General features: G+C 35.5%; 1 protein-coding gene, 1 non-coding gene and 2 pseudogenes across 2 annotated transcripts; all 4 read right to left on the bottom strand.

Moving 5' to 3' along the window:
* Positions 1-21,573: 21,573 nt before the first annotated feature.
* LOC108452434 (probable calcium-binding protein CML25) lies at positions 21,574-22,947 on the bottom strand. The gene has a single exon (XM_017750225.2). The coding sequence runs from the start codon at positions 22,462-22,464 to the stop codon at positions 21,907-21,909; it is 558 nt and encodes a 185-aa protein (XP_017605714.1). The 5' UTR covers positions 22,465-22,947; the 3' UTR covers positions 21,574-21,906.
* A 943-nt stretch (positions 22,948-23,890) lies between these two features.
* LOC128292667 (mitogen-activated protein kinase kinase kinase 20-like) lies at positions 23,891-106,260 on the bottom strand (annotated as a pseudogene).
* LOC128293669 (small nucleolar RNA R71) lies at positions 79,019-79,125 on the bottom strand. The gene has a single exon (XR_008283847.1). It is a non-coding gene; the product is annotated as a small nucleolar RNA R71 (small nucleolar RNA).
* Positions 106,261-144,002: 37,742 nt separating the features above from the next.
* The window catches only part of LOC108450885 (probable terpene synthase 9), a 4,623-nt pseudogene continuing 4,446 nt past the window's right edge, over positions 144,003-144,179 (bottom strand).

The raw sequence follows: 144,179 nt of genomic DNA on the forward strand, positions 1-144,179 counted from the left end.
ATCCCGTAAAAGAATCAAAAGTGAACATTTGATTCAAATATTTAGAAGGATTATTATGTCATCTACAATTGAGGAGATGGCTAGTCTTGGCTATTGGAACAGTTGACTCCACGGGTAGTGACATAGGCGTATTGATTGAAAGAATGATACAGTGGACTGGATACAAGATGAATTAATTTTGAAACCATTTGTGAATTAATTCATTGGTGACGTTCATGGTGTGATTTACCTAAATCATGAGTTAGTCACTGACCATGCTTATGTAACTCATGTGCTTTGATATAAGTAAAGGCTTATGCTCTAAAGATGATCGAGTGGATAGCTGGTATGTTAGGTACATGACTTGTGTATGACATGGCTTTACTAGGAATAGTGGAAGTCATAGCTCAATTAAAGAGTTAACGATATCCTCTCGTTGACATTGTGTGGATTGATAAATATGAAACGTGGTCACGAGTTGCTTCTTTTCAAACGAGTAATTTATCATAGTGATTTGTTGACAATGATCATATTAATCATTAAGAAGACACAATTATGACAATAAGATAAAATAAGATTGTATTAAGTAAACAGATTTAACTCAAAGGAATCAAGGATTTGTTGACAATGATCATATTAATCATATGAGGGTAACACACACATGACAAGGTCATTGGACAAAGTAATTTGATGAATTTATTTCATAAAGAGTATATGATAAAGAGTTTTCAATCATGGTACTTCTTGTGGACTGACTCCATAATTAAGTAATTGAGAATTATCGAAACGATGCTTCTGGACATAATTGCAATTACTAGAGCCTAATTGTATATATTTGATTGGTCCGTCTGCTAGCTCAATAAAAGCTTGATCGGACTGCTTTTAAATTAGAATAAAATTCTATGACTTTGAAAATAATTTAATTGAGTCGATTTATTCGATGTGAAATTAAATTGGGTGGTCGTAAGTATTGTTCAACTAGAGAATTTGATTAAAGAATTTTCTTGAAAAATTAATTTGAAAAATCTAAGTGATTTTTGGGAAAATTAATTTTGCTAAAGTAAAATTATATTAATCAAATTAATTAAAGTTAATATGATATTTTTGGAAATTAATTTTCAAGACAGACAATTGGCCCAATAGGTAATTGAACTTGAAAATTGGACTTGAGATTGTAAATTTGGCCCAGGAGCCCAAAATCAAGACCAAGATCCATAAATTGGTCGAACCGGGCCTGGTATGTGAAACTAGGCCGACGGTCCAACCTATGGCTAGATTGAATCAGTTCAATCATTAGTAGCCCAAACTGAACCGGAAATTGAACCAGCTAGGGGTGCCAGTGGTTACGACGACGGCATTATGGTGGCTGAAAAATGGTCGGCAAAATCAGGTTTAAAAGCTTACGAAAGCTCAAGCATTGACCCCACATCAAGCAAAGATCATTTTGAAACTTGTACAAAAAAAAGGGAAATTGTGGAAAACAGGGGTCACACTACCGTGTGCTCAGGCTGTGTGGCAAGCTGTAGCCATGTGGAATTGGAGTCACACGGCCGTGTATCCAAACTGTGTAACTCACTGTGGCCGTGTTGGTCAAATTTGTAATTATTTTAAAAAAATTCACACGGTTGTGTGGCTGGGCCGTATAACAATCTGAGGCCATGTGCAAACTAAATGGCCAAATCTACAGTATGCACACGAGCGTGTGGTCAGCCCGTGTGACAATCGGGAACCGTGTGCTTCTTATTCATCCTATGATTTAGTGGCACATGGTCTTGTGACCAGGCCATGTGGTACAAAATGTGTCCCTACTTCATGCCCAACCATGTTCAAAACGAAATCTATGATCAACAACACAATATGCCTACTCAAACTTGCATAATTTCAATAGAAAACATACCAAATAGACATGTTCGTAACACATTCATTCAAAATACAAATATGCCTCAAATGGCACCCCAAAACAATCAACATGACATTCAAAAGTTTTACCAAATTCAACCTAGTCATCCATAATACATGTTCAATCTATCAACAAATGACCATTTCATGTCTAACATAACCAACATTTTCTTACCAAATTCATATTAGCAATAGTGCTATTTACTTAACCATTTCACTATAAATCATTGTTCAATATACCTCATTTGTTTACTACCTTGCATACCTATTTCATCTTTAGGCGCATCCAAACATTCAATTTCAACACAATTATACCAATGAGTCCATCATTTAAGCTATAAAAATACATGCTTATTCTACTCATCAAGAACTCCTTTAGCAAAGATCATTGCCAACTTATATATATACACATACAAGATATTTGAATTACTGAAACAACATCCAACATATAACATTATATACCAAAAGACTCCATTAGGTACATGCCATTAACTAACAAAAGATATCACTAACTTATTGAGTCTGGGATCGTAGTTGGATGCTGATATCGACGAGTGTACAAGATCAGAACCTAACCTGAGTAAGGAAAACAAAACCGTACGCTGAGTATAACTCAGTGGTATTTTTATAATCTGAATAATAAATCATACTAAAAAAAAAGAATTTAAGATCATAAGATGAATATGCTATTTCAATATTATACCAAGCCATTTCATAAATTTTCAAATAATATTCAACGTTTGATACATTTTATCCCGTAGTTAATACTTTAGCAATATAATGCCACATTTCTCATTCAATTCTGAACTCTCTATATTGAATAACACAGTCAATTGTTATACCAATTCCTTTCACAATTCAGTATTCCGTTTTTATATTTTAACTCCCTATTTACTTGACTCAGACTCAGACTCAGATGGATACGCAGATCCAACCAATCACACCAATTTGGCACTTAGTGCCTATTGTATAATTTCGAAAACTGTAAGTTGCACCCATCACTAGTCAGTATAACTGAAAAATAGGTGTGTCCAGTACTACTCGAATCGTAGCTATAAAAACCCTGAACTCTTCCTATCCTATGGCATGCCAATTATACCCGACCCTACCGGAACAGTTAATAAGGTAATTATTTCTCAATTATAGGTCAATAACTCAATTCATAATATAATCTCATCATCAAATCACTAATTCGTACATATGCTATTACAATTTCTCACAACGTGGATTCAATTTCATATTTTTCTCAAAATGCAACTTTTTTAAAATTATTCAATTTAGTCCTTATCGTAACAACTAATCTCAATAACTTTAATTCAAATATTTTTTTCATTTGCATATCTCCTTGTGATCTTACCATACAATATAGTTCATAATAGTAGCAATTGAAGTAATCTTGGATTATAGAAATACAAATTATAAATTTCGAGCTATTTGTCGAAAACTTTGCCTTTTCATTTCTTTTTTGAGGAATTCAAGTTGACTTTAGCTACGGATTAACATAAACACAACAATTCATCAATGCACAATCAAATTTATACTCAATTGCAAATTTATATCACTTTTACATTTTATTCAATTTAGTCCGTAAAATCGAGACTAACATAACTTTCAATCTAGAACTCATATTTTCAATCCGTTTTCATTATAGTCCAATTAGGGCTTTCTATTTCTCATTTCAACCACAAATTTTGAAATTGGTGCATTTTAGTTCCTATTGTACAAAACTATAAATTAACTCCACAATTTAGTCCCTTTACACTTCTAAGCTTAAAACCCATCAATTTAGTACTTAAAACTTCAAAGATTCATCAATAAAATCATTTTAAAACTTAAACAGTTTCTAAAATTAACATACGGGTCAACTAGATTAAGTTCCAGAGATTCCAAAAAACATAAAATTACAAGAAAATGACTAAATTGAATAAAACAATTGAAGCTTTTGAAATTCAAAAACCCTAACCATACGTCCCTCTCTTCTCCTTCTTTAATTTTCGATTGAGGAAGATGAAAACAATAATGTTTTCTCTTTCTCCTCACTTTCATTCTTATTTTATGTTTTTAGTTATTATTTAATTTATTTAAAATTTATAACATTGCACCAAAATTAACCATTCTCCATAGTCCACTATCATTTAAGTAGTGGTATAATTGCCACTTAAGTATCATATTCTAGGTCTAATTAAATATTATTTAATAATTAAACTTTTACCATATTTGTAATTTAGTCCCATAACCTTATAATTAGACCATTAGTTAAGTTTATGGACAAAAATGGACATGATTAGGTGAAAATTCAAATTTTTAAGTGAAGGGCATTTTGGTCATTTGGTTAATAAAAGAATAAAAAGGGAAAATAAAGCCAAAATTGGTGTCCATCTTCTCTTCTTGGCTGAAGACAAGACACCATATCTAGGGTTTTCTTCAACTTTCAAGCTTGATTGTAAGTACATCCTAGCCCCGTTTTTAATGCTATTTACATTTTTGAAGTCCTCGTAACGCGGTTTACCTATTTCTACCATTATTTTGAAGTAGGGTTCATGTTTAAAAACTTACCCATGTGTGACATGCATGTATTATGATGTTTGATGGAAGATATTGTATGTTTAAGGTGTGATAAACAACTTTTACTAAGTGATTTTTAGTGAAAATGTATAAAAAGGACTTATTTGTAAAAGTTGTTAAAATGGGTAATAGAAATGTGTTTTGATGAAAAATGGGGCTGCTATAAGCATGAAATTGGTTTGGCTAGGCTTGGGTTATCAAAAAATTGAATACATTTCATTTTACGAGCCTAGGGACCAAAATGTAAATATGACAAAGTTTAGGGGCAAAAATATATTTTTCCATAGTATGATTTTTGGACTGAATTGAGTAATGTGGTTAATAAATGAGTTAAATTTACTATTATAGATCAAGAGAAACCAGGTTTGGACCTAGATCGGGGGAAAACAAAGTATTTAAAAATTAGGTCCATTTCCACTATTTTTTTACCGAGGTAAGTTTGTGTGTAAATAAAGGAAATGCTATATTTGTATTTTTATATGTTTTATTATGCATGAATTGTATAATTGACAATGTGGTTACGTTCGACAACGAAATGACAAGTGAGAAACGCCGTTTGAACCTTAGGAATAGATTAGATACGAGTGACATGACACTAGGAACCCATGTGATATATATGATTTATGTGATCCAGGTGCTGGTCTCGTACGTCTACCAGTGGCTGGGTAGTTCGGTATATGTTGCGGATGCCTGGCAGCTTGTGTGAGCAGCACTGCGTAGTTACGTCTTAACTGACAGCTTGTGTGAGCAGGCCTGTGATTAGCTCGAGAGCGAACCCCTATGTGTTATGAGATATGATGTAGCATTGACTACGTATGTGGCACTTATGTGCAAGACTTTCCATGTGATATGTTGCAAGTGTTCAACGGGTATGTCAAAGACGAGAAAGAGTATGATATGTTACAAGTTAGGACAGGTATGTACGAAAAACTCACAAGAATGAGCTCGGTATGTGATGAACTCTTGGTAAGATTAAGAATGATTAAGTTATGTTTATGAACCTATGATAGACAATTATGTAACTTGTGTTATACTAATTGTATGATATTCATGTTTGATGTTGTTTAATGTTGCTTATTATTTGCATGTGAACTTACTAAGCTATAAAGCTTACTCCCCTTCTTTTCCTTTATCTTATAGTGTAACCAAGCCAGTTTGGGATTGGAGAATTATTGAAGATCGATACACACTATCTACAACAATTATTTTGGTACCAATGAATTCAAGTATTTTGAATTATGGCATGTATAAGGACTTGGTCATTTTGTTACATGTCATAATTGATTTGGTCAAATGTGTGGCTCATTTTGGTTGATAATTCATTTTGTAATTGGCCATTTGAAATTGGCCAATATTGGTTTAAGCATATGCATATGAAGATGCCTTTCATGGATATAGAAATTTGTATGTTTTGAGTTGAATAGCATGTGATGGTTATATGTGATAGATGATAGTATATGAATGATGTGTGGGTGCCTTGTTTGAGGCTAATTAAGTTGAATGTATATGCTTGGATTGGTATTATATGTTGTTGTGTAGGTTGTGCATAAAAGGGTGGCAAAAAGGCTTGGTAAATAGCCTTATTTTTGTCCACATGGGTAGACACACGGGCGTGTGTCTAAGCCATGTGTGACACATGGCTTGCCCTATGGGCATGTAATCCAGTCGTGCGTCCCTTGCACCTTAATTGTTGCAAAATAGAATTCTCAGAATTGAGCATACGGGCAGAGATTCGGGCGTGTGGACGGCACGGCCTCTAACACGGGTGTGTGCCCTGGCCGTGTGAAGTCTGCACCTATTTTATGAAAATTTAATCGACCACACAGCCTAAGCACACGGGCGTGTGCCTTGGCCGTGTGACCTCAATTTGTTCATTACATCATAAATAGAGAGTTACACGGGCTAGGAACACAGGCATGTCCCAAGCCACACGGGCGTGTAACCCCTGTTTTGGTGAAAAAAAAAATTCTAAGTGTGGGGAAATTTTCTAAAGTTCTCAGATTAGTCTCGAACCACTCCTAATGCATGTTTTGGGCCTCGTAGGCTCGTTCAAGGGATGATATGAATATTTTTGAAAATTTTTAAATTTGTGTCGAAATTCATGTCTCAGTTTTGAATGTTTATTTGAGTCTAAGACCGGTAATACCTCGTACCCTGTTCTGGTGTCGAATACGGGTAAGAGGTGTTACATTTGGAATGATGTTTGGGTTTCGAGCATTGGCCCGCTTAGGGCACATCAATTATGGTCAGTTAATGTTGGTGGACTCCACTTGAGTTTGTGACATAGTCGATGCAGTTGGGAATTAAGATCGGTAACGATGCAGTTGCTGTTGCCTGAGTCTATCGTTCAGTTGATCAAGGCTGCTTTACCATCATCCCCTATTGTTGAGGATGACCAGCTATGTTGGAGATGGTCCACAGGGGGTCAATTCTCTTATTCGGCCACTCAGCGTTTGTTTGGCGGTGAGGGTCTGTCAAGATATGGCTACGGACATACATTGCCTTTGGTGTGAGGATGCTAATAAGACTACCGTACATGTTGTTTGAGACCACCTTTTTGTGAAAAGTTTTTGTGGAGCTCCATCGTCCCTAGGTCATGGACGATTTATTGGCTTGTTATAGGGGTGGCTTTGGTGGAATTTGCGATATAGTGGTAGCATAGAGTGGATGGATGGTGAATGGTCGGTGTTGTTTTCTATTATTTTTTAGCATATTTAAAAGAGCTAAAATGAGTATATTTTTGCAACTCCAATATTGGTGTCAAATGTTGCATGGGTACGTAGCATGACTAGTATTTGTATGCATGAACTTATGTTGAGTAGTACGGCTAGTCATTACTATTGGCAACCATTGGATGTGGATTTGGTCAAGGTAAACACTGATGGGGTGTTCTCGGGGAGCACCTAGGTAGCTTTGGTGGGAGGGGTTGTTTGAAATACGGTAGAAGAGTGGTTGGTTGGTGTAACACCCCGTACCCAAGACTGTCGCTGGAGTCGGACACGAGGGGTTAACGGGCTTAATCCACTTACTTGCACAGTTCATTTTAAAAATTTCCAGACAGCTGGCTAACTGTGTCACTGTCACCTTAAAAATCATATCTTGAGTTCCACAACTCGAAAATCAGTTTCGTGATTTTTACCTGAAACTATACTCATATATGCATCTAAAAATTTTTTTCTAGAATTTTTGGTCAGGCCAATTAGTACAGTTTATTAGTTAAAGTCTCCCATGTTATAGGGATCGATTACACTGACCTTTGCGCATTACGACCTGGATATCTCCCTGTACAGGGCTTCAATACTGATACCGTTTGTTTCTACAGAAACTATACCCGAAAAGGAATCTATACATATATTGCATGACTTCTAATTATCTCTGGTAAATTTATAATGAATTTTTAAAGTCGGAACAGGGACTCCAGAAACTGTTCTGGCCCTGTCTCACGAAAACCTAAATATCTCTTAACATACTATTCATATGATCGTTTCATTACTTTCCTATGAAAATAGATTCATCAAGATTCGTTTACATAATTTATTCACTATTTAATTTCATTCCTACTATTTTTAGTGAATTTTAAAATCTACATCATCTTTGCTGTCAAGACTTGCCTTTAAGGTAGACTTTACCTACTTCATAGTTTCCATGATTCATCTAGCCCTTTTTGCATAAATAGCACAATTTATGATAGTGATTAACCATTCCATACCATATGATTATAACATTATGCTCAAAACATATATAAGCCATTTTCGCATGGCTATCCAAAATTATACAAATCCAAAGGGTCCATGACCCACAACAAAAAGGGTAGTCCTATACATGCCATTTCAAAGTTCAACCAAAAATATACCAAAAGGAGCTTTGATAGTGTGGGCGACTTCGACTTCAAAAATCCCGAGTCCGATAGCTGAAGAACCAAAATCTATAAAACAGAGAATCAAAGAAACGAGTAAGCATTTAATGCTTAGTAAGTTTGAGTCATGAATTTAGACACAACCAAAGTATAGCATTTATGTAGCTAAACAAATAATTTCATATGCACAAATTCTCAATATCATACTTACTTCACATTACCAACCCTTATATTCATACACAAAGATCAACTTAGCAAAAGGCTGGTAGCTCATTTATCAACTGAGCGAATACTTATTTGTAAGGGCTCAACTAATTCAAAGCACATACGAAACATACCTCATTGTTGGGATTTCACAAGCGTATTAACTGAAATTTTTACAGCAAGTTCATTCATTCCCGAATCACGTACCTTCGGAGTTTAACCGGATATAGCTACTCGTTCAAATACCTTCGGGACATAGCCCGGTTATAGTAACTCGCACAAATGCCTTCGGGACTTAACCCGGATTTAGTAACTCGCACAAATGCCTTCGAATCTTAGTCCGGATTTAGTAACTCGCACGAATGCCTTCGGATCTTAGTCCGGATATAGTCACTTAGCACAAAGCCTTCGGGACTTAGCCCGGACATCATTCGAATAACCATGCACATTTATCAATAAATCATGACACATTCGTATTTCATTTTCATTAGCAAACTCAAACACAAGGAACTTTTCACACTTGCAATTTCGGCTCAATAGCCACACACAAAGAGCATGATTTTGATTTGCTTAAAACATGATCTAATCAAATCATAATCTAAGTTCCATTACTTGAAAACTTACCTCGGATGTTGTCGAACGGCTTCAACGGCTATTCGATCACTTTTTCCTTTCCCTTATTCAACTGTGGTCCTCTAAGCTCTTGAGCTAATTCAAACAAATTTAACTTATTAAAGTCTCATTTTGCTAGCTTATGGCCGAATATGACAAGGAGTTTGATAGGTCATATGGCCACCTTTTAGCTCAAATACACAATGATCATACGCATTCATATTCACATATTTTAGACCATAAATATCACATTCAAATAATTTGGTGACTCGGTTTAGCGGTCCCGAAACCGCTTTCCGACTAGGGTCACTATAGGGCTGTCACAACTCTCCCCCACTTAAGAAATTTTCGTCCCCGAAAATCTTACCGGTAAATAGGTTTGGGTATCGCTCTTTCATAGAGTTCTCGAGTTCCCAAGTAGCTTCTTCTATCCCGTGTTTGAGCCATAACACTTTTACTAAAGGAACCTTTTTGTTTCATAACTCTTTCACTTCACGAGCTAGGATACGAATCGGTTCTTCTTCATAACTCATATCAGCTTGAATTTCGACCTCGGAGGGGTTTATTACGTGTGAAGGATCGGATCTGTAACGTCGAAGCATCGAAACATGAAAAACGTTGTGGATCCTTTTGAGTTCAGGGGGTAAAAGCAACCTATATGCAACTGGGCCAACTCGTTCGGAGATCTCATACGGCCCAACGAATCTCGGACTCAATTTGGCCTTACGGCCAAATCTGAGTATCTTTTTCCAAGGCGACACCTTAAGAAACACTTTGTTTCCCACCTGATACTCAATATCTCTTCGTTTTAAATCCGCGTACAACTTCTGACGATCTGATGCTGCCTTCAGACTTTCACATATTATTCTTACTTTCTGCTCAGCATCTTTAATCAAATCCACTCCGAAAATTTTACTTTCACCGAGCTCGGTCCAAAACAATGGCATACGGTATTTTCGACCGTACAAAGCCTCGTAAGGTGCCATCTTAATACTTGACTGAAAACTATTGTTGTAAGCGAATTCAATCAAAGGTAAATACCGTTCCCATGAACCACTAAACTCGAGGATGCAACATCTCAACATATCCTCAAGTATCTGAATTATCCGCTCGGATTGACCATCTGTTTGTGGATGAAAGGCGGTGCTAAAATGCAGCTTGGTACCCAAAGCTTCTTGCAATTTCTTCCAAAATCGTGAGGTGAATCTCGGATCTCTATCCGACACGATAGAAATAGGTACCCCGTGTAATCTCACAATCTGAGAAACATACAATTCAGCTAATTTATCCATTGAAAAATCCGTGCGTACGGGGATAAAGTGAGCCGACTTAGTCAATCTATCAACTACGACCCAGATCGCATCTTTCTTACTTGCCGACACTGGCAGCCCAGATACAAAATCCATCGTTACTCGATCCCATTTCCATTCAGGAATCATGATCGGTTGGAGTAAATCCGTAGGCACTTGACGTTCCGCCTTCACTTGCTGACATATTAAACACTTCGAAACAAAATCGGAAATGTCTCGTTTCATACCATGCCACCAAAACTGACGTCTTAGGTCGTGGTACATTTTCGTACTCCTCGGGTGAATTGACATTCGGCTACAATGAGCTTCGTTCAGAATCATCGAAATGAGTTCTGAATTTCTTGGAACACACAACCGATTTCTGTACCTCAAACAATCGTCATCATCAATTTGAAACTCCGATTCCACATTCGGAATACATTCAGCCCGTTTTGCTACCAACTCATCGTCGACTTTCTGAGCTTCACGAATTTGATGAATCAATAATGGTTTGGCCTTTAATTCGGCTACTAACACATTGTCGGGTCGAACAGACAAGTGTACATTCATTGCTCGTAAAGCAAACAGTGATTTTCGGCTTAAGGCGTCCGCAACCACATTAGCCTTTCCCGGGTGATAATCAATGACCAGCTCATAATCTTTCAACAACTCAAGCCAACGCCTTTGTCACAGATTCAAGTCTCTTTGAGTCATCAAATATTTGAGACTTTTGTGATCCGAAAATACATGGCACTTCTCACCAAATAAGTAATGTCGCCATATTTTCAAGGCGAATACGATGGCAGCTAATTCGAGATCATGGGTCGGATAATTTTTCTCATGTGGCTTTAATTGTCTCGACGCATAGGCCACAACTCGACCTTCTTGCATCAATACGCAACCTAACCCAAGTAGGGAGGCGTCACTATAGATGACAAACTCTTTGCCCGATTCGGCCGCACTAAAATTGAGCTTCCGTCAAATAAGTTTTCATTGATCAAAACTTTTCGACATTTTCCGTCCATTCGAACTTAACATCTTTTGAAGTAGCTTCGTCATGGGTGTGGCTATCATCGAGAAACCTTTACAAACCGTCGGTAGTAACCGTAAGTCCCAAAAAGCTCGAACCTCGAGAATATTTCTGGAGACTTCCGCTAAGTATGGCTAAAATTTTGCTCGGGTCAACTCGAATACCCGATCACGGATACCACGTGACCCAAGAAGCTAACCTCTCTAACCGAACTCACACTTCTTGAACTTAGCATATAACTGCTTATCTCGTAAAATTTGCAACACTAATCTCGGTGCTCAAGCATGTTTGGTCTCATCTCTTGAATAGACCAAGATGTCGTCAATGAACACAACTACGAACCGGTCCAAATCATCGCGAAGATCCGATTCATCAAATCCATAAATACCGTAGGGGCATTAGTGAGCCCAAACGGCATCACTAAGAACTCGTAGTGGTCGTATCTCGCTCGAAAGCGGTTTTGGGTATATCCGAATCTCGAATTCATGGCGGTAATACCCGATCTCAAATCTATCTTTGAAAACACCGAGGCTCCCTTTAGTTGATCAAACAAATCATCAATACACGGTAGCGGATATTTATTCTTTATCGTCACTTTATTCATTGACGATAGTCAATGCACATCCTCATGGTTCCGTCCTTCTTTTCACAAACAATCTTGTGTGCCCCAAGGTGAGAAACTTGGTCGAGCGAAACCTCTATCCGTCAACTCTTGCAACTGAGCTTTCAATTCTTTTAACTCGGTTGGTGCCATACGATACGGAGCTATCGAAATTGGCGTAGTCCCAGGTACAAGCTCAATACCAAACTCTACTTCCCGAACAGGTGGTAAACCCGGTAATTCTTCGGGAAAAACATCCGGGTATTCACAAACCACCGGCACAGATTCGGGTTTCTTTTCCAATTCCTTGTCATCAAGTACATACGCAAGGTATGCTTCGCACCCCTTTCTTACATATTTCTGGGCCAACATTGCTGATATTACAGCTGGCAACCCCTTTAAGTCCGTAGACTCAACTCGGATTATCTCGTTATTTGCGCACCTCAAATCAATAGTCTTGCTTTTGCAATTCACAACCGCATCATGCACGGTCAACCAATCCAAACCAAGAATAACATCAAATTCATCGAACGGCAAAAGCATCAAGTCCGCCGGAAAGCAGAACCTCAATTACTGGGGGGCATTTCTTACACACTTTGTCAACAAGCACATAACGACCCAAGGGATTTGACACCCGAATTACGAACTCAGTAGACTCAATAGGTAAAGTCTTACTGGATGCTAAGGTTTCGTATATATAAGAATGAGTAGAACCAGGGTCAATCAAAGCAATCACATTAGTATCAAAGAGAGTGAAAGTATCGATAATAACATCTGGCAAGGAAGCATCCTCGCGTGCGCGTATGGCATAAGCCCTAGCAGGAGCACGGGCCTCAGATCTGGTGGTAACATCTCTAGATCCTCTCTGAACGCTGCTAGCATTGTCCGTATTCCTAGATGGTCTACCCCGAGCAGTGGTAGCACCCGGTTTCCCACTCTGATTTACATTCTGTTCAGACAATCTTGGGCAATCTTTGATAAAGTGGTCGGCTGACCCGCACTTGTAACAGGAGCGGTCATGGAACCTACAACTCCTCGAATGCCATTTACCACAATACTGGCATTCCGCTCTTTCTCGACGGCCATTTCCAACACTGGCGATCGAAGTGACTCGTGTGCTCACAGGGGGTCGATCGCGATCTCGTCTAGAAAAGCCCGAAGTGTCCCTAGACCGGCCCAAGCCATCTCTAAATTTCTTCGATGACTGTGGGAAGGGCTTCCCAAGACCTCTTCTGAAACTCCCTTGCTCCCACCTCGCTTTTCTTTTCTCCATCTTGAGCTCCTCGGCCTTGCAAGCTCGCTCAACAAGTACCACAAATTCTCGGATTTCCAAGATGCCAACATACAGCTTTATATCATCATTTAGTCCATCCTCGAAACGTTTACACATTACGGCTTCTGAGGAAATGCATTCTCGTGCGTACCGGCTAAGCCTCACAAATTTTCGTTCATAGTCGGTAACCGACATGGAACCTTGTTTGAGTTCAAGAAATTCCTTCCGTTTTTGGTCAATGAATCTCTGACTGATATACTTCTTTCAAAACTCGGTTTGGAAGAACTCCCAAGTTGCTCTCTAGGCACAATAGAAGTCAACATATTCCATCAACAGTAGGCAGAATCACGTAGCAAGGAGATAGTACACTTTAGGCACTCATCGGGTGTGCAAGATAGCTCATCGAGTACCCGAATAGTGTTGTCCAACCAAAATTCAGCTTGCTCGGCATCATCGCTATCCGTAGCCTTAAATTCAGTAGCCCCGTGTTTTCGGATTCTATCAACTGGGGGCTTATTTGACCTTATTTGGTCAGTTACCGGAGGCATTGTAGGTGCGGGGGTGGTATTTGTCGGGAATGGAGGTTGTGGAACAGCCGTATTAGTTCGAATATATTGGTTGAACCAATCATTCATCACGCTATAGAAAGCTTGTCTAGCTTCATCATTTGGATTACTAACATTAGGTTGAGAGTCCGCCGCCTGTCCCTTGTCTTGGGAGCAAGCGCTACACTCTCAAGATCATCACTACCGCTTCGGTCGGGATCGGGATCCATTACTATAAATAAACACATTTGCAAATGTCAGAAATCACCACACTATCAAATAATCACAAAAAATGGCATGTATAGCTAGACCCAAACGCATTACGGTAGTCCTAGAATCGACTAAACCGTAGCTATGATACCAATAAAACTGTAACACCCCGTACCCAAGACCGTCGCCGGAGTCGGACACGAGGGGTTAACGGGCTTAATCCACTTACTTGCACAGTTCATTTTAAAAATTTCCAGACAGCTGGCTAACTGTGTCACTGTCACCTTAAAAATCATATCTCGAGTTCCACAACTCGAAAATCAGTTTCGTGATTTTTTCCTGAAACTAGACTCATATATGCATCAACAAATTTTTTTCTAGAATTTTTGGCCAAGCTAATTAGTACAGTTTATTAGTTAAAGTCTCCCATGTTATAGGGATCGACTACACTGACCTTTCCACATTACAACTTCTATATATCCCCGTACAGGGCTTCAATACTGATGCTGTTTGTTTCTACAGAAACTAGACTCGAAAAGGAATCTGTACATATATGGAATGACTTCTAATTATCTCTGGTCAATTTATAATGAATTTCTAAAGTCGGAATAGGGACTCCAGAAATGGTTTTGGCCCTGTCTCACGAAAACTTAAATATCTCTTAACATACTGTTCATATGATCGTTTCATTACTTTCCTATGAAAATAGATTCATCAAGATTAGTTTACATAATTTATTCACTATTTAATTTCATTCCTACTATTTTTAGTGAATTTTCAAATCTACATCACTGCTGCTGTCAGCACCTGCCTTTAAGGTAGACTTTACCTACTTCATAGTTTCCATGATTCATCTAGCCCTTTTTGCATAAATAGCACAATTTATGATAGTGATTAACCATTCCATACCATATGATTATAACATTATGCTCAAAACATATATAAGCCATTTTCGCATGGCTATCCAAAATTATACAAATCCAAAGGGGTCCATGACCCACAACAAAAAGGGGTAGTCCTATACATGTCATTTCAAAGTTCAACCAAAAATATACCAAAAGGAGCTTTGATAGTGTGGGCGACTTGACTTCAAAAATCCGAGTCCGATAGCTGAAGAACCAAAATCTATAAAACAGAGAATCAAAGAAACGGAGTAAGCATTTAATGCTTAGTAAGTTTGAGTCATGAATTTAGACACAACCAAAGTATAGCATTTATGTAGCTAAACAGATAATTTCATATGCACAAATTCTCAATATCATACTAACTTCACATTACCAACCCTTATATTCATACACAAAGATCAACTTAGCCAAAGGCCGGTAGCTCATTTATCAACTGAGCGAATACTTATTTATAAGGGCTCAACTAATTCAAAGCACATACGAAACATACCTCATTGTTGGGATTTCACAAGCGTATTAACTGAAATTTTTACAGCAAGTTCATTTATTCCCGAATCACGTACCTTCGGAGTTTAACCGGATATAACTACTCGTTCAAATGCCTTCGGGACATAGCCCGGTTATAGTAACTCGCACAAATGCCTTCGGGATTTAACCCGAATTTAGTAACTCGCACAAATGCCTTCGGATCTTAGTCCGGATTTAGTAACTCGCACGAATGCCTTCGGATCTTAGTCCGGATATAGTCACTTAGCACAAAGCCTTCGAGACTTAGCCCGGACATCATTCGAATAACCATGCACATTTATCAATAAATCATGACACATTCGTATTTCATTTTCATTAGCAAAACTCAAACACAAGGCACTTTTCACACTTGCAATTTCGGCTCAATAGCCACACACAAAGAGCATGATTTTGATTTGCTTAAAACATGATCTAATCAAATCATAATCTAAGTTCCATTACTCGAAAACTTACCTCGGATGTTGTCGAACGGCTTCAACGGCTATTCGATCACTTTTCCTTTCCCTTATCCAACTGTGGTCCTCTAAGCTCTTGAGCTAATTCAAACAAATTTAACTTATTAAAGTCTCATTTTGCTAGCTTATGGCCGAATATGACAAGGAGTTTGATAGGTCATATGGCCACCTTTTAGCTCAAATACACAATGATCATACGCATTTTTAATCACATCAAGCAATTTAATACAATTCATTCGAACATCAAAAGAGAAGCTCAAGGTACTTAGCCCATATATACATTAGACATTAGAGTCACATATGTACGAAATCACGAATCGAATTTAACATACTAGCTAATATTTCCCCTTAGCCAAATTTTCTAAGTCAAGCTAAAGCCATCAATAGGCTACCTATGGCCGAACATACATATCAACTCATGGACTCATTCATGTGGCCGAACATACACATCTATGCTAAGGCCGATTGCAACACTTAATACATTCTACAAGTATGGTCACTTGTATTGACTAAACACCATTTGTTTCAAGTTCAAAACTTGGCTAATACACATATATACACTATTAAAGCATCCTCTCCCTTTCCATTAATTCAACACATGCATTACCCATAATATACAAAATTATATTCGGCCTTAGCACACAACTTGCTAGCCGATTCTTCTCCATCTAGTAACTAATGCACATACGAGCTTATTTGTTAGACTTTACTTCATCTAACAACAACCTTATTTCTCTTCTATTTCCTACCATGGCCGAATGCTCAAGATACCTCAATATCAAAACTTTTAACTTGGGTTGCTTAAAGAGCTTGGTGATGAGTTCAAATTTATCTAACACCTCGAGCAACATAACACATCCCTTAATCTAGTGAACCACCATAACATCAAACACCAACCAAGAAAACAACACCCATGGCCGAGTATCATCTTCATCACATAGCAAGATTTAGACCATGGGCTAGGTAGAACTCAAGCTAACAACTAAAACATGCATGCATCTCATGGACAACATCAAACATACCTTAGTCTAGCAAATTACCATAGCCGATTTTCTCAAGCTCCTCCCCTTCCTTTCTTTCCTCTATTCGGCCAAGGATGAACCAAAGGATGAACACTTTTTTTTTTTCTTTCCTTCAACTCACGGCAATAGGGGGGCATGGATGAGACCTTTTTTTTTTCTTCCCATTTCTTTACTACTAACTTTATTTTATTGTTTCCTCCCATGATGCACCAACACAACCTGTCTATGACATGTTTTGCCCATCACCCTTTGTCATGGCCGGCCACTAGTAATTAAGGAGGGAAAATTTGACATGCAAGTCCTCCCTTTTGATTACATGCACTATTTGATCCTTGTAGATTAGCCTATCATATTTCAAAAGTGTCACACAAGTCCTATGTACTACATTCACATGTAATTAACTAAATCGAAGCTTAAAATTTTCGCACATTCATATTCACATATTTTAGACCATAAATATCACATTCAAATAATTTGGTGACTCGGTTTAGCGGTCCTGAAACCGCTTTCCGACTAGGGTCACTATAGGGCTGTCATAGTTGGTTTCTCTATGGGGTTGGTGGTTTGTCAGCTTTCCAAGTTGAAGCCTAAGGTACCTATGAGGGACTCCAGTTGCTTGGGATAGGAGGTGAGTTGGACTAGAAAGCAACAATGCGCTCCTTATTGAAGTTGTTAGTGGAGGTGCCAGTGGCGGATCCCGGATGTTATTCTTGGGGGGCAAGCTAAAATTAGACATGCTACATAACAATCGATTAGACATATAAACAATCGATTCAAAATAAGCAATATTCCAACATAAAACTTTATTTGAACATATAAAAAATTGATTCAAAAGAAGCAGTATTCCAACAAGACAATCTATTTAAACATATAAACAATCGATTCAATAGAAGCAATATCCCAACAATTAAGAAGAAATAGCATATCATTACAAATTGTGCACAACATCTTTCAAGGAAATAAAATCACAAAATATAGAGTCTGAATCAAAAGTTTCAGCAATCTCTCTCTCAATGTAAACAACAAGATTATCTGTAAGAAACTCATTCTTCATTTTGTTGCGAAGCCTTATTTTGACAATTTTCGTTGTTGAAAATGTTTTTTCTGTAGTCACAGTTGAAACAGGAAAAGTCAACAGAAGACAAATTAATCTATTAACAAGAAAATATACCTTTGACATCTGTGTCTCTACTAATCCTTAACAAAGATCAGAAATTGTGGACAATTTCTACAATTTTGGATGATTTAGAACATTTTGCTTATAATGCTGCAGCTGATACTTCAAGATTACTTTTTCTTGCTCAGTGAAATCAAGAGGATAATATTTTTCCACAATACAACAAATATCATCCATATTGAAGAATTTATAAGCATCCTTAGATCCAAAGCGGAGCTAAGGGTAAGAAGATCAATTGTTTATTCATTAAATCTACTATTTAGCTCAAGAAGTTGAGACTCTATAGCAGCATTGAATATCTCAACACGATAATGGTGCTCCATATTGAAATCAACTTGTTGGTGACGACCACGTTTTACCACATATGGAGAATCCACATCTAGAACCTTAATATTGTGCTTTTCACAAAAATGCTTTTACAACTTCCAACAAATTATCTCAACCATCTTCTCTCAATTTTTGTATCAAAGTTTTGGTGCTTGAGACTAAATACATAAAATTTACTATATCTTGGGATTTTTTCTATAGATGTTGAAAAAGAATATTTGTAATACTCATTATCTCTTTCACTAGATGTAATATAAAAAAAAATAAAAAAAAATGTAATCTTCTTATATACTGCAGCTGCATCCCTGTGGATAGAATAATTAGAGCCACTTTCAATAACATTTTCTAGAATAGAACAAGTAGCATCAACCATCATTATCAAGCTACAAACAGAACTAAAATGAGAGCTTCTATGGGTTTCTCTAGCTCGTTTCACAGTGCCAATTTGGTTAAGTCTTTTACCATTTTCAAGTTCATCATTTGCCAACATATTTGCAATTTCAATTGCTTAGGTAGCTTGTAATTGATCATGGCGTTTGCAAGAGGCACTAATTATATTAACAATGAAGTTCAAATCAACGAAAAAAATTATGAATAGGAATTACCTCTCGAGAAGCAGCAACTAATGCCAATTGGAGTCGATAAGCCAAGCAATAAACATAACATGCATATGGACAATCATTTAAAAACAATCTTGCAAACCATTCCATTCACCCCACATGTTACTAGCACCATCATATCCTTGACCTCGGATATTTTGAATATTAAGACAATGTCGAGAAAGAAAAACATATATTTCCTCTTTCAAAGTTATTGCTACAATATCTTGGATATGTACAAGATCAAATAAATGCTCTTTTATAAATCTTTCCTCATCAACATATCTCAAAACAATAGCCATTTCCTCCCTTTTAGATTCATCACGTGCCTCATCAATAATGATACAAAATTTAGGATCTCCAATGTCTTCACGAAGCTTATGACGCACTTTATTTGCAAGAATATGTAAAATCTCCTTTTAGATCATATGAGAAGTATATTTAGCATGCCTTGGAGCATTGTCCAAAACAACTTTGGAAACTTTATCATTATAGGAAGCTAACAATGCAACAATTCAAGAAAAATACATCAATTTCTTGAATTAGAGGTTTCATCATTACCTCTAAAAGCACATCCTTGCAAAGTTAACCATCTAACAACATCAATTTAAGTCTTGACTCGTAAGTGGTTACCTTCTTTTTTATCTAAACTTTGTGCATTGATAACCTCGTCAATGGTCTGGGGTTGAATTAACAAATCTTGACAACTTTTCTCAATATTATTATGTGGAGAGCATAGATCTTGGCCAACATGATTCAAGAAAAAACACATTTTTCCATCATTAACTTTTTTATCCAATTATTAAAACCATTTACAGTGAATGCATTCGTTCCATGATGAACAATATGTTTTGAGAAAAGATAGCATAAGAAACAATATGTTGCACTTTTAGTAGGGGAATACTCCAACCAAAGAAATTTGCAAAACCAAGAAGACTGAAATCTTCAGGGATGCTTGTCACCAGAAAGTGGGTACTCAGACAAATGTATTGATATGACCCAATTTCTAAATATGCTCGAATAACTTCATCTTTCTAATTAACAGGATATTCCCATATTTGAGGATGCAATCTCGAATCCCAGATTATTAATATCAAAAGAAAATTTTGGATAACCTTCCCTTTCAAGTCTTGGACATTTAGAAGTATTAACTTCAATAGTTGGAGAATCTTCATTGATCATTGGTCGATTAGCATCACAAGTATCATTACTTTTCCTCTAAAACAAAGTATCAATTGTCTTTACCTTTTTTTTTTTTTGCAATCCACTTGAAAATTAATTTTATAAAATTATAAAAAGGTAAAATGGCCATAACATCCTGCAACAATGAGAATTCTAGAAAATGAGAAGACTTCACCTAGAACAAGAGAAACAAGGCATAGCAAGTTACAGAAAATGTAAAGACTCTATGGCAAGCTTGAATATACATGGTTTATCAAATTGACAACTTTTCCTGATCCGAAATTCATATAATTTTCGACTCGGTTAATCATATTTTATTTTGTTTTCACCGGAATACTCACTACTTCACAAACTATCATTTAACATAATTTTAAACGAAGTGACCAAGGTTTTCTTCCTCCCCTTCACTTTGGACAAAACTTATTATAACATTATCTAGCTATTTTTGTTTCATTTTTACACTTCTAACAAGTTAGAAACCGCCTCCTAATCATTTTTCATAAAAAAAAATACACATTTCACTTAATTTTATAAGTTTTTATCAATATCCTTTAATTACAACTTTTAATACAATCGATAAAATAAAATAACTATTCATATACATATGTAAAACAAGCTTCAAAGATTGAAATCTAGGAAAATTCTGAAGAAAAACATACCTTATAGTTAAAATTTAGAGGAAAAATGATAAAGAAATTTTTTTTTTCTTTTCTCGCTAGGCACAAAAATTAAGAAGAAAGATGATTAAAATATGTTCATCTCTTCTTTTCTTTTTATATATATTATTATATTACTTATAAAATATTATGATTTTAAGTAAAATATTAAATAAATATTAAATTATTACTATTTAATAAAAATATTATTCAAAAGTCATCATGAATAATTTAGTCTCTTCAAAACGATTTTTCCTTTCTTTTTATCAAGAATAATTTTTTGAATGTTATTTTAATACTATAAGAATATTGGAGGGACCTACATATGTTTTTGGGAGGACCATATTATATTTACAAAGGATTAAATTGTAAAAAATTTAAACCTTGGACGGCCATGGCCCCTGAGCCTCTATTAGGCTCTGCCGTTGGGTGATGCCTCGGACAATGACTTATATAAGGTGTGGCAAATCCATAACTTTGCCGACGCGTTCGTGGCGGGTTCAGATGACATTTATTTGGCGAGAGCATAATCGAATAGCTGGCGTGAACTATGAAACTTTGCACATGTTTGAGGCTACACCAGAGTCGATTCTTAGAGTAGTCCTGCTGCTGTTCTGTTTCTTCCCAAACAAAGAATTACTAAAACTAATCTATTGATGTTCGGAAAAAGACCAAAGCTTAAAAGATGAATTTTCAATTTCTTCTCCATTGTCGAACTTGATTGCATGCAAATTACAATAAAAAAAAACTTTTATCTTAAAGATAATTGAGAGAAATGAAACTATCAAAAGAAAGAGATATAAATTGAAGACATCTTTTTTAACTAAAACATCATTCTAACTTTAGCTATTTATCTAATTTTTAATGGAGGGCTATAAAAAAGTGTAAGGAATTTTTTAGAAATTATAGGCGAAAGTAATATTAACTAAAGATTTTTCCTTTTATCACTCCACTATTGATCGGAAGAAAATGGGGGTGGACGCTAGTGTTGGTTAGAGATTGAGTCCATTCAAAGGCTGGATGGAGTGGGCAGCCACCATCATAACCTTAAACTCTTGAAAATCAATCATCCCATTTCCATCATTATCCACTCCACTTATCATCTTCCTACATTCTTCCATCGAACACTCGTCCCCCAGGCTTTTCAGTACCTCCTGAAGTTCCTCCGCTGATATCCACCCGTTCCCGTTTCTGTCGTACACCGAGAATCCGTCCTTCAGAACCTCCTCCGACTCCACCCCATTCGTGTTCAGCTCCACAAATTGGTCGAAATTCATGAACCCATCACCATAGTCGGCGTTGAATTCTTTCATCATCTTTTGGAGTTCTTCTTTCGACTGGTGCTTTTGGGCGAGGGAACCCATGATTGAACCCAGTTCCGATAATGAGATCTTCCCGTCGCCGTTGACGTCCAATTTCTTGAAGACTTGTTCCAGTTCCTGCAGCTGGGTTTGGCTTGAGCTTCTTGTAGATGGAGAAGCCGTTGAAGTTGGGGTATTCGACGTGGAATTTTGCTTCTTTTTTCTCTTGAAAATCCAACCCAAACCCATTAAAATGTTACCTTTTGTATTAAAAATTCTGGAACAATGAAACGAGAGATAAAAAAGCAGAAAATTGATTTTGAGAAAAATGAAAAGGATTAAGGGTGAGTTTGGACTGTATCTTGTAGGATTTCAGAAACAGGTGGAGAAGTCAAAAGGGGAGCTTAAACTTGCTGCACTACAGGGTTAGTTCTTATGTATTGATTAAACCGGCTATTTTTGCCTCCTCCTCTTGACTTGTTGTTAGTGTAAAAGTAGCGGTGGCGGTAAGATCAGATACTATAATAATACTGTAACGTGAGATAAAAAGTAAGTTAAACACACTGCACCACACCGTATCGCCGCTCTAAACGAAGCCTAAGTATCGGAAAAAGGAAAATCCTAATCCTATATATAATTGGAACTGAAATCTAATAGCAGGCTTCTTTGTCGTTATTGTAATTTTTAGTGCTGAGTGATTCTCTGGCAGCATAAATAGATTACATATAGCAATGTTTAAAATTTAACTTCCGTGAGTGCCACTTTAATACTCTCAATGGCAGGTAAATTTAATCATAATTTGTAATAACTTTTATGGTATTTTTGAATGATTTCGTACAATTGTAGGGAAAAGATTTATTGAATATTTTTGTATTTATAGGAAAGTGACCCATACAATATTAAAATTCATTATGGATACTTTACAATTTTTTTATAAATTATAATAACTACATGATTATTTAAAAGAAAAATAAATTATATACATATGGTGATTTTGTATAAATATAGCAATACAATAATTGTGAAATGTCTTTATTCAATTTCATAAATCTAAAATTATAAATTAGACACATGTATAAAAAAACTAAAGTACAAATTCATATTGATTGTTTAAAAGATTTCCCATACATATATAATATCTTTATGTAAAATGAATAAATTAAATACTTAAGAATCAACAATAGGAAAATTAATTAATTAAATACTTAATAGTTTTGACTAAAATTACCTATCACTTTCCAATACTATAGGAATATCAACGCCTAAACTTTTGCCTTAAATTAACTTTTTAATTTTGTAATAAATTCACTTTTCCATTATCGAAAACAATCACTCAACTTTGATTTTAATAACAAAATAGTCAACCAACTTTTAATTCAGCTATTCAACTTTTAAAAAATAACAAATCAATCACTAACATTATCGAAAAGTGACAAATCAGTCACCCATTAATATTTTCCATTACAAGCCTAACGAGATAGATGACATGACCAGTTAACTTACCACATTGGACGAGGAACCGAAGGGTCTAAGGTTTTGATAGATTTAGAGAAAAGAAAAGATGAATTAGAATTAATGAAAAAAAAAGGAGAAAGGATGGATTGAGATTAAGGATAAGAAAAGAAAATCCCTTAGGACTAACATTTTCCATGATTTTATTTTATATCAACCTCATCTAGCTCTTGCTAACACCCTACTTAGGTGCCTCATCACATGCCAATTCACGAATTCGATCCCAAGCCGATGAAAACATGCTTGAATTTTCCCCTAAAATCGATTGAGTCGAAACCCAATCTGGAAAATCCAAAGTACATCTTAGGGATATTGCGATTTCTTCAACAAAACCTCGTGAAGACATTGATGGAATAGTTGTATGATCGCCAACCATGAAAGGAAGTTGCAGGAGCATCTCAGCTGTCCATCTCTTATTTGGATCCTTAGAAAAACACTTCCCCAGAAAATCTTTTCATTCCCCAGATAACTCCCTTGGAATTCCAGGCAATTCATCGTTGGCCCTAATTTTAATCAACAAATTCGCCATGTTGGCTCCTAGTTTCAAGTTCCAAGCTCCAAGCTGGTTTTTCAATAAACATCTCAACAACAGCGCATCCAAGTGCCCAAATATCCACCTTCGAATCATAAATGTTTTCATTGATAGACTCAAAGGGCATATTCAAAGTTGTTCCCTTGATTTCAAACCTCCTCTATTTTTCACCCTTTCTCTTTGCCAATCCAAAATCACCTATCTTCACATCCCTATTACCAAACAAAATAATATTTCGAAGCTTAATATCACAATGAAAAAACCCTTGGGAATGAAAGAAATTTAACCGTTTCAACATCGATCTTGCTAATCTTTTAACATTGGATTCCATCAATTTCCTATCATTTTGCTGAAGGTGATCGACCAACCTTCCTTTATTAGCATACTCTAAGAACAAATTGTAAAATTTCCCACCATTCTCAACACTAAAATAATGAATGGGGTGTCAATGGTAGATCAAACTAGGTGGAAAAATGGAATGGATTTTGAAACTCACTAACATACTTTTTACACCAAAAAAACCTCCTATCGGGGTTATCATTGGACCAAAAAGTCTTTAAATTGTTTGGGTTTCCAAAATAGCACACCAGAATCACATTCAACATCTCCATTTCTTCTTCTTCTACCCAGCTAGGGTTTTTTAATAGGACTGTTAAAATGACAGCAAACCCTCCAACTTGACCTATTAAATGACAGCAAGGACTTTATGAAAAATAGAACGTTGATAATGAAAATGTATAGCAAAGAAAAGAGAAAAAATATAAAGAACATACAGATTTTTATGTGGAAACTCTTTTGAGAAAAAAACCACGGGCAGAGGAGAAGATAATTCACTATGTCGAATTCAAATTATTATAAGAGGAGTAAACTATGTCTATTTATACGTTTGTAAAACCATATTCTAATATGAGTGTAGTAAGGTTGAAACACCTTATTCTAATCAATATCAAATAGATGAAGTGTAATAAGGTTGAAAAACCTTATTCTGAAGTAAAAGAAAAGATGTGTAGTTCTTTATAGATTTTACTTTTATTTTATTTTACCACTGTTTTTTATTTTAACAAGGATTCAAGTCATTCAATTCTAACAATCTCCACATTGACACGAATTCTCAATGAATAAGTTCTTCACCACGAACTCTCAACGAACAAGTTCTCCAACTCTTCCATGGAACCCCTTAAAGGGTATTTTTCAACAATGAACACCAACCAAGTCTAAGCAATGTTTAAACTTGGTTATAGGAAGTGACTTAGTCATCACATCTGTAGGAATTTCATGAGTACTAATTTTTCTCACAAAAATATCACCACGGGCAATAATATCACGAATAAAATGATACTGAACATCAATGTGTTTTGTTCTCTCATGAAACATTTGATCTTTCATAAGGAATATGACACTTTCACTGTCACAAAATACTGTACTGATTTGAAGGTCTTTCTTGAGTTCACTAAAGAGTCCCTTCAACCAAATGGCTTCCTTACAAGCCTCAGTAATCGCCATGTACTCAGCTTCAATGGTAGACAAAACGATTGTGGTTTGCAAAGTGGCTTTCCAACTGATTGCATAACCTTTGATTATAAAGACATAACATGTGAGAGATCTTCTTCTATCGAAGGCTCCAGCAAAATCAACATCAACATACCCAATGACTCCATCTCTAGTTCTTTCAAACTGTAAGCAAACATTAGTAGTACCTCGTAAGTATCTTAAAATCAACTAAACTACTTTCTAATATTCTTTATCGGGATTCGCCATGTATCTGCTAACTGCACTGACTGCATATTATATATCTGGACATAAACAAACCATAGCATACATGAAAGATCCCATTGCACTAGAATATGGAACATGTGACATGTAATCAATCTCATCATTTGATTGTGGAGACAAAGCTGATGAAAGTCTGAAATAGACTACTAAAGGAGTACTAACAGGCTTAGCACTTTGTATTTTGAACCTGCAAAGAACTTTCTCAGTGTACCCTTTTGAATTAGGTACAATTTACTTGTTTTTCTATTTCTGAGAATCTCTATACCAAGTATTTTCTTTGCTGGTCCCAAATCTTTCATCTCAAATTCTTCACTAAGCTGGGCTTTGATCTTTCTTATCTCTCATTTATCTTTTGTTGTTATCAGCATGTCATCAACATAGAGGAGTAGATACATAAAAGAACCATAATTGCTTTTCTTAAAGTAAACACAACTATCAAAACTACTTCTTTTGAAAGCATGAGAAGTCATAAAGGAATCAAACCTTTTGTACCACTGTCTTGGTGACTGTTTCAAATTGTAAAGAAACTTTTTTAGCAAGTAAACATAGTCTTCTTTTTCTAAGATTTTAAAACCCTCTGGTTGTTGCATATAAATATCCCCCTCAAGTTCTCTATGCAAAAATGCAATTTTTAAATCTAACTGCTCAAGCTCCAAATAATGTATGGTCACTACCAAGCAAAGCTCGAATCAAACTATGCTTCACAACTGGGGAGAACACATCTGTGAAGTCCACTCTTGGAATTTGACTATAACCCTTTGCAACAAGCCTTGCTTTATATATAGTTTCTTCAATTCCTTAAGTCCCTTCTTTTTTTTTAAACACCCATTTACAATGAACAACCTTTTTGCCTTTAGAAAGTTTCACAAAATCTTATGTTTTGTTTTTGTAGAGTGATTTCATCTCCTTTTGAATAGCAAACATCCACTTTTCTGAGTCTTCACAGCTAATCGCCTTAGAATAATTAGATGGCTCTTGGTTTGCATATATATCTTCAGTCACATGTAAAGCATAAGTAACTAGATCAGTCTCGGCATACTTCTTTGGAGGTTTAGTCTCTATTCTAGTTCTATTTTTTTTTTACGATAGAGTATTGTGGTGGAGATGTGACAGCCCAAAATTGACCCTAGTCGGAAGGTGGTCTCGGGACCACAAAACCGAGGCATAAAAATAATTAAAAATTTATTTTGATGCCTATAATATGTGTGTGCTCATGTATGACATTTTATGATGATTGATTTAGTGTTATAAGGGTGAATTCCACAAGAAAGGACTTAGTAATGAACTTTGAAAGTATGATAGGGAAATGTGTGATGACTAATTAAAGCATGCATGCAAAATAATGGACTTGCATGTCAAATTCCCCCTTTTATAGGTGGTGGCGGCCATGACAAGGAGGATGGGCTAAACATGTCATGAAACATGTTTTGTTGGTGCATTAGGGTGAAATAATAAACAAAGGTGTATGGGTGATAAAAATGAAAAAAAAAATGTGTGTGAGTGTGGTAATCCCCCATTGCCGTGAGTTGTAGAGAAGGAAAGAAAAAATTTTGTTCATCCTTTCTTGAGCCAAAACTAAGGAAGAAGGAGGATTTTGCTTCATGCTTGGTTTGGAAGAGATCTAGAAGGAGATTTGGCTAAGTTTGCATCAAGATTAAGGTATGTATGAGGTTGTGTTAGGAGTTTCATGCATGTTTTGGTTGCTAACTTGATGTGCATGTTAGCCATGGCTCAAATCTTTGTTAAGCCATGGAAATGGTATTTGGCCAAAGTTGTTATGGTGATAAAGCCATTGCATGCTAAGTGTGAAGCTTGATGATGATGCATGCAATGATGGATTGTCTACTCTTGAGTAAGATTTTGAGCTTTCTTTTGTTTTATCATGATTGAAGTTGAAAAGGAGCATGATTGTCATATTCGCCATGATGCATTCATGAGCATGGTTCATGCTTCTTGCATGTTAGTTAAAATTTGTGTTTTGGATGGCTATGGACACCTTGAAATTCGCCATGCTCATATATGTATATATATGTTTGCACATGATGTTTTGGTTATGAAGGAAGTGATGAATAAGTTTGTTTAAAGAAGAAGATGTTGAAGAATAATTGTGAAATTGTAAGCACATTCTGCCTAGCACACATATGAGTGCTTGATGCTATATTGTAAGTTTTGAGCTACAATATGCAAAGCATTAACTAGTAAAATGCATGCTGTTTTGTGTGGTATTAAGTGCATAATTGGCCTCAACATGGACAAGTATATTCGGCCTTGGGTAGCCTATTAAAGGCCTTAGCTTTTCCTTGATGCTCGAATAAATTGTATTGAATTGCTTGATGTAGTATAAAATGTGCATGACCATTGTGTATTCAAGCTAAAGGGTGGCCATATGACCATTTAAATTCCTTGTCATATTCGCCATAAGCTAGCACAATGAGGTTTTGATAAATTGAATTTGTTTGAATTAGCTCAAGAGCTAAGAGGGCCACAATTGGACAAGGGAAGGAAAAAGTAATCGAATAGCCGTAAAAGCCGCTCGACAACATCCGAGGTAAGTCCTCAAGAAGTGACCTTACTTGAATTATATGGAATGAAATATGGATGTATTGATTATTGATTTATGTGTGTATGAGTATTGAATGATACCGGGCTAAGTCCCGAAGGCGATTATGTTAGTGATTATAATTGCGTTTGAGCCTTAGTAACGAAAATAAATATGTATGTCCAATGATTATTGATGTATGTGTGCATGAGAAATTGAATGATATCCGGCTAAGCCCGAAGACAATTATGCTGGAAATTATAACCGGGTTAAGACCGAAGGCAATTGTGCTAGTGGCTACATCCGGCTAAGACCAAGGCATTCGTATGAGTCATTCTATCCGGGCTAAGACCAAAGGCATTTGTGCAAATCGTGATATCCGGGTTAAGTCCGTGAGGCCTTGGTGCGGGTTACCATAAGCGGGCTATGTCCCAAGGCGATTGATCGAGTAGCGACATCCGGTTAAACTCGAAGGTATGTGATTTGAAAATTATAAGCTTGCTGGAAAATTTCAGCTAATGCACTTGTGAAATTTCCCAATGACAAGGTAAGTGCGGTGTGTGCTTTACGCGCTAGGAGTAAGAGCGTGTGAATATCCGCTCCTATGATGGAACGAGTTATCGGCCTTAATGAAGCCGTTATTTGTGTATGAACATAAGAGTTGGGATGGTGAAGTAAGTATGATTATGTGAATGTGCATTAATGAAATGATGCATTTAACTATGTGAATGTATTGCTGTAATTAGAGTTGATTATATTCCTTGAGACTTACTAAGCATAAAAATGCTTACTCATTGCTTTGGCTCTCGCTTTCTAGATTTCGCTCGATAGCAATCGGATTCGGGATCGTTGAAGTCGAAGTCATCCACACTATCAAGCCCCATTTTGGTATAAATTCTTGGTTGAACTTGAAATGGCATGTATAGGACTACCCTTGTTGGTTTAAATATGTTATGATGCATATGTGTACGGCCATGCGAAAATGGCTCGTAATAGTGAAGTATCAACTTAAACTATTTGCGGTTTGTATATATATATATGGTGTCATGATGTGACTATGAATTGGAAATGGGAATGTTGGTCACATGATCAGCCATTGGCATGGTTAAAATGATCATATGTGGACCTATGTAAGGCAAGACTAGTTGGTTCATGGAGACTACAAAATAGGTAAGACCTACCTTAAAAACAGATGCTGCCAGCTACAGTAACGTGAATGTGAAAAATCACCAAAATTTGTAGGAATGGTATTAAATAGTGAATCAGCTATGTAAATGAACATTGATGAGTCTATTTTCATATGGAAGAAACGAAATGGTCATAGGAGTTACATGTTAAGAGATATTAAAGCTATTGTGAGACAGGGCCAGAACGGTTTCTGGGTTCCCTGTCGCAACTTTAAAATTTACTATAAATTATCCAGAAAGAATTAGGAGACATACCTTATATGTACAGATTCCATTTTGAGTCTAGTTTCATTAGAAACAAACGGAACCAACATTAAAGCCCTGTAAAGAGAGATATTCAAGTTATACCGCGCGAAGGTCAGAGCAGTCGATCCCTGTAACATGGGTGACTTTAACTAATAAACTGTACCAATTGGCCCGACCAAAATTCTAGAAATAAATCCATGGATGGATATATGAGTCTAAATTCAGAAAAATTTACGAAACCAGTTTCCGAGTTTTGAAACTCGAGATATGATTTTAAGGCGACAGTGACGCAGTTTTTCCAGCCTGACTGGAAATGTCCAATGGATGGGCAAAACAAGTGAACTTGGCTTGCTAACCCCTCGTGTCCGACACCGGCGATGGTCTCGGGTTCGGGGTGTTACAATTTTATTGGTATCAGAGCCACGGTTTAGTCGATTCTAGGACTACCGTGAGGTGTTTGGGGTCTAGCTATACATGCCATTAAATGATGAATCGATAGTGTGGTGATTTCTGACAATTTGACTTTGAGTTTGTTTATAGCAATGGATCCCGATCCCAACCGAGCAATAGCTGATGATGTGGAGAGTGTGGCGCCTGCTCCCGCACAAGGGACAGCGCCGGCGGACTCTCAACCTATGGCCAACAATCCGAATGATGAGGCTAGGCAAGCCTTTTATAGTGTGATGAACGAATGGTTTAATCAATACATTCGAACTAACACGGCTGTCCCACAACCTCCATTCCCGACAAATGCAACCCCACCTACAATACCTCCGTAAATCGACCAAATAAGGTCAAGTAAGCCCCAGATCAATAGGATTCGAAAACATGGGGCCACTGAATTTAAAGCTACGGATGATGATGATGCCGAACGAGCTGAATTTTGGTTGGACAACACTATCCGGTGCTCGATGAGCTATCTTGTACACCGATGAGTGCTTAAAGTGTACCATCTCCTTGCTACGTGATTCCACCTACTATTGGTGGAGTACTCGACTTCGTGGTACCTAGAGAGCAAGTGACTTGGGAATTCTTTCAAACCAAGTTCAAAAAAAAAAAAAGTAAAGTATATCGATCGAGATTCATCGACCAAAAGCGAAGGAATTTCTTGATCTTAAGAAAGGTTCTATGTCGGTTACCGACTATGAACGAAAATTTGTGAGGCTTAGCCGATACACGCGAGAATGCATTTCGTCCGAAGCTATTATGTGTAAACGCTTGAGGATGGGCTGAATGATGATATAAGGATGTTCGTTGGCATTCTCGAAATACGAGATCGTAGTACTTGTTGAGCGAGCTTGTAAAGTCGAAGAGCTTAGAAAGGAGAAACAAAAAGCTGATGTGGGAACTGGAGAATTCGAAGAGGTCCTCGGAAAGTCTCTTCAACAGCAATCAAGAGATTTTGAGATGATGTGAACCGATCTAGAGGCGCTTTGGGCTTTTCTAGACGAGGACGCGATCGACCCCTGTGACCACACGAGTCACTTGATCGCCATGGTAGAAATGATCGCCGAGAGGCGGAGTGTCAACATTGTGGCAAATGGCATTCGGGAGCTGTTGGTTTCGTGATCGCTCCTGCTATAAGTGTGGATCGGCCGACCACTTTAGGAAGGATTGCCCGAGGATGCTTGAGCAGAATGTGAGTCGAGTGGAAACTCGGGTGCTACCATTTGCTCGAGGTAGGCCACCTAGAAATATGGGCAATGTCGATTGGCGGTCGAGAGGATCTAGAGATGCTACCATCGATCTCGAGGCTCGTGCTCCTGCGAGGACTTATGCCATCGCCGCACGCGAGGATCTTGCCTCTCCGGATGTCATTACGGTGCTTTCACTCTTTTCAATACTAATGTGATTGCTTTGATTGACCACGGTTCTACTCAATCTTATATATGTGAAACCTTAGCATCCAAGAAGACTTTGCCTATTGAGTCTCTTCGAGTTTGTAATTGGTGTCAAACCCTTGGGTCATTACGTGCTTGTCAACAAAGTGTGCAAGAAAAGTCCCTAGTGTTCGAGGTTCTTGTTTCCGGCGGACTTGATGCTTTTGCCGTTCGATGAATTCGATGTTATTCTTGGTTTGGATGGGTTGACCATGCACGATGCGGTCGTAAATTGCAAAAGCAAGACTATCGATTTGAGGTGCGCGAATAACGAGATAATTCGGGTTAATTCTACGGACTTAAAGGGTTGCCACCGTAATATCGCAATGTTGGCCCGAAAATATGTAAGAAAAGAGTGCGAAGCGTACCTTGCGTACGTGCTCGATGACGAGGAATCGAAAAGAAACCGAATCGTGCCCGTGGTTTGTGAATACCGGATGTTTTCCTGAAGAACTGCCGGGTTTACCACTGTTCGGAAATAGAAATTGGCATCGAATTGGTACCGGTACCACTCAATTTCGATAGCTCCGTATCGTATGGCACCAACGGAATTAAAGGAGTTGGAAGCTCGGTTGCAAGAATTGGTGGATAGAGGTTTTGCTCGCCTGAGTTTTTCGCCTTGGGATGCGCCGGTGTTGTTCGTGAAAAGAAGGATGGAACCATGCGGTACGTGCATCGATTATCGTCGACTTAATAAAGCGACAATAAAGAACAAATATCCGTTGCCACGTATCGATGACTTGTTCGATCAACTAAAGGGAGCCTCGGTGTTCTCGAAAATAGATTTGAGATCGGGCTATTATCAATTGCGAATCCGAGATTCGGACGTACCCAAGACCGCCTTGAGCGAGATATGGTCACTATGAGTTCCTAGTGATGTCGTTTGGGCTCACTAATGCCCTGCGGTATTTATGGATTTAATGAATCGGATCTTTAGACCATATTTGGATCGATTCAGTAGTCGTGTTCATTGATGACATCTTGGTCTATTCAAGAAATAAGACCGAACACTGAACACCTGCGGTTAGTCTTTGCAAATTTTACGGGATAAGCAATTATATGCTAAGTTCAAGCAAGTGTGAGTTACGGTTAAGAGAGGTTAGCTTCTTGGGTCATGTGGTATTCAGATCGGGTATTCGAGTCGACTCGAATAAAATTTCAGCCATACTTAATTGGAAGCCTCAGAAATATTCTTGAGGTTCGAGCTTTTTGGGGCTTCTTAGGTTATTACCGACGATTTGTAAAGGCTTCTCAACGATAGCCACGCCGATGACGGCTTACTCCAAAAGGGTGTTAAGTTGAATGGACGGAGAAATGCCAAAAAGTTTCGATCAATGAAAACTTATTTGATGAAGCCCCAATTCTAGTGCAACCCGAATCCGCAAAGAGTTTGTCATCTATAGCGACGCTCTACTTGGGTTAGGTTGCGTATTAATGCAAGAAGGTCGAGTTGTGGCCTATCGTCGAGGCAATTAAAGCCACATGAGAAAAATTATCCGACTCATGATCTCGAATTGGCGCCATCGTATTCGCCTTAAAGATTTGGCGACATTACTTATTTGGTGAAAGGTGCCATGTATACTCGGATCACAAAAGTCTCAAATGTTTGATGATCCAAAGAGACTTAAATCTGCGACAAAGGCGTTGGCTCGAGTACATTAAAGGATTACGAGCTGGTCATTGACTATCACCGGGAAAGGCGAATGTGGTTGCGGATGCCTTGAGTCGTAAATCATTATTCGCTTTCTGAGCGATGAGCGTGCACTTGTCTGTTTGATCCGATAGTGTGTTAGTAGCTGAATTGAAAGCCAAACCACTATTGATACATCAAATTCGAGAAGCTCGAGAAAGTCGACGACAAGTTGGTCGCAAAGCGGGTGAGTGTGTTTGAACAAGGATTCGAGTTTCAAATCGATGATGACGATTGTTTGAGGTTCAAAAGTCGTCTGTGTTCCAAAGAATTGAACTCATTTCGATAATTCTGAATGAAGCCCATTGTAGCCGAATGGCAATCCACCCGGAGTACGAAGATGTACAATGATTTGAAATGTCGGTTTTGGTGGCATGGTATGAAGCGAGACATCTCCGACTTTGTTTGAGATGTTTAATATGTCAACAAGTGAAAGCGGAACATCGGTGCCTTGAGATTACTTGACCAATCACGATACCCGAGTGGAAATGGGATCGAGTCACAATGGACTTTGTATCCGGACCGCCATTGTCGACAAGTAAGAAGGATGCGGTTTGGGTCGTGGTAGATCGATTGACTAAGTCGGCCCACTTTGTCCCCGTCGTCGGATTTTTCAATTGACAAATTAGCTTTGAATGGTACGTTTCTCGATTGTGAGATTACACGGGTGCCTATTTCCATCGTGTCGGATAGAGATCCGAGATTTACCTCGCGATTTTGGAAAAAGTTGCAAGAAGCTTTGGGTACCAAGTTGCATTTCAGACCGCCTTTCACCCCAAACCGATGGTCAATTCGAGCGGATAATTCGGATACTTGAGGATATGTTAAGATGTTGCGTCCTCGAGTTTAGTGGTTTATGGGAGCGGTATTTGCCGTTGATTGAATTCGCTTACAACAACGACTTTCAATCAAGTATTAAGATGGCACCCTACGAGGCCTTGTACGGTCGTAAATGCCGTACACCATTGTTTTGGACCGAGCTCGATGAAAGCAAGATTTTCGGGTGGATTTGATTAGGGATCTTTGAATGAAAGTGAAAGTAATCCGTGAAAGTTTGAAGATAGCCTCCGATCGTCGAAAGTCGTGACGCGGACTGAAGCGTAAGGATATCGAGTATCGGTGGGTGATAAAGTATTTCTCAAGGTATCGCCTTGGAAAAAGATGCTCGATTCGGTAGTAAGGGCAAGTTGAGCCCGAGGTTCGTTGGGCCATATGAGATATCCGAGCGAGTCGATCCGGTGGCATATCGTTTGATTTTGCCCCGAACTCGAAAAGGTTCACGATGTCTTTCACGTTTGATGCTTCGACGCTATAGATCCGATCCATCGCACGTGATTAGTCCATCGAAATTGAAATTCAAGCTAATATGAGTTATGAGGAAGAACCGATTCGTATCCTATCACGAGAAGTGAAAGAGTTGTGAAACAAGCGGGTTCCGCTAGTAAAAGTGTTATGGCTCAAGCACGGGATAGAAGAAGCTACTTGGGAGACCGAGAACTCTATGAAAGAGCGATATCCAAACCTATTTACGGTAAGATTTTCGGGACGAAAATTTCTTAAGTGGGGAGAGTTGTGACACCCAAAATTGACCCTAGTCGGAAGGTGGTCTCGGGACCACAAAATCGAGGCATAAAAATAATTAAAAATTTATTTTGATGCCTATAATATGTGTGCTCATGTATGACATTTTATGATGATTGATTTAGTGTTATAAGGGTGAATTCCACAAGAAAGGACTTAGTAATGAACTTTGAAAGTATGATAGGAAATGTGTGATGACTAATTAAAGCATGCATGCAAAATAATGGACTTGCATGTCAAATTCCCCTTTTATAGGTGGTGGCGGCCATGACAAGGGAGGATGGGCTAAACATGTCATGAAACATGTTTTGTTGGTGCATTAGGGTGAAATAATAAACAAAGGTGTATGGGTGATAAAAAATGAAAAAAAAAATGTGTGTGAGTGTGGTAATCCCCCATTGCCGTGAGTTGTAGAGAAGGAAAGAAAAATTTTGTTCATCCTTTCTTGAGCCAAAACTAAGGAAGAAGGAGGATTTTTGCTTCATGCTTGGTTTGGAAGAGATCTAGAAGGAGATTTGGCTAAGTTTGCATCAAGATTAAGGTATGTATGAGGTTGTGTTAGGAGTTTCATGCATGTTTTGGTTGCTAACTTGATGTGCATGTTAGCCATGGCTCAAATCTTTGTTAAGCCATGGAAATGGTATTTGGCCAAAGTTGTTATGGTGATAAAGCCATTGCATGCTAAGTGTGAAGCTTGATGATGATGCATGCAATGATGGATTGTCTACTCTTGAGTAAGATTTTGAGCTTTCTTTTGTTTTATCATGATTGAAGTTGAAAAGGAGCATGATTGTCATATTCGCCATGATGCATTCATGAGCATGGTTCATGCTTCTTGCATGTTAGTTAAAATTTGTGTTTTGGATGGCTATGGACACCTTGAAATTCGGCCATGCTCATATATGTATATATATGTTTGCACATGATGTTTTGGTTATGAAGGAAGTGATGAATAAGTTTGTTTAAAGAAGAAGATGTTGAAGAATAATTGTGAAATTGTAAGCACATTCGCCTAGCACACATATGAGTGCTTGATGCTATATTGTAAGTTTTGAGCTACAATATGCAAAGCATTAACTAGTAAAATGCATGCTGTTTTTGTGTGGTATTAAGTGCATAATTGGCCTCAACATGGACAAGTATATTCGACCTTGGGTAGCCTATTAAAGGCCTTAGCTTTTCCTTGATGCTCGAATAAATTGTATTGAATTGCTTGATGTAGTATAAAATGTGCATGACCATTGTGTATTCAAGCTAAAGGGTGGCCATATGACCATTTAAATTCCTTGTCATATTCGCCATAAGCTAGCACAATGAGATTTTGATAAATTGAATTTGTTTGAATTAGCTCAAGAGCTAAGAGGGCCACAATTGGACAAGGGGAAGGAAAAAGTAATCGAATAGCCGTAAAAGCCGTTCGACAACATCCGAGGTAAGTCCTCAAGAAGTGACCTTACTTGAATTATATGGAATGAAATATGGATGTATTGATTATTGATTTATGTGTGTATGAGTATTGAATGATACCCGGGCTAAGTCCCAAGGCGATTATGTTAGTGATTATAATTGCGTTTGAGCCTTAGTAACGAAAATAAATATGTATGTCCAATGATTATTGATGTATGTGTGCATGAGAAATTGAATGATATCCGGGCTAAGCCCGAAGACAATTATGCTGGAAATTATAACCGGGTTAAGACCGAAGGCAATTGTGCTAGTGGCTACATCCGGCTAAGACCGAAGGCATTCGTGCGAGTCATTCTATCCGGCTAAGACCAAGGCATTTGTGCAAATCGTGATATCCGGGTTAAGTCCGTAGGCCTTGGTGCGGGTTACCATAACCGGGCTATGTCCCGAAGGCGATTGATCGAGTAGCGACATCCGGTTAAACTCCGAAGGTATGTGATTTGAAAATTATAAGCTTGCTGGAAAATTTCAGCTAATGCACTTGTGAAATTTCCCAATGACAAGGTAAGTGCGGTGTGCTTTGCGCGCTAGGAGTAAGAGCGTGTGAATATCCGCTCCTATGATGGAACGAGTTATCGGCCTTAATGAAGCCGTTATTTGTGTATGAACATAAGAGTTGGGATGGTGAAGTAAGTATGATTATGTGAATGTGCATTAATGAAATGATGCATTTAACTATGTGAATGTATTGCTGTAATTAGAGTTGATTATATTCCTTGAGACTTACTAAGCATAAAATGCTTACTCCAACGCTTTGGCTCTCGGTTTTCTAGATTTAGCTCGATAGCAATCGGATTCGGGATCGTTGAAGTCAAGTCATCCACACTATCAAGCCCCCATTTTGGTATAAATTCTTGGTTGAACTTGAAATGGCATGTATAGGACTACCCTTGTTGGTTTAAATATGTTATGATGCATATGTGTACGGCCATGCGAAAATGGCTCGTAATAGTGAAGTATCAACTTAAACTATTTGCGGTTTGTATATATATATATGGTGTCATGATGTGACTATGAATTGGAAATGGGAATGTTGGTCACATGATCAGCCATTGGCATGGTTAAAATGATCATATGTGGACCTATGTAAGGCAAGACTAGTTGGTTCATGGAGACTACAAAATAGGTAAGACCTACCTTAAAACAGATGCTGCCAGCTACAGTAACGTGAATGTGAAAAATCACCAAAATTTGTAGGAATGGTATTAAATAGTGAATCAGCTATGTAAATGAACATTGATGAGTCTATTTTCATATGGAAGAAACGAAATGGTCATAGGAGTTACATGTTAAGAGATATTAAAGCTATTGTGAGACAGGGCCAGAACGGTTTCTGGGTTCCCTGTCGCAACTTTAAAATTTACTATAAATTATCCAGAAAGAATTAGGAGACATACCTTATATGTACAGATTCCATTTTGAGTCTAGTTTCATTAGAAACAAACGTCACCAGCATTAAAGCCCTGTACAGAGAGATATTCAAGTTATACCGCGCGAAGGTCAGAGCAGTCGATCCCTGTAACATGGGTGACTTTAACTAATAAACTGTACCAATTGGCCCGACCAAAAATTCTAGAAATAAATCCATGGATGGATATATGAGTCTAAATTCAGGAAAAATTTACGAAACCAGTTTCCGAGTTTTGAAACTCGAGATATGATTTTTAAGGCGACAGTGACGCAGTTTTTCCAGCCTGACTGGAAATGTCCAATGGATGGGCAAAACAAGTGAACTTGGCTTGCTAACCCCTCGTGTCCGACACCGGCGATGGTCTCGGGTTCGGGGTGTTACAGGAGAAGCAACTCTATTCTGAATTTCTGTACTGGCTTAAGGAGTCGACGCTGTTGTAGATTTTTGATTAATCTGATGCTCCACCTACTTTTGTTGTTCTTTATTGGAAGAGTCTTTAAGAGATAAGTTAGGTAGCATAACAATTCATTAAAAAAAACATATCTACTAACCACAACTTTTCTATTTTTAAGACACCATAACTTATACTTTTTTACACTAGCTTTATAACCAAGAAAAACACATTTAATAGATCTCGGTTCCAATTTTCCATTATCGACATGAGCATACGCAGGACACCCAAAGATCTTTAAATCAGAATAATCAGCAGGATTACCAGATTATACCTCTTGTGGAGTCTTTTTCTTAATGGCAACAGATGAAGTTCGATTGATCAAAAAAATTACAGCAGGGGCTGCTTTGGCCCAAAATGATTTTGGTAAGTTGTCATTTGACAACATGTATCGAACCTTCTCTATGATCGTTCTGTTCATTCATTCTGCAACACTGTTTTGCTGTGGAGTATGACAAACTGTCAAGTGTCTCACGATCCCTTCTAACTTGCACAGTTCATTAAACTCATCAGAATAGAACTCTAAGCTATTGTCTGTGTAGAGATGTTTTATTTTTTTCTATTTGTTTTTCAATCATAGTTTTCCAAGACTTAAATGCAAAAAACATATCACTTTTCTGTTTCAGGAAAAACGCCCAAGCTTTTCTGGTAAAATCATCAATAAGTGTTAACATATAATTAGCTCCACCTCTTGAAGGCACTCTGGATGGCCTCCATAGATCAAAATGAATATACTCCAACATTCCCTTCGTGTTATGGATTCCTCTGGTGAATCAAACTCTCTTTTTCTTCTCGAAAATATAGTGCTCACAAAACTTTAGTTTGCAAATTCCTTGGCATCAAGAAGTCTTCTTTTGCTCATTTCTTCTATGTCATTTTCACTTATATGCCCTGGCGCATATGCCAAAGGCTAGTAACATCATCATCTGATAAGGAAGAGGAAGTGATAGCTGCATCACCAGTAATCGTAGAATCCTACAATACATATAACTTAGCAGTCTTTCTCTGCCCTTTCATCACAACGAGGGAACCTTTGGAAATCTTCAAACCCCACTTTCAGCTGTGTATTTATACCATTTTAAATCAAAAGTACTCAACAAAATTAAATTTCTTTTCAATTCTGGAATATATCGCACGTTACTAAGTATTCTGACAACTTCATTAAACATCTTAACTTTAATCGTTCCAACACCTGCAATTTTACATGAAGCATTATTTCCTATCAAAACAACACCTTTAGACACTATTTCGTAAATTGTAAACCAATCTTGATTAGGACTTATATGGAAGGTGCAGCTCGAATTAAGAATCCACTCTTCGCTCACTTTAGAATTGTTGATAGAAGCGACTAGAAGTTCACCATTGCTGTAGTCTTCTACAACATCAGCTTCACCGGATTTTTCTGGTTGTTTTCCCTTTTGATTCGCAGCCTCCTTTTTGATCTTATTTTGTAGCTTATAGCACTCAGATTTAATGTGCCCTTTCTTCTTGAAGAAGTTACAAGTTTTACCTCTATTTAAAGACTTCAATCTACCCTTCGATTTACCACGAGGATTCTGCTTCTATATATTTCCACGACCATCATCAGCATTTCGATCTTATCTCTACAAAAAATGAGACCCTCTTCTTGAGAGTTGAGTTTAACCATAAGATGTTTCATCTTATCATACGAGGTCAAAAAATCATAAACCTCATCAACTATGAGCCTTTCGCGGCTATATAAAATCATGTTTCTAAAAGTTGAATAAGACAGGGGCAACAAATAAAGTAGAATCAACCCTAGATCTTCCTTATCATACTAAGCCTCCATGGCCTCCAAGTCTAAGAGAATTTCTTTAGACACTATTAAGTGTTCGTGTATAGACCACCTTCCTCTAAACGATGAGCATAAAGACGCTGCTTCGTATGCAGCTTGCTGGTTAGAGTTTTTGATATACATATTTCTTCCAACCTCTTCCATAATGCAACGACGGTCTTCTCCTTCATCACATCCTATAAAATTTCGTTAGAGAAATGCAGATGTAATTGTGTTAACGCTTTTCGATTTTTACGCCTCTTCTTTTCCTCCGTCAATGTCGAAGGCATCTTATCTCCCTATAGTAGGGCATCTTTTAAGTCCATTTGCGCAAGAATTGTCTGCATCTTTATCTACCACAACACGAATTCGGTGTTGCGATCCGACAACAAAATTTCATACTTCAAAGATGCCATTACCGCGATTGAGATGAACAACCTAGAAGCTTTGATACCAATTTGTGAAAAATAGAACGTCGATAATGACAATGTATCGTAAAGAAAAAAGAAATAAAAATAAAGAACACACAGATTTTTACGTGGAAACCCTTTCGGGAAGAAAAACACGGACAAAGAAGAAAATAATTCACTATGTCGAATTCGAAAGATGACAAGAGGAGTAGACTACATCTATCTATAGCTTATATTCTACTTTAACTTTACAAGCTCAAAATCCATATTCAGCATCTTTAATTTTCCAAGTTTTTTTTAACTATTAGTAAAATATTTTAAAATTTTCAAATTCATTACTGAATATGCATTTAATAAATTCATGGATTTGAGAAATTATCATGAGCACTATATTTCTAAATAGTTTACTACTCAATTTACATTAATTTTAAAATTCAAATTCTAAAATCTTGATTCCCAAACGTTACCTTAATTTAATTAATATTGCGTAAATACCTAAAGTATAATTGTTACTTAAGAGGACTAAAATGGTTTAAAGTGATTTGCAAACTTCTACCAATACTTGCAAAATAGTAACATTTAAATTGATTATTTCTTTCATCAATGTCTCTTACAATTTGGGCTAAACGATATACCTTACAATAAATTTGTTTAAATCGCAAGTTTCAACTTTGGTTCCAACCTTGCTCGAGAATTGGATTCAATTGAACACTGATGATGCAATAACAGAGAGTTCCAGTATTGTCACGATTGGAAGTGTAATACGTGACAATAATGGGAGTTGGACTTTTGGATATAATCAGTTTGTGGGAATATGCTCTATTTTGAATGCTGAATTATGGACTATTTTGGAGGGTTTGGGGATTGCACTTGATAGAGGCTTTGACAGTATGATTATTTTATCAGACAGTCTGGAGGCAGTTCGAGCTATACAAGATGGTTTTGAATAGGTCTCAAATTCCGCTTTGGTTAGGAGAATCCAACATTCACCAATTAAAGTTGCGCATTGATCAATTCATTATGTTTCTAGAGAAGATAATAGAGAGGTCGATAGTCTAACTAAAATCATTATTGGTAACAAAGGAGGACTTCTATTATTTGAAACGCCCCTATAGGGTTTTGGACATATCTTTAAGTAATCTCTTATAATATTTTTATTCAAAAAATTGATTATTTCTATTAAAAAATATTCAAATGCATTTGCATAAATTGCTTCCCATTTAAAATATTGTAGTACATTCCCAATATCTACACATTAATATAAATAATGCTTTAATTCATGCTCATTAAAATTATTCTTAAACTAATTTCACAACAAAAAAAAACAATTTTACATTTTAAAAACACTAGTAGTTTACCAATATTGAATTTTTTTAATTAAACCAATATTGAAATTTACACCGTCTAATTTATGCGTATAATTTACTTAAATTTCTATTATTAAAATTTTAAGCTTTTATAATTCTTATAATAAAACTTTAAATTTTTTCGAATAAGAATATATATTTAAATAAGGGTTAGTATTTATCACACTGGTAATTTACTTTTTTTATTCCACAAACAACCTTAAAAAGTTATCATGTGTCATCTCTTTTAAAATATTTATTTATTTTTAATAATTTATTATACTTTTATTGGATACTTGTCAACCCCTAACATTGATAGTATACCAAATATTTTCTCTTTAAATAATATGTAAAACATAATTAATATTTTAAATATTTTCTAAATGATTAACTGCTTTGTTGTTGTATTAATATTTATTTAAAATATATTCATTTTGTTTTAGTAGTTATAAAAATATTTTTGGAATGTTTTTTCAGGGTAGAGATTGAAGTTATGGAAGATTAACAGGTTTCATAATGTTTTCTAGTTGAATGTATTATTACTTTCTTGAATGTTCTAATCAAATTTATGTTTTGTATACCTACTATTAGTTTTTTAGTGCGTTCATCATACAAAATTACATTTAATATTACAAAGATATTTGCAAACCAAACTAAACATTTTAAATCTATACATAGTTTTTAAAATTAAAAAACTTCAAATTTTCAAACAATGAAAATTTGTTCTACAAAAATAGTAAAATTAATATATCATATTCAAATTAAAGATAATATTTGATGTATTGTCAGTGCATAATTTTATACACCATCAATGCACCACAATTCCCTACATCATTAATGAGCAAAATATGAACAAAATGAAGGACTTTCTAATAAATACTTAAAATTTTATTTAAAATTAAGTATAATTTCATCGATTGAGTCTTAATTCAGTTTGTATGGGCATTATTGTCAATGTAAGAGGACGTGGATTCGAGAGTGTTATGCTCAAACTTTAAACTACGTATCTTAATTTAGTTAAATCTTCACTCCAATTCAATTTTAAATCCAAACCCAAACTTTTAATCATATAAATTTCAATAAATTTTCTAAGATTTAATGAACCCTAAAGCATTTTTGTTTTTATGTTTATACATAAGAAGGAAGATGAGAAAATTATAAAGGAGAATTATAATTAATTATAATTATGTTTTAAGTATTTATTAGAAAGCCTTTCAATATTTTTAATATTTTGCTCATTAATGATGTGATAAATTATGTTGCATTAATTATGCACATGATTTGTGCATCGCATAAGATATTATCTCTTCAAATTAACCACACCACCAACTTCTACTATAAATATTTTTCACCTAATTTAGAATTATTTTATAATTTTTATGATTAAAGAGTGCGGAAAATTAGGACTAATAGTAACTACAATAAATACAAAAGTAGTATTCGATTTCAAGTTCAATGAAAGTTCGATGTCATGATTATTGAGTTTCAATATGACTATCAAATAAAAAATGAATTATGTTTAAAATGTTGGACAAAACACGTTAACGAACAAATATAAATATAAATATAAATATAAATATAAATATAAATATAAATATAAATAAATATTTATATTTATGGAAAAATTAGATTTAAATAAAAAAATTAAATAAATATTTATATTAAAAATATTAGATACAAAAAATCAATTAAATAAATAAAATTATGAAAACCATAAATCGAATAAGAGAATCAAGTTTTACCAGATGTTAGGGCTTGTTTTACAATTTCCTTAAGACAGATTCGACTGCTCCTATAGTACTTGGAGAAATATTGATTGACTGTCTCCCAAGATACAATAACAAGATGATTGAAGCAGTAGCACCTCTGCAGTAATCAACGAACAGACCTTGCCTTCTTCTATCACCGAAACGTTTGAAAAATTGGAGAGAAAAAGAAAAGAATTTTTCGAGAGTGAAAAATTAGTTGTATGTCTCTAAAGAATTTTGCAGCATTCTTTAGGCTTTTATAGGTATTCAACATGGAAGAATTTTAGAAATTTTCATGAATAAAGATACAAATCTGCACTAAAGGAGGCTATAGATCAATTTGATTAGAATCAAATCAAATTGAGATATTTGTCCTTTTAAAATAGATTCTGTATAATTTCTGTTGAGAAAAAACAAAAATTATGGGCTTAAAATATTTGCAAGCCTAAAAGGGCTCAACCAATTCAAACATTTAACATCGCCCATGTTGGGCAAATGTGCCCCTAACCCCCCTTGCACACAAGGGAGAACATTAATTTAATCAATCAATAAGCTTTGGTTTACATAATTCTCAATCAATGTGGGACTAATGCTTTTCACATGCATCAACATAATTTACAAGTAGTTTACTTTGAGCATCAATTTTTCATTCATCACTCAACCATTTTGAACATATGATATACCGTTGTAAAGGTCTGATAGAGTAGAATATAAAACTATAATTTTATGATTCAACTCTCCACCTTTACCAATTGAGAATATGCCTCAAAATTTCTAAAATTATATTTTTTCCAACATATAATTATACAAAAATAGTATAATGAAAACTAGTTCTATAGCACAAAATGGGTGAAAAAATCTATGTAAAAATATATTTATAAAAATTATATTAAAATAAAGTGATATCTTGATAAAAATGGTTAAGTTAAGAGTTTAAAATTTATATCCTCCCCATTCAAATTCTATTATAGTATTATTTTACTAAAACATGAAAAAATAAAATATTTTTATATTAATATTTGTTACTTAGTAAAAGTAAGGATATCTTAATAATTTTAAATTGAATTTATATTCGGTTGACTTGTAACACTAATTTAATCATATTAAGTATAGATAGATAAACAAATTATTGGGGGTCAAGAGGTGTTGCAAATATAGTTGGAAGATTGGTGAAAGGAGAGAGTTGAAAAGGTCTGCATAGATGGAGAGGTGGTTTACACCACTAGTAGGTGGGGAGAGAGCTATTTATGGTACTTTAGTTCAAAGGACGAATTCAGAAATTATATGATAAAGTTAAAATAAAATTGTATTAAAATAAATTCAATTTAATTTTGAGAGTAATAAAAATATAGTTTTTATTTAATAAAAAAATTAACAAAAATAAATTGAATTATTAACATTTTAATGAGTGGAATTTTACAAAAATATGAGGTGAAGTAGATTGAGGTTTTAGAAATTCCCACGTTCGTCACGATACGTCAGATGAGGGTGGGACAGATACGTGTCCTTGGATGTGGGTAGAAATGCAACCTTCCTTTTAAGCTTTGCCGACAGACTCAATGGCATATTTGATTATCAAATACCATACGATACCATACATTTAAATGTAATTACTCATTGGATTATAGTGAAAAATAAAATAACTTTATTAAAAATTGATATGCTTTTTGGCCTGTTAAATTGATATAAATGATCAATAAAATTTTGAATAATAAAGTATAAATATTGACAACTATAAATATTTCGATTCTAATGTTAGGATGTGTATATATTTTATTTTTCTATGGAAAAATATAAAATAAAAAATATTCTCAAACAAATATAATTTAGTTTGTATGATTAAAATATTATTATTATTACTCAATTAAATTAATATTCAATTCACTTATAAAATTAACTATTATATCCACATTTAAAATATTTTTATTATGTTTACATTTATATTATCAAACAAGTAGTAAATTAGGAGGATGTCTTTTCAGTTTTAAATTATGTGTGATGATAGTGGTGGTCCAAAGTTGCAAAATGCAAATGCATGGTTGGGTTATTTAAATTCTATGTTATGCATTTAATTTGAGTTTGCTGTTTATTATTTACTCTCTATAATAACATTTCATTATAATAATTAAATTTTTAATAGAATTTTCTTTTATATTTTATTTTAATTTTTATATTAACTTTTCACTTATAATAATAAATTCATCGTTATGAAATATATTCTTTATTAAATAAATTTTTATAACAAAAATTTTGAAGTAAAATTATAGTTGCTTTGTATAAGCACACTTACTAATTATACTTTATTAAATAAAATTATTTTAATTAAAATATTATTTCAATAAAATTTTAAAATTTCACATTAAAAATCTATTAACCTTATTTTATTAAATAGAAATAATCTTCAATGAGTGGAGTTAAAATATCAATTCAAAAATTATTCAGTTCCTTAATTAAATATTTTATTATGGATTTGAACATCATAAACTTATAAATTGATTACTTAAATTTAATAACTTATGATAAATTAATTAATTTAATTTAATAACTCATCTTGATTAATTAAATTTTTAAATTTATAAACTTCATAATCAATAATTTGAAAGACTACAAAATATAATATACATAAAAACAATACTGCTTGCACTTGTTATACGTTTTTTATTTGATTCTCACTTTTTTTTGAAGATGATTCTCGTTTTCTTTATTTGATAGAAATTTATAATTTAAATTTTATGATAGATTTACAATAATTACCCTTTTAGATTGACAATAATTATCCTTTTATAATAGCATATTGTTATAAGTGTATAATAACTACCTTTTATAATAATTAAAATCTTAACTACTGTTATAAGAAAAAATAGAATTTGAGATATAAATAAAAATTTAACCGATTGTCCTAACTTAAGTTTGTAAAGCCACATAAATTCAAACGAGATTCATGTGCCAAAAGTTAAGTGCTTACCACACCGACCAACTTTTCCCATGATACACCCAACCCTGCCTTCCCGTATTAAACATTTGTTGTCCAAATTATAAATTTTTATTTACTTAATTAAATTTTATTTATTAAAATATATTTAAATTATTATTCTGTTACAATAATGACTCTAACCATTTTCACCTTACAAGAATTTCTATCAATAATAATATGAGTCATCATATTTTTAATAAAAATTTCAAAGACTCCTTTTAACTTTTACAAAAAAAAAAATAAAAAAATAAAAACATTTTTCTCTTATTTGCTTTTCACCTCAGGAACTCCTTAGACGAAAAAAAAATTAAGAATTGGTCGAAAATTCATTCAAAGTCAATTTCCAACGATAAAATCCAGATTTGAGTGAACTTCTTTCACCTTTTAAATACCTAATTTTGATTCCATTTTCATTTGATTCAAAACTCATTTATTATTTTCACTAAAAAACAACTTTTTTTCACTCTTTTCTTTGATTTGTAAAACCTACACTAAACTTTTCTTTAATTATATATTGCTTATTGACTTTTTTCACTCTTTTCTTTGATTTGTAAAACCTAAACCAAACTTTTCTTTAATTATATATTGCTTATTGGATTGTCTTCTACGTTGTACAATAAAAGGGGAAATTTTACTTTTAAGTTATAAATTTTAGGATAATATGAAAAGTAGGTACCCAAACTATGCAAGTTTTCTCATTTAGGTATCTAAAGCTTTTTTTTTTATTAGAGTATGTACTTAAAGTTTTATTTTGTTGTCACTTTTGGTATCAACCACTAACTCCGGTTAAAATACCTATGAGCCAATCAAATTATGACACATAACAGTTTTAATTAAATAAAAATATTTAAAACGTTAACTTTGATTAAATATTTTTATTTAATGGGTAATCTACAAAAAATAGTCACTTTTGTTTGCCTCAGGTTACATTTTAGTCACTTATGTTTGAAATGTTACATTTTAATCACTTATGTTATTATTTTGTTACGAAGTGATCACTCTACTGTTAAGTTCCGTTATCTCTCTAACGGTAATCCTACGTGGCAATCCAACTAGATTTTAAGTGCCAACTTAGATTTCTAAACGGGATAAAATAGAATTTTAATTAAAAAAATTTAATTAATTAAAATTTTTAAACCTAAACCTTAACTAAAAAAACTGTTCATATCCTCTTTTTAATTTTTCTTCCATCTCTTCTTTTTTCCAATGGTTTTTTTTTCTCATTTGACTGGAAAAACTATTATTAAGATCAAAATAGTTGAAATCAACAATAAGAAAGAATAATTAAAAATTTTAATTAATTAAAATTTTTAATTAAAAATCTATTTTCATTTCATTTAGAAATCCAAGTTGGCACTTAAAATCTAGTTGGACTGCTACGTAGGATTACCGTTAGAGAGATAACAGAACTTAACGATAGAGTGATCACTTCGTAACAAAATAATAACATAAGTGACTAAAACGTAACATTTTAAACATAAGTGATTAAAATGTAACCTGAGGCAAAAAAAAAGTGACTATTTTTGTAGATTACCCTTATTTAATTCTAAATGCCACATCCCATTATTTGATTGGTTTAGAGGTTTTTATTAGTCAGAGTTAAAGGTTGATACCTAAAGTGGTAATGAAATAAAACTTTAGGTACCTACTTTGACAAAAAAATAATTATAAGTACCTAAATTAAAAAAAATTGCATAATTTAGGTACATATTTTTCATATAAACCTAAAATTTAGATATTTGATCAAAAATATCCTTACAGCAATTGATCTTGTGTCAAGGCTACTCAGTTTTCACTAGAATAAAAAATTAAAATTTAAATCTATTTCATCTTCATCTTTTTTCTTTTTTGGTTTCCAATGTTGGTTGCAATGAATGGTTAAGTATGAGAGATGGTGAAATTGAGATGGTTGAAAAGGGTATGGATCATAGCAAGATGGGGGCTTACAAATGACAAAAATGGTATTTTATGGGTGGCTCTGTTATAATAAACGTCGATAATGGTGGTAGAATGATCGCAAAGCAATAAGAAAAGAAAAAAAAAGAACACATAGATTTTACGTGGAAACCCTTTTGAGAAATAAACCATGGGCAGAGGAAAATAAATTCACTAATGTTGAAAAATGAATGATATAAGAGGAGTTTCAACTACATCTATTTAAGGGTTGAAAAACACTGTTTTAATCAAATTCAAATAGTAAAAGTATAGTTATATATGAACTCAACTTGTGCAATATGGTCCTACGGCCCTTGGCCTTTCAGCCCCACAGATCCCCTTATTTTGTCATTGTGTTTATTTCTTCAACAAGTGATGAGATTCGGGTCACACAATCTCTAACTATCTCCACTTTGACATGAATTCTCAATGAACAAGTTCTCCGTCTATTTTAGAAAACCCCTAAAAGAGTATTCTTCAATAATGAACACCAACCAAGTCCAAGTAATGCTCAAACTCAATTATAGAAAGTGACTTAGTTATCGTTTTCGCAGGATTATCTTGAGTACTAACTTTTCTCACAACAATATCACCACGAGCAATAATATCATGCACAAAATGATATCAAACATCAATGTGCTTCGTTCTCTCATGAAACATTTGATCCTTCGTAAGGAAGATAACACTTTAACTATCACAAAATACTGTATTGATCTGAAGGTCTTTATTGAATTCACCAAATAGCCACTTTAACAAAATAGCTTCTTTACAAGCCTCAGTAATCGCCATGAACTCAGCTTCAGTAGTAGACAAAACAACTATAGTCTGCAAAGTGGCTTTCCAGTTGATGGAGCAATCCCTAATAATAAAGACATACCCTGCGAGTGACCTTCTTTTATCAAGGTCTCCAGCAAAATTAAAATCAACATACTCAATGACTCCATCTCTAGTTCTTCTAAATTGTAAGAAAACATCAGTAGTACCTCGTAAGTATCTAAAAATCCACTAAAATGCTTTCCAGTTTTTTTTACCGAGATTCACCATGTATCTACTAACTGCGCTAATTGTATATGATAAATCTGGACGTGAGCAAACTATAACAAACATGAGAGATCTCATTGCACTAGAATATGGACACGTGTCATGTAATCAATCTTATCATCTAATTATGGAGACAAAGCTGATGAAAGTTTGAAATGGACTACTAATGGAGTACTAACAGGCTTGACACTTTGCATATTTAACCTGCAAAGAAATTTCTTAATGTACCCTTTCCAACTTAGGTACAATTTACATGTTTTTCTATCTCTGAGAATTTCCATCTCGAGTATTTTCTTTGCTGTTCCCAAATCTTTCATCTCAAATTCTTTACTAAGTTGTGCTTTGACCTTTCTTACCTTTTACTTTATCTTTGACTGCTGTCAACATGTCATCAACAAAAAGGAGTAGATATATAGATGAACCATCATAATTTTCTCAAAATAAAAAAAAACTGTCAAAATTGCTTTTTTTGAAATCATGAGTAGTCATAAATGAATCATACCTCTTGTACACTACCTAGGCGACTGTTTCAGACCCTAAATGGACTTTTTCTATAACAACTTGTTTTCAGTGGTATCACAAATGATGATTTTGAGGCCACAAATCTAATGAGTGAGTTCATGTAACGCCTCAAAACCTAGCCTAGAAGTTTAAACTGAATCCTGCAGGTTACATTTTCCATTAAAAGTGGCGGAAATAAAAAATTTAATTTAAACCAAGAAAAAATTTAATTTAAACCAAGAAAACCTTTTTGTTCATTATGTTTGAAACAATATTAAACTGACGCCAAACATTTAGAAATAAATCCACAGTTTCTAAAGTTCAGTCCACAGTTTGTATAATCGTTTTACAAACCGACTTAAAATTTACCGTATAAAACTTTTGAGATTTTACTGAAATCTAAACAAATTGTAACTTTTTGAGATTTTCGGTATACTGAGTCCAGCTTCAAAACACGAAAAGTACTTGAAAGGAAAGGCACCACAGAGATGAGCTATGCGAGCTCAGTATGATTCCGAAACATAAACAGATGACAACAGACAGAGTGACACAATAAATACTTCAAACAAGCAAGCGCATAAAAATATCACTTACGAAAGTCTCAATCGGTATGTCAAATACAATATCGTACCATAGAAATGATGATCCATTCATACGCAATAATCAGAACCTATCACATGACGCTAACTATATTGTCCATAACCAAAAGGTCACACAAACAGATAGAATGTTCTGACACATAGACATTATTCAGATGCGAACAGATGCACAATTCAAAATCCCACCCCACCAACCAAACACCACTCTGACCACTTAACACACCATATAAGGGCTATGGTAGACCCGTCCATCATGCACACCACATAGAACCATAATAGGTTCATCCACCCAACACACCACAATGTGGAACAATGCCACTTGAGTAACTGTATACAGCTGAGTTGATACACGTATAGGACAATGTGGTAAACCGCTGTACAAAAGTATCGCAGTTAAAACTGCTAAGTGTGTCTTCCTTCTCTTCATAACCAGAACCCAAAATTTTCATGCTGTGCAACAATACACACATTATGCAGACATTATACAGAAACAAACATTAACAGTTCCAATTGAACAGATTCAGATTTGATTGCACTTGTATTCTAATAATCAGTTATAACAACAATAATAAACTCATAATTATTTAATACATAAATCAGTAATAAAATTAAAGCCCATAAACGTACATATATACAAGAACCAAACTAAATTGAGTCCCAAACAAGCTTACCAAGGCTTGACCGAGGGTTGGATTACACAGAAACATAAAACAGACAGTTTATGACTCAAAATAGAAATTCTGTAAAATAGGGCCACATGGCCATGTGCCCCGGCCGTGTGGAAGTGCCTAGGTCGTATGGGTGTCTACACACTCATGTGAAGGCAACACACGTCCGTGTGGAGGTGCCCGTGTAACTCACTATCCAAAAATGCCAAAAATAAAGAGTAGAAGAGACATGGTTGTGTGGAGATCTCACACGCCCGTGTGGGTACACATGTTCGTGTGGCCAGGCTATGTGGCATCAAAATTCAGCCAAAAACCCTAATTCCCAATTTCACACAGCCATGTGGCCACCCGTGTGGTACGAAACCACACCAAAATAGCCATAAATTTATGTTTTTGACACCAAAACGATGTCAATCCCTTTGGAATCTGGAAACATGCTGAAATATGCAGAATATGCAGAATTTCATCCACTTTAGAAACAACATGATACTTCAAATAATCAATCTCATAAAAACATGAAACATTATCAAATTTCACCGCAATTCAATACTGAAGTTAAACCATTTCAGAACACACACCTTAGAACGCGATATCAAGCAGCAAAGATCAATCGATTTGCCCTCACCAACTATTCGAAAACCTTCATTTCACACATAAACTTAAACTATAAGAACTTCCATTAAGAAATAATAGAAACAGAAGCAATTCTATCATAAACCCTCATGAACAAAACTTACCAGCTTCACCTCCGATAAAACGAAACATACAAAGGACGATCAGTCTTGACAGACAACACGTAATGTGTATAAAACGGAAGAAGCAAGAAACAAACAAAATTGAAATATGGTAAGAACAGAAAAAGGAACGATGAGGAAGAAAAAATAAAAAATAAAAGATGAAGAACCTAAACTTTATTTTTCTCTTTAAAAGTAACTTCCTCTTTTTAAAGTAAAATAAAATGACGTAAAAATAAATAAATATAAAAAACACTTACAGGGATTCAAACACGAGACCTAGAGACACACTAACACAAAACTAATCACTAGACCAGTAGGCCCATTCCAACATTAAATTACGAAATTGAACCCAAAAGTTCAACCCACTCATCGACCTTAACCACAAACCTGAAAACTTCTAACCCCAGATTCCAGGATGTTACGGTTCATAAATATTATTATTTAATATTTACGAGTCAAATATAGTATTATAATAAATTTTGATTGGATAATTTTTGTTATTTGAATGAATAGTTAAGTTCAAGTGGTTTGTCCTTAAAGTCAAGTGGTTTTGGAAAATGAGGTTTCAAGACCTCGTTTCTATAAACTGAGCCAGTAAATATGTTTTAAGTATTTACAGAGTGATTATACATGTGTATTGAAATTTAGCTCAGAACTTTTAACGTTTAGATAGTTAATTAAGTAAAAAGGACTAAATCGTAAAAGTTACAAAATTTAATCACTATTGACTTTGAGTGATTAAATGGTTAAATCAGTGATTGAGGAGGAATTATACGGAAAATAGGCCATTTTTAATTAGTTTGGATAGTGAATGCTTTGTTTTTGGTTTAAAATGAATGTTATTATTATTATTTAAAATTTAAAAGTAATAAAACATAATAATAAAAGTAAAAGGATAAAAAAATTTATCATCATCTTTATTCTCATATTTTGAAAATTGAAAACCCCATGGAAGGAACCTTCAAAGCTTCAGTCTTCTGTTTTCTTTTGTATGCTATGTAGCTTTGATCTGTTTGTTGTAATTTTTATGTTTTTGAGATCTTTACAATTAGGTCTAACTAATCCGTATCATTGTTTTTGAAAATGTTAAGGATTTTCGATTTTTCCATTGATGAATATTTGTTATTTTTTATGTTAAATTATGGATTTGAAGTATTAGTTGTTGATTAGGATTAGTTTGTAAAGTAATTTTGATAGTTTTTAGTTAAAGGACTAATGTGATAAAATATTAAATTGATAGGAAATCCTTGTGAATTTTGAATAATTATGGGCTGTAGTTGTACAATTGAAAATTTGGTTAACATGGGAAATTATGAAATTTTGATAAATTTGAAATTTAGGGTTTAAGGATTAAATTGAGAGAAATGTAAAAGCTTAGGGAAAATGTGTAAAAAATAAAAACTTAAGGTGATATGTATAAAATTGAGTTGGGATGTGTATTTGAATTTGATAAGATTGAATTTAATTATGATAGGTCAAGATTTGATAACCGGGGAAAAGAAAAAATTTCAGATTAGTCCCTATGAGTTGACCGTTAGTATATATTAGGTAAGTTCATAGTGTAAGTATGTGTATATGAATATTTATTTATATTTGTATTTATGTTTGCTGGATAATTTTATTTAATGTGAAATTTTATTATTTACTTATAAGTTATTAAATGTTGTGATTGAGTACAAATGATAAATGAATATTCTAAGTGATGAATTTTGTGATTTCACAAAATTGAAATGAATATAAAGGACTTATGGTATGTGTATGAAAATATGAATTTCCTCTGAATGATTGGTTTATCAATATTGTGAATTTAATTATAATGTCCGGTTGAACGTAGTAAATGATTAGGATACGATTGGCATGCCAATAGGGTTAGTATGCGTGCTTGTACGGGATTGCGCTTTGGTGCCTCTATTTGCACTTCGGTGCCTCTGTATTTGCACTACAGTGCCTCTGTTAGCATTTCAATGCTTTCTGGTGTGTTTTGGAGGAAGCCCGAGTATCCAAGTCAATTTGCTATAGTTCAACGGGGCCATGAAACTCTATGATTAAATGGAAAGTCATTCCATGAATTAAAATTATGTATAAGACTTGTTTGGATATATATATTTGTAAATATGTATGAAAACATGAATAGTTTTGATTTGAGATATCGTGTATATTGAATTATATGAGATGAATGTTTTGATTAGTATAGTTTTATAATGAATTTTAATGCCTTGGTGTAATTATATGTTTCATATGTTTATAATTATCTTATCTAGTTACGTTTGTGGTGTGTTTAGAGATTTAAATAGTTATATGAGTATTTTCCGAGTATTCAAGGTTGTTTCATTGGTTCAACGGGTAAATGAAACTTTAATGGTATGTGATTACATGAAATGAATTATGATTTTTGAATAATGATATGGATTATGATGAAATGTGTAATTGAAAGGAAAAGATGGTTTAGTATATATGTATGAGTGGTGAATTTTGAAAGTGAAATGTTAGATATGTTTTATACTATGTTTTGATTGAAATTATATATGAAATGTTACACCAACTAACCTTATGAGGAGGAAAGGAAAGTTGACTTATGACATAAGGAAATTATGCTTGGTTGTTTAACTTAAAATGTTCAGTAAGTTAAGTTTCCTTTATACGAATTTACTGAGCATTAGTTGCTTACATAGTTATTTTTCTCTACTTGTAGATCATCGAAAGCTCAACCAGTTGGTATCTCATTAAAGCACCATCACACTATCCATTTGTCATATTGGTAGTTTTGTTTTTTTTTTTTTTGGTTAATGGTTATAAATTATGGAATGTACTAGGACTTTGTTTATGCTATTTGACAATGTGATGTGGTTTAAATTTATTTGCCTATATGCCTTGATGTTGGCTTGTAAATGTATCTATGTAAGTTTAGAGCATGAATTTAAGACATTTAGTTTGAGTTGATTTGGATGTTAACTTATGTTACAGGAAACACAAAAATATAGACTTTTTCAGTACCTTTTGAGCTATAATTCATGTAGTTTTGTAGTAATTTTTGTTGAAATTCATACTTTAATTATAAAATAATTAAGTTTCCCTTAAATTATTAAAATATTTAATTTTAATCATTTCTATAATAAATTTACACAAGTTTGGTTTATTTTCGATATTCTTGCACAAAAGGTGAAAATTGGCTCGACAGATACCTCGAAAGACTTGAATCGTTGGAGTAATTTTTGCATCAAGTGCACCAAGAGCAAGACTAATTTTTTTTCCAGCCAAGTATGGTCCAAATAATGATTATTTTTCTTACTTTATATTTAAATTTTATCCAAAATTAATTGGGTTAAAAATTAATATAAAGCTTGAAGGAGAAAGTGACCCAATATGCTAAGTATAAAAGACTGATCCACAAGCAAATTGGTAGCCTAAAACCGTCCCTATAGCTGATCCAATCAGCTAATTTTAGCTAATTTTTCTTCTTTCAAAATAGTCCTTGAGCTTCTCCGGAATGCTATTCAAACCCCTCCATTTTCTGTGCCTTTATCTCTTTGCCCCAAGTTAAATATAGCAAAGTTGAAACATTCAAAATTTGCACCATGTGTGGTTGGCCAAGGGAGAGTGAATGTGCAACACCCCAAACCCGTGACCGTCACCGGATTTGACCACGAGGTGTTACCGGGCTTACTTTACTTATTCCTCTCTTGGAAAATTTTTTTGTTTTCCTTTTTCTGTTCCAGGCAGGCTAGTTAACTGCGTCACTGCCACCTTAAAAATCATATCTAGAGTTCCAGAACTCGAAAACCAAATCCGTAAATTTTCCCCGAATTTAGACTCATATATCCATCCATGGATTTATTTCTAGAATTTTTTTTAGGTCCAATTGGTACAGTTTATTAGTTAAATTCACCCCTGTTTCAGGGTTCGACTACACTGACCTTTGCGCATTACGACCTGGATATCATCTCGTACAGAGCTCTAATGCTCATGCCATTTGTTTCTAATGAAACTAGACTCAAAGGGGAATCTATGTATATAAGGCATGACTTCTAATTGTTTCTGGATAATTTATGGTAAATTTTCAAAGTCGAAACAGAGGATCCAGAAACTGTTCTGGCCCTGTCTCACGAAATCTTGAATATCTCTCAAAATACAGCTCATATGGTCGTTTAGTTTTGTCCATATGAAAATAGACCCATCAAGCTTCGAGTACATAATTTTCTTAGCAATTAATTCCACTTCTACTATTTTTGGTGATTTTTTGATCTCATATCACTGCTGCTGTCCGCAACAGTTACTGCAGTAGACTATGCCAATTTCATGAATCTTTCCTTGGCCTTACTAATCATTCATCATACATGGCACAACTATGGCCACCTTATCAAAATTAAGGTTTTTAACACCCGTGGCTATAGGTTCTAGCATCCCACTCAAACGACCACATAGGCCATTTTCACATGGCTTAAAGTTTACAACCCAAAATTTGACAAAACAAAATAGCCCATACATGCCAAATGTTCTCCTAGGTTGACTAAGAAGACAATACCAAAATTGCTCGCCGGTGTGATGACTTCGTTGACGGATCCGAGCACACAAAATAGACGAGTCCAAGAGACGTAAAATGGGTGACAAGAAAAACACCGAGGAGTTTAAAACTCAGTAAGTCCTAAGCATTCGACAATCATCCATCAATCAAATTATCACAACATGAAATAATGTACGAGGCTAGGTACTCCATCCATATCGAAAATATACCATAGTTCCTCGGACCTTTCGGTTCATTCTCATACCAATTCAGCCAATGACATTTTATATATTGTTCAATAGAATAATAGAGGCATTGCCATACATCATCTCATTTCCGCAATAATCATGCAATCAAATGAACTTTCATCTATTCCACGATACTTATTTACGGGAATGCAATTGAAATCATCACATAGATTTAAAACTTACCAACTCAACCCCGAGCATGAACATAGCATCTATTATCCATGAACTCAAGGTACTTACTTTTTCCGCTGTCCGTACTCAACTCGATAAAGTCACCCTTCCGTATAAATATTCAATCGGAAGTATATATATAGAGTTCGCACACATAGTGCTTAATACTCGATCACGCACACTTAGTGCCATGTGATTTAAGCCCACACACATAGTGCCATATAGTTCAAACTCGCACACTTAGTGCCATACATTTCAAGCTCGCACACTCAGTGCCAATCTCGTCACCGTACACATTTACTTCTCGCACACTTAGCGCCGAAAGCAAACTTTCTACACATTTCACTATCTCTTTTACATTCAACAATATCATCTTTTCATACACGTACAATTGTATATATTTTTCATCTCATTAAACACAATTGCATAGATTTTACAATCATTTAAGCAATATCAAATATATGCTTAATGACTTACCTTGTGTTGGGTAAAATAGTTCCAAGTCGGCTACTCGATGACCTTCGCCTTTCCCTTGCTTGATTCTCCTCCTTTAACTCCTTGAGCTTGATTAATAAATCAACTAGTTTAATCATCTTGCTAAACATTTACAATTCAATTACACATGCATATGTATGTTTGTATATTCGGCAACTATTCTTACTAATCACCCATTTGGTCGATTATACACATAACCGAATATGCACCAAAAACTTGATTCAACATCACCTACATACTCACTTTAATGGCCGAATATATACAACATCTTAGGTACTCATTCATGGGCCGATTATGCATGTTGATGTTGAGGCCAACTACATGGTTAATACCACTCATGAATGGCACACATTTTACTAGCTAATGCTTTACATATTGTAGCTCAATACACATCTATCATTTACTTCATAACCGAAACAACATCACAAGAAAATACATACTTTGAGATAATATATATATCATACCAATACATCATGTGCAAACATATATACACATATAGGTGCAAGGCCGAATCTCAAGGTGTTCATAACCATCCAAAACACAAATTTTTACCAATCAAGTAACAAGCATAAATCATGCTCATGAATGCACCATGGCCGAATACATCACAACCATACCCTTTCAACTTCGGTCATGGTTAAACAAAGAATTCAATGTTTTACTCAAGATTGCTACAAAGAAATTTCAAGAGTAGTCAATCCATCACTACATGCATCATTAGCAAGCTTCACATTTAGCATGCAATGGCTTTAACACAATAACAACCTTGGCCAAATACCATTTCCATGGCATAACAAGGATTTGAACCATGGCTAACATGAACATCAAGTTAGCAACTAAAACATGCATGAATCTCATAACACAACCTCAAACATACCTTAATCTTGATGCAAGTATAGCCAAATCTCCTTCTAGTTCTCTTCTAAACCAAGTATGAAGCAAAACTCCTTCCTTTTTTCTTAGTATTTTCGGCCAAAAGGGATGAACAAGGATGAACAATTTTTTTCTTTGTTTTCCTTTCACTCACGGCAATAGGGAGGAGAGAAGCCTTCACACACACTTTTTTTCATTCTTTTCTTACCCATACACCTTTGTTTATTATTTCTCCTAATGCACCAACAAAACATGTTTCATGACATGTTTAGCCCATACTCCTTGTCATGGCGGCCACTTCATGTTAGGGGAATTTGACATGCAAATCCTTATTTTTGCATGCATTATCAACTAGTCATCACACATTTCCCCATCATATTTTCAAAGTTTACTACTAGGTCCTTTCTAGTGAAATTCACATTTATAACTCTAAATCGAAACATCAAAAATGTCACACATGAATTAACACATATTATAGGCATCAAAATAAAATTTAAATTATTTTTATGCCTCGGTTTTGTGGTCCCGAAACCATATTCCGTCTAGGGTCGTTTTAGGGCTGTCACAACTCTCCCCCACTTAAGAAATTTTCGTCCCGAAAATCTTACCGGTAAATAGGCTCGGGTATCGCTCTTTCATAGAGTCCTCAAGTTCCCAAGTGGCTTCTTCAATTCCGTGTTTATGCCACAACACCTTCACTAATGGGATTTTCTTATTGCGCAACTCTTTTACTTCGCGCATCAGAATGCGAACCGGCTCTTCTTCATAACTCAAATTAGGCTGAACCTCGACCTCAGATGGAGTAATTACGTGTGTCGGGTCAGACCTATATCGTCGAAGCATCGAGACATGGAAAACGTTGTGAATCTTTTCAAGCTCAGGGGGTAAAATTAATCGGTACGCTACTGGCCCAACTCGTTCGGATACTTCATACGGACCGATGAACCTCGGACTCAATTTGCCCTTACGGCCAAATCTAAGCACCTTCTTCCAGGGTGAGACTTTGAGAAATACCTTGTCTCCAACCTGATATTCAATGTCTTTTCTTCTCAAATCCGCATACGACTTTTGGCGATCCGAAGCAGCTTTCAAACTTTCACGAATTACTCGAACTTTCTGCTCGGCATCCTTAATCAAATCAACCCCGAAGATTTTACTTTCACTAAGTTCAGTCCAGAATAATGGGGTACGGCATTTACAACCGTATAAAGCCTCGTAAGGCGCCATCTTAATACTTGATTGAAAACTATTGTTGTAAGCGAATTCAATCAAAGGTAAATACCGTTCCCATGAACCACTAAACTCAAGGATGCAACATCTCAACATATCCTCGAGTATTTGAATTATCTGATCGGATTGACCATCGGTTTGGGGATGAAAAGCAGTGCTAAAATGCAGCTTGGTACCCAAAGCTTCTTGCAATTTCTTCCAAAATCGCGACGTAAATCTTGGGTCTCTATCCGACACGATAGAAGTAGGTACCCCATGCAATCGAACAATTTGGGAGATGTATAATTCTGCCAATTTATCGAGCAAAAAATCCGTGCGGACAGGGATAAAATGAGCCGACTTAGTCAATCTATCAACAACAACCCAAATCGCATCCTTCTTACTCGCTGACAATGGCAGTCCGGATACAAAGTCTATGGTGACTCGATCCCATTTCCATTTAGGTATCATGATTGGCTGAAGTAATCCCATGGCACTTGATGTTCCGCTTTCACTTGTTGACATATCAGACACCTTGAAACAAATTCAAAAATGTCTCGTTTCATATCGGGCCACCAAAATTGGCGTTTCAGATCATTGTACATTTTAGTACTACTCGGGTGGACTGACATTCGACTACGGTGAGCCTCGTCCAGAATCTTCGAAACAAGTTCTGAACCCCTTGGAATACATAATCGATCCTTGAATGTCAAGCAATCATTGTCGTCAATCTGAAATTCTGATTCCTCATTCGAAACACATTTGAATCGTTTAGCGACCGATTCAGCGTCGACCTTCTGAGATTCAAGTATTTGATGAATCAATAACGGTTTGGCCTCTAATTCGACTACTAGCACCTCATCGGGTGAAACGGATAGGTGAGCATCCATCGCTCTCAAAGCAAACAGTGCCTTGCGACTTAAAGCATCGGCCACCACGTTGGCCTTTCCCGGGTGATAGTCAATGATGAGTTCATAGTCTTTCAACAACTCAAGCCAACGCCTTTGTCGCAGGTTTAAATCTCTCTGAGTCATCAAATATTTTAGACTCTTGTGGTCCGAATAAATATGACACCTTTCTCCAAACAAGTAATGCCGCCATATCTTCAAGGCGAACACTATGGCTGCTAGTTCAAGGTCATGGGTCGGATAGTTTCTCTCATGCGGCTTTAGTTGTCTCGACGCGTAAGCCACAACTCGACCTTCTTGCATCAACACAAAACCTAACCCAAGAAATGATGCGTCACTATAAATGACAAACTCTTTGCCGGACTCCGGCTGTACTAGCACTGGGGCCTCGGTTAAACAGGTTTTTAGTCGATCGAAACTTTCTTGACAGTGTTCCGACCACTCGAACTTAACATCTTTTTGGAGTAGTTTCGTCATCGGTGCAGCTATCATCGAAAAACCTTTCACAAATCATCGATAGTATCCGCAAGCCCCAAAAAGCTCCTAACTTCGGTAACATTCCTTGAGGTTTCAATCGACTATGGTCGAAATTTTGTTCGGGTCCACCGACACCGATCACGGACACCACGTGCCCCAAAAGCTAACCTCTCTCAACCAAAATTCACATTCTTGAACTTTGCGTATAATCGCTTATCTCGTAAGATTTGCAACACTAGCCTCGGTGTTCAAGATGTTCGCTTTCATCTCTCGAATAGACCAAAATGTCATCGATAAATACAACTACGAACCGATCCAAGTATGGCCTGAAAATTCTATTCATTAAATCCATAAATACATAGGGCATTAGTGAGCCCAAACGGCATCACTAAGAATTACGTAGTGACCGTACCTCGTTCTAAAAGCGTCTTGGGTATGTCCGATTCTCGGACCCTCAACCGATAGTACCCGACCTCAAATCTATCTTTGAAAACACCGAGGCTCCCTTTAATTGATCAAACAAATCGTCAATTCGTGGCAACGGATATTTGTTCTTTATCGTCACTTTATTCAACGGCGATAGTCGATGCACAATCTCATAGTTCCATCCTTCTTCTTCACAAACAATCTTGGTGCGCTCCATGGAGAAAAACTCGGTCGAGCGAAACCTCTATCCGTCAATTCTTGCAATTGAACCTTCAATTCCTTTAATTACATTAATGCCATACGATACGGGGCTATTGAGATCGGCGTAGTACCGGTACAACCGATGCGAATTCCACTTCTCGAACCGGTGGCAATCCGGTAACTCCTCGGAAAAACATCCGAATACTCACAAACCACTGGTACCGATTCGAGTTTCCTTTCCGTCTCTTTACTTTCAAACACATACGCAAGGTATGTTTCACACCCTTTTCACATACCTCCGGCGGTCATAGAAGATACTATCGCACTCCTTTTAAATCGAGAGACTCGACTCGGACTACCTCATTATTTGCACTCTTCAAATCAATGGTTTTCCTTTTGCGATCCACCATGCATCATGTACTGGTCACCAATCCATACCAAGAATAACATCGAATTTATCAAATGGTAGAAGCATCGATCGGCCAAAAACAGATTCTCGAATTATTAGGGGCATCTCTTGCACACTTTATCAACGATACGTATTGACCCAAAGGGTTTGACACTCAATTACGAACTCAATAGACTCAACAGGTAGAGTCTTCTTGGATGCTAAGGTTTCACATACATATGAATGAGTAGAGCCGGGGTCAATCAATGCAATCACACTAGTATCAAAGAGAGTAATAGTACCAGTGATAACGTCAGGGGAGGATGCCTCCTCTCGTACGTTGATGGCATAGGCTCTAGCGGGAGCACGGGTCTCGGATCGGACAGCCGTATCGAGGCTCCTCTCGATTACCACCCCTACCTCCGAAAATTCTTGGGGCCTACCTCTGGCCGTCGTTCCACTAGGTCTTGCACCTTGCATCTTATTCTTCTCATCTAGCTCCGTGCAATCTCTAATGAAGTGGTCCTTCGAACCGTATCCATAACAGGCCCTATTAACAGACTTACCCCAACATTCACCTAGGTGTCGTCTTCCACACTGGGGGCATTCAGGCTTTTCTTGACGATTATTGCCCACACTAGCAACCGAAGTAGCTCGTGAGTCCATCAATGGTCGTGCTCTAATGGAAATCCCCGCAGTCGCCCTCGACTTATTTGTGTCCTCTCTGAACTTCTTTACAGCCGAGAACGGAGCTTTACTCGTCGATCTTTTACGATAATCTCTTGCTTCAAATTCAGCCTTCTTCTTCTCCTTTCCAAGTTCTTCCGCCTTGCAGGCTCGTTCGACTAGTGTTACGAACTCCTTTATCTCTAAAATACCCACTAGTAGCTTTAACTCTTCATTCAATCCTTCTTCAAATCTTTTGCACATAGCAACCTCATCAGCCACACACTCCCGAGCATACCGACTGAGTCTTACGAACTCATGTTCGTATTCAGATACTGTCATACGGCCTTGCTTGAGTTCCAAGAATTCCTTACGCTTCTGATCGATGAACCGTTGACTAATGTATTTCTTTCGAAATTCTGATTGAAAGAAATCCCAAGTAACGCGTTCGTTTGGGACTATGGAAATTAAAGTCCTCCACCAATAGTAAGCTGAGTCTCGCAACAAGGATATAGCACACTTAAGACATTCATCGGGTGTGCATGATAGTTCATCAAACACTCGAATGGTGTTATCAAGCCAGAACTCGGCCCTTTCGGCATCATTAGTAACTAGGGCCTTGAACTCCTCGGCCCCGCGCTTCCTAATCAAGTCCACGGTGGTTTACTCACCTCACGGGATCGATGCGGAGGCATTGCGGGCTCTTGGGGCGGAGTATTTGAATTAGGGAATGGTTGGACAGCGGGTTGGTTCGGGCATATTATGCGACCCACTCATTCATCATGGTGAAGAAGGCTTGTTTCGCCCTTCATTTTGATTATTCACGGATGATGAGGCTCAACAGCGGTGTCCCTTGCGCGGAGCAGCCGCTACACTTTCAACGTCATCCTCCAAGGGTCTCTCTACCCCGGGTTCCATTGCTAATCAAAACAAAAATTTCAACCGTCAGAAGTCATCACATTATTAAGCACTAACAATTTGGCATGTATAGCTAGACTCACACGTGCTATGGTAGTCCTAGAACCGACTAAACCATAGCTCTGATACCAATTAAATGTAACACCCCAAACCCGTGACCGTCACCGGATTTGACCACGAGGTGTTACCGGGCTTACTTTACTTATTCCTCTCTTGGAAAATTTTTTGTTTTCCTTTTTCTGTTCTAGGCAGGCTAGTTAACTGCATCACTGCAACCTTAAAAATCATATCTCGAGTTCCAGAACTCGAAAACAAAATCCGTAAATTTTCCCCGAATTTAGACTCATATATCCATCCATGGATTTATTTCTAGAATTTTTGGTCTGGCCAATTGGTACAGTTTATTAGTTAAAGTCACCCCTGTTTCAGGGTTCGACTACACTGACCTTTGCGCATTACGACTTGGATATCATCTCGTACAGAGCTCTAATGATCATGCCGTTTTTTTCTATGAAACTAGACTCAAAGGGGAATCTATGCATATAAGGAATGACTTCTAATTGTTTCTGGATAATTTATGGTAAATTTTCAAAGTCAAAATAGAAGATCCAGAAACTGTTCTGGCCCTGTCTCACAAAATCTTGAATATCTCTCAAAATACAGCTCATATGGTCGTTTCGTTTCATCCATATGAAAATAGACCCATCAAGATTCGAGTACATAATTTTCTTAGCAATTAATTCCACTTCTACTATTTTTGGTGATTTTTCGATCTCATATCACTGCTGCTGTCCGCAACAGTTACTGCAGTAGACTATGCCAATTTCATGAATCTTTCCTTGGCCTTACTAATCATTCATCATACATGGCACAACTATGGCCACCTTATCAAAATTAAGGTTTCTAAGACCCATGGCTATAGGTTCTATCATCCCACTCAAACGACCACATAGGCCATTTTCACATGGCTTAAAGTTTACAACCCAAAATTTGACAAAACAAAATAGCCCATACATGCCAAATGTTCTCCTAGGTTGACTAAGAAGACAATACCAAAATTGCTCGCTGGTGTGATGACTTCGTTGACGGCTCCGAGCACACAAAATAGACGAGTCCAAGAGACGTAAAATGGGTGACAAGAAAAACACCGAGTGAGTTTATAACTCAGTAAGACCTAAGCATTCGACAATCATCCATCAATAAAATTATCACAACATGAAATAATGTACGAGGCTAGGTACTCCATCCATATCGAAAATATACCATAGTTCCTCGGACCTTTCGGTTCATTCTCATACCAATTCAGCCAATGACATTTTATATATTGTTCAATAGAATAATAGAGGCATTGCCATACATCATCTCATTTCCGCAATAATCATGCAATCAAATGAACTTTCATCTATTCCACGATACTTATTTACGGGAATGCAATTGAAATCATCACATAGATTTAAAACTTACCAACTCAACCCCGAGCATGAACATAGCATCTATTAGCCATGAACTCAAGGTACTTACTTTTTCCGCTGTCCGTACTCAACTCGATAAAGTCACCCTTCCGTATAAATATTCAATCAGAAGTATATATATAGAGTTCGCACACATAGTGCTTAATACTCGATCACGCACACTTAGTGCCATGTGATTTAAGCCCGCACACATAGTGCCATATAGTTCAAACTCGCACACTTAGTGCCATACATTTCAAGCTCGCACACTCAGTGCCAATCTCGTCACCGTACACATTTACTTCTCGCACACTTAGTGCCGAAAGCAAACTTTCTACACATTTCACTATCTCTTTTACATTCAACAATATCATCTTTTCATACACGTACAATTGTATATATTTTTCATCTCATTAAACACAATTGCATAGATTTTACAATCATTTAAGCAATATCAAATATATGCTTAATGACTTACCTTGTGTTGGGTAAAATAGTTCCAAGTCGGCTACTCGATGACCTTCGCCTTTCCCTTGCTTGATTCTCCTCCTTTAACTCCTTGAGCTTGATTAATAAATCAACTAGTTTAATCATCTTGCTAAACATTTACAATTCAATTACACATGCATATGTATGTTTGTATATTCGGCAACTATTCTTACTAATCACCCATTTGGTCGATTATACACATAACCGAATATGCACCAAAAACTTGATTCAACATCACCTACATACTCACTTTAATGGCCGAATATATACAACATCTTAGGTACTCATTCATGGGCCGATTATGCATGTTGATGTTGAGGCCAACTACATGGTTAATACCACTCATGAATGGCACACATTTTATGTAACACCCCTTACCCGTTACCGTCGCCGGAACAGGATATAAGGTATTACCAGAACATAACACATACCATTAAACATAATCGAGATATAAATATGTCATCCAATTTGATAGTGCATCGTATAACATATGTCTTGAACAATATTAGCCCACTTTAATGGCTTGTACAAAGTATCTGGTCGAGTACTATAACTAATATTTTAACCTAGACAAATATGACACGTAACAAAATAATTAAGCCTACTATACATGCCATAATTCAAAACGTTTAGTTCAAATACCCTAAAGTATGATAGTGCGGGTAGATCTTCACGATCCTTAACTCCTGAGCAAGTCGAAGAACACTATAAGACAAAAGAGAGAAACAAAGTAAGCTTATAGCTTAGTAAGTAAGTATGTAAATACTAATTAAAGAATCTAACATATTTACACAACAATTCAAGTTTATCTACTTTAACTTCACTATTCATTCCACTTTGATTTAGCTGTCTCTACTGCATCATATTCACTAAATAAATCATAACTCGGGTTACAAAACTCGAAATTCAAATCCGTAAAATTTCCCTGAATCTAGACTCATAAAGCTTTTTGCTAATTTTTTTCTATAATTTTTGGTTCAGCCGATTAGTACAGTTTATTAGTTAAATTTTCCCTGTTACACAGCTCGACTGATCTGACCTCTGTTCACTACGAATTGAATATCTCTCAGTACACAATTCAAACAACCCTGAAGTCTGTTTCATTTAAAACTAGTCTCAATAAGGAATTTAGGCATGTAAACTATATTTCTTAATTTTCTTTGTACAATTTTTAATGATTTTTCAAAGTTGAAACAGGGGATCACGTATTCATCTGAGCAAGTCACATACAATTGTAAATATCTCAAAATATAGAATTCCTTTGCTTGCTCTGTTTCTTTTATATGAAAGTAGACCATTAAGCTTTAATTTTACATCTCATTCAACCTCTAATTATATTCCTCCTATTTTTGGTGATTTTTCAAAATCACGTCCATCGATACCATTTAAAAACAGTTTTAATGCTAGTTTCACTCTTTCACACATTCTTTATGCTAACCTCATTTTATCTTATATATGTATATACCACAAATCATTTTCACCACATTTCATTCACCATAAGTGTAGGTCCAAACCACAATATCACCACAAAACCATCCCGTTGAACAATTCGGATCAATCCTCGATATTTAATGGTTTCAAAGACACAGCTCCACCATCATACTTCGTTTAGTTCGGCTCTCTTGTACACATGGTGAACACTTAGTACCACTCATGCGACCTAACCGATTTGTCTCAGAGCTCTCTTGTCTACATGGTGTCCTTCACTTGGAATCACGCATGCGACCTAGCTACATTTATCTTTCACGTAGCTCTCTTGTCTACATGGGATACATCTCGTATCACACATGTGACCTAGCTACTACTGGGTGTCTCGTAGCTTTCTTGTACACATGATGTGCACTCAAAGCATCATACATGTGACCTAGCTACTGATCCTCTATTTCATTCGATCTCTCCGATTGTTCAACCGGATCTCTCTCTCTATGTTTATTTCCATTCTTCCAATAGTCAATTTACATTTTAACATCAGCTAGTATGTTTATATAATAGGCTGAAATATAAGAATGTACATGAAATTATTGTAATATTTACATACAACTTACCTTGGTGCAAAATATGGAAATTTTGCAATTTAGTCCAAAACTTTTTCCTTCCCTGCTTCGAGATCAATTCGCGTCTTTCTTGATCTATAATAACACATTTAGCTCATTTAATACTCATACTATTTATTTCAATCCAAAATCACATTATGGAAAAATTACATTTTGCCCCTAACTTTTACAAAATTACATTTTTGCCCCTAGGCTCGGAATTTAATTTCAGCCCTTATTCTTATGTTTTATGATATGCTGAACATTTTCTCTTCTACAACAACATCAAATTCTCACTCTATCATATAGTTATGAACAATAGGTATTTTTACCGATTATCTTGCTTTTACTCGTTTTCACTTAAAACCGAGTAGCACAAGTTATTTAACATAATTTAAAACCTCATATTCTATCATAAAACATCAAAATACACAAATTTCACCTATGGGTATTTTTCCAAATGTGAACCCTAGGTTAAATTATTACTAGCATAAGCTTAATCGAGCTTAGGGATTCCAAAACGTAAAGAACATTAAAAGCGGGCTTGGAATCACTTACTATGGAGCTTGAAAATTGAAGAAACCCTAGCTATGGAGAGAGGAGAATTCGGCAGCAACTAAGGAGGATGATGATCAATTTTGTGTTATTTTTCCCATTTTATTTCATTTAATATCCAAATGACCAAAATGCCCTCCTTACTAAACTTTCAAAAATTCCTTCCATGTCCTAATTTTGTCCATGAATTTAAAATTGGTCAAATTGCTATTTAAGACCTCCTAATTAATATTCCAAAACAATTTCATACTAAAAACTTCCGGGATGTAAATTTTGCAACTTATTCGATTTAGTCCTATTTTCAATTTAAGCACTTTAGGCATAGAATTTCATCACGAAATTTTCACAAAATCATGCAATCATATCATAACCCCAAAATAATTATAAAACAATTATTTCTATCTCGGTTTGTGGTCATGAAACCACTATTCGATTAGGCCCTAATTCGGGTTGTCACAATTCTCCCCCTTTTGAGATTTTCGTCCTCGAAAATCTTACCGTAAAGAGGTTTGATCTTGTTTCCTCATAGCTTCTTCAGTTCCCACGTAGCCTCTTCTATCCCATGTCCGTGCCACAATACTTTCACTAAAGCTATACTTTTATTTCTTAACTGTTTAACCTCTCGAGCCAAAATCTTTATTGGTTCCTCCTCATAGGTCATATCCGATCGAATCTCAATTTCATTGGAGAAATCACATGTGAAGGATCGAACGATAACGTCGCAACATTGATACATGAAGCACGTTATGAATTCTTTCTAATTCGCCGGTAAGGCCAACCGATATGCCATCGGTCCAATTCTCTCAAGAATCTCGTGCGGCCCAATAAAACGCGGACTCAACTTGCCTTTTCGACTAAATCTCGAATCTTTTCCATGGTGACACCTTCAAGAACACTTTATCACCCACGAAATTCAATCTCTTTTCTTTTTAAATCAGATATGACTTTTGTCGATCTGAAGCGACTTTTAAGCAATTCAATTACTTTTATTTTCTCTTGGTTTCTTTAACTAGATCAACTCCATGAATCTGTTTCTCACTAAGCTCGGTCCAATACAAAGGAGTCCGACACTTACGACCATACAAGGCTTCGTACGGTGCCATTTGTATACTTGATTGATAACTGTTATTGTAGGCAAACTCAATCAAAGATAGATATTTCTCCCAACTACCTCCAAATTCTAAAACACAGCATCTAAGCATATCTTCGAGTACCTGGATTACTCTTTCTGTTTGACCATCTGTTTGTGGATGAAATGCGGTACTAAAGTTCAATTTTGTACCCAAAGCTTCTTGTAACTTTTTCCAAAATCTCGAGGTAAATCTTGGATCTCTATCTGATATTATAGACATAGGTACTCCGTGCAACTTCACAATTTCAGCAACATATAATTCGGCTAATTTATCAAGTGAGTAATTGGTACGCATCTTTGGTATAAAGTGGGCTGACTTTGTTAATCTATCAACCACTACCCAAACAAAGATCCTTCTTTTTAGGAGTTAAAGGCAAACCGGTTACAAAATCCATGGTAATCTTGTCCCATTTCCACTCGAGCACCATTACGGTTGAAGTAATCTCAAGGCACTTGATGTTCACTTTTACTTGTTGACAGATCAAACACTTGGTTACAAATTCGAAATGTCCTTTTCATACCGCCACCAATACTGACTTCTTTAAATCATTATACATTTTGTGCTACGGGATGAACGATAAACACCATTGTGCCCCTCATGTAATATTTTCGAATCAATTTATCGTTTTTCGCACACATATCCTCGTCTCGAAACATCAAACAATCATCCGGTCCAACTTGAAAATCGAGTCGTAACTCGATTCGCATTGAGTTCTCTTGATCCGCAACTCACTATCATTCTTTTGAGCATCACAAATCAACTGGAGAAATAACGGTTTAGCTCTCATTTCGCTAAGATTGACCCATCATCGACAATGCTAACCCGTGTTCATGGCTCTCAAAGTAAAAAGAAATTTTACGCTCAAGGCGTCAAGAACTACATTTGCTTTTCCGGATGATAATCAATCACTAGATCATAATCCTTTAATAATTCAAGCCATCTTCATTGCCGCAGATTCGGATCCTTTGATTCATCAAGTACTTCAAACTTTTGTGATCGGTAAAAATTCGCATTTTCACCGTACAAATAATGTCGCTAAATCTTCAAGGCAAAAACAACAATGCCGCCCAAATCATGTGTAGGATAGTTCTTCTCATGCGGTTTTAAGCTGTCTCAAGCATAAGCTACCACTTTACCCTCTTGCATCAACACACATCCAAGGCACATCAATGATGCATCACTATAAATTACGAACTCCTTTCCGACTCAGTCAGTACTAAAATTGGTGCTTCATCAATCGTGCTTTCAACTTTTCAAAACTTTGTTGACATTTATCAGTCCATTCAAACTTAACATTCTTTTGCAACAACTTAGTCATAGGAGAGGCAATCATCGAAAATCCTTCAACAAAACGTCTATAATACCCGCTAAGCCTAAAAAGCTTCTAACCTCGGATACATTCTTGGCGGTTTCCAATCAACGATCGCGAAATCTTACTTGGATCCACCCAATACCATCACCGAGACTATATGCCCCAAAATCCGACTTCACGAAGCGAACTCACTTTTACTAAACTTGGCAAGCAGTTTCTTTTCTCTCAAGATTTGCAATATAGTTCTCAAGTGTTCGGCATGTTCAGACTCATCTCGAGAATAAATTAAAATGTCATCTATAAACACTACTACAAACTTATCCAAATATGGCCTAAGATCCGATTCATTAAGTCCATAAATATAGCTGGAGCATTTGTTGTGAAAGGCATCACAAGAAACTCATAATGTCCATACCTTGTCCTAAAGGCGCTTTTACACATCGACTCCTTAACTCTCACCGGTAGTAACCGGACCTCAAATCAATCTTTGAAAACACTGTGGCCCCTTTAACCGATCGAATAAATCATCAATCCTCGGCAATGGGTACTTGTTCTTTATAGTCACCTTATTGTCGACGGTAATCAATGCAAAGTCTCATTGAACCATCCTTCTTCTTTAAGAATAATACAGAGCACCCGGGAGAGAAACTCGGTCTCACAAATCCCTTGTCCATTAACTCCTGCAATCGAGCCTTCAATTCTTTTAATTCAATGAGCCATTCTATATGGAGCAATCGAGATCGGTGCGGTGCTGGCAACAAATCAATAGCAAAATCTATCTCTCTATTCGGAGGCAACCTGCAATTCCTCCGAAATACATCCGAAACTCACGGACTATCGGATCGATTCAAATTTCAGTTAGGGCAACTCAATATTCATTACATAAGCGGATAAGCTTCACACCCTTTTCTCATGTATTTCGTGCGGACATGTGCGAAATCACCATAGGCAATTTATTTGATTCATCTGTTTCAACCCACGAATTTCTCCATTTTCACATTTCAACTCTAGTGTCTTTTGTTTACAATCTACCTTAGCATCATACAATGTTAACGGTCCATTCCCAAGATAACGTCAAACTCACCAAATGGTAACAACATCAAGTTGGTAAAAACAGTGACCTTGAATCATTAATGGGCAATTCTTGCAAACCTTGTCAACTAGCACATATTGGCCTAAGGGTTCGACACTTTAATCGTAAACTCAAGAATTCAACAGCAACTTTTTATTGGATACTAAATTCATGCAAATATAGGAATGAGTGGACCGGGATCAATCAATGCAATAACAATAGTATCATAGAGAAAATGTACCAAGAATGACATCGGAGATGATGCATCTTCTCGAACACGTATAGCATAAGCTCTAGCAGTGCTCTAGCTTCGATCTTGCCGTTAAATCTTTCATCACAGCTTTACTACTAGTCCCACCTCCAAGATTTCTCGGTGGTCTACCTCTACTAGCGGTGGTATTCGTCTAGCACTCAAATCTTTCTTCTTTAATTTTCTCCGGACAATCTCTAATAAAATGCTCACGAGAACCTTTTGAAACAAGCTCGCTCGGTCCCCAACACTCACCATAATGTTGCTCGCCACATTCTTGACACTCGGGCTTTCTAGGTCGCACATTACCCACACTTGCCATCAAGTAGCTTGAGCTTTAGACCCGAATATGCTCTACCACGATCTCTGTGAATCCCCAATTGAAACTGTCATTCGAGGGTTTGTCTCTTTGGACCTCTTTGGTTGAGATTGAAATGGCTTGCTTATCTGTCTTTTTCGACGTCTCGAGCCTCAATAGCAGCTTTTCTTCTTTCTTTGTTCAATTCTTCGGCTTTAAGAGCTCGATCAACCAATACTACAAATTCTTTCAACTCCAAAATTCCTACAAGCATTTTAATGTCCTCATTCAGTCCATCTTCAAATCTTCTACACATAATTGCCTCGGTAGACACACATTCCTGAGCATACTTGCTGAGTCTTACAAATTCGCGTTCATACTCGCTAGACATTTTCCCTGCTTCAATTCAAGGAACTCCTTCCGTTTTGATCAATAAATCGCTGACTTATGTATTTCTTTCTAAATTCTTCCGGAAGAAATCCCAAGTAACTTTTTCTTTTGGCACCATGCAACCAAAGTCTTCCACCGTTGGTAAGTCGAATCTCTCAAAAGTGATACTGACACACTTTAAGCATTCCTCGGTGTACATGAGAGCTCATCAAATACACGGGTAGAATTTTCAAGCCGAATTCCGCTTTCTCGGGATCATCATCGACCTTTGCTCTAAACTCTTCGCCCCTTGTTTTCGAATCTTGTCAACCGGAGGCTTGTTCATTCTTACCAAATCTATACCTTGAGCAGCTCAGAGAATCGCGAGGTATAGGAGGGGTGGAGGAGGTTGAGCATTTGGATTTGCTCGAATAAATTCAAGATACCAATTGTTCATCATTTGGAGAAAGGCATCCCGAGCCTCATCTCCTTGTCTCAATGTCTCAGTCTACTTTCCACAAAGCGGTCCTTGTGCAGAACCGGCATTACTAAGCAAAGATCATCACCGTAGCCTTTCGGGATCCATTACTATATTAAAACAAAACACAGCTTTAGAATAATCAGAGTCACCACACTATCACAATATTTTTATGGCATGTATAGCTAGACCTTTACACACACTTTATTAGTCCGAGAACCGACTAAACCATAGCTCGATACCACTAAATGTAACACCCTTACCCGTTACTGTCATTTAAGCAGATATAAGGTATTACCGAACATAACACATACCATTAAACATAATCGAGATATAAATATGTCATCCAATTTGATAGTGCATCGTATAACATATGTCTTGAACAATATTAGCCCACTTTAATGGCTTGTACAAAGTATCTGGTCGAGTAATCTTGTAACTAATATTTTAACCTAGACAAATATGACACGTAACAAAATAATTAAGCCTACTATACATGCCATAATTCAAAACGTTTAGTTCAAATACCCTAAAGTATGATAGTGCGGGTAGATCTTCACGATCCTTAACTCCTGAGCAAGCCGAAGAACACTATAAGACAAAAGAGAGAAACAAAGTAAGCTTATAGCTTAGTAAGTAAGTATGTAAATACTAATTAAAGAATCTAACATATTTACACAACAATTCAAGTTTATCTACTTTAACTTCACTATTCATTCCACTTTGATTTAGCTGTCTCTACTGCATCATATTCACTAAATAAATCATAACTCGGGTTACAAAACTCGAAATTCAAATCCGTAAAATTTCCTGAATCTAGACTCATAAAGCTTTTTGCTAATTTTTTCTATAATTTTGGTTCAGCCGATTAGTACAGTTTATTAGTTAAAGTTTCCCTGTTACACAGCTCGACTGATCTGACCTCTGTTCACTACGAATTGAATATCTCTCAGTACACAATTCAAACAACCCTGAAGTCTGTTTCATTTAAAACTAGTCTCAATAAGGAATTTAGGCATGTAAACTATATTTCTTAATTTTCTTTGTACAATTTTTAATGATTTTTCAAAGTTGAAACAGGGATCACGTATTCATCCTGAGCAAGTCACATACAATTGTAAATATCTCAAAATATAGAATTCCTTTGCTTGCTCTGTTTCTTTTATATGAAAGTAGACTCATTAAGCTTTAATTTTACATCTCATTCAACCTCTAATTATATTCCTCCTATTTTTGGTGATTTTTCAAAATCACGTCACTGATACCATTTAAAAACAGTTTTAATGCTAGTTTCACTCTTTCACACATTCTTTATGCTAACCTCATTTTATCTTATATATGTATATACCACAAATCATTTTCACCACATTTCATTCACCATAAGTGTAGGTCCAAACCACAATATCACCACAAAACCATCCCGTTGAACAATTGGATCAATCCTCGATATTTAATGGTTTCAAGACACAGCTCCACCATCATACTTCGTTTAGTTCGGCTCTCTTGTACACATGGTGAACACTTAGTACCACTCATGCGACCTAACCGATTTGTCTCGTAGCTCTCTTGTCTACATGGTGTCCTTCACTTGGAATCACGCATGCGACCTAGCTACATTTATCTTTCACGTAGCTCTCTTGTCTACATGGGATACATCTCGTATCACACATGTGACCTAGCTACTACTGGGTGTCTCGTAGCTTTCTTGTACACATGATGTGCACTCAAGATCATACATGTGACCTAGCTACGCCCTCTATTTCATTCGATCTCTCAGATTGTTCAACCGGATCTCTCTCTCTATGTTTATTTCCATTCTTCCAATAGTCGATTTACATTTTAACATCAGCTAGTATGTTTATATAATAGGCTGAAATATAAGAATGTACATGAAATTATTGTAATATTTACATACAAACTTACCTTGGTGCAAAATATGGAAATTTTGCAATTTAGTCCAAAACTTTTTCCTTCCCCCGTTCGAGATCAATTCGCGTCTTTCTTGATCTATAATAACACATTTAGCTCATTTAATACTCATACTATTTATTTCAATCCAAAATCACATTATGGAAAAATTACATTTTGCCCCTAACTTTTACAAAATTACATTTTGCCCCTAGGCTCGGAATTTAATTTCAGCCCTTATTCTTATGTTTTATGATATGCTGAACATTTTCTCTTCTACAACAACATCAAATTCTCACTCTATCATATAGTTATGAACAATAGGTATTTTTACCGATTATCTTGCTTTTACTCGTTTTCACTTAAAACCGAGTAGCACAAGTTATTTAACATAATTTAAAACCTCATATTCTATCATAAAACATCAAAATACACAAATTTCACCTATGGGTATTTTTCCAAATGTGAACCCTAGGTTAAATTATTACTAGCATAAGCTTAATCGAGCTTCCGGATTCCAAAACGTAAAGAACATTAAAAGCGGGCTTGGAATCACTTACTATGGAGCTTGAAAATTGAAGAAACCCTAGCTATGGAGAGAGGGAGAATTCGGCAGCAACTAAGGAGGATGATGATCAATTTTGTGTTATTTTTCCCATTTTATTTCATTTAATATCCAAATGACCAAAATGCCCTCCTTACTAAACTTTCAAAATTCCTTCCATGTCCTAATTTTGTCCATGAATTTAAAATTGGTCAAATTGCTATTTAAGACCTCCTAATTAATATTCCAAAACAATTTCATACTAAAACTTCCGGGATGTAAATTTTGCAACTTATTCGATTTAGTCCCTATTTTCAATTTAAGCACTTTAGGCATAGAATTTCATCACGAAATTTTCACAAAATCATGCAATCATATCATAACCCCAAAATAATTATAAAACAATTATTTCTATCTCGGATTTGTGGTCATGAAACCACTATTCCGATTAGGCCCTAATTCGGGTTGTCACATTTTACTAGCTAATGCTTTACATATTATAGCTCAATACACATCTATCATTTACTTCATAACCGAAACAACATCACAAGAAAATACATACTTTGAGATAATATATATATCATACCAATACATCATGTGCAAACATATATACACATATAGGTGCAAGGCCGAATCTCAAGGTGTTCATAACCATCCAAAACACAAATTTTTACCAATCAAGTAACAAGCATAAATCACGCTCATGAATGCACCATGGCCGAATACATCACAACCATACCCTTTCAACTTCGGTCATGGTTAAACAAAGAATTCAATGTTTTACTCAAGATTGCTACAAAGAAATTTCAAGAGTAGTCAATCCATCACTACATGCATCATTAGCAAGCTTCACATTTAGCATGCAATGGCTTTAACACAATAACAACCTTGGCCAAATACCATTTCCATGGCATAACAAGGATTTGAACCATGGCTAACATGAACATCAAGTTAGCAACTAAAACATGCATGAATCTCATGACACAACCTCAAACATACCTTAATCTTGATGCAAGTATAGCCAAATCTCCTTCTAGTTCTCTTCTAAACCAAGTATGAAGCAAAACTCCTTCCTTTTTTCTTAGTATTTTCGGCCAAAAGGGATGAACAAGGATGAACAATTTTTTTCTTTGTTTTCCTTTCACTCACGACAATAGGGAGGAGAGAAGCCTTCACACACATTTTTTTCATTCTTTTCTTACCCATACACCTTTGTTTATTATTTCTCCTAATGCACCAACAAAACATGTTTCATGACATGTTTAGCCCATACTCCCTTGTCATGGCCGGCCACTTCATGTTAGGGGAATTTGACATGCAAATCCTTATTTTTGCATGCATTATCAACTAGTCATCACACATTTCCCCATCATACTTTCAAAGTTTACTACTAGGTCATTTCTAGTGAAATTCACATTTATAACTCTAAATCGAAACATCAAAAATGTCACACATGAATTAACACATATTATAGGCATCAAAATAAATTTTAAATTATTTTTATGCCTCGGTTTTGTGGTCCCGAAACCACATTCCGTCTAGGGTCGTTTTAGGGCTGTCACAAAATGGCTGAAATTTCTTTTCTATTTTTAGCATCCATTCACACCTATAAATACCGCTTTTCCCTTCTCATTCGAACACCATTCGTTCCTACACATCTCTCTCTTTCACTTATTTTCTCTCTTCTATTCCTTTCATTGTTTTCCCATTTCCCTTGCCGATTTCCCTCTTGAAAAAGAGCTTTCATCCACCTTGGAATAGCAGCATTCAATTGTTCATGAAGGCTCGATTCAACAAAATGAATAGGGAAGAAGAAGAGCGCACTAGCTTGGCTTCAAAGAAATACTAGATGTGCTTCCTAGTTCTATTCTCTTTAAATTTCTTATTTATGTTGTGATTATGAATATGAGTAATTGTGGTGTTGTTTTTCTTGTTCTAATTAAAATGACTTAAATTTAATTCGTGTTAGATTGATTGCATTTTGTCCACTTAAATTATTAAAATCATGTTTATGTTGTTATAGGTCTTGGTAAGTTGTTCAATTAAATAAAATCATACTTATGTTATACTTGCATTATAAAATGTAAGGTAACGAATGAATTAATTATTAAACGTGTTGAAATTGTAATTAATTGACAAAATATTTAATTGGTGCATGTTTAATATTCTAAGGTAGCCGACGGTTAAATTAGCGATGATATTAAACGGTACATTAGCCTTGCATAACTTGTAAGATTATTGTGATTAAACTGTTTCAATATAGAAATATATTGTCACCTCACTTAATCTTATATATGTTTATGAAGATTGATTAATTGTTTGGATTGACATTGAAAAGTGTTCAAGAGATTGGTTAATTTAGTAAGTATGTATGTGCAGTAGTTAACAAATTACCAAGTTGCTGTGAAAATATTCGTAACAACATGAACATGGTTTTAGTAATTCTAAGTTAAGGAATGTAATTTATCTAATACAATTATGTCAAATTGATTAAAACTCATCTTTTTGAAATCGTACATTGGAATTTTTTAATTTTAATTTTTATTACTTAGTTAAGTTTTAGTTTTTAAATCATTTCTTTAAAACATCATATTTTTCCCATCACCAAAGTGTTTGATTTACATTTCATAAATATTTTTCTTTTACAGTCCCTGTCGGTATGATAACTTGACATTTACTTGTCACTTTATTACTTGATACGGTTGTATACACTTGCAAATTTCTGTCTTTCCAAGTTTTTGACATCGTTGGTGGGGACTGTTTTAAAAGACACTATTTGTGAAACTGTTAATTTTGCATTTTGATTTATTTTTTTGATTAATTTTAATTCCATTATTTTTCTGTGATTTTTTCAGGTGCTTATGAGTGTTGATCAAATTATCGACTTACTTCATGTAGATCTTGAAATTGAAATGACTTTTCGACAAAGAAGAAGACAAGCAGTTTAGAGAAGGACCGAAGAGATGAACTTTGAAAATCAGAATTAAGGAAACATAATAAATCATGCTTAAAATCCTATCCTTATTACTGATGATAAGGATAAAGCTCTAAGACAGTATGTTATGCCAGCGTTTCAAGAGATTAATCTGGGCAGTAAGAGACCTGAAATTGAGGCACAACGATTTGAGCTCAAGTCAGTCATGTTCCAAATGCTTTAGATAGTGGACCAATTCAGTGAAATGCCTATAGAAGATCCTCACCTTAACTTAAGATTGTTTATGGAGGTGAGCGATTCTTTCAAATTAGCCAAAGTACCTAAAGATGCACTATGATTAAAGTTGTTACCATATTCATTAAGGGATAAAGCTCGAACCTGGTTGAACTCATTGCCACCAAATTCCATTACCACATGACAATAGTTAGTAGAATGATTCCTTATGAAGTACTTCCCACCTAACAAGAATGCTAAGTTGAGGAACAAGATCATTATCTTCCAACAGATGGATGATGAGTCCTTTTATGAGGCATGGGAAAGGTTTAAAGAACTATTATGATGATGCTCCCATCATGGTATCCTTTATTGCATCCAATTAGAGACGTTTTATAACGGTCTCAATGCTCACACGAGGATGGTAGTAGACGCTTCTACTAATGGTGCTCTTCTTTCTAACTCTTATAATGAGGCTTATGAAATCATCGAGAGGATTTCCAGCAACAATTATCAATGGCCACCAATCGAGTAGTGTTAGGAAGACGAGTCACTGGAGTACATGAAGTGGACGCTCTTACTTCACTCGCACTCAGGTATCCTCGATATCCTCAATGTTTAAAAACTTTACTATTAATAGGTTTAATAATTTTGCAGCTCAGCCATCGAATCAATTAAAAAATGTAGCTTTTGTTTATTATGGGGAAGGACACTTGTTTGAAGAATGCCCATCAAACCCAGAATCCGTGTATTACATGGGTAACCAAAACTAGAACCAAGGAAGGCAAGTACTGCAATCTAATTTTTTCAACCCATCCTGGAAAAATCACCCTAATTTCTTTTGGAATAACCAAAGGGTTGGACCCAGTAACACTTAAACAAAACCTAGACCCAACCAACCACCTGTATTTAGTAAACAAGTTCAAAAACAACTCAAGCTGAATCTTCTAATGGCTTAGAAATCCTGTTGAAGGCATACATAGAAAAAAAATGATACCTTAATCCAAAGCCAAGTAGTCACATTGAAAAACTTGGAAAACCAAATGGGCTAGCTTGCAACTAAATTAGGAACTGACCACAAGGTGCTTTTCCTAGTGATACAGAGAAGTTGAAGTTCAACCAAGTGTTGAAATCCCAGCTTCACCAGAACCAAAATATGCAAAACCCAATAAGGTAACTTTTGGACCAGTTAATTCCAACAAACTAACAAATTTGTTAGAAGAATTTCCACAAAAGATGAATTATCCAGTTCAAGTTAAGAATCCTCCAGCACCTTACCCTTAAAGGCTCAGAAGCAGAAGTAGGAAGTCAAGTTCAAGAAATTCCTAGACGTACTCAAAACAGCTTCATATCAGCATTCCGTTGGTAGAAGCTCTTGAGCAGATGTCAAACTATGTCAAATTCATGAAAGATATCCTGTCCAAGAAATGGTGACTTGGATAATTTCAAACGGTAGCGATGACAAAGGAATGTAGTGCATACCTTCAAAATAAACTACCCTCAAAGATGAAGGACCTTGGATGTTTCACCATACCTTGCAACTTTGGAGCAACTTATTGTGGTAAGGCATTATGTGATTTGGGTGCAAGCAACTTGATGCCCATGTCCATATTTAGAAAATTGGGGATAGGTGAAGTTAGACCTACTATGGTTACACTTCAGTTAGCAGATCGATCCTTAGCACATCCAGAAGGAAAAATTGAGGATTATTGGTACGTGTAGACAAATTTATTTTTCCTGCTGACTTTATTATTTTAGACTTTGAAGTAGATAAAGAGGTGCCAATAATCCTATAAAGGCATTTCCTAGCAACTGGAAGGATCCTTATTGATATGTAGAATGGCGAGCTTACCATGCGAGTTCAGGACGATTAGGTAACCTTTAATGTTTTTAAGTTGATGCGATTTCTAAAATTGTTGATGATTATTCTACAGTATCTAAGTTAGAATATTTAGCTATAGAATGAGAACTCAACTCTGTTGAGGACCCATGGGAACAAGTTTTGATGTCAGGCCCTCCAAGTGATTAAGAGTGGGAGGAAAACTTAGCTTTGCTAGAAGCTAACCAGAAAGGATTTAATTTGCAATCCCATTTTGAATATTTAGAATTAGAAAATAGAGATTATGTTCAACCAAAAGCATCGATTGAAGAGCCACCTAAATTAAAACTTAAGGTACTTCCTCCACACTTAAAATATGTTTATTTAGGTAACGCTTCGACTTTGCCTATGATTGTTTTAGCAGTGCCAATTGAAGAGTAGGAAGAGAAACTTATATTAGTGCTGAAACAATTCAAGAATGCTATTGGATGGACTAAAGTCGATATTTGTGGTTTTAGTCTATTCGTTTTTATGCATAAAATCACCTTAGAAGATGGCAAGAAAAGGACAATTTATGAACAACGGAGATTGAACCCCATTATGAAGGACTTGGTAAAGAAAGAGATCATCAAGTTGTTAGATGCGCGTATAATTTATCCTATAACACCCCTTACCATATTCAATGCCGAAATAAGGTTATAGAGCATTACCAGACTTATAACACAATTAAACATACATTTCACATACATTTTTCAATTTCATGTAATCATCATTTAACATCATTCACATTGTCCCTAATACGAGCCTATGAGGCCCAAAACATGCTTTAGGAGTGGTTCGGGACTAAACCGATAACTTAGGAATTTTTTACAAAACTTAGAAAATTTTTCAAACTACAGGGGACACAAGTCCGTCTCACAGGCCGTGTGGACATTCGAAATGGGATCACATGGCCGTGTCCCAGCCTGTGTCCTACCCCATGTAACTCCTTGACTTGGGTCACATGGCCAACCACACGCCTGTGTAACTAGCCCATGTGCCCTCACACGCCCGTGTGCCAGGTCTGGTGCTAGGCTGTGCCAAACCTGTAGGGTATACTGACTTAGGCCATACGGCCAAGTCACACGCCTGTGTGCTGGGCCATGTGGAGCATACTGAGTTGATTTTTAATTCAACACCAGGGGACACACGGCCATGTAATCTGACCGTGTATCACACACGGTTGAGACACACGCCTGTGTTTTTACCCGTGTGGACAAAAATAGGTTATTTACCAAGCCATTTTTCCACCCAATTTGCATACACCTACACCAAACCAAATGGCACAATTCATGGCATAAAAATAGGCATTCAATTAACTAAATCAGGCCTAATTCATGCTAATTTTAAACCATAATTCATAATACACACAAGTCATAAAATAGGCCATTCCATTTATACCAAATTTACATTCACAATTCAACTAAATAGACACTTTCAAACATGCATCATTCTGACCAAACTCACAAGCATATAACTTCTCAAATATGAACCATTCACCACAAGTAGTAATATAGCAATTATCAACACAAGACGAAGGCCATTTGCATATATATATACACAACAAAATCAACCAAAATAAGCCAACTCTCATGGCTATATACAAAACCAAACATTAAACATTTACAAGCCAACTCAAATGGCTAAATTCATTACTATCATATAAGTACAAAAATGACCAAACTCCTATACATGCCATATATCCCAAAAACATAGATTCAAAAGAACAAAGTGATAGTTGGATAGTGTGATGAAGTCTCTGATGATTCCTGAATCCGAGCTAGCTTTGATTCCACTATAAAACACGGAAACATAAACAATGTAAGCTATAAAACTTAGTAAGTTCGTATAGCAATAAACTTAACTTACCAAATATGCACAGTTAAAGTAATTGAAAACATATCATGACATATCTCATTTTAAACCATCAACCTACCAAAATTTTCATTCACAAGGTTAGATATAAATTTCACAGGTTTCTTCGATTCAATGTTTGTACGGTTTATGTACATACCTGTACCATCTCGTATCAATTACATACTCATCCACATTACTGATTTACCTGTTGAACCACTCGAAATACTATTAGATACTCGGGAATCTCGCACCCTAAGTGCCACATACGTAGCTGAAGCTATCTCAATCTTGTATCATATATAATGCTCACTCTCGAGCTACCAACGGGTCTGGTTACACAAGCTGACGGACATGACGAAGCTACACGGTGCTACTCACACAAGCTGATGAGTATCCACAACACATGCCAGATAACTTAGCTACCGGTAGGATGTACGGACCAGCACCCAAATCACAAAACCCCTAATGACATGTCATTTTTATCCTAAACTATTCCTAAGGTTCAATCGGGATTTCTTATTTTCTGAATCGTCGTTGAATATTTCCACAAGGTTGTATTCACAATTATGTAATATCAAAGCATTTAAACACAAATATAAAAATGCTTATTACATACAAACTTACCTCGAATGCAAAAACGACAAAATAAGTCGATTAGTCCAAAATATTATTCTTTCCCCGAACTAAATCCGTATTTCACTTTTCCTGATCTAAATGTAATCAAAATTAACTTATTTAATTATCACTCTTTTCAATTTAATCCAAAATACACATTAAGGAAATTTTACACTTTTTCCCTAATATTTCAACATTTTTACAATTTAGTCCTTATCTCATAAGAACACAAATTCATGAAATTCAACCTAAACCCATACTAGCTGAATTTCAATTAAGTCTCTAGCAGCCCATATTTTTTCATTTATTTCACAATTTATCCACAAATTTCAACATTTCTCAATTAAATCTCTAATTTGCAATTTTACCAAAAATCCCTTTTCAAATGTTGTTTATCTAACAACAAGCATGTATTTTCTATCATCAAACATCAAAATACACCAATATTCATCAATGGAAAAAACCTAAACCTTTAACAATTTTACAAAATAGTCCATGAGCTAGCTAGGCTAAGCTGCAATGATCTCAAAAACATAGAAATCATTAAAAACGGGACAAAAACGAACTTACAATTAAACCATGAAGTGGTCGAATGCTTCAAGCTATTTTAATGGCTTTCTTCACCTAGACCTCGATTAGAAAGATGAGAATGAAAAAAATGGCCTTTTTGTTTTATTCATTTACCATTTAATTATATAATTACTTAATTAACCTTATAAAACCATTTAAAAGATGTCTATCTTTGTCCATTATCATTAAGAAGGGGCTAATTACTACATAAGGGCTTTTACAATTTAATTTCATAGCCATTTAATACTTTTAGCTAATAGAACATAAGTTTTACATTTTAAGTGATTTAGTCCTTTTTATCAAATTAAACATTTAAATGATAAAATTTCTTAACGAAATTTTCACACAATCATTTTATCATACTGTAGACCTCAAAATAATAAAATAAATATTTTGACCTCAGATTTGTGGTCCCAAAACCACTATTTTGATTTGACTAAAAATGGACTGTTACATATCCCATCTTAGACAGTTCATGGGTAAGTCCGGTCCAGTGTGTGCCAAAAAAGGAGGTATTATAGTCATAGTGAATGAAAATAATGATTTGATACCAACCAAAATGATTACAGGATGGAGAATTTGCATAGATTACCAAAAATTGAACAAGACAACTAGGAAAGATCACTTTACTTTACCGTTCTTGGATCAAATGCTATATAAACTCGCGGGGCGAAACTATTACTATTTTCTTGATAGGTGCTCAGGGTACAATCAAATCACAATGGCACCAGAGGATTAACACAAAACAACATTCACATGCTTGTACGGTACATTCGCATTTAAACGCATGCCATTTGGTTTATGTAATGCACCTGCTACATTTCAAAGATGTATGATGGCTATTTACACTGATATGGTTGAGAAGTATTTGAAAGTTTTCATGGATGATTTTTTAGTGTTTGGAGACACTTATGATGATTGCTTAGCCAATCAAGCCAAGGTACTAAGGCGGTGTGAATAAACAAACCTAGTACTGAACTGGGAAAAGTGCCCTTCTATGGTACGAGAAGGTATTATTTTAGGGCACTGAATAACAAGACATGGAATCGAGGTAGATAAAGAAAAGGTAGATGTTATTGAGAAACTCCCACCTCCAACATTTGTAAAGGGTGTTAGTAGTATTTTGGGACATGTCGGATTCTATCAAAGATCCATCAAGGACTTTTCCAAAATTTCTAAACTCTTATACAAATTATTGGAGAAGGACACGGTATTTGAATTTGATGAAGAATACTTAAAAATGTTTAATATTTTGAAGAATCGGTTAGTTTCGACACCCATTATTGTCATACTGGATTAGGGTTTTCCATTTGAGTTAATGTGTGATGCAAGTGACTTTGCGATAGGAGCTGTGATAAGCCAGCAAAGGAACAAAGCTTTTCATCCCATCTACTACACAAGTCGGACTCTAACAGGAGCTCAGTTGAATTGTACGGTAATAGAGAAAGAGTTACTTGCTATTGTATTTGCTTTTGAAAAGTTTCGATCTTATCTTGTAGGTACCAAAGTGATTGTCTATATGGATCATTTAACAATTAAATATTTACTTGCCAAGAAAGATGGCAAGTCGAATTGATCCGATGGGCACTTCTACTTTAAGAATTTGATCTAGAAATTCAAGATACCAAGTAATAGATCACTTACCCATATTAGAGCTAGGAGAAGAAACTTCATCTCTTGTACCCATCCAAGAGACATTTTCGGACGAGCACATTGTAACAGCCCATTTTTGGGTCAATTCAGAATAGTGGTTTTGGGACCACAAATCTAAAGGAGAAATATTCATTTTATTAGTTCTTTAAGGTCAACAGCATGATAGAATAATTGTATGAAAATGTTGTTAAGAAATTTTATTAATTGAGTGCTCAATTTAGCTAGAAGGACTAAATTGCAATAGGTGCAAAATTTGAGTTCTATATGTTAAAGGTGTCTAATTGCTATGAAAATTTAAATTGGAGGTGCTTAAATGGAAATTAGACCATTATACCTTAAGATGGACAAAAATAGATATGACTAGGTAAAAATTTTAAGTTATGCATTAAGGGTATTTTAGTAAATTGGCTAATAAAGACAAAATTTACTAAATAAAACCTCTCCATCTTTTTCAATTTCATCCTTTAGCCAAAAATTTGAAGAGGAACCATAGCTAAGGTTTGGCCAAGCTTTCAAGCTCGATTTTAAGTCCGTTGTTGCCCTGTTTTTAATGATTTTTATATTTTTGAGATCGTTGTAACTTGATTTAGCTATTTCAAGGACTAATTTGAAAGAAAGTTAAAGTCTAAAATTTTACCCATGTTTAATATGCTTGTATTTTGATGTTTGATGATAGAAACTGCATGTTTGTTGTTTGTTAAACGACTTTTGAAAAGTGATTTTCGGTAAAAAGGTTAAATAGGGACTTATTTGTAAAAGTCTATAAAATGTATATAAAAGTGTGAATAAATAAAAAATGTGGGCTTTTATGAGTACAAACAACATTCTACTAGGCTTGGGTTGTAAAGGAATTGAAAGAAATTCATTTTACGAGGATAGGGTTGTAAAATGTTAAAAAGTTAGTGGCAAAAAGATAAATTTTTCCATAATGTGCTTTTGGGCTAAATTGAATAATGTGATGATTAAATAAGTTAAATGTGATATTATAGATCAAGAAAAATAAAGTTCGGGTGTAGATCAGGGAAAAAAACGTAATTGACGAATAAATCTCTTTAGCCATTTTTGTAATCGAGGTAAGTTCGTATGTTAAGTAAGCTTTATTATAATTATATTTTTAATACTTTAATATTGCATGAATTGAATAAACGACTTTATGGGAATGTCCGACGTCATTTTGACGAGTGAGAAATCCAAATTGAATCTTAGGAATAGATTAGGATACAAGTGACATGTCACTAGGGTTTTATGTTATGTGATCCGGGTGCTGGTCCTGTACATCCTACTGGTGGCTATGTATAGCGGCATATGTTGTGATTACTTGACAGCATGTGTGAGCAGCACCATATAGTTACGTCTTGACTGACAGCTTGTGTGAGTAGGCCCGTTAATGGCTCGAGAGCGAGCATATAAGTGATATGAGATAGAAGTAGCAATGGCTACATATGTGACACCTTGTGTGTAAGGTTTTTTCCGAGTATCCGATATTATTATTTCGAGCGGTTCATTGGGTATGAAAAGATGAGAATGTGTATGAAATTATTTCGAGATGGTACAGGTATGTACTTAAAGCTTATGATTATTAATTTGTGAAATGACGATTTTAAGGTATGTTTGTGATGGAAGTGATTTTTGATCATAAGATTATGGAAAATTACATTGTCTTATGTTATACTACTTGCATGTTAATGTATGGTAAGGTTAGCTTATTTCTTTCATACGAGCTTACTAAGCTATATAGCTTACTCCGTTTTATTTTCCATGTTTTATAGTGTCACCAAGCTAGCTCAGGTTGGAGATTATCGGAGTTCGCATCACACTATCAAACAGTTATTTTGGGTATCGATGATCTTAACATTTGAGAATATGGCATGTATAGGGACTTGGTCATTTTGTTGTGTGTGTCATTATGAATTTGGCCAAATGTATTGGCTTGTAATTGTCAAAGGCTTGATATGGTATTTGGCCATGTAACTTGGCTCATTTTGGTTGAATTGGTTGTAAGCTTATATATATATATGCAAGCATGTGTAATTATCTTTTGTGTGATGTGGTTTATAAATGCTTGGTGTATGGTTAAAAGTGACTTAATGGTTTCGTTGTTGAATGGTTGAGATTGGTTCATTGGTATGCTAGGAAATCTAAGAAGAATTATGTATGATGAAAGTATTTGGGTTGGCAATTGTGGATGTGAGCTTGGTATGATTTGGTTTGGTAGAATATGATGTTGAAATTATGTTGTGTTGATAATGAAATGATATCTTATAACCTTGATTTTGGATGTTTTGGTTGCCTAAGTATACTATGATTTATGCCATTGAACTTGTGTGTGTGTAGGTGTAAATGAGGGTGGCAAGTGGCTTGGTAAATAGCCTTTATTTTGTCTACACAGGTAGACATACAGGCGTATGTCAGGGCTGTGTGACACATGGTCTGCCCCATAGGCATGTGTTTTAGCTGTGTGTTCCCTATACCTTAATTTTGAGAAACAGAATGCTCAGAATTGGGCACATGGGTAGGGACACGGGCGTGTGTCTCAGCTGTGTAAGGGATACGACCTCAGGCATGGGCGTGTGTCCCGACCGTGTGAAGTTTACACCTATTTTATGAAAATTAAATTAACCACACAACGACTTGGCCGTATGACCTCAATTTCTTCATGCTTTGGAAAACAAAGAGTTACACGGGTTAGGGACACGGGTGTGTGTGATGACACGGCCTGCCCATACGGGCGTGTTCCAAACTATACGGGCGTGTGACCCTTGTTTATAGCAAAATTTTTCTAAGTTTCGTAAAAATTTCCTGAGTTATTGGTTTAGTCCCGAACCACTACGAAAGTATGTTTTGGGCCTCGTAGGCTCGTAATAGGGACTTTATGATTGAATACAAATGGTTTTTAATTTGGTTGGAATTTATGACTCGAAATTGTATGTTTGCTTGCGATGTAAGTCCAGTAATGCCTCGTATCCTGTTCTTGCATTGAATGCGGGTAAGGGGTGTTATATTTAGTGGTATCAGAGTGACGATTTAGTCGATTCTCAGACTAACGTAGCTTGTGTCAAAGTCTAGCTATCCATGCTATATATAATTTGTGATAGTGTGACGACTCCTAACAATTTAAATTGTGTTTTCATCTAGTAAATGAATCCCAACTGAGAGGTAGCTGATGATGCTGAAAGTAATGCGCCGGCTCCCGCCTAAGGGACAATGCCATCTGAAAGTAGTCAAGTAACAGTTAGTTAGGGAGGAGAGGCTAGAGAGGTCTTCTTCCAAAGGATGAATGAGTGGTTTGCCGAGTTTGTTCGAACAAATTTAGCTGCCTAACATCCTCCAGCCCACCTAACTCCCAATTGGCTCTCTTAGCTCCCCAAGGTGTGGAGTTGTTAAGACTAAACAAGCCTCCAATTGATAAGATTCAGAAACAAGAGGCTAAAGAATTTAGAGCCAATATTGATGATGATCCTGAGAGAGCAGAGTTTTGGCTTGATAACTCCATTAGGGTATTTAATGAGCTTTCTTGCACATTGGATGAGTGCTTGAATTGTGCTATATCACTACTGAGAGACTCAACAAATCTATGGTACCAGAAGAAAAAGTTACTTGGGATTTCTTCCAAGAAGAGTTTAGAAAGAAATATATCAGTCAACGGTTTATTAATAAAAAACGTAAAGAGTTTTTAGAGCTGAAACAAGGCCATATGTCTATGACTGAATATGAGCAAGAGTTTGCTAGGCTCAGTAAGTATTCTCAGCAATGTGTTTCCACTGAGGCTGTCATTTGCAAGAGATTCGAAGATGGGTTGAATGAAGATATCAGACTGCTAGTTGGGATTTTAGAGTTGAAAGAATTTGTTATGCTAATTGACCGAGCTTGTAAAGCCGAAGAATTAAGCAAAGAAAAGAGAAAAGTTGAGCTTGAGACTAGAGATTTGAGAAAAAGACCGCTGAATAAGTCATTTCAATCTTCGTCAAAGAAATCAAGAGGTTTGTATACTCATTTGAATACGTCAGCTGGGTATCCCAATAGAGATCATCGGAAGAAATATTCAAGTTTTAAGGGCCAAACTACGTCAATAGCGAACTTTGGTAATCCTAGGTCTAATAGACCTGAATGTCAACACCTTGGTGGATGATATCCCGGTGAATGTAGGATGAATAACTGGGCTAGCTTTAGATGTGGCTCCCAAGATCACTTTATTCGAGATTGCTGTGAAATGGTTGAGAAAGATAATTTTCAGAATGCAAGGCCGAGTAACACTGCCACTAGAGGGAGGCTACCGAGACAGTAGCAGAGGGGTAAGAAAAGCTTTAACTACGAGATCAGAGGTCAAGGCACCTGCTAGAACCTACGTTATTTGCACTCGAGAGATGCGTCATCTCTTGATGTTATTAATGGTACATTTTCTCTCTATGATACTAATGCAGTTGCATTGATTGATCCTGGATCGACTTATTCTTATATTTGCATGAATCTGGTATCTAGTAAGAATTTTCCTGTTGAGTTTACTGAGTTTGTGATTGACGTGTCGAACCCCTTAGGAAAATATGTTCTAGTTGATAAAGTTTGCAAGAGTTGTCATTTAATGATTCAGGGTCACTATTTTTCGGCTGACTTAATGCTTTTACCATTTGATAAGTTCAATGTAATTCTTGGAATGGATTGGTTGACTTTACATTATGTCATAGTGAATTGTAGACGAAAGATTATTGAATTGAAATGTCAAAATAATGAAATTCTTCAGATTGAACCGGATGAGTTAGGTGAGTTGCCTATTGTGATTTTGTTGATGTCGGCTCAAAGGTATGTAAGAAAAGGTTGTGAAGCTTATCTTGCGTATGTATAGAATAGTAAAGTGTCTGAATTGAAGATTGAATCTGTACCGGTAGTTTGTGAATACCCGGATGTGTTTCTAGAAGAGCCATCGATCAGAGAGGTTGAGTTTACTATTGATTTAGTATCGGGAACTTCACCTATATCGATAGCTCTGTATAGAATGGCTCCGACTGAATTGAAAGAATTGAAGTCTCAGTTGCAAGAGTTGACAGATAAGGGTTTTGCGAGGCCGTTTTTTTACCCTGGGGTGCACCAGTGTTATTCGTCAAGAAGAAAGACAGATCTGTGAGACTTTGTATTGATTATCGTTGGCTTAATAAGGTTACGATAAAGAACAAGTATCCTTTACTGAGGATTTATAATTTGTTCGATCAGTTGAAAGAGGCAACAGTGTTCTCGAAGATAGACTTGAGATCAAGCTATTACCAGTTGAGAGTTAAAGAGTTGAATGTGCCGAAGACCGCGTTCAGAACGAGGTACAGGCATTATGAATTTCTTGTTATGCATTTTGGATTAACTAATGCTCTTGTAGTTTTTATGGACTTGATGAATCGAATCTTCCGACCATATTTAGATAAGTTTGTGGTTGTATTTGTTGATGACATTTTGATTTATTCTCGAGATAAGTCTGAGCATGCCGAAAATTTAATAATTGTATTGTAGACTTTGAGAGATAAGAAATTGTTTGCTAAATTCAACAAAAGTGAGTTTTGGCTTTGAGAAGTCGGATTTTTGGGACATATTATTTTAGCGGAAGGTATACGGGTTGATCCGAGTAAAATTTCGGCAGTTGTTAATTGGAAACCACCAAGGAATGTATCCAAGGTTAGATGCTTTTTGGGTTTGGCTGGATATTATCAATGTTAAGGGATTTTTGATGATTGCTACACCTATGACTAGATTGTTACAAAAGGATGTGAAATTTGAGCGGCCTGAGAAATGTCAAAAGAGTTTTGAACAGTTGAAAACGTTGTTGACTGAGGCACCGGTGTTAGTGCAACTTGAGTTGGGAAAAGAGTTCATGATTTTCAGCTACGCGTCATTGAACGGTCTTGGTTGATTGTTAATGCAAGAGGGTAAAGTGATAGCTTATGCCTCGAGACAGTTGAAACCACACGAAAAGAATTATTTGACGCACGAATTGGAATTGGCTGCGATTGTGTTTGCTTTAAAAATTTGGAGACACCACTTATTTGGCCAGAAGTGTCACATCTGTACTGATCATAAGAGTTTAAAGTATTTTATGTCTTAGAAAGATTTGAATTTGTGACAACAAAGATGGCTCGATCTATTGAAAGATTATGAGTTAGTGATCGACTATCACCTGGGGAAAGCGAATGTAGTTGCAGATGCTTGAAGTAGAAAGACTTTATTTTCTTTGAGGGTGATGAATACATGGTTAACTTTATCTGATGATGGATCGATTCTAGCCAAGGTGAAAGCTAGGCTGGTATTTCTTCAGTAAATTTGTGAAGCTCAAAAATGTGATAATGAGTTGCAAGCTAAAAGAGTTTAATGCGAAACGAATAGTGATTCAGAATATCAGATTGGATCCGATGATTGTTTGAGGTTCCGAGGTAGGATTTGTGTATTGAGAGATACTGAACTGATTTTTAAAAATTCTTCATGAGGCACATAATATTTTTTTATCTGTCCATCCTGGAAGCACAAAGATGTATAATTATTTGAAGGAATTGTATTGGTGGTCAGGCATGAAATGAGACATTTCAGAGTTTGTAACGAGATGTTTGATTTGTCAACAAGTAAAAGCCGAACATCAAGTGCTTTTGGGTTTACTTCAGCCTGTGATTATACCCAAGTGGAAATGGGATAGAGTCACTATAGATTTCGTTTCGGGGTTACCTTTGACTCCGAAGAAGAAAGATGCTATATAGGTTGTTGTTGATAGATTGACGAAATCAGCTCATTTTATTCCTGTACATACTGATTATTCACTTGATAAACTAGCTGAATTGTACGTTGTTGAAATTCTTAGATTGTACGAAGTGCCTACTTCTATTATTTCAGATAGAGATTCGAGGTTTACCTCGTGATTTGAAAGAAATTGCAAGAAGCGTTAGGTACAAAGTTAAATTTTACACTATGTTTGGTCCAATGGAATGGCTATTCCATTATGACACGGTTCAAAACTCCACAAGAAAATAGTTGTTTGGTTGGTTGAATGCTCAAAACATCGAATGGGGATTCTAGGTTCATTCCAAAAATCGTCAAATAGCCATTCGAGGGAGGAGGTGCTGAATGGCTATTCCAACCTCTCCATTGAATGACTTTTATTTTCCCCTCCGAAAATACCCTTTCTTAGACTGAATTTTCTCTCAACGGTTTCAACTTTTTTTTAGTTTGGTCATTCGACAATCTCAAGCTCAAATCAATCTAAAAGGAAGCAAGTCAACTTGAAAGCCAAATCAACTGGATTTTGTTGTAAGTTCAATTCAACTAGGGTTTGTTTTTCATTTTGATTGATTTTTTTTTTGTTTCTGATGATTTGTCCAAGGGGAATTGAAATGGATTCTGCAACTGTTCACGAGGAGATCGATTCATTCTTCGAGTCAACTTCTCCTCTTGAAGATTTCACTAAAATCATAGACAAATTGAATCAGTTCATCCAATTTGATTATTCTTCAGGTACAGTACCCAAAGCTAATCGATTTTGCATACGTTTTCCCCTACCGGATATTTATTTGTATATGTAAATCGTTTCGTATTTTTTAGGAGAAGAAAAAGGGAGGAAGGTTGAGGAGCTGCTAAAATGATGCCCAAATCTTAAGAAAATTATTATTTTTAGGGTTATTTCAAAAGCCAAGCCACACAAGGAATGCCAGGTATTGGCCAAATTCACTTCATCTATTATTCGGCTCGTGAGGAGATACATGCATGTAGAGGTGCAATTTGAATGAGTAAAGTTCTCTCAATTGAATTTTTAAACTCAAGTCTTGTATCAGTTGTGAATTATATGCAGGTAGATTTTACAGAATGTAAATCCCAAATATCTTCCCTTTTTTATATCTTACAATTCATTGATGTTAATTTTTCAGTTTGATAGGAAAATATATGCAATCAAAAGAATAGGTTGTTTTTTTTTCACTCAATTGTTATTTTGCTCCTTTGCTATTATTGACCACGTTGTTCTCTTCCAAAGTTGAAGATCTCTCTCATTTTTTTTGCCTGCATTCATATGGAATATCCTTTATGTATTATTTACCTAACACCTTTAATGAAACTAAAGCTTCTTTTCTCACCAAAAAAAAAAGTTTTAAAGAGCTTGATCCAAAATTAATATTTGGTTTTGTGTGTATACACATTATATCCATAGTATGTTATACCTATAAAATGAAATCAGATGAGAATCATTGATAAAATAGCAGTCCATGATTAGAACATTTTAAGACAAAATGGTAAGTGGTTCTCTTTTACGGATCATAATAAAACTATTCCATCAAAGCATTTCTACAGTTTTGGAACTTGAACAATTTGCACATTTACTTCGTTGTCATTTTCTGACATAGCTTCTGGTTGAATGAATTACCAGTAATGTTTGTATCTTTGGTTCTTTAACTTAGATTAATTCTTGTGCTCTACTTGGTTTTTCACTTGTGTTTTCATCTTTTTTAGCTAACTTTTAACACACTACTCATTTAGCTTGAATTCTTGTGGAGCAGCTTAAATTTATCAATTAGAAATTTAAAGTTGGTTTTCAGGGATATGTGATGTTTATTGTTACTGCACATTTTGTGAGAATTGAAGCTATCATTATTAAGAAAATTAAAATAGAGCATAAATATGTTTTGATGCAATGGGTTGATATTTGGTTAGTTTTACTGCAGTAAAAGCCTTAAATGAGATAAAAGCATCACTTGGACGGAGAGTTGTATATACATGGATTGGGGATGATCCTTATGGTGATGGTGACTTATAGCCTTGGTCTGGTGTAACATGTTCGACTCAAGGAGACTATAGAGTTGTTACTGAACTGTATGTATCATATCTGCTATGCATTCTATTTTTGCTTAATATGCTTATTAGTGAAAGGGATGTGTCTTTGCTTCACAAACGTCATCTAATGAACAATGCAAATGCCTTTTGCTATTGATTCTTGTTCTATATTTCATTCCAACTTGTATCTATATCTTATGTTACGGTTTGGGGGGAAGATGCCGAAATGAATACCGCTCTGCCATGATTGAATTCTAATGCCTTTGTTTATCTAATGAACAATGCAAATGTATTTCACCATTGATTCAACATTCTATGTTTCATTCACATTTATGTTATATCTTACATTACGGATTAGGGGAAAGATGCCAAGGTGAATACTGTTCTGCCATGATTGAATTCTAAAACTTTTTGGTTTCTCATTCTATGTGTTCTTTTTTTTTTGTTTTGATTTGTATCTTATCTCATTTTAGAGGCTACTTGAAAGATATTCAAGTGACTACTTTTCTGCCTTGATTCACTATTGTATGTTATTCTATTGGCTTGTATTGAATCTGACCTTGAATTGTTATTATCACTATTTTCTTTTACAGGGAAGTGTATGCAGTATCCATTGTTGGTCCTTTTCCTATTGCTGTAACTAAATTATTGGATTTAACAAATAGGTAGCTTGGGAGACTGAGTTTCCATTGATTGCAACTGCAAAAGCTTTACAAATTTTGAAGAAGACGAGCCAATGGTTGCATGTTATTCAAATATATTTAGTCTATTGGTATTCTTGCTTTGTATTTTCTAGCTTCTAAAATACAGTCATTGATACAAGGAAGCTTTATATGTTCAATAAAATTCCATTAATATATATTATATTAAAATAGCCTTGTATTATCATATTTGATTCTATAGAATACTCTTGGTCAAGATTTTAAAGGAGCCTTAATGCTATTCTTTGTGAATAGATACTTTCAATCTATGTTCTTTGTGAAGTTTGGCACATGTAAAAATGAAGTTGCATGAGATTTTGTGATTACAAATATTAAATCTATATAATTTATTTTTACTTTCACATGAAATTCTTATATTATACACGTCTAGCAAGATAAATAAATTAATGAAAATATGTTAAATATATATATATATATATATATATATATATACATCATAACAATCTCATTAGTTCTTTTGTTGTATTTCAAAATCATCTATGCGTAAAAATATTTGAGACAAGATATTCTTTAAATTACTCTTTTAAATTATTCTTTAAATAACATAGAGATTATGATATATATGCTAAATTATTTGTTTTGCTAATAATATTCGAACACATTAAATATGCATTATATTTTAAAAATAATAAAGTAGGTTGTATATTATTTTTGTAATATTATATATTATTTTATTAATTCATATTTTAATAATTGTTATATTAAGAATATTATTAAATTATATATTATTATGGTTAAATTATATTTAATAATAAATTTATTAAAATAGAATCAAATTATGTATTATTGTTTTTATTAAATTATATTTAATAATAATCCTATGAAAATTTAATAACAATAATCATCCTTTTAAGAAAATTTCGCTAAGGGTACTTTGGTCATTTTAGCTTTTTTTCTTATGCTATTACAACTCTATTCCATTCAACCAAACACAATAATACTATTACAGTTCTATTTCATTCCATTCAACCAAACAATTAAATTGCTATTATAGTTCTATTCTATTACAACTCTATTCCATTACAGTTCTATTCTATTACAGCCCTATTCCATTACATTGAACCAAACGTGGCCTTAGTACCACATTTCACCCCAAACCGATGGTCAATCTGAGAGAGTGATCCAAATTCTCGAAGATATGCTTCGTTGTTGTGTTTTAGAATTCGAAGGTAGTTGGGAGAAATATCTACCATTGGTCGAATTTTCTTATAACAACGGTTATCAATTGAGTATAAAGATGACATCGTATGAAGCATTGTATGGCCGCAAATGTCAAACTCCGTTGTATTAGACCGAGCTTAGTGAAAAACAGATTCACGGGGTTGATTTAGTTAGAGAAACTGATGAGAAAGTGAAATTAATTCTTGATTGTTTAAAAGTAGTTCGGATCGACAGAAATCGTACGCGAATTTGAAATGGAAGGATATTGAATTTCAGGTCAGTGATAAAGTGTTTCTGAAAGTATCACTGTGGAATAAAATTCTTAGATTTGGTTGCAAAGGTAAGTTGAGTCCGCGTTTCATTAGGCTGTATGAGATTATTGAAAGAATAGGACCAGTGGCATATCGACTAGCTTTGCCATCAGAATTAGAGAGGATCCACAACGTGTTTCATGTATCGATGTTTTGACGATACTGATCAGCTCCTTCGCATGTAATTTCCCCAAAACAGATTGAGATTCAACCCAATATGACATATGGTGAAGAACCGATCAAAGTGTTAGCTCGAAAGGTTAAAAAGTTGAGAAATAAAAGCATAGCTCTAATGAAAGTATTGTGGCAACGAAACGGGGTTGAAGAGGCTACGTGGGAACCCGAGGAAGTTATGAGAAAACAATACCCTAACCTCTTTTCTGGTAAGATTTTCGGGGACGAAAATTCCTAAAGGGGGAGAGTTATAACAGCCGTTTTTGGGTCAATCGGAACAGTGGTTTTGGGGACACAAATCCAAAGTAGAAATATTTATTTTATTATTTCTTTAAGGTTTACAACATAATAGAATAATTGTATGAAAATTTTGTTAAGAAATTTTATCGATTGATTGCAAAATTTAGCTAGAAGGACTAAATTGCAATAGGTGCAAAATTTGAGTTCTATATGTTCAAGGTTTCTAATTGCTATGAAATTTTAAATTAGAGGTCCTTAAATGGCAATTAGACCATTATACCTTGAGATGGACAAAAATGGACATGGCTAGGTAAAATTTTGAAGTTATGCATTAAGGCTATTTTAGTAAATTGGTTAATAAAGACAAAATTTACTAAATAAAACCTCTCCATCTTCTTTAATTTCACCCCTTAGCCGAAAATTTGAAGAGGAACCATAGTTAGGGTTTGGCCAAGCTTTCAAGCTTGATTCTAAGTCCGTTCTTGTCCTGGTTTTAACGATTTTTATATTTTTGAGATCGTTGTAACTTGATTTAGCTATGTCAAGGGCTAATTTGAAAGAAATTTAAAGTATAAAATTTTACCCATGTTGAATATGCTTGTATTTTTATGTCTGATGGTAGAAAATGCATGTTTGTTTTTTGTTAAACGACTTTTGAAAAGTGATTTTTGGTAAAAAGTCAAATAGGGACTTATTTGTAAAAGTTTATAAAATGTGTAGAAAAGTGTGAATAAATAAAAAATGTGGGCTGTTATGAGTACAAAAAACATTCAGCTAGGCTTGGGTTGTAAAGAAATTGAAAGAAATTCATTTTACGAGCCTAGGGACTAAATTGTAAAATATTGAAAAGTTAGGGGCAAAAAATGTAAATTTTGCCATAATGTGTTTTTGGGTTGAATTGAATAATGTGATGATTAAATAAGTTTAATGTGGTATTATAAATCTAGAAAAACAAAGTTCGGGTGTAGATCGGGGGAAAAACAAAGTAATTGACGAATAGATCTCTTTAGCCATTTCTGTAATCGAGGTAAGTTCGTATGTTAAATAAGCTTTATTATAATTGTATTTTTAATGCTTTAATATTGCATGAATTGTATAAACGACTCTATGGACACGTCTGATGGCGTTTTGACAAGCGAGAAATCCCAATTGAACCTTAGGAATAGATTAGCATACAAGTGACATGTCACTAGGGTTTTGTGTTATGTGATCCAGGTGCTGGTCTTGTACGTCCTACCGGTGGCTGACTATACTGGCATATGTTGCGGTTACTTGACATCTTGTGTGAGAAGCATCGTATAGTTACGTCTCGATTGATAGTTTGTGTGAGTAGGCCAGTTAAGGGCTTGAGAGCGAGCAGATATGAGATATGAGATTGTAACACCCCTAGCCCGTATCCGTAGCCGGACTAGGGTTAAAAGGCATTACTGGATATATCAAAACATTTTGGATTCACTTCACAAACATCATAGCATTGTAGTCAAACATCAACATAAAGTCCCTTTCTTAGGTCAACGTGACCTTAAACATGTATTAGAAAGAGGTCGGGACTAAACCAAACACATACAAAGTTTTTTGAAACTTAAAACATTTTTTCTAAGTTACAAAGGTCACACGCCTGTGTGCCTCACACGGCATTAGACACGCCCGTGTGTTTAGGCCATGGCAAAATAGGGCATACATACTGACTTGTCTACATGGCCACAAGATACGCTCGTGTTCCAAGCCGTGTGAAAATTAGGGAAGCTACTGACTTGGATCACACGGCCGACCACACGCCTTGTGCCAGCCCGTGTGCCACACATGACAGATAGACACGCTCGTGTGTCTAGGCCGTGTCAAAACTGTAGGGTATACTGACTTAAAATCATAGGGTACCGTAGGGGACACATGGCCGTGTAACATAATTGTGTGCCGCACACGGCTAAGACACACGCCCATGTCTCTGCCTGTGTGGACAAAAATAGGCTATTTGCAAAGCCAAGTTGCCACCCATTTTGGACCATCCCCACAAGCATGAAACAAAGCACATTTCATGTCCCAAAGGCAGCCAAAAACATACTAAATCATGCACAAATTGACCCATGATATCATCATTCATTCCTATATAAAAATCCAACTCAAACATACCAATTCAAATTACAAATTTTATATCAAAAGCACATGATTCATACATCATATTAATCCATTTCAATTCATAGCATTTCGTATCATATTAACTTCCCAAATCAATCATGAAACTTACCAAAATTGACCATTTCATTTGGTCATTCAAAAGTGCACCAAAACATACCATTTTTGAACATAAAACATATACCAAAATTCATTCATAATTTCATCCATAACCAAGCCATATCACATGGCTAGATATACACATCTCAAAACACATTCAAAGTTCTCTAGCCTATACATGCCATACTTTGATATATACATTTTCAAAAGGTACCAAAATTAAATTTGATAGTGTGGTGATGATCTTCAACAATCCCCGAGCCTCCAGTAGCTTCGATATCTAAAACATAATGCAAACACACACAAAGTAAGCTTTCAAAAGCTTAGTAAGTCATATACAAATAACTTATCATTTTAAGCATATAAGCATCATAAAATACATATACTCCATATCCAAATACTAATACAAACCACATACTTATATCACATATCATCACTTGCACATATACTTTCTTTTCATTCTCATTCATGATATACATTTCAAACGTACCTGAATCAAATATACATTCATATAGTTATTCATTTCTCGAAATACCCATTGAACCATTCAGAATCATTAAGGATATTTGGATAGCTCGGAAAGCTCGTACAACGCTAACGTCCCAGACGTAGTCTTACATGTAATCAGATATCGATGCCACTATCCCAGACAGGGTCTTTCATGAAATCAAATACGATGCCGATGTCCCAGACATGGTCTTATACGTAAACCTCAAATCGATGCCAATGTCCCAGACGTGGTCTTACACGAAATCACATATCGAAAATCCTATGTCATGACATATGTGTCCTAACTATTCCTATGGTTGGTACAGGACTTTTCGGACGTCGTCGCATTATCAGAACTTTCTCGAATTTCACATATTTCACTCTCAAATCCATTCATCACAATTCAAATATCATATAAGCAATTAATAATTCAATTTAACATATTTATTTGTATATCGACTTACCTCGTACGAATTCAAACGAACAGAATGGACTACTCAACGACTTTCGACTTTCCCTGATCTAAATCCGTTTTTCTTTGGTTCTTGATCTATATAAATTCAAATTTAACTTATTCAATCTCACATTCATTCAAATCACTCCATATACACATATTTAGGACATTTTACAAAGTAGCCCTTACATTTTCACATTTTAACACTTTAGGCCCTAATTCATAAAATCACAAAATACACAAAATTTCCTTTTACACATGTTAGGCCGAATATTCATGGAATTCATATAAGCCCATATCTTTCATTTATTTCATATTTTAGCCCTTCAATTTCTCATTTTCACAATTTAACCCAAAATACTCCAATTCATCAAAAATCCCAAGTTGCATGTAAATATCTTCCTCAAGTTCTCTATGCAAGAATGTTGTTTCCACATCTAACTGCTCAAGCTCCAAATCATACATGACCACAATACTAAGCAAGGCTCGAATTGAGCTATGCTTAACAACTGAAGAAAACAAATCTATGAAGTTTACACCTAGAACTTGACTATAACCTTTTGCAACCAACATAGCTTTATACCTGGGTTCTTCAACTCTTGGAGTCCCTTCTTTCTTCTTGAACACCCATTTACAATAAACAACCTTTTTACCCGTAGGAAGCTTTACTAGGTTCCATGTTCTATTCTTATAGAGTGATTCCATCTTTTCTTGCATGACAATTATCCACTTTCCTGAAGTTTCACATCTATCTGCCTCATAATAAGATGGCTTTTTATTTGCATCTATCTCTTCAACCACATTTAAAGCATAAGTAACTAGATCAGCCTCAACGTACCTCTTTGGAGGTTTAGTTTCTCTTCTAGGTCTGTTCTTGGTCATAGAATATTGTGATGCTGACTGTGGTGAAGAAGCAACTCTACTCTGAGTTTCTGTACTAACCTGAGTAGTAAACTTTGTTGTAGATCCTGGATCAATCTGAAGCTTCACCAACTTCACATGTATGTTTGATTTCTGTTGGTCTTTATCAGAAGAGTCTTTAAGAGGTAAGTTAGGCAATATAGTAGTTTCATAAAAAATAACATTTGTACTAATCACAACTTTCCTATTTTTAGGACACCATAACTTATACCCTTTAACACTAGCCTTATATCCAAAACAAACACACTTAATAGATCTAGGTTCCAATTTACCATTACCAACATGAGCATACGCAGGACACCCAAAAATATTCAAATCAAAATAATAAACAAGAGTACCAGACCATATCTCAATAGCAATTGTAAATCAGAAAGCATACAGTAGATGCCGCTTCAACCTCAAATGACTTCCGTAAACAAGCATTCGACAACATACATCAAACATTTTCCATGATTGTTCTATTCATTCGTTCTACAAAGTTATTTTTTTTGGAGTATGGCGAACTGTCAAGTGTCTCACGATCCTTTCTAATTTGCACAATTTATTAAACTCATCAAACTAAAATTTTGAGCCATTATTTGTGCGAATGTGTTTTATCTATCTTCCAGTCTACTTTTCAATCATAGTCTTCCAATTCTTAAACATTTGCAGCACATCATTTTTTTGCTTTAGGAAAAATGCCTAAAGTTTTCTAGAAAAATCATCAATGATCTTTAGCATATAATTAGCACCACCCTTTGAAAACACTCTAGATGGTTCCCAAAGATCAGAATGAATATAATCTAGTGTTCCCTTAATGTTATGGATTTTTCTGGTGAATCGAACTCTTTTTTGCTTCCTAAAAATACGGTGCTCATAGAACTTCAGCTTTCTAACGGCTTGTCCATCAATAAGTCCTCTTTTGCTTAATTATATCATGTCATTCTTAACACCCTTAACCCGTATCCATCACCAAAATAGGGTTACAGAGCATTACCATAAAACTGTAACATAAAAACATTCACTTCTAAACATTTCATAAAGTATAGCAAAGTCAATTCATAGACATGCATATCCTCCCTTAATCGAGCCTTTGAGGCCCTAGAAACACTTTAGAAATAATTCAGGACTAAATTAGAAGCATTTAAAACATTAAGGAAAAAGTTAGAAAAATTCAAACTACAAGGTCACACATCCGTGTGACTCACACGGCTGAGACACACGCCCATGTCTAAGGCCGTGCAACATTCAAAATAGGGATACACAGTCGTGTCCCAGCCCATATCCATGCCCATGTAACTCTCTGACTTGGGTCCCACGGCCAAGCCACATGCCTATGTGCCAGGCCATGTAACACTTAAAACGGCCTCAAACGCCTGTGTGCCAGGCCATGTGCTAGGCCGTGTAACTTTTGAAAAGCAACATTAAAGCCTACAGGGGACACACGACTGTGTCGCATGGCTATGTGTCACACACAGCTGAGACACATGCCTGTGTCTTAGGCTGTGTGGACAAGAAATAGACCAAAAATGAAGCCCCTTTCATTCACCTATCTCAAGAATATACTCAAGTACACTTGCACACATGACCAAAACTTTAAAATATGCTCAAAGCCTGTATAAAAAGACCTATACAATATGGTAATAATCCATACAACCAATATGCCATTTAGGCAACAAAAAATATACATCAAACATACGTAAACATGTGCATGTTTAACCATTCATCAACTAACTTATTCCCACACCAAAACATATCACAATTGACATATTTCAACCATACCATACTAGTTTCATACCATATCAAAATAACTTTACCATTTGGACTATTTCTCACATACATGAAAACCATCTAAATGACACAAGTCTAGCCATTTCCAAATGGTACCAACAACGAACACATATATATACCATATTTCAATCATGCACATCTATTCAAAACATTTCTAAAGCATACCATAACTTGACCATGTCGAGGTCAATTCATCACCTATCACTTTAACCATTAAAACATGCATTAACACATTGTCAAAATAACACACATCAATAAGGCATCAAAAGTACCAAGTTTACATCAACCAAAATGATATATACATGCCATCAACTACCATAAATCACAAGTCCACCTATACATGCCATTATAACCTTGATCAAAACATCAAAATCTACCAATATAATCGCTGGATAGTGTGATAGATCTCCAATGAGCTTCCAACATGATCAAAATTCTAACTCAATCGAGCTTTCGATAATCTATAAGTAAAGGAAAAATAACTATGTAAGCAATGAATACTTAGTAAGCTCATATAAACTTTAAACATAACATTTCATTTCAATAATGAACTTTATGGTGTAATTATAAATCTTTACCAGTTTCACAAAGTTTATCAACCTTTATAACCATCAAATCATAAATGAGTAAGTTCATCAATATCACATATATTTTTCATTCCTAACATAATAAGATTTTATAAGACTTTGAACCCTTCCATTTACTTACTTTCCATTGTATTTACTTATTTTAGCTTAAATAACAACATCAATTCACTAATTAGTATATTTATTCTTTAACTAGGTATATTCATCCATTTGAACACTTTCCATTTCAATGTATTTCATTAAGATTAAGTATGACATAATCCAATCGTAAGCTTGGCACAAGCCTAAGCATCATCCACAACACATGTTAGAGCATCAACTCATAAATCACTTACAATAACATAAGGTAAGTCATATACATGAACAACATCATTTGAAATCATAAATTTCATGAACATAAACATACTTTCATTGAACATTACCTTTTCGTTCCTTTTCATAGATTCATGACATAAGTCATTTGAATACCTACCATTCCTTCCCTTTTCATGCCTGTTGAACGTTTAGAATATCGTCGGATACGCAGGGTGTGTTAAACATATAATCGTAATCTTTCCTTTCCTTTATATCATTGCCCACAGGAGCTGTGAAATGGACCTACTCGCACGAGCTGTGGGTCGGAATGTAAGCTACACGATGCTGCTTACACGAGCTGTGGAGTATCCGCAACAAATGCAGGTCCTCAACCATCGGTAGGACATTCAAGACCAGCACCCGAAACATTACAACCATAATGACATGTCATTTGTATCCTATGAATTCCTAAGGTTCAAAAGGGGCTCGATAATCGTCGCCACATTGTTGTATTTACACCATTCAGTTACATAAAAATTAACATATCAACATATAGATCAATATATAACATTAAAACGATATATAATCATATATATTGGTTTATTTACATTAGAACACATAGTAAACATTCAATTTAATTAGCATTTAAGTGATTTTAGTTCGTACGAACTTACCTAGCTAAATTGAAAAAATAACTAAGTATATGGGTTATTTGGTAATTTTCTCTTCTCTTTGATTTTCCACTTGTTCATGATCTAAATTAATAATTTCATTCAATCTATTAATTTAGATAGTAAAACAATTCATTTTATGCAATTTAGTCAATTTTGACATTTTTACACAATTGCCCCCAACATTTTACTTTTATTTAATTTAGTCCCTGACCCTAAAACATGCAATTTCACCATTTTTTTATTGTAAATTCATATAATCCGAATATTGATAGCTTCCATTTCAGCCTATTTTTGCAACAATTTCACACCAAGTCCTTGTATTTTTACTATTTCAACAATTTAATCCCTAATCATTAAATTCATCAAAATTACTTAACAAAATACTTATAAATCACAAATAATACCCCAATTTCATCATTTAACATCTTAAATTAGAAAGTTTCATAAATCGAATCATTCAAAATCTTTTAACAGTTTCAAAAACAAAGGTACGGGCTAGCTGGACCTAGTCACTACGATCTCAAAAACATAAAAATTATTAGAAACGAGTAGAAATAACTTACCATGATAAGGTTTAACCATGGACGAACCTTGAGTATGCTTTCATGGAGCTTTCGGTGATGAACAAACAAATGGGGGAAGAAAGCATTATGTTTTCTTTATTTTATTAACCTTTTTTTTAATAATATAATAGCATATATATTAAAATTAAAAGAAAATAAAGCATTAGACCGTCCCACTATATTAAGGATGGTTTATTTATCCATTAAGGAAATCCAATTAAAAATATATAATAAATTATCACCTTTAAACTAATAGCGACTGACTTTTTCAACTTTTATGATTTATTCCTTTTTGCTTAATTAATCATCTAAACATTAAAGTTTATTGAGGAAACTTTAATAAAACCTTAATAACACTCTGTAAATATTTATAAAAATGTTTATAGCTTAGTTTATAGAAATGAGGTCCTGGTACCTAATTTTCTAAAATCACTTGACTTTAAGGTCTTACCACTTAAACTTAATTAATCATTCATATAACATAAATTATCATATCAAAAACCTTTTTAAAATTATATTTGACTCATAAATATTATATAATGATATTTACGAACTTACTCGTTGGATTTGTGGCCCCGAAACCACAGTTTCTAATACCACTGAAAAACAAGTTGTTACAATTCTCACTCATATGCCCCAAATGCATATGCCAAAGTCTAGTAACGTCATCATCTAGTAATGAAAAGGAAGCTACGGTTGCATAACTAGTAACAATTAAACCCTGCAAAACATATAACGTGACAATCTTTCTTTGCCCTTTCATTACCACGAGGGAACCCTTGCTAATCTTTAGAACCCACTTTCAGCTATGTACTTGTACCCTTTTGAATCAAGAGTACTTAATGAAATTAGATTTCTCTTCAATTTTTGCACATGTCGTACGTCACTAAGTGTTTTGGCGACTCCATTGATGATCATGCCAATACATGCAAATCTACATGAAGCATTCTTTCCCATCAAAACAACTCCTTCAAACACTATTTCATATATTGTAAACCAATCCCGATTGGGACTCATATGGAAAGTGCAACCAGAGTCGTGGATCCACCCTTACTTCATTAACTGTGAGAGATTCACGACTATACAAAATCGTATCTCTGAAGGTTGAATAAGACGGAAGGAATGAACAAAGTAAAATTAACCCTAAATCCTATTTTCCCATACTACACCTCCATGGCTTCTAAGTTTTAGACAATTTCTTTAAACATAGTTACGTGTTCAACCAAAGACTTCTTCCAAACTATGAGAAAAAAGATATTGCTTCATTTGCAACTTGCTAGTTAGGGTTTTCGACATGCATAGCTGGTCCAGCTTTGCCCATAATGCAGCAGCGGTCTTCTCCTTCAAGACGTCATGTAGAATATCACTCGACAGATCCAGATGTAATTGCATTAGAGCTTTTCAATCCTTAGGTTGTTTCTTTTTAGTTTTCAATGTCGAAGGCATCTTATCTAACCCTAGTAGGGTATCCTCCAAATATATCTACATAAGAAATGTTTGCATCTTTACCTGACACAATGCAAATCTGGTGTTACGATCCAACAACGAAGTATCATACTTTAATGACGCCATTATTATGATCAAGACAAGCAACCCGAAAAGCACTGATACTAGTTTGTTTTAATAAAAGCCGATAATAGCAGTAGAAAGATTGCAAAACAATAAGAAAAAGAAAAATAAGAACACACATATTTTTTGTGAAAACCGTTTCGGGAAAAAACCACAGGTAGAGGAGAAGAAATTCACTCACGTAGAAAAATGAATGACACAAGAAGAGTTTCGACTACATCTATTTAAGGGTTGAAAACCCTGTTATAATACAAAAGGAGTTTCGCCACCACATATCCCTTATTTTTCCACTGTATTTATTTCTTCAACAAGTATAGGATTCGCGTCACACAATCTCTAATAGGCTCAAAGATAAATAAAAGGGTAAACTACCCAAGCTTTAGCCTTTTAGGCACCCTATTTTGGCTATTAATTCTTTTTGTTAATTTATATGAATATGCTAAAAAGATATTTGAGAAACTAGGCTGAAATTCTACAAATTTACCGATCTACGATATTTTTGGAGAGAAAGGAAAATGCGTTTTACAGGGTGCGCTTTCATTGCCACATAAGTGAAAATGTGCCACATAGGACGCTTTTTAATTCTCTCTCCTGAAAACAGATCCTACATGGCGCATTTTCATTGATGTGTCAGATGAAAACATGCCCTGTAGGACGTGTTTTCACTTAGGTAAAAATCATTTTTTTCTTACAGTTGGAAATTAGAAATTTGTAGATATTTTATTTGTATTTGAGATAGACATAATTATTGTTTTAAGGAATGTTTGAATTTACAATGGTGTCATAGAGTTGGGTGACCTACAAATTTCATCTGCCATATGAGTATGGAGCCATCATACGTCCTAGTTGACTATGATTATATGATTTGGGGTTGAAGTGTAACTTTGACTTCAAGTTTACAAAAGATATGTTGTCAAAAAATGAAGCATAAATGGGGCCCCAGTTGACAATGGTTATGTAAGCACAACAACCAGTTTTTCTTCGTCAAAGAAGGATGGTTTATAAAACCCCCAAAAAAAGTATGAAGAAGAAAAATGCAGTGGCGTAATCAAGTATTTTGTTTTATTTATGTCCACCAAAAGCGGTTACCTCATTATTAGAACTTGTGACATAATTGGGGTGTAACATGTTTACTAACAGGGTCACTACCTTAGGTGTGTAACATCCTCAAAGTAAAGAGGCTTTGGTTCAGTGATGTGTCGGGTTAGGAAAATTAGAAAAAAATTAGAAATAGATTAAATAGGAATTTTAAAGTAAAAGTATAGAAAGAAATTAGAGTTTATAGAAATTAGAAATATTTTTAGGATAGGAAAATTTGATTTGAGGTAATGACTAAATTGTAGGAAAATGAAAAGTAGTGGAGAAAAAGTGTGAAAATTAAAAAGTTAGGTTAGTAGCATGAGATTGTTGGAAAATAAGGAGGAACTAGAGAGGTAATATCACTAAAATGTGATGTGATTCATATATGGAAATTGAATAGATGATAAGGGGTAAAATGGTAATTATAAAAATAAGATATTTTATGATAATGATTAGGGTCATAGTGTAATGATGGAAGAAGAGAGGATTAGTTAGCAATTTACCATTTTAATAAAACTCATGAGATTTTTATTTGTGAAGAGTGTAGAAGAAAGTAGAAAAGATGAGAATGAGAAAGTTTTCATCTTTCTTTTCCACATCCCATCATCACTTACCTTTCTCCCAAAATAAAACTTTTGCTTAATTTCCATTTAAGTCATTTTTCCTCCATTGTTGAGTCCTTCAAGCTTGTTTCTCCATTTTTCTCTCATGATTTCTCAACCAAATAAAGAGTAGAGAAAGGTAGTTACTTCAGCCCCATGAGAAAGGAGTTAATAGTTACTTGAAAGGAGAAAGAAAGTTAGGGCTAGTTTGTAGTAACAAGGATTCAAGAGAAAGAGAGGAAAAAAGAGGATCAAATTGTAGTAAAAGGAGAAGGGGTAGCCAATAAGTGAAGAAGTAAGAAGAATCATCAAACAAGCCTTGGTTGTAAGTACTACAAGAATTTATTTATATTTCTTTATTAGCCATAAGAATTGTTAATTAGTTATTGAATTTTAGATATATATATGTAGTAGTATAAAAGGGACTAAGTCATAAATCTAATAAAATATGTTATAAGATTGTAAATAAAATTATAAGTGATATAATAAATTATTTGTATTGAAATTATTATATGTGTGTAATAAAATGTATTGATAATTGGGTGATATGTATATATATGAAATTATAGGTTCAAGAACTAAATTACAAAGATTAAAAATTCGTATAAAGAAAACGTGAGCCCAAGTAGACGAATATGACTGATTAGGATATTAGTGGCATGCCATTAAGAAATATATATTGCGCACTTATTATTTAGGTTCCGTTTGTTTCACTGAAAATGACTTCCGGAAAATGATTTATGGAAAATGATTTAATTTTCTAGAAAAGCTAATATTTTCTAGTGTTTGGAAGAATTTGTGTAAAATATTTTCTGTTGTTTGGTAGATTTCTTAAAAATATTTCATAAAAGTTGTTTTCAATTAAAACAACATATATTTAAGATTTTCTTATTTTTCATTATTTAATTAAATTTTCTTTTATCTATAATTTTATATTTTACATTGTTTTTGCATATAGTAAAAATATTATGTTAAATTCAAATTCATTACAACGTTATTTTTTATCACATGACTACTAAGTGAGTATTTTTTATTTAAAATATGACATCAACAAAATTGACAAAAAACGATGTCAACAATCGGACTTAATTTTCAAATCTAAGTGAGTATTTTTATTTAAAATATGATATCAACAAAATTGACAAAAAAACGATGTCAACAATTGGACTTAATTTTTAAATTTGAAAAGTAAAGGGACTAAATTCTTGAAAATAAAAGTACAAAGACTAAATTACAAATCATGAAGTGTACATAAACTTATGACATATTTTAATCTTTATACTACAAAACATTTATTATTAATATATTTATAATTGTAAAAATATTTATTTTAAAATATTAATATTAAATATTTTCAATAATATGTGAATAATATTATTTAAAATTATTATTTTCAAATTTATTATTAAAATAAAATTGAAATATTAAATAATTATTAAAATAATAAATTATATTTATTATATTAATAATTTATTATATGACTAAATATAAATAATTAAATATGTATGTTCAATAATATTGAAAAATATAATATTTTAAATAATTTTAAAAATAAAAATAAAAATTATTATCAATATCATAATATTAAGCTTGATTTAAGTTAATTTTATATAAAAATAAATTATCTATAGGTGAGCTTTTTCCGGAAAATGACTTATGCTTTTCAAAATGGTAAGTTATTTTACAGGAAAAAGGGTTTATTTTACCTTGACCTATAAGTCATTTTCAGTTGACCAAACTATTTTCTATGAAACAAACACCGGAAAATGCAGAAAACATTTTCCGTAAAACCTTTTACATGTAAACAGACGGACCCTTATCCGCTTTGACGGTGTTTAGTTATATGCTTTAGCAGTGTTTAGATATTCGCTTCAGTGATGTTCAGTTCTATTCAGCATGTCCTAATTGTTCTAATTAGTCTAATTTGGGCCTTGTGAATGAAATATGAGGTGGTAAGTGTAATTTTGAATAAGCACAATTTAAGTTAAGAATATTTATAGTTAAGTATTAATTTTGCAATATGATAATTTTTTTATGATTAAATTCTTGTAGTACTTACTAAGCTATTTTAGCTTAATACATTTTATTTTAATGCATAGGTTGAAGTAGAAAAAGAAAGCTAGAAGTGGTTCGAGACCTGCTCGTTCCATCACATCTCCAATTTGAATGAGAGCATGTTTTATATTTTGATGATAGTATGGGATGTACATATGCTTAACAAGTAGAATTTAGTAATAGGAATTACAATGTAAGTTATAATAACTTTGCTCATTTTAATGTTTTGTGAAGAAATTGAAAGATAATTGAAATGAATTATTAAGGACCTAATGGATGTGTGCATAAATGGATGATAAATTGTTTATTGGATTGATTTGGACTATTATGGACTGGTTTTAAATTTTGAAATGGTTTGTAAATAGTGCACGGGCTTTTTAAGCAAATTTTCAACTGAGTTTTAACAAAATTTACTCATGGTTTCGATACCAAGGGTATACGTATCAGTACCTAGGCTTTAAACCTAAAAATTTCCAAAACAGAATGTGATTTTGGTATCGTTTTTGACATGCATATCGATATTGAAGCCTAGGTACCGATACTTAGGCCTAAGGTATCGATACCTTCATCAAAATTTGAATTTTTGGATTTCCAGAATGCTATTTTGGTATCAATTTGGTGCAGTGGTGTAGACACCTTTCGTTTAAGTATCGATACTTTGCCCCTGTTTTGAGTGAAAACAATTTTTAAGTCATTTCCAAATGCAATCAATCATCCATTAATGACCCATATGTTTATATTAATTTTTTTTGGTTAAATAAGTTAATACACTATGAAAAAATGTTTAAATTATACACTGTCTTGCCAAAATCGCTTTGGCACTAAATGTAATAGTCTTCTACCGGGTCCATATGGTCAGTATTAGGGTGTTACTAACATGCTTTACTAATAGGGTCACTGCCTTTGGTGGAGATCGACAACATAAATTATTTGATTATATTAGGAGGCCCCTTGTGTTTTGCTTCCTCACACTTCTATATGGGTCTTATAGAGCATGCTTCTCTAACGAGGTGAAATTGGTTGTCATGCCCGCATCAGCACCGTCAACTAGGGCTCCAGTTATGCTCAATCCTTTGAAAAAATAACCTTTGTAACCTTGAAGCCGTAGTTAAACATAACCCTAGACGGTATATTCACCGCCAACTTGGACATCTAGTTGTAAAGTGATCCCAATTTCTTGGGTGATGGTGCCATACTCACATGGCAGATGAATTTTGTAGGTTATTGAGCTCCATGACATCATCATGAACCCAAACACAACTTAAAACTATGACTATGTCTCCTTTAAAGCGAGAGAGAAATAAATCTTCAGACCCAAAAATTTGTACGCGCAAGTGTAACGCCCTAAAAATTATATTTTTGTGTTTGTTAAATTGTGACACAAATCTATATCTGCTTCAGTGGTTAACTGTTCTGGGTGTGTGTGAGAGGTTCCAAGTTCAAGCTTTGTCTTGGGAAAAAATTTGGTATTTTTCTAAATAAAGCCTTAGCCCTGTTCTGTAGGCTTAAATTTAATTATTGGTAGAACCATATCAAAATAGGTCTGCTAGTCTAGTGGTTAAGCAGTGTGTTGGATTGCTGAAGGTCTTGTGTTCGAATCCTTGCATGAGCGAGGGAGTTTATTTTTGCTCGGCTGATGGACAGAGTTTTGGTGGAGTTAAAAGACCGAGGAAGTTATAAGTTAGTGGGATTGTGAGAGTAAAGTTAAGGGGGTAATTAGAATTCTGATTTGGTAGTTTCTGTTCCTCAAATTCCCTCCTGCCATTTTCCTTTCCTCTCTTCCTTCTCCCACGCCGTTTTTCTTTTTGCTCTAATCCTGTCTCTATTTTCTTTTTGTTACCAATCTCTAGTCTCCACTGTCTCCGTCTTTCCTTTCGGGTGTTGCTGGTAAGTGTAGGTTACTGCATTTTTGGGTTTGGGTAATGGTTCTTAGCCTAACGAAAAGTTAATGGTATTTAGGAGGAGCACGAGGTGCTGCTGGTCGCAGTTTGGCATTCTAGTTGTATTGAGAGAATCATCGCTATTGAGAGGTAACAAATTTCGATAGTTTAGTAGTTGCCCGTATTTTTGTGTTCGCGTATAAGAATTGATTTAAGTGACTGAATGATATTTCTCAGCTTTACATTCTGGTGACTTGGGAGTTGCGTTTGCTGCGAAAACGAACCAGATGTGTACCCAAAACTCAGAAAATAAGATTCGACGAAAAGCCGAAAAAGCTTACTATCAACGTCACACGAGCATGTAGTCACTTGTGTGGTAGGTCGTGTGATGGAACACGGGCGTGTGATCAACGAACGAGGTCGTGCATGAATGAGACGATCGTGTAATGGCCAAGTAGGCCGTGTGCGAGACACGGGCTATACTGATTTGGGTCGTATGAGCTATACGGGAGTGTGGGCCCACATGGGTAAAACCACACGAGCGTGTGGGATTCTGGGCCAAACGTAATGAATAACATGTGTTTTACCTCGAACAAAGATAAAGGCTAATTCAATTGGAATTGTTTTAACTCGACAAACTAGTTTTTGACTTCCATCTCATGTGAAATCACCAGATTCGGCCATAACATCTAGGCTGGGTTTGGGGTGTTACATTTAGTGGTATTAGACCAGGTTGCAAAACTCAACTGTGGATTTGGGTTTAAAAAACTTGGTTTTAAAGAAATGCTTTTAAAATGGTTTGAAATATTTTTGACTAAGTATGTAGTACACCAAGTCTTCGACGCTAATCTTGTAATTTTTCTATACTCTGATAAACTAATTAAAAACTACTGATAGTTTACTCTGAAAAACATTGATATAGACTATTCTGAAAACACTTTAGTTATTGTAAACTGAGACTGTGAATTATGAAAATCACTCTAAAACTGCTTGCATAAAACATCTGCTAATAATTATTGAATTATAACTGATTCATAAAATTCTTAATACAGATAATTCGATTAGATATGAGCGTACGAGGTATTTGCAAATGGATTACTATAGGCCGAGGTAGAGGCCGTAGAGGGGTTCGAGTTAAGTCCTCATCGTTAGGCAGCATGCCGAATTTGGATACGAGCGAGATGTTGGTTTCACCTGCTACAGAGGCTGGGTCTCATGATCATATGGTCGAGGATGAAGCATTGTCCTAGGCTCTTATGAGGATATGAGAGACGGTCACAAGGCCCAATACTGGATCTGGGGGCCAAGGGTTGGTTACGGAACGACTCTGATCTGTGACGCTAAGCTATTCAGGGGTGTCACTGGAGTCGCCCCTAACGTGGCCTAGTACAAGAAATTATGGATGACTTGGATTTTACACTTGAGCAGAAACTAAAAGGGACTGTTTCCTTGCTTCGCGATGAAGCATACCAATGGTGGCTGACTGTTAAGGAGGGCACTCAGCCCGAACTACTAACATGGGGCATATATATGTCTGCTTTTCAAGGTAAATATGTGGGGGAAAGCTACATCGATGCTAGGAGACGTGAGTTTTTGAATCTCATGTAAGGGGATCATACAGTGGCCGAGTATGAGGCTGAGTTTTTGAGATTGAGTTGCTATGCTCAAGGCATGGTGGCGATTGAATATGAGCGTTGCGTTCACTTCAAGGATGGACTCACAGACAGTTTGAGGGTATTGATTACACTGTAGAGGGAGCATGAGTTCTCTATATTGGTTGAGAAGGCAAAGATCGCTGAAGAGGTAAAACCCACTGAGCGTCAAAATAGAGATAGAGAGAGGGGCAAGAATAAGAGGGATTCAGAGCCCTCGAGTTCTGCGATGAGGCCTAAGAAAAATGCCAGATCTGATGGGCCAATTAGAGTAGGGCCTCTTCTTACACCTATTGGAATTGTAACGCCCCAATTTTCAGGAATTCTGTGAATGTTGGCATAGGTTTAATTATATTAGTGGGCCTCTAGAAGGCCCAAGCTTAAGATAGAACTTGGCAATTTTAGTTAATTTTTGTTCCATAAGAAAAAGGGGGTGAAATTATGAAATAGAACCTATATGAAAATGTTTGAAAATGCTATAGGCTAAATTGAAGTGGCCAAATAAATAGGAGTGCAAAATAGGAGGATTTGCATGACAAACCTCCCATTTTACATGAAGTGGCCAGCCATCATGTTGTTGTAGACAATATGAGCACTTGATATGCATAATTCATGGTACAAATTGATAATGGGTTAGGTAAATGTTCCATGATAATGGATTAGATAAATATTCCATGATAATGGGTTAGGTAAATGTTCCATGATAATGGGTTAGGTAAATGTTCCATGATGGGCATTTCATGTCTTTTGTATTAAAGAATTAAATGGATGAAATATGAAATTTTATTAAAAAAAAGGGGTGAAAAGAACAAATTTTTGTCCATCTTTGTTCATCATAGCCTAAAGTTAGAGAAGAGAAAGGAGAGGAGAAAGCTCTTGAATGTTCGGTCACTTGGGGAAGAAAATTGAAGGTAAGTTTTTGGTACCTTGCTTCTATTTTGAGGTTCATTAGTTCTTCTTGATTCTACCTTAACTCTTGAAGCATATTTTGGTTTTTAGTTGTGTTGTGAGCATTTAGTCATGAATTAAAATGAAGGAAATGGTTGTTGTTTCATGTTCTTTTGATGAAAAATGGAAGATAGGTGAAGTTAAGCCAAACAAATGAGCATGCATGTGCCTTAGATGCTAAGGGGAAAAATCGGCTAACATGTTGTGCTTTAAAATGATGAAATGGAGATTATACTTAAGTAAAATCATAGATATGTGATGATTGATTGGTGATATACATGTTTAAATAACAAGCATGCAAGTTAGGTGTGAAAGAGTGATTTGGTAATAAATCTGCTTGGGACAGCAGCAGTAACGCGAATTTGGAAAATCACCATAAATTGTGGGAGATGATTTAGAAGCTACATAAATTATGTAATTAAATCTTAATGAGTCTAGTTTCAAATGGAATAAACGAGAACATATTTTGAATTCTGTACAATGAGAAATTTGATTCGTAATGAAGAGTGGTCAGATTAGTTAAACAGTGAAACATGGGAAACTTTGAGAAAAATCTGGTATTGATTGGCTAAACCAAAAATTCTGAAAATTTTATGGATAGAAGATATATGAGTCTATTTTCAGGGAAAATTAATGGCACTTGATTTGGAGTTTCGTAGCTCCAGTTATAAATGATTTAGTGACTGTTGCTCAGGAAGACAGCTTGCAGTGAAATTTTGATTATGTGGTAAACATTGACAAAAAAATTGTTAATGAGTTGCTTATTAATTTCTTATAAGCTTACTATGATCTGTAGGTATGGTTGGCCGAATATTGTAAGGGGTTAATACGTAGTTCATATTTGAATAGTTAGATTAACGTGTTAGTAATCCAATTGTAGGCAGTTCGTGTGTGGATCTCGTCAGCATATCATCGTAAACAGGTGTGTAACTAACACCCTCTTTCTTAGTCTAGATCGGCAAAAGTCGAAAAGCCGAAATGCTGAAAACCGGTATTTTGTAGATTTACGAGTGTGCGAATGCTCGTGAGGTAAATCGATTAATGTTTTAGGTAAGATGCAATGTTTGGACTGCAAAGTGCATGATTTCTGTGCCCTCGATATTTTTGGGCTTAAAGGGCCAAAATTGGAATGATGGGCCAACGGGCCCAATTCGGTAAGAACCCTCGGTAGTGATTCTGTTAGTACGTGAAAGGTAGGAATATGCATGAAAAACCCTAAAATAGATAAATTACTGAAATACCTTTAAAAGTGGAAAATTTACAGTTTTACCCCTAGGGTTAAATTGACCTAAATGCATGTTTGACTGTTGTTATTTACTGCATGCCATGTTGTTATTATCTGATGCATGAGACTGGGATATTGACGGAGGAAGTACTGAAAGTGGCTTGTCCACGTCTTGGAGGCTTGCCTCAATTCTTCGTTAATCGAGCGACAAAGGTCAAAATCGTGGAGTGTTAATGGGTGGGTTGAGCTATTCCCACATGGAGTGTATGGTCGGTAATGGTGGACTGTAGTGGTTGGTGGGTTGAGTAGTCTCCCAAATGGGCTTGCATATGTTTACTGATGTTGCATGTATTTTGAAATGGGCCTATGGGCCATATCGTTATCTGAATAAGGGCTAAGGCCTAGTTTATTGTAATCTGAAAGGACTCGCCCAAGACCATCGTTACCTTAATGGGCTTAGGCCCAATAGGCTTGAGTGACTTGGGCTTTGAATGGGTTTTCCTTACACACCGAGTTTCCCAAACTCACCCTTTTATTTTCATCCACGCAAGAAATCCCCAACCATAGTGGGCTTGGAGCGTGAGGGAATTGAGCGCCACCCGCTCGAAAGTTTGATTTTCTTCCGTGAATGGACATCCTTTTATTTACGTTTGAAGTTTTGGGTTTTAAATGTAATAAGGCTGATTAATTATTTTTGATGGTTTTAATATGTATTACTAAGATAGGTATTACTTATTTTAACTGTTGAAATTGGATAGCTTTAGGGCGCGTTTTAAAAAAAACAACAACAATTGATTTCAAAATAACACGACAACAAGCAAAGCTTCCGCAATGAAAGTATTTCCCAAAATTAATCACTTTTCCTAAAAATGACTTAATCAAATTGGTTTCCTAGAAATATACATGACGTTAAGGTGTGGCAATGGCGGTGTGCATGTCTAGGATTGGATCCGAAGGGAGCTTGGTACTTAAGTAGTCCGATAGACTCACCTCCTCTTTTTCGGTTTCCTACCTGGTGCACAGCTTCCATTCACTTTAACCTATAATAAAATTATCTTTTAAAACACTAAGTAGGTTTTTTTGGATCAACAATATAAAATATTTTGAACGCTTCGATGTGGCATATCGGATCCGACCATAACGTCTGGGCCAGGTTTGGGGTGTTATAGGAATCAGGCCTTGTGGGCATTGTGGTAGACGCCATCCGGATGAATGTTGGAGGATGACTGGGGCATGTTTGAGATGTGGGTCTATTGACCCTGCATTCGAGAGTGTCTGCTGAGGGCTGATCAGATGCGAGCTCTGAGTTTTGGTACTGTGTAGCCGTCGAGGGTAGTCTGGCAGCCATCTAGGGGTTGTGGTCAGGCTAAGGGTGGTAACGGCATGGGCTATGGACAGAGAGCACCAGGCAAAGGTGCTGAACATGCTGAGGCGAGGTAGCCTACTCTTGTTTATGTTGCTCGTCGATGAGAGGACAAAGATGCTTAGACGTCATCACTGGTATGTTCTTAATTTATAATGTACCTTATCTTGCATTGATAAACATAGGCTCTACACACTCCTATGTAGCTAGTATTGTATCTGAAACTTTAGGGATTTCCAGTTGAGGATACTTTTGGTGAGGTGACTATTGTGAGTCCTTTGGGGCAATCTATCCAAGTTATTAAATTGTATAGAAACGTTCTGTTAGAGGTTCAAGAGACAGTATTTCTGGCTGATTTGATGGAGCTCCCGTTTGGGGATTTCGACTTAATTTTAGGGATGGACTGGTTGGTTAAGCATCGAGTAAGTCTAAACTGTACGACTAAGAGGGTTGTTTTCAGAACCGAGGAGGACACCAAGGTAGTTGTGATTAGGGAACATCGAGATTTTTTTACTAATATGATTTCGGCGTTGGTGGTAGAGAAGTTAGTCCGGAAAGGATGTGAGGATTATTTGGCCTATGTAAGTGTTACTGATTCTGGGCATTGTTTTGTAAAGGACATCAGAACTGTGAGGGATTTTCCAAATGTCTTTCCTGAGGAACTACCAGGTTTAACTCCGAGCCGAGAGGTGGAATTTAGGATCGAGCTTATTCTAAGCACAGCTCTTGTGTCTATCGCCTCATACCGAATGGCACCGAAGAAGCTTACAAAGATCGAGGCTCAGATTCAAGAGTTATTGGATCGTGGATTCATTCGTCTCGGTGTGTCTCTGTGAGGAGCACCTGTGTTGTTTGTGAAAAAGAAAAATGGGACAATGAGGATGTGTATCGACTACCGGCAGCTGAACAAGCTAACATTAAGAATAAATACCCGCTTCCGAGAATTGATGATTTGTTCGACCAGTTCAGGGGGGCTTAAGTGTTTTTTGAAATTGATCTACATTCTATTTATCATCAATTAAAGGTTAAAGAGACTGATGTGTATAAGACAATATTTAGGACTCGTTTTGGTTATTACGAGTTTCTAGTGATGCTCTTTGGATTGACTAATGCACCATTGGCATTTATGGACTTGATGAACTGGGTGTTCCAGCCCTACCTGGATCGATTTGTGGTGGTTTTCATCAATGATATCTTGGTGTATTCTATGTCTGAAGACGAGCACGATGAGCATCTAAGAATAGTACTACAGATTCTTTGTGAGAAATAGCTGTATGCAAAGTTCAGCAAGTGTGAGTTCTGGCTCTGGGAAGTAACATTTTTGGGACATGTAGTTTCTGTTGAGGGGATACAAGTCGATCCTAAAAAGATTGAGGTGGTGTTGGATTGGAAACAGCCAAAGAATGTGTCTGAGATCCACAATTTTTTGGGATTGGCGGGTTACTATTGGCATTTTGTAGAAGGGTTCTCCTTGATCACAGCTCCGTTGACAAAGCTTCCGCGCAAAGGAGTTCCTTTTGTGTGGACTGATGCACAGCAAGAGAGCTTTGAAAAGCTTAAGACTGTACTGATTGAGGCTCCTGTTCTGATATAGCCGGAGTCTGGAAAAGAGTTCACCATTTATAGTGATGCATCACATGTTGGTTTGGGTTGGGTGCTGGTGCAGGATGGTAAGGTGGTTGCATATGCGTCTTGTCAGATTAAGACTCATAAGGCAAATTAACCAACGCATGATTTAGAGTTGGCCGCTGTGGTGTTTGCACTAAAAATCTGGAGGCATTATCTGTATAATGAGAAGTGTATTATATTACACTGATCACAAAAGCCTCAAGTACCTCCTCACGCAGAAGGAAGTAAACCTCAGGTAGCATAGATGGATCGAGCTTCTTAAGGATTACAATTGCACCATCGAGTATCATTCTGGCAACGCCAATATGGTGGCTGATGCTCTGAGCCATAGAGCTGACTTATTTGAGGGAGATGTTTACTCGCTTAAGCTTATTTGATGATGGTAGCTTATTAGCTGAGCTTCAGGTTAAGCCGACATGGATTGAACATGTAACACCCCAAACCTGGCCTAGACGTTATGGTCAAATCTGGCAATGTCACATGAGAGTGTTTTTGAAAACGCATTGACCTTCAAATCGTTTCAAATTATTAACTTTTACTTAGTTCGAGAAACCGTGTTAGAATTGATTTGATTTAAAACATTTCTTTTACGTGGAAGCTTTTGAAACCCAAATAATTTTTGGAAACCATTTCTTTTATGAAAATCTTAATTTATTTTAGGAAAACCATACTTTGTTGCGTTGTAGTTCATAAATCCATAATCAATAGTTCAAAGTCCCAAATTAAAACCAAACCATCCCAAAATCCATCATACATAAAATACTAATAAGAAATAAGAAATGTAACCACAAATATTATAAACAAGCAATTCGATAGAGGTGGTCACCATTGAGCCCTTCGCTGCATCGATTCGTCAAGTTTTGGGACTACACAGACTAAACAGAAAAGGGTGAGTTTTCGTAAACTCAGTGTGTAATCCCCACAGAAAAATATACCCAGTAGTAAAAATCAGTCACATATCCAAATAATAGATAATTCAGGCCTGAGCCCTTTATAGAATCGGTGTGGACCTTAGTCCACTCAGATACAGAATCAGATACGAACTGGGCCGTAGCCTATCTCAGATTTAACATGCATAACAGTGCAGAGTAACAGAAATCATGCCCACCAACCCTGAACACCAACTCCATCCAACCCAACACACCATGTGGGGATAAAGTCGACCCACCCATCCCAACGCACAGTGTTGTACCGAATTGCAGCATATAATCAGATAATTGTAGCTGAGCCGCCAGATAACAGGCTTAAGAGCCTCTCAAAATACTTCCTCCATCATAACACCAACCCCACCCCGATGCAATGCATCATACAAATATGGCATGCTATAATGCAACTTAACAGATCATACAATCAGTCAGATACACATGCTAAGAGTAACATGCTTGATACATACATCTCATAGACAGATCACAGAATCAGGGGTCGAAGTAATGCTTACTCACACTACGGTAGGTCACAGTTGACTTGGTCAACCGTGCAACCTTACAAATTATTGCAAAAAATTGGGCTCACATGCCCATGTGGCCTGGCTGTGTGGCCATACGGCCCAAATTGGCTTTGGCTGGGTGTTTCACATGGCTTGGCACACAACTTCACACACCCATGTGCACCCACTTTCCTGTGTGGCCCACATGGCCCAATTGGTTGAGCTCGTGTCTCGCGCACGGCCTCACCGGCTGTCACACGGCGGTGTCATGTGCCTATGTCTTGCGCGCACGACCTGGCTCGTCGATCACACGCCCGTGTACTGCCACACAGCTTACAACACGGGCAACCACACATCTAAGTGGTGTCGACAGAATCATTTTTTGGCTTTCGTCGATTCTCTTTTTCTGTGTTTTTGGGTACACACTTGGTATCGATTGATGCTAAAACGATCCCTGAGCACTCCAGAACCTATAATTGACCAATTTCACTACATTAATCACTTAATCATTGAACTTAAAATCGAACCCGAATTGGGATACCCATCCATAAAGCGACGAAAACTTACCCCCAACACCTTGAATCAGTCGATTACAAATTAGCACGGAAAGGACCTCAATTATCGCAATATGTTGCTATCAAAACGCCCATAATTTCCCCCAATCAAACACTTAGTATTTACAACTTACAAAACACAAAACTTTTCTACCAAAAGGTAGCCTACGATGCACAAGGGAATCAAAAAGAAAAGGATGAAAGAAGAAAGAGATAAGAGAAGAGTAGAGTTTCAGCAGAATGGAGAAAAGGGAGAGCAGAGTTCTTTACGAATTTTCCCAAAAAGAAAAAAAATGGAATATCCTGATAACCCCTTAATCTTTTCCCCCTTAATTCTCTCTACCATACGCCCACTACTCAGAATTCTATCGCCACTTAAACTCCTCCCCATAATCGTGCAAAAATGAAAAAAATCGAGAATTGAACTCAAGAACTCATGTAATGAAACACGCTACTAAACCACCAGACCAGCAGGGCCATTCTGGTAAAAATTTACCAACCTTTAGTTATAAACCTATTGAACTAGAGTGAGGCGCTATTCATTAAAAAGCCAAAAGTTTCCCAAACTAAGGCTTGAACTTGAGACCTCTCACACACACCCAGAACACTTAACTACTGAAGCAATACAGATTTGTATCAGTGAATTATAGAAACATTTTTAAAAACTTGGGGCATTACAACTCTACCCCCTAAAAGAAAATTTTGACCTCGAATTTTTACCTGATCAAAAAAGGTGAGGATACTGCTGCCGCACCGAATCCTCTGGCTCCCAAGTGGCTTCCTCAGTTCTATGATTTCGACACAACACCTTCATTAAGGGGATAGACTTTCTTCGCAGAGCCTTAACATCACGATCTAAAATTTGATCCAGCTCCTCCTCAAACGTTAGATCTGGCCTAACCTCAATCTCCTCCATCAGAACAATGTGCATGGGATTAGAATGGTAACGTCTTAACATCGAGACATGGAAATCATCATGAATTCGATCCAACTCTGGAGGTAGTTTCAATTGATATACGATTGGCCCTACTCGCTCCAGAATCTGGCACGGCCCAATAAATCGAGGGCTAAGCTTGCCCTTGCGACCGAGCCTTAGAATCTTCTTCCATGGAAAGACCTTTGGAAACATGAAGTCCTCCACAGCATACTCAATCTCTCGACGCTTCAGATCTGTATAGGACTTTTTCCTATCAAAAGCAGCTTTTAGTCGTTCTCGGATCAAATGGACCTTGTCCTCAGTTTCTGAAACCAATTTTGGACCCAGAATACGTCGCTTACCCAACTCAGTCCAGCATTAGGGAGTGTGATATTTATAACCATACAGGGCCTCGTAAGGGTCCGTCTATATATTAGACTGGTAAATGTTATTGTAAGCAAACTCTGCTACAAGTACTCCTCCCAATTGCCTCGGAAATCTATAAGACAGCTCCTTAACATATCCTCTAATACTTGAATCACCCTCTCCGACTGACCATCTTTCTGAGGATAGAAAGCAGTAATGAAGTTTAATCTTTAACCTAGAGCCTCATGAACCTTCTTCCAGAACCGGGACGTGAAATGAGGATCCCTATCAGAGATGATCGAGATAGGTACCCCATGCAACCACACTATTTTAGAAATATAAAGCTTGGCCAATTTTTGCAGAGAAAAGTTTGCCCTGACCGGGATGAAGTGTGCGGACTTGGTCAATCGATCCACGATGACCCAGACAGAATCCTTCATACTAGGTGTTAGAGGCAACCTACTAACGATGTCCATCATTACTCGTTCCCATTTCCACATCGGTATCTTAACCGGTTGCAGCAAACCTGAAGGTAACTGATGCTTAGCCTTAACCTGCTAACAAGTCAAACAGCAAGCCACGAAGTCGGTAACCTCTTGTTTCAACACTGGCCACCAGTATAACTCTCGCAGACCTCGATACATTTTATTTCCACTGGGATGTATAGCATACGGCTACTATGCACTTCCCTCAGAATCGACTGTCTCAAGTCCTCATCATTCAGTACACAAATTCGACCGTGGAAACACAATACCCCATCCTTATTAATCCCAAATTTCGTAGTAGTACCACTCTCAACCTGAGGGAAATGCAACTCAAGAGACTTATCCCCTATTTTTTTTATCTCTGATCTAATCAATCCGAATTATTCAAGTTTCCCCTAATGTGGCCAAGTATTGGATGGAGGCTATGGAAAGAATTATGGACGACTTGGACTTCACTGCTGAGCAAAAGCTTAAGAGGGCTATTTCTCTGCTCCGTGACAAGGCATACCAGTGGTGGCTATCAACCCTCTCCAAAATTCGTACCATGGCTTGGGACAGTGCGTCAAAGACTCAGACCCAGTCTTTGTAACAGGCGACATCGGCGTCTCGCTAGTGTCCAAATTAGGCAGACTCCCAGATGATGAGGACCCCGCTTAAGCCCCTCTACGGCCTTTGCCACGGCTTCTAGTACCCCGTCCACGAGTACCATGTGCATTTATCGTAAATTTTAGAATTTATCTGTATTAACAGTTTTTTGCATTAGTTAACAATTTTGATATTTTATTAACAGATATTTTATGTAGTATAGTATCAAAATGTCCAGAGTCAGTTATCGCGAGTACTAGTCTCACTACAGTTTTAAGTTTACACTACCTAGAGTGTTTTCAGTGTAATATTCTACCTAAAGTAGTTTTAGTATATTATAATCATACTTTCACATAATTCTAACAGAGTTTCAAAAACTTATATGATAGGCGTCGAAGACTTAGTGCACCACATACTTGTTCCAAAAATATTTCAAATTATTTACAAATCATTTCTTTAAAACCAATCTTTAAAACTTAAATCCACAGCCAAGTTTTGTAACTTGGCTCTGATACCACTAAATGTAACACCCCAAACCCAGCTTGGACATTATGGCCAAATATGACAATGTCACATGAAAGTATTTTTGAAAATGCATTGACCTTCAAATCGTTTCAAATTATTAACTTTTACTTAGTTTGGGAAATCGTATTCTAATTGATTTGATTTAAAACATTTCTTTTACGCGGAAGCTTTTGAAACCCAAATAATTTTTGGAAACTATTTCTTTTATGAAAATCTTAGTTTATTTTAGGAAAACAATACTTTGTTGTGTTGCAGATCATAAATCCATAATCAATAGTTCAAAATCCAAAATTAAAACCAAACAATCCAAAAATCCATTATACATAAAATACCAACAAGAAATAAGCGATGTAACCGCAAATACTATAAATAAGCAGTTCAATAGTGGTGGTCACCGTTGAGGCCTCCACTACACCAATCCGTCAAGTCAGAGGATTATCTACACAAATTAAATAGAAAATGGTGAGTTTTTGCAAACTCAGTATGTAATCCCAACAATAAAATATACATAGTAGCAAAAATCAGTCATATAACCAAATAACATATAATTTGGGCCTGAGCCCTTTACAGAATCGGTGTGGACCTTAGTCCACTCAGATGCAGAATTAGATACAAACTAGGCAGAGTAACAGAAATCATGCCCACTAGCCCTGCACACCAACTCTGTCCAACCTAACACACCATGTGGGGATAAAATCGACCCACTCATCCCAACACACCGTGCTGTACCGAATTGCAACACATAATCAGATAATTGTAGCTGAGCTGCCAAATAACAAGCTTAAGGGCTTTTCAGAATACTTCCTCCATCATAACACCAACCCCACCCCGATGCTATACATCATACAAATATGGCATGCTATAATGCAACTTAACAGATCATACAATTAGTTAGTTACACATGCTAAGAGTAACATGCTTGATACATACATCTCATAGACAGATCATAGAATCAGGGGTCTAAATAATGCTTACCGACCCTACGGTAGGTCACATTCAACTTGGGTGACCCATGCAACCTTACAGACTATTTTAAAAAATTGGGCTCACACGCTCATGTGGCCTGTCCGTGTGGGCCCAGACGCTTGTGTGGCCCACACTGCCCAAATTGGCCTTGGCAGTGTGGATCACATTACCTTGCCAAGAACTCCACAAGCCCGCGTGGTTCACTCGTGTAGCCCACACGACCTCACCGGTTATGACAGGGCTGTGTTATGCGCCCATGTCTTATGTGCACGGCCTGGCTCGTCGATTACACGCCCGTGTACTACTACACAGCCTACCATATGGGCGACCACACGTCCGTGTGGCGTCGATTGATGTTAAAATGATCCCTGAGCACTCTAGAACTTATAATTGACCAATTTCACTACATTAATCACTTAATAATTAAACTTAAAATCAAACTTGAATTGGTATACCCATCCATAAAGCGACGAAAACTTACCCCCAACACCTTGAATCAGTCGATTACAAATTAGCACGGAAAGAACCTCGAATCTTACAATATGCTATTGTCAAAACGTCTATAATTTCCCCAATCAAACACTTAGTATTTCAACTTACAAAGCACAAAACTTACTTACCAAAACATGCAGCCACGATACACAAGGGAATCGAAAGGAAAAGGATGAAAGAAGAAAGAGATAAGAGAAGAGCAAAGTTTCTGCAGAATAGAGAAAAGGTAGAGCAGAGTTTTTTACCGAATTTTCCCAAAAAGAAAAAAATAGGATATTCTGATAACCCCCTAATCTTTTCCCCCTTAATTCTTTCTACCAAACCCTTACTACTCAGAATTCTATCGCCACTCAAACTCCTCCCCATAATCATACAAAAATAAAGCCAAAGCCAGGAATTGAACTCAAGACCTCATGCAATCAAACACTCTACTAAACCACCAGACCAGCAGGCCCATTCTGGTAAAATTTTACCAACCTTTAGCTATAAACCTACTGAACTAGAGTGAGGCTCTATTCATTAAAAAGCCAAAATTTTCCCAAACTAAGGCTTGAACTTGGGACCTCTCACACACAGCCAGAACACTTAACCACTAAAGAAGATGCAGATTTGTGTCAGTGAATTACAGAAACATATTTAAAAACTTAGGGCGTTACAGAGCAGTAAGGGTAAACAGTTGGAGGAGGAGTCTTTGGGTCTTCGGTTCTGACAGATTGAGAGTGGTAGCACTAAGGATTTTGGGTTGAACTCCGAGGGTGTGCTAGGTTTCTGATGCCAGATATGTGTGTCGAATGATTCTGATTTGAGGCAGTCTATACTAAGAGAGGCACATAGTAGCCCTTATACTATGCACTCTGGTGGGAATAAGATGTATTGAGATCTTCGGGAGTTGTATTGGTGTCCAAGATTGAAGTGAGAGATTTCTGATTTTGTGGCTAGATGTCTGACATGCCAGCAGGTTAAGGCTGAGCATCAGTTGCCCTCAGTTTTGCTATAGCCGATTAAGATTCCTCTTTGGAAGTGGGAATGTGTGATGATAGACTTTGCTAGTGGGTTACGGGTTACCCTTGACACCTACTAAGAAGGATTCTATTTGGGTCATCGTGGACTGATTGACCAAGTCAGTGCATTTTATACCGGTTCGTACTAATTATTTTCTGCAGAAGCTGGTGAAGCTTTATATTTTTGAGATAATGAGACTGTATGGGGTACCGATTGCGATCGTCTATGATAGGGATTCCGACTTCACATCTCAGTTTTGTGAAAAGTTACATAAGGCTTTGGGATCTAAATTGGACTTCAATACTGCGTTCCATCCTCAGACCGATGGTCAATCTAAGAGGGTGGTTCAAATACTAGAGGATATGTTGAGGAGCTACGTGATTGATTTTCGAGGCAGTTGGCTACTATTAGCCGAGTTCGCCTATAATAATAGCTTTCAGTCTAGCATCCAGATGGCACCTTACGAGGCATTGTATGGTCATAAGTGTTGCACTTCTTTATGTTGGACTGTATGGTCAAAAATGTAGAAATTTTTTTTCGTAAAACCTTTTACATGTAAACAAACAGACCCTTATCCGCTTCGGCGGTGTTCAGTTATCCACTTCGGTAGTGTTCAGATATATGCTTTAGCAGCGTTTAGATATTCACTCCAGTGATGTTCAGTTCTATTCAGTATGTCCTAATTGTTCTAATTTGTCTAATTTGGGCCTTGTGAATGAAATATGAGGTGGTAAGTTTAATTTTGAATAAGCACAATTTAAGTTAAGAATATTTATAGTTAAGTATTAATTTTGCAATATGATAATTTTTTTTATGATTAAATTCTTGTAGTACTTACTAAACTATTTTATCTTAATGCGTTTTATTTTAACGCATAGGTTGAACTAGAAAAGGAAAGCTAGAAGTGGTTCGAGACCTGCTCGTTCCAACACATCTCCAATTTGAATGAGAGCATGTTTTATATTTTAATGATAGTATGGGATGTACATATGCTTAACAAGTAGATTTTAGTAATAGGAATTAGAATGTAAGTTATAATAACTTTACTCATTTTGATGTTTTGTGAATAAATTTAAAGATAATTGAAATGAATTATTAAAGAACTAATGGATGCATGCATAAATGGATGATAAATTGTTTATTGTGACTGATTTGGACTATTCTAGACTGGTTTTAAATTTTGAAATGGTTTGTAAATAGTGCAGGGGGTTTTTAAGCAAATTTTCAACTGAGTTTTAACAAAATTTACTCATGGTTTCGATACCAAGGGTATAGGTATCGATACCTAGGCTTTAAACCTAAAAATTTCCAAAACAGAATGTGATTTTGGTATCATTTTTGACATCCGTGTCGGTATTGAAGCCTAGGTATCGATACCTTCGTCAAAATTTGAATTTTTGGAGTTCCAGAATGCTATTTTGGTATCGATTTTGTGTAGTGATATAGATACCTTTCGTTTAAGTATTGATACTTTGCCCTTGTTTTGAGTGAAAACAAATTTTAAGTCATTTCCAAATGCAATCAATCATCAATTAATGACCCAGATGTTTATATTAAAATTTTTTTGCTTAAATAAGTTAATACACTATGGAAAAATGTTTAAATTATACAGTGTCTTGCCAAAACCAGTTTGGCACTAAATGTAATAGTCTTATACCAGGTCCATATGGTCAGACCGGTTATTAAGGTGTTACTAACATGCTTTACTGATAGGGTCACTGCCTTTGGTGGAGATGGACAATATGAATATTTGGTTATACTAGGAGGCCCCTTGTGTTTTGCTTCCTTACACTTCTATATGGGTTTTATAGAGCATGCTTCTTTGATGAGGTGAAATTGGTTGTCATGCCCGCATCAGCACCGTCAACTAGGGCTTCAGTTATGCTCAATTCTTTGATAGCATAACCTTTGTAACCTTGAAGCTATAGTTACACTTAACCCGAGACGGTATATTCACCGCCAACTTGGACATCTAGTTGTAAAGTGATCCCAATTTCTTGGGTGACGGCGCCATACTCACATGGTAGATGAATTTTGTAGGTTACCGAGCTCCATGACATTATCATGAACCCAAACGCAACTTAAAACTATGACTATGTCTCCCTAAAGCGAAAGAGAAATAAATCTTCAAACCCAAGAATTTGTACATGCAAGTGTAATGCCCTAAAAATTATATTTTTGTTTCTGTTAAATTGTGACACAAATTTGCATCTGCTTTAGTGGTTAAGTGTTCTGGGTGTGTGTGAAAGGTCTCAAGTTCAAGCCTTGTCTTGGGAAAAATTTTGGTATTTTTCTAAATAAAGCTTTAACCCTGTTCCATAGGCTTAAGTTTAATTATTGGTAGAACCATATCAGAATACGCCTGCTGGTCTACTGGTTAAGCAGGGTGTTAGATTGCTGAAGGTCTTATGTTCGAATCCTTACGTGAGCGAGGGAATTTATTTTTGCTCAGTTGATAGACAAAGTTTAGGTGAAGTTAAAAGACCGAGGAAGTTGTGAGTTAGTGGGATTGTGAGAGTAAAGTTAGGGGGTAATCAGAATTCTAATTTGGTAGTTTCTGTTCCCCAAATTCCCTCCTGCCTTTTTTTTTCCTCTCTTCTTTCTCCCACGCCATTTTTCTTTTTGCTGTAGTCCCATTTCTATTTTCTTTTTGTTACCAATCTCTAGTCTCCATTGTCTCCGTCTTTTCTTTCGGGTGTTGCTGGTAAGTGTAGATTATTGCAATTTTGGGTTTGAGTAATGGTTCTTCGTCTAACGAGAAGTTAATGGTATTTAGGAGGAGCACGAGGAGCTGCTGTGGCAATTTGGCATTCTAGTTGTATTGAGAAAATCATCGCTATTGAGAGTTGTATGATATTTCTCAGCTTTAGGTCCTGGTGACTTGGGAGTTGCTTTTGCTGCAAAAACGAACCAGGTGTGTACCCAAAACGCAGAAAACGAGATTCAATGAAAAGTCAAAAAAGCTTACTGTCGACGTCACACAGGCGTGTAGTCACTTGTGTGGTAGGCCACGTGATGGAACACGAGCGTGTGATCAAAGAGCTAGGTTGTGCAGGCATGACACGGTCGTGTGATGGCCAAGAAGGCTGCGTGCAAGACACGGGCTACACTGATTTGGGCCGTGTGGGCCACATGGGTAAAACCACACAGGCGTGTGGGATTCTGGGCCAGGCCGTGTGCCAATTTGGGCCGTGTGGGCCACATGAGCTTGTGGGCCCACGGGCAGGCCACATGAGCGTGTGAGCCCATTTTTCTGAAATATTTTGTATCATTGCACGGGTCACCCTAGTTGACTCTGGACCTACTGTAGGGTCGATAAGCTTTACTTCGACCCCTAACTATGTGATCTGATTGTAGGATGTCTACTGAGCATGATATCTATACTGAACTGAATGAATGTTCCGTTATTAGCATATTTGCATGTCATTTACGGTATGTTGCATTGCATTGGGGTGGGTTGATGGTATTCAGAGGAAGTATCTAAAAGGCTTTTAAGCCTGTTATCTGGCAGCTCAGCTGCAACCTTCTGATTATGTGTCGTATCTCGGTACAGTACGTGTGTATGGATGGATGGGTGGATTTAATCCCCACATGGTGTGTAGGGCTGGATGGAGATGGTGTATAGAGGCTAGTGGGTAGGATTCTGATTTACTGTGTTTGCATTATGTATCTGGTATGGGCTAGGGCCCTAAATATAATTGTAAAACTGTATCCGATTGGGCAAAGGCCCACACTAAATCTGTAATGGGCTCGGGCCCAACCTATATTTTATTGTATTCTGATGTGTTCTATATGCATGTTTTCTGGGGGGATTACACACTGAGTTTGTAAAAACTCACCCTTTTTATTTAATCTATACAAGTAATCCCAAGACTTGACGAATCAACGTAGCGGAGGACTTGACGGTGACCATACGTAAATTTAGAATGTTTTTCGCAAACTTTCAAATTTTATTTCTTATTTGGGATTTTTATGTAACCTATGGACTCTGGACTATCTGGTTTTAAGTTTGTGGCTTTTTATTTGTTTTATGATTTATTACTGCTAAGCATAATAAAACTCGGTTTTCGCTAAGAACGTATGGTACTTTTCAAAATAAGTGTTTTCCAAAGCTTCTGCTTAAAAGATAAGATTCCAGACATAACGAATAACATGTGTTTTACCTTGAACTAAGATAAAAGATAATTTAATTTGGAACTATTTTAACTTGACAAACTAGTTTTTGACTTCTATCTCATGTGACATCGCCAGATTCAGGCATAACGTCTAGGCCGGGTTTGGGGTGTTACAGGAAGAAAGAAGAAAAAACATTTTAGGATACTAAATTAGGGGATGCGAGCATGCATTTATATAAGGGATGAAAACGTGTAAAGGGATTTTTTTATCTCGGGAATCCCGAGTTGCAAGGGCTTAGATAAATGTTGGAAGGACTAAAATGTAAGATTTTACATATTTTATTGGTTATATGAATTATTTGAAATTAAAGCATGCTTAAGATAAGCTAGATAAAGATTGATAATACAAGTGGATTTGTATGTTTAAATGGTGAATTAATAAGGTTATAATCAAGTATTAAACATACTTAAAAAGGGTACAATAAGGACTAGAGTGGTAAATTTACCTAAGCTTAAAATGAGTTCTAGATTGGCATTTTAGTACAAATACTGTAATAGCCCGTTTTTAGGGTTAATCAGAACAGTAGTTTTGGGACCACAATCCAAAGTTAAAACATTTATTTTAATTTTTTATTAAGGTTTACAGCATGACAGAATTATTGTGTAAAAATTTCATAAAGAAATTTTACCATTTAAAGGCTTAATTCGGTAAAAAGGACTAAATCGCATAAAGTGTAAAAGTTGCTTCTATAAGCTAAAAGTGTCAAATAGCTATAGAACTTAAATATATAGGTCCTTATGTGGAAAATAGCCCATTTCAGAGATGGAGGATGATAGTGGAGTGGAAATTGGTGTAATTACTAATGTTTTTAAAGGTTAATTAAGTAAATAGTTAATAAAGATTAATATTAATAAAACAAAAGCCAAAATCCTTATTTTTGTCATCCCTTCCAACAAAATTTGAAAAGAATGGCAGCCATGGAAGAGCTAGGTTCGACCAACATTTTTTTTGCTCTTTTAGATATGGATTTTGATCTGTTTTTAATAATTTCTACGTTTTTGAGATCGTTGCTTCGTAATCTAGCTAGCCCATATCTCTGATTTCAAAAATTTTAAAGTATTTTGATGATTCCATTGTTGAATGTTTGAGTATCTTGATTTTTAATGATAGAAAATAAATCTTTGACGTTAGATTAATGAGTTTTGTTAAGTGAATTTTAGTAAAAATGTCAATTTTGGACTAAATTGTGAAATATGATAAATTGTGTGGTAAAAGTGTGAATAAATGAAAAATATGGGTTGTTATGAGCATGTATGAAATTTGGCTAGCTTGGGTTATGATGAAATTAATTAAATTTGCATTTTATGAGCTTAGGGACTAATTTGTAAAAAGGTCAAAATTGTAGGGGTAAAATAGTAATTTTACCAAAATATGAAATTGGATTAAAATGAATAGAATATGAATTGATATATCTGAATTTGATTGATTAGATCAATTTAAGCCTTGTACGAGTCTATATGGAGGGAAAAATAAAGTTCCAGACTAGTCGATCCATTTTAACGTTTTGACAATCGAGGTAAGTTCGTATGCTAATAAATGTATTTAAATTGTGTTATAAATGCTTATTTATTATTGAATTGGATTTAATTATATATGTTTAATTGTCATTTAACTGCTATGAATGTTAAATAAGAAACTACGAGCAAAAATCGATAAAGTTACGACATCTGAAAGTCCCGTATGAACTTTAGGAATAGTATAGGATAAAAACGTCATGACATTAGGTTACTAAGATGTGATTACATGTAAGACCATTTCTGGGACATTGGTATTGTATTGTGATTACGTGTAAGACCATGTCTGGGACATTGGTATCGTTAATTGATTTCGTGTAAGACCCCGTCTGGGACAATAGCATCGATATGTGATAACATGTAAGACCATATCTGGGATATGGCATTGTACGAGCTATATGTGATTGCTGAGTATCCTAAACGATTCTGAATGGTTAAATGGGCATAGTCAAGACGAGAATTAAAGTACGGTCAGAATAAGTAATACAGGTACGTACAGAGCCTATGTGAGAATCGAATGAAAGTAAATTGGTGAGTTCATATTGTATTATGTATATTAAATAAGAAAGAATTGTGTATAAGTATGTTTCATGTCAAAATGTGTTTATTTGACTATAATGAAGTATGTATTGGATGTTATGTGAGATATGAATTATAGTTGTGTTAACTGAATATACATATGACAATCGACCAATAAGACCATAATTGGGTTATGGCATGTGAAAGAAAGACCATTGCAAGGCCTTGGCAATGTATGTGTAAGACCACTGTTGGACTATGGCATCAGAAAGTCAATGAATTTGTATCATAAGCACTTATAAATCAGAGAGGTTTGATAAGAGTATGGGTTATAAATAGAAAGGTATCGGTATAGGTATGTATAAAAAAACTACTAAAGTATCGAGTTATATGAAGTTGAGAACTTGTGAATGAGGACATCAATAATTTGATGTTAGCTCATGAATTGAAGCTTTTAATGTTAATGATTTATATATTTCGGATTGATATATGAATATTGTGATCATTTTAGGCTCACATACAAGCTTACTAAGCTATGAAGCTTACTTTGTTTTATTTTTCTATGTTTTATAGTGTCTCAAAAGTTCACTCCGATTGAGAGTCAATGGAGATCGCATCACACTATCCTGCTATTGATTTTTGGTATTTTACGCCTTGTGGCTTAGTTTTATGGCATATATAGGCTTGAGTTCTTTTGATAAAGGTTTTGGTAATGTATTTGGTCATTTTATATGGCTTAATAATGACTTATGTTTGATGTGTAATTTGTCTTGTGTAATGGCATAATTTAGTATGGTTGGTGATTTTCAAGATGAACATTCGGTCACTTGGTATATGTTAAGTATTTACTTATGAAAAGCATGAATTTGGACTTAATAAATGAATGGTTAATAGATGGTTTATAAGTTAAGCTTTGATTGTGTTTGATGTTGATAAAATACATATTTGAAATAGGTAGAATTAATGAATGTGATATGTGTTTTGGTATATGATGGAATAGGTGTGAAATGAGAAATGAATCATGCTAGTTTTGGTATGTGTTTTGTACAAGAAATAGTCATGATTTGAGTTGATGAAATGGAGGGAATTGGTATAACATGTTTGGTACATAAAATAACATGTTTTAACTGACTATTAATGTATTGAAATGGTGCAAAAATGTTGTGTTTTAGGTATGCATGAGAAGGGTGAGAAATGTGGCTTAAACCAAGCCTATTTTCACTCCAAATGGTTGAGCACATAGACGTGTGGCTCGATCGTGTGTGACATATGGCCTTTGTACACGGCCCTGTGTCCCCTAGGGTAGCCCTTCGAAATTAAGTCAATATACCTTGCAGGTTTGGACGGCCAAGACACACGGGCGTGTTTATTAGTCGTGTGTGGCACACGGGCTAGTATATGGGCATATGGCCGGCCGTGTGACCAAGTCTGTAATCCCTCTAGATTTTACACGGCTTAGCTCACGGGCGTGTCCTCGACCGTGTAGTACAAGTCAGTATGTATGTCCTGTTTTCATACAGCCTGCGACACGGATGTGTCTGGTGGCTGTGTGAGGCACACGGCCTGTTCACACAGGCGTGTGACTTAAATGTTGAAAAATTCTATAAGTTTTTAAAGTTTACAAATGTTATTGGTTTAGTCCCGAACCAATTCTAAGCATGTTTTAAGGTCTCGTAGAGCCTTATAGGGGACAGTGTGAATGATTTGAATGGATTTAGATTATGAATGCATAAATGTTTGTGAATTATGTATATTATCCGATAATGCCTCGTAACCCTATTCTGGAGACAGATACGGGTTAGGGGTGTTACAAATACCAAGGGTAAAGTATCGATACTTTGAATAAAGTATAAATAACTAGCCAAAGTATAGATACTTTTAGCAAAGTATAGATACTTTGAGTAAACTATCGATACCTTGGATATTTTTCTTGAATTTTTGGACTTCGAAGCTCAAAACAGTACCGATACATCATAGGGTATCGATACCTAAGCCATAGTATTGATACCTTAGGTATGATATCGATACATGGGCTTTGTTTTGTGTAAAATAAGCCCTTGGAACAGGCTTTTACTAAAAAAAATTACCCGGATTGATTCCATAATTTTGAATCATGATAGTAACCCACTAATAAGTTTTATGTATGTCTGGATAAGGGTTTGAAATAAATGAATTAGCCATGGCTTCTCTGGCACTCAATTGTAGCATTTTTATATCCGACTTGGTAGTCGGGTCAGGTATAGGGGTGTTACAAGACCAATAAAACTTTTTATCTTTCCTCAACAACTATGTCAATGGCATCGCAATCATGGAGAAACCTTTCACAAACCTTCTATAGTACCCCCACTAAACTAAGGAAACTACATACCTCTGTGACGCTCTTTTGAGGATTCAATTCTAGTACAGCTTAAATTTTCTCAAGATCTATCTTAATCCCATCCATGGAAATAACATGGCCCAAGAAGTGAACTTCCTTAAGCCAAAACTCTCACTTGCTGAATTTGGCGTACAGTTTGTTTTCTCAGAGAACATTCAAAACTATTTGCAAGTGTTCCTCATGCTCTGCCCCACTCTTCGAGTAAACCAAAATATCATCAATGAAGAGAACCACACAACAATCAAGGTAAGGTTGGAATACTCTGCTCATCAAATCCATGAATAGTGTTGGCAAATTCGTCAAGCCAAAAGGCATCACCAGGAATTCATTATGCCCGTAGCGAGTGCAAAATAAAGTCTTAGGGATATCATCTCCTTTAATTTTAACTTTATAATTCCCTGACTGTAGATCAATATTTGGAAATACTCTAGCTCCACTTAGCTGATCAAACACGCCCTCAATCCTAGCCAATGAATACTTATTCTTAATGGTCAACTTGTTCAACTACCTATAATCAATACACAATCGAAGGATCACATCCTTTTCCTTTTCAAACAATATTGGTGCACCCCAAGGTGAAACACTTGGTTGATGAACCCTGTAATGCCCCGTACCCGAGACCGTTGCTGGAGTCGAACACGAGGTGTTAATGGACTTAATTCATTTACTTACACAGTTCATTTCGAAATTTCCAGGCAAGCTGGCTAACTGCATCACAGCCACTTTAAAAATCATATCTCGAGTTCCAAAACTCAGAAACTGATTTCGTAAATTTTTCCTGAAACTAGACTCATATATCCATCTACAAATATTTTTCTAGAATTTTTGGTATGGCCAATTAGTACAGTTTATTAGTTAAAGTCTCCCCTATTTCAGGGTTCGACTACTCTGACCTTCATGCATTACGACTTAGATATCTCCCTGTACAGAGCTTCAATACTTATTCCGTTTGTTTCTAATGAAACTAGACTCAAAAAGGAATCTGTACATATAAAGCATGACTTCTAATTATCTCTGGTTAATTTATGGTGAATTTCCAAAATCAGAACAGGGGATCCAGAAAACGCTCTGGCCCTGTTTCACGAAAACTTAAACATCTCATAAAATACGGCTCATATGGTCGTTTCGTTTCTTTCATATGAAAATAGACTCATCAATCGATTACATAATTTATTCACTATTTAATTCCATTCCTACTATTTTTAGTGATTTTTAAAATTCACATCACTGCTGCTGTCAGCATCTATTCTAAGGTAAATTTTACCTATTTTATAATTTTCCATGAATCAATTAGTAAATTGACATACATCATTTTCAAGTATAATCACGATTAGCCATGTCGTACGTAGCACCAATAGGACCATGATTGGCCATTCCAATGGCTAATCATTACCAAAATTTCCACACCACTTAATAACCATATCATAAGACCATATATACAAAATGACCATAATGTTATACTCAAAATATACAAGCCATTTTCGCATGGCTATCTGAATATACATTACCAAAAGATACTTAATTAACAACAAGGGTCAGCCCTATACATGGCATTATCAAAATTCAACTAAAAGAGTACCAAAGGGGCTTAGATAGTGTGGACGACTTGACTTTGACACTCCGAGTCCGATGGTGACGAACAAAATCTATAAAACAGAGAATTAAAGCAACGAATAAGCATTTTGATGCTTAGTAAGTTTTAAGTAATGAAATTATTTACAACTAAGGTATAGCGTTCAGATGACTAAATGAACAATTGCATATACGCATATTCCCAAAATCATGTTTACTTCACGCTTCAACCATTATATTCATACACTCGAGATCAAACCCGACTAAAGGCCTAAGCTTGTTAATCAATTGAGCGAATACTATTTAAAAGGAATCAACCTTTCCAATGCATATCTGAAACATACCTTATCGTTTGGATTTATGAGCGTATTAATTGAAGTTATTACAGCAAGATCGCTCATTTCCAAACCCAAGTACCTTCGGAATTTAGCCGGATATAGCAACTCGCACAAATGCCTTCGGGACTTAGCCCGGATATAGTCACTAGCACAAACGCCTTCGGGACTTAGCCCGGATATAGTCACTAGCACAAATGCCTTCGCGACTTAGCCCGGATATAGTAACTAGCACAAATGCCTTCGGATCTTAGTCCGGTTATCATCTGAATAATCATGCACATATATCAATAAATCAAAACACATTTATATTTCATTTTCATTACTAGAACTCAAACACAAGACACTTATCAACCTTTACCATTTTCGGCTCAATAGCCACATACAAAGAGCATGATTTTGATTGGCTTTGTAACATGATCTCTATACACATTCGGCTACCAGTCATAAGTATAACTAATTACCTCGATATATAATTCAAGTAGAATCATTATATCACCGTTTATTTGTTATGCTTATGTGTCATGACTTAATCAAATCATAAACTAAGTTCCATTACTCAAAGACTTACCTCGGATGTTGTCGAACGACTTCAATGGCTATTCAATTACTTTTTCCTTTCCCTTATCAGATCTAGATCCTCTTTGCTCTTGAGATTAATTTAAAACAATTGAATTCATTTAATTTCAAATCAAATAGGCGATTTAATATAATACATGTATATTATAAGGTTGAGGTACATATGACTTAATGGTTAACTATCAAACACCATAGCATATATATGTATATATATATATTCTCTAGTAATGCACAACCCAACATCTTACTTAGGCATTAACAACTTTATTGATATATGCATATCTATGTTAAGGCCGAATATATATAATTTAACACATTCTACAAATATGGTTATTTATAATGACTAAACACCATTTTATCTCAAGTTATACTTATAAGCACATCCATCCAAATACATTCGTACTTAAACATCATTCCGACCTAACACTCATATTACATCTATAAAACTACAAGCCGAATATACCTATACTTACATCACTTAAACATCAACCCTCAATTTCTTTGACAAAGCACATTTCCGAAAATGATAAGGCAATATAACAGCCTTTAATCCAACTTATAATTCATACATATCACATTCCAAGCATTCACTCTATTCTATCACTTAAAGTACAAACATTACTCAATAACTTCCTAGTTCAAATTCGGCAATTACACCAATTCACTAGATGATTTATTATTATTATTGTTCATTTATTCAAACTACTTAAAATTACCTTAAACTATCACAATTAACAACCATTTGTAACTTATTCATTAAACATGAAAACAACCATATATCTCTTCCATTTTCTACCATGGCCGAATGCTCAAGACACCACACCATTCCAAATTGGTCATGGGTTGAGCAAAGAACTTAATGACTAACTCAAAATGTTAAAAAATCCAAGAATCATCATTGAACTTACCTTAATTTAGCTAACCACCATAGCCGAATTTCTCAAAGCTTTTTCTTCTAGTTACGGCAATGAGGAGCAAAGATGGAGAAACTTTGGTTTCTCCTCCCACAAATCAACATTTTTTATTATCCATATTTTTATTTTTAACATAAAATATTAACATAAAATAATTATAATATGTTTTAGTCCATAACATGGCCGCCACCATCTAGAATTTGGCTAATTTGACATGCAAGTACAAGCATTTTCTAACATGCATTAATAGGCCACTTTAACATTTGCCTAGCACATTTCTAAATTTTCTCACACAAGTCCTATTTAATAAATTTCGCACCATATACACATAATTTAAGCATGAATTTTTCACACATGCATATTCATATATAATGAGCATCAAACATGACTGTAAATTATTTTTATGACTTGGTTTTGTGGTCCCGAAACCACTTTCCAACTAGGGTCAATTTAGGGCTGTCACAAACCCTTTATCTAATAGTTCTTACAGCTGAGCTTTCAATTCCCTTAGCTCTATTGGAGCCATTCTATAAGATGCACTTGATATAAGAGCAGTTTCTGACGTCATACCAATAGAGAACTCCACATCTCTGTTTGGCGGAATTACTGATAGTTCTTTTGGAAAGACATCTAAAAATTCATTTACAATTGGTACTTGCCCGAAGTTTTCCCTCACCATCTTAAAGTCCAAGATATAATCTAATTAAGCATCTCCACCCTTTGTAATCATTTTCTGAGTTGTAACAATTGAAACTAAATTGTTTTTGATATCCTGTTTCACCCCTAAAGAAAACACCTTATCACATCTGCAGACAGTAACCATACACCTTCGGACTTGCACTCAACTACTGTGCTTCGTCTCATTAGCCAATCCAATCCCATTATGGCGTCAAACTTGTGGAAACTTAACAGCATTAAGTTTTCCAAAAAGACATGCTTGCCAAAATTCAACGAGCAGTCCTGTACCACCCTATTTAATACAATACTTTATCCTAATGGATTAGTGACTATCATGCTAACCTCAGTGGGGACAACTCTAAGAATCCTTCCATCCAAAAACTTATCATAAATGTATGAATCAGTAGACCTAGGGTATATCGATACGTGTATGCCAAGGTCAAATAAAAAGAATTTACCCGTAATGACGTCGAGGGTTTCAACATCCTCCTTTGCCTGTACTACATAAACTCTAGCTGAGGCTTTTGGGCCAGGCATAGCTATGTTTCTTCTCGAAGCTCCCTGCACTAACCCTAACTTCGCCACAGTCCCAATTTTCACTTTAGGCTGAGTCTGCCTAGCGACCTGAACAGAGTGTTCAGTATTTCCTCCTCCTCTTATGGGAAGTCCTTCTTGTAATGGTCTTGGGCTCCACATTTGTAACATCCGCCAGTAGCCCTCCAATATATTCCAGTATGGTTTTTCCCATAATTATTATAAATGATAACCTTCATTCTCTAGATCCTCCAATGCTGGATATAGAAGTGGCTTGGTGTCCACTTCGCTCTTGTTGGAAACCTATATTCTGTGACTCCCTCACTGGGGCATTTTACATCTCTGGGACTTTTGAACCCAATGTTAGAAACCGTGTCGAAAGCTCCACACTTGTTTCGTTCCCTATCCCTGACCTTATTTCTCTCTTGAATGGCTGCCTTAACACGAAATCTAGAGGGTCTTAACACAATCTTTTTTATTTATTAAGGCTTAATATTTTGATTTATTTTATTATTCAAGGACTGTAATACTTTATTTTTAAACTAAGGCATGGGATTTAGGACCTAGGTTCAATTATTTTTGCATGACATCTAGTTTTAACTTTTAATTAGGTTATTAACTTGATATATTTAATTACGCATGAAACCATGTTTTCATTAATAACATAAGTAAAAACCATTTTTTCCGCTGCTAAATAATAATTAAAATATTGAGGAATATTAAAACAATATTTAAACTAAGTTTTCTATTAAGTTAAATTAAGGTTTTAAAATAACCATTTTTTTTCAAAAATTTCGATAACTCTACTAAGCCATCTTATTGGTTGAAGTAATCTCTCGAATTTGAGTCTAACATCTAGACTGAGTTGTGGAGGTTACGCTCAGATTAGAGGATGTTACTTTCATACTACAATACACCAAGATTATAATCTCAAGCATATTCTCATCTCAGTCGAAACACTTGTAACCCTCCTCCAATAAGCATATCTACTTTTGAATCTTTCTAGTTAAATCTAACATGGTAGTTGAAAATACCAAAATTGTTTAGTCTGATAATCACTCTTTTTTCATTAATGATGTTGGAAAGCCTCACAAAGTTAAATATTCTCTCGTTCTTCAATTTTATTTTCTGGGATAAATGTGCCTATAACATAACCATAAAACTAGAAGATCTTCTATAGGCCCTTCCGCTATAATCTCGGCAAAAGATTTTACACAAACACAATTAAGCACCCTTTCACCATTTTTTACTCTAAACAATTGTCAACATATTTGTTGATAATTATATAGTTTTAATATAATATTAAAAACAAATTGATTCAAACACTCTTAAATTTACTCAAATTAATTAATCTTTATTATATACATATATAATAAGAAACACTTTAAAAGGAAAACAAATAAATATTTATTTTGGTCAAATTAGAAGATGGATTTTATATTAACAAATTTCACAAAAGGTTTAAATAAGGACATACAAACAAGCAAGTTAAAACATAGGAGTAGAAAAAAAAAGAGACAGAAAGATACCCTAACAAACAAACACATTAACCTTTTTTTTAAGGTGCACATTAACCCTTCTAAATAGTCAAAATGGGCGGAATCATCACCATGCATTGAGATGTTATTTTACTTCCCTAACTCAGGCCAAATGTTATGGTCAAATTCTGAATGCTACATCGGTCACCGAAAAGGCCTAGTAAAACCAATAAATTTTGAAAACGTTCTTTTTGACTAACTTTTAGAAAACTTAATGTAATTACCTTAGGATTATCAAAACGTCAGATTCTTAAGTCGAGTTAATTTAAGAGTTTGATTTAATAAGTGTCGTGAAAATTTAGAAAAAAACTTAGTTGATTTCATCAGTTTGCCTTGTTAAAACTCCAATTTCATTGCTACACATCGAAAAAAGTGAAGCCTTTAATTTTATAAGAAAAATCGAGTCTTATGTAATTTTAAGCCAATTATTAGGATTGCTAGACTTTTGCAAAGTTCCATGCACGCAAAATCCCAATTAAAAAAAAACTCATTCCAAAGTCCAAAATAACCATTACAGTCCCCAAAATCAATAATAAAATTTAGTCTAAAAGTGCATAATTTAAAAATTTCCAAGGTGCTTCCTCTGAATGTCGTGTTTGACCCTAATCTTGTGGGTTATTTGTAAGAAGTAAAACTATGGGGGTGATATTTAAAAGCTCAGTGTGAGTCTTAAACAGAAAAAAAAATGTATATACATATAGACAATCGTGTTACAGTAAAGCCAACAGCCAACAACACTCCTGAGATCACAGCAGAGCATGCCATCATAAATATACAGTATATATATACATATGCATGGGCATGCTAATATAAAAACAGCGCATATTTCCCACCCATCCATCCGCTACACACCATAAGTTCCCTAGAACTTATCATCTGAACATCAAAGAGTCGTAGCTCAATATGGATAAACCACCAATAACAATTTGCAATTAGACAACCAGTAATTTGCAGATAATCCTCCAGTGCTCCAAACAATACTCCAGGGTTGTAGGTTAACTACCAGTATAAAATTATGGATAAACCGACAGTACTCGACGGAACTCTTTCACCAATCAGTCCCAATCCTTATGCAATGCAATATGTCAAATTAGTCGTATTGCATATCTACTTACCAATATCAATTTCAGTAACGATGGCATGCTTAACATGCATTCAATTTATCATTATTGGTGGCATGCTTTTCATGCATTTAGTAGTAACAATAACAATCAATTTCATGTTTTTTTACATACAAGTAACAAACAACGTAACAATTAGTGGCATGCAATATATGCAATCAATTATACAATAACAATCAGCATGCTCAACAGTACAAGACATGTAATAACATGCAATCAGCCAATCAATCAATAACAATAGGCATAAAATCGGTTAACCCTTGTAGGGCTTACACATTTGGTTAATTAAGCTTTAAAGCCCTAGAACATTCGGCCAACCTTGTACAGTCATTACATATTTAGCCAATACAATAAAGTACTTACATACTTTCAGCATTCACCAAACATAGAAGGTTAGGGAACCTACACTTGAATAATGCAAATCCGAAGCACTAAACTTAAATACGCAACTTCTATATTTAGATTTGACTAGATCTTGATTAGATCTGTACATAACATACACAAAACACGAGTCAAAAACCAACCTTTAGATCACCACATAGGTTCGGCAAGATCAGAGAGAAATAATAGCCATTAAGATCTTATTTTCGGAATCACCGCTTACACTAGTTCAGCTTAAAATGGAGATACAGATAATCTCTAATGTCACTAGTGATCTGAGCTATTCGGATCTAAACCTTCAATAAAAAAACACAAAAAGATAAGAAAAATACGTGTGAGAATCGACCATGGAATCTTGATAGATTCGACCATTATACAAGAAACAAAAAAGAAATATGTAATTAGATCTGATTGATAATCAACCTACACTTCTTGGATATCAGATTTGTGATAACGGATAATCACAAACTGATTGATCACTTGTAAAGGATAAATAAGATTAGGCCAAAGATGAATGGTGGTTTCGACAGCAAAACAATGAGAGAAAAAGAGAGGAGGGGAGAAACAAAGGGGTAATGGCAATGGAAGAGTGTTAGAATTGAGTGACTCAAATCCTTATTAAAATAAAATACAGTGGTAAAATAAAATAAAAATAAACCCATATAGAACTGCAGTTCTTTTATTTTATTTTAGAATAAGCTGTTTCAACCTTACTACAGTCCTCTTATTAGAATGGTTTTACAAGCCTATAAATAGATATAGTCTATTCCTCTTGTAATCATTCAAATTTGACATAGTGAATTATCTTCTCTTCTGCCCGTGTTTTTTTTCCTGAAAGGGTTTCTATGTAAAAATCTGCGTGTTCTTTATTTTTCTTTCTCTTTTCTTTGCGATACATTGTCATTATCAACGTTCTATTTTTCACAAAGAGAAAATATGAGGTTTCAAAGGGCAACAATGATTTTTCTCAAAATTTCAAATATTGAACCTAAAACTGGTATTGATACAGAGATAAGGTACTGATACCTTACCAAAGATATCAATACTTTATGCCTGGTATCGATACCTTCCTTTTAAATTCAATTTTTTAAAAAATTCAAAGCTCAAAATGGTATCAATACCTATTCTGAAAACTTTGAAAATGTTGCAATCTGGTCCTATTTCATGCTTGAGTCTACAAAAGAGCTTCCGTAAGCTCGATTAAGGCTCGAATTTAATTGTGTATCATAATATCTAGGTGTTTATGACATGATTGAATATTTGAATGATTAATTTATGGTGTATTTGGTCTGTAATTTTAAAAATATTTCAAAAATGTCCCTATTTGATCTCGGGTTGACTTTAAGGCATCCGTATGATCATATAAGACCCAGAAAAGAATGTTTATGATATAGAATGTTGTATTGTTGTTGATTGCATGAATAATGATTTTATTGTGAATTTTTTAATAGTTGCTCCGGCAACGACTGTAGCATCCCATAGTTCAGACCTGACTATCAGATCCGGCAAGGGATGTTACAATTACAAAGAGAAATATCATATGTTTTTAATTCAAACTTTTAAGTAATATTGTTTCATTCCTTGCACTTATTGCACGTAAAGAATGAAAAACAGAATTTTATTTTATGAAATATTATATTTAAAAATCAAATAATTTATTTATAAGTGTATAAATTCAAATTCTAAATGTGCAATTAATACTCTTAGAAAAAATACCTATTATTCAATTTAAGAATATTACAGATATAAGAAAGTATAAAATTAATTTAAAGTAATACAAAGATTTGATAACATTAACTCTTTATCCATTACATGCATTTATCAACTTAAATACTCAAATTGAAAAACTAAAAATGAGAGCAAGTATTTGTCATCTATATTGGAATAGGCCTAAGAACTGATGAAACAATATAACCTTTAGTGACACCGGTTG

Source organism: Gossypium arboreum, chromosome 5 (genome assembly GCF_025698485.1).
Source record: "Gossypium arboreum isolate Shixiya-1 chromosome 5, ASM2569848v2, whole genome shotgun sequence".
NCBI classification, from domain to species: Eukaryota; Viridiplantae; Streptophyta; class Magnoliopsida; order Malvales; family Malvaceae; genus Gossypium; species Gossypium arboreum.

Bases quoted from the DNA above. Each gene is read 5' to 3' on its own strand.
- LOC108452434 (XM_017750225.2), bottom strand. From the start codon at position 22,464: ATGGGTTTGGGTTGGATTTTCAAGAGAAAAAAGAAGCAAAATTCCACG.